This window comes from Anser anser, assembly GCF_964211835.1.
Source record: "Anser anser genome assembly, chromosome: 18".
NCBI lineage: Eukaryota > Metazoa > Chordata > Aves > Anseriformes > Anatidae > Anser > Anser anser.
The window spans coordinates 14,909,414-15,053,592 of record NC_139739.1 but is presented as its reverse complement, the minus strand read 5'-3'; the positions used below and the strand labels follow the sequence as shown (position 1 = coordinate 15,053,592).

Here is a 144,179-nt window from a genome sequence, read left to right as displayed (position 1 = left end):
ACCACCATCAGTCTTCCAGAAATCTTGCTGTGAGCCTGACAAGTGCACTGACCCATGAGATGACATTGAGAAGGTTCCTACCACTTCCTCCTGCCGCGCAACGATTAATTTTGCCTTCAGTGTCCTGAGTTTATTCCTGACCTGCACCTCTCAGGCCCTGCTCTTTGAGTTTGCCCTGTCAGTTGGGCTCCCTGAAACTGTAGTATTTAGTGGCTCTCAGACTTCAAAAAACACGTGGTTTTTTGCAAGTTCTGAGCCCTTCGTCTGCAGTGGGATGTTAAGACCTCTAGTTTCTCTTCTTGCATATGTAGAGGTAGCAGTTAGACATACTCCCTCCAGCTATTAGCATATTTATACAATGAATGCTTTTGGAGGCACCTGTTAAAGAAAGATGAAATATTTATAAGCTGAGAGGTGCTTAAAATATCACTTGTAAGCCTGTTCTTCATGAGAATTGTCACTTGCACAGTAGTGAAGGGCTTCTTTGCTGATGAAGAAGGTGCTAACCCATTTGGGACTGTCCAGCAAGCAAATGTGTTTCTAAAGCATCTTTGCAGAGAATGCTGCACTTCATTACCAGGGCTGCTAGATCATCTTGATTAACTACTGAGGTTCAAATTTATGAGAAAATACAAGGGATATATACATATATATAAATATATTTGTACATATATATATGTATATATGCACATACTCTGGAATACCTGAGCTTACAGCTATAACATGCTGTTCTTTGCCCTAGGTAAAGTCATCTAATGGGGGAGACAATTCTCAGGGAAGATGGTTTGTCTCACATATAAGGCCCCAGACTCTCTCAAGCTGTGAAAATTAACCATGCTCCCAGATGAAACAGAAAACACTCGAATTAGAATAGAATAGCCTCGTCAAGTAGTAACTGAGGTGTATCATTGTGCTTATTTTTTAACACCTCCCTCCAAATCTAGAAGTTTGTTTTCTGGCTGTGCATTGTATTGAAATCAACTTTGTGTTTTCCTTAATAATCTCTGATATGAAAAGTGATATCAATTTTTGTGATAGATAGCAATCACCCCATCTTCCAGGCAATGGCAAGATTACTTCAGTAGTTCTGAACGTTTTGGGGACTTCCACAAGCCTGAGACACCCATGAACCACACCACGAGGACCTGGATGTAGGCAGACAACTGTGGGTGCTCAACTGGTGCAGAAAGCACTTCTTTGGAAGTGTTAGCACCTGCTTGCAGGGGGCAAGAATGCCTAATGGGTTTCACCAGATGTTAACAAAGCATTCTTCTGCTCAAAAAGCAAAAGGAGAGCAAGCACCATGTCTGACAGACCTGGTATTGGCAACAAAACCATCTTCTTTTCTGTTGTTGTGAAGGAAAAAATATTCTACACATTTTATTAGAGTTTTTATGGCAAATCCAAATGTTCTCTGAGAATGACTGCTGTTTCTGAAGCATGGGAAGGCTGTTTCATCAAAGAAAATGTATCCAAAGAATAGGTGGGAGAGGCAAAAAGAGTGAGAAGGGCGCATCTGGAGCAAAGAGCATTATAGTGCAGATAAAGTCCTGTCCAAAGTTCAGAAGCTTGCTGCCCTGAGTAAAGGTTATGTACTATGGAGAAACTGATCCTGTGGACCCTGGAGCCCCAGACTTGGTGTCCTCTTTGCACACTGCATGTGCATTTGCAGTTACAAGTTTGAATTAATATCATGGTGAGCACTGATTTTCCACTGACCTGCTTTTTGGGGATTTAGTCTTTCTGGGAACTTTGCATGGGACCCAGATCCTGGTGCTCTTCAGCAGAGAGAGATTCCAGGTGGGCCCCTGCACTGCTTTGAGGAGCTGAGCACACAGTATGTAGTGAGTAATGCTATTCAAACAGCTGGAATGCAGGCACTAATCTGAGAGATTCCTATTGCTCTGCTGAAACAATACACTAAGAAAATGTCCATGCAGTCAAGAAAGAGCAATTAAATATTGAATGGTTTGCTAGTATGCAGAACTGTGTGAAGAGCTCTCAAACTCTCTAGGAGACGGGATCCTGTCTATCACTGGCAAATTTTTCTGAGCAAGCATAAGAAATGGTGTTTGAGGATGCAGAACTCATGCCTGTTGGGCAGGCATCAGTTAGCTTTAAGCTGAATGGGTAGTCCTAGAAACATCGGAGGCAGGGCTGAATATGCTTAAAGTATGGTGATTATATGCCTTACAGAGGCATTTTTTTAAGTGTGCCAAACTAGCCACTAGCACTTAGTGTGCAGTGACTAGGTAATATTTTCAACTTGGTCTCCACCTCACTGAAGCAGTCTTTCCATCCTAGGTTCTAAAAACTTTCCTCTACTGAGCACTTCAGGACCGAAACCTAGGTCCTTCAGGATTCAGGTGTCCAGCTTTAAATGAAGTGTCAATTTGAGTGATGTGACTTAGAAGGAGATGCTGCTCAGGAGGTACTGCCAAGGTTGAGATGTTGTGCTAAGGGAGCCAACTAGGAAAGGTGCGCTCTTAGATCTCTTGCTGGAGAACAGAGAGAGTCTTGTGAAGGATGTGGCAATTAGTGGCTGTCTTGGTCATAGTGACCACGAAGTGTTTGAGTTTCAAAATTTTGGTGACAGGAGGAAAACTGCCACCAAAACCTCAGCCTTGGATATGGGGAGAACAGAATTCAGGCTGCTCAGGGAACTAGCTAGTAAGGTCCCCTGGGAAACTGCTTTTGAAGGCATCAATAAGTGCTGGTCAGTCTTTAAGCACTGCCTCCTAAAAGCACAGGATCAGGCAATTCCAAAATATCACAAGTCAAGCATGCAGGCAGTAGGCGGGCTTGGCTGACCAGGGATCTTCTTCTGGAGTTAAGGCATAAAAAGAAAGTGTACGGAAAGCAAGGTCAGGCAACGTGGAAGGACTACAGGGACACTGTTCACCTTTGTACGGAGAAAAATTGTGTGGCCAAAGCCCAATTAGAGATGAAGCTGGCCAGGTCGGTGAGAGACAATAAAAAGGGCTTTTTTAAAATATGTGAATAGAAGAAGGAAGACCAGAGAAAACATAGGTCCGCTACTTGATGGGGAAGGTCACCTCACAGACAAGGACATAGGCAAAGCAGAGACGTTTAACGCCTTCATTGCCCCTGTCTTCATTGCTGATGATGGGCTTCAGGACCCTGGGTGCCCTGAGCTGAAGGACCATGACGGTGGGAATGACAAACTCCCAACCAACCCTGAACGTGTGCGGGATTTGCTGCGCCACCTGGATCCATACAAGTCCATGGGTCCGGATGGGATTCATCCCAGGATGCTCAGAGAGCTGGCTGAGGTCATCAAGGGACCTCTCTCAATTATTTTTCAATGGTCTTGGTAATCTGGAGAGGTCCCAGTTGACTGGAAGCTGGCAAACGTTGTACCAGTTTTCAAGAAGGGCAAGAAAGAAGACGCTGGCAACTACAGGCCTGGCAGTCTCACGTCAGTGCCTGGTAAAATTATGGAGAAGATTATCCTTGAGGTTATTGAAGCACACCTGGGGGACAATGAAGTCATTGGTCCCGGCCAACATGGGTTCACAAGGTGTAGGTCCTGTTTAACAAATTTGATTTCCTTTTATGATAACATCACCCATCTAGTCGATCAAGGGAAACCAGATGATGTAATCTTTTGGGATTTCAGTAAAGCTTTCAATACAGTTTCTTACAGAATCCTACTGGACAAAATGTCCAGCATACAGCTAGAGAAAAACATCATATGATGGGTGAATAACTGGCTGATGGGTAGGGCTCAAAACATTGTGGTAAATGGGGCCGCATCAGACTGGCGGCTAGTCACCAGTGGGGTCCCCCAGGGCTCCATTTTAGGGCCAGTTCTATTCAATGTTTTTATAAACGATTTGGATGTAGGACTAGGTGTTTTGAGCAAATTTGATTACGATACTGTGGTGGTTTTACCTTGCTAGGCAGCTGAACTCCACCACAACCGCTCTCTCAATCCCCCTCCTCAGAAGAGGAGGGGAGGGAGAAAAGGAAAGAAAAAACTCCTGGGTTGAGATAAGGATAATTTAATTAAAGGAAAAATATTTATTAAGGGTAAATTATTATTATTATATAAATTATTATTATCATATAAATAATTTAACTAAAGGGAAAAGGGAAAGGGGGAAGGGGGAAAAACAGAGAAACAAAAAAAACCACCACAAGGCCATGTGGAAGTGCAGAGGAAAGAAATTACTCTCTGCTTCCCACAAATGGGAGATGCTTGACCATGTCCTTGAAGTAGGGCCTCTACCTGCTTGTAGCCATTGTTCGGGCTACAAGAGCCCGCCCCTCCCCTTTTCTTCCTTTTTCCACCTTTTATTGCTGAGTGTGACACCATATGGCATGGAATATCCCTTTGGTTGGTTTAGGTCAGCTGCCCTGGCGATGTTCCTTCCTCACCTTTTGCCCACCCGGAGCCTGCTGGCCCTTGGGGGGCTGGAGGGTGTCCTGATGCTGTGCCAGTGTTGTTCAGCAGTAGACACAACACAGGTGTGATACCAGTGCTGTTCTAGCCACAAGTGCAGAGCACGGCACTGTATGGGCTGCTGCAGGGAACATTAAAGACATCCCAGCCAGACCCAGTACAGATACTAAACTGAGAGGAGTTATTGACTCTGTTGAGGGTGGAAAGGCCTTGCAGAGAGATCTGGACAGATTGGAGATCTGGGCAACCAGCAACCTCATGAAGTTTAACAAGAGCAAGTGCCGGGTCCTGCACTTGGGGTGGGGCAACCCTGGCTATACATACAGACTGGGCGACGAGATGCTGGAGAGCAGCCCTGCAGAGAGAGATCTGGGAGTTGTAGTTGATAGCAAGCTGAATATGAGCCAGCAGTGTGCCCTGGTAGCCAGGAGGGCCCACCGTACCCTGGGGTGCATCGAGCATGGCATTGCTAGTCAGTCGAGGGAAGTGGTTGTCCCGCTCTGGTCTGGGCTGTACAGCTTCACCTCAAGTACTGTGTGGAGTTCTGGGCACCACAGTACAAAAAGGACGTGAAACTGTTGGAGAGTGTCCAGAGAAGGGCTACAAAGATGGTGAAGGGCCTAGAGGGGAAGACGTACGAGGAGCGGCTGAGGTCATTTGGCCTGCTCAGCCTGGAAAAGAGGAGGCTGAGGGGAGACATCATCAAGGCCTACAGCTTCCTCATGAAGGGGGAGCGGAGGGGTAGGCGCCGATCTATTCTCTTCAGTCACCAGTGATAGGACCCAAGGGAATGGAGTCAAGCTGCGACAGGGGAGGTTCAGGCTGGATATCAAGAAGAGGTTCTTCACTGAGAGGGTTGTCGTGCACTGGAACAGGTTCCCCAAGGACATCTTCACAGCACCAAGCCTATTGGAGTTTAAGAAGCGTTTGGACTGTGCTCTTAGTCATATGGTCTGAATTTTTGGGTAGACCTGTGTGGTACCAGGAGTTGGACTCGATGATCCTTATGGGTCCCTTCCAACTCAGGATATTCTATGATTCTATGATTCTATGAGTCTGTGAGCTAGTGCCTGAAAGGTACTTGCTTGTTCCCTGAGTATCCTTCAGGACCTTCTCTGCAGGGCTAATTGCTCAAGCCCACAATTTTGCTGAGGTGACCCTAGTCCATCAAACTCTGGAAATGCCAAAGGGCTCCCTGTGTTGTCAAGTAGCTGAGTCAATGTTCCAAGAGGGCACTGGAGCCTTGGGTTATTTACAGAGTAGGAGACCTTGCTCTATGATAAAACAATCCCAAAGTTCTGGGGTTTAGCCCAAGGACCCGATGATCATGTCCCATCCAGCGGCCCAGCACATGGGGAGACATTATGGTCTAGTAGCTGAAGGTCAGCTTTGATTGCATTTAGTTGGTGGACACAAAACCTCCCACCAAACACAGCACCCACAATACTTGTGGGATTACCACAAAAGGAAGTTTAATCCCTCTCCACATGCTGTGCTCCAGATCCTATACTTTTAGAGCTATGTCTGGGAGATTCATGAGGCCAAGAGGAAATCAGGCAAGAAGAGAGAGGTTCTGTTGCTTGCTGAGTGGAAGTCCAACCAGGCTGTACAGACCCGTGGTTTAGCCTCTTTTCTTGGATTTATTTCTGTTTGTTCATTTGTTTGTATGTGTGTGTTCATACTGAGGACCACTGAATGCAAAATATGTGCAATAAGTGCATTATAAACCTGCAACCCACAATAGTCAGTGGAAGGATTCACACTGTGTAAGACCTTACCCAAGTACTCTTTTTAATATGATGTAATCAAATAAAGTATGTGCTAAACTATGAGCCTCTACCACCCCCTATGCTGAATGAAGATTCTTGCTGAATGTAAGATCCATGCCTCTCAGGATCAGATCTCTAGGAACGTTGACTCCTTCCTGACATTAAGAGATGGCTGGGGCTTTTTCAGAAAAACATCTACCACTAACAAAAATGGTATCTTAGTGCCCCAGTTTATCAGTACAAATGATTGTAACTACCCAGCTGACTGTCAGTGTCTCTGCAAGGGGAACAATAATTTGTCCCCATTAGTGTGCAGTCAGAACCTGTGAAAGAAGTCAATGCAATGAAATGAAGTCTGGGCTGCCAAAGAGCATGGGATCTGATGGGTCACGTCAAGGGAAAAGATAACATGCAAAGGGTTGGGGAAGTGGTTGGCTACAGGGGCCCTGCCCTTCTAGACTGGGGAAGAAGAACATGACAAAAGATCACTTCTTTCTTGGGACTCCAGACTGTACTGATCATGTTTGTGGAAAAGATAGAAAGTACTGGTTTGCCATGTCCTTCCAGAGGTCCTTTGCCCAAATCAAGTGGGATTGGGAAGAAGCTATTAATTTTCAATTTAAGTCCCAATGAGCAATTTATTAGACAATGCTCAAAACTGCAGCTCACCACTCCATAAAATCTCTCTCTAAATCATAATGCCAAAAAAAGATGGTTTATAGAAGCAGGAGATATGGGTGGGTTCTCAGTGCCTGGAGGATCTCTGCCAGCACTAGGGAATGCACTGAAATAAGAGTCTAAAAATTAACATTCAAAGTAATTTTAAGCTGTCATTTTCTCAGATTGAAACATTTGCTCTAGATCAATAATTTCTTCCACATTTTTTTTATCTCAGTAAAACCACATTTCTCATAATAATAAAATTAAGCTTTTTTTGTTCAAAGATTTTCAGCCAGCTCCACCTACTGCTGCTCATAGTTCTGATCCTATCTTCTGTAAAGCTTAATGAATCCGTGCTGTTTCCCTTCTTCTCAGTGGAGAATATGAGGGTACTTTACAACAGTAGGCCAGCACTGAATGCATCCTCACCCAAGCCAGGTCTGTGATAGTGTTCTGTAAAAGATGAAGGACCAGATTTGTCTTCTTCTTTTGCTTTGTGGACAGGAACAGAGGACTGGACAGACTGCTGGAGCTGTTTCCTGCATGGAGGAGATCAACAGCAATAGTGAGGTTGTTGCTGTCACCACTTCCCAAATCACTTCCCAAATCACTTTGTAATTGTCAACATCCTCACCAGAGCAGCAGCAGACAACAATGATCCCTGTGCTTTCCACTCATCAGATCACAAAGGAGCAAAGGACAGCGTGGGCCACAGCTGCCCTTCCCACCACTTCAGTGCAGCACAGGCCTACCCCTCCCTGCCTTAGGACATGTTCTAGCTTGGCTCCATACTCCAGCCACAGATGGCCTGCCACCTACTGTTTAAGTCAGAAGCTGTCCTGTTCTAGCGGTTGCAAATGTTGGCAGGACTGCTTCACATCAGGGAAGAGTCCTCAGGACCATCCTCTCTGGGAATGATCTCTTGCCACATGGTTATTCTCCAGGGACTTTGGACATATTTCAGAGGGAACATTTCTGGCTGAGGTTGCATTGGATCTCTGCATGTGTCCCATGCTTCCTCCTGCAGCAAGAGTCAGGGTTTTATCTTTCTTTACAGACATCTTGCCATTTCTTTTGCCATCCACCAACTATGAAGTACTGGTAATCCAATACAGGGCACACTGGCACATGCCTTTCTCAATTTTCGCCTCTGTCTTCATATAAACCTCCATAACTGATACTATTACACCCCATAGAGCAGTCTCTTCCAAGCTGTCTCTTACCCAACAGAGCACTTCAGAAAATTGAGTCTTTTTTTTTTTTTTTTTTTTCCCCAAGGACCAGAGTAATGCAGCAGGTTGGGGAAGAGTGTCCTTCCGAGGCTCACTCTGCACAGACCCAATGTCCACTGGCAGACACCCTCAGCTCTCCAGAAATTGTTCCTGGCAGACATTACCAGTATTCGACACCTCTTGGACTGCCCTTAGTGAAACTGGGTGTGTTCCATGATGCTCGTATACCACAGAGGATGGCTCACATCTTGTACCTCTCTTGCAATTTGCTCCAGAAGATGAGGACTGCCTTACCTTTCTATCCTAGCTCACACAGATGCATGGAAAGGCAGTCCTTGCTCCACTGAATATGAATTCATTCTCCACCAACACCTCCATTGTCTCAGTCTTTCTGTCCAGCTTAAGTCCTGCCACCAACACAGAGTGAGGAACTCCTTTGTGACAGTCTCTACTCCAATGCCATGAGCAGGGCATACACCACTGTTGTTCTGCTGTCCTTCTCTGTACTTCTGTTGTTTGTATCTTCCTGTTTAAGAATTAGCAGCCCAAGTGTAAGGCTCTGATGGCTTTAACTATGAAAAATTGGCCATTTTCAGGCCTGAAATGAGTGCATGGGCAGCCAGATGCACAGGTGGTTCTTTTCCTTCCACTTTATTAAAGCAGGAGACTCAAAAGGCCAAAGTGCTGGATCCAGGTCTTGGAGGCCATAGTATTTGATCTGCTCCTTAAGATCATGGAAAAGGGATTTGCTCATGGGGTAGCCTGCTCCTGTGCAAAATCATCCTAGTAGCTGGGTAATTTTCTAATTTCCAGATTAAATCTCCTCTGCTGTAAAGCAAGACAATTACCACAAGAGGAGATGGAGAGCAGTTACTCACTCCATGGTTCAGAACAACACAGTGCATATTTTACACATCCTTATTCGTGCAGCTTTATTCTTCTACAGGGAAAACAGACCAATAGAATTTCTTCAGTCTTCTTTCATATAACCTATTTTTTTCTTTCCCCATTTTCCATTTAAGCTCTTTTTTGTCTCCATCTCTCTTAAAGTGCAATGCTCCACGTGGGCATCATCTCCCCGATGAAGCCTGAGGATCCACTTGGCTCCTACAGCTAAGACAGGTCAGTGACAAAGCCTACCCATCTCCTTTGTGGGACACCTACTAATGCTGAGATCAGTCTCTGTAATGCTATTGCCACTCATTTAACCACACTTCAGTTTTCACTTTTGTTTTATCCTTCTGCGAAGTGTTGATTTCTCACTTGCCTTTATGGCATTTCATCTGGCTGGTTTTGCAAGCCCTTTCCAATGGAATCTCCTCGCCCCCAGGTTTATCCACAAAGCTGATAGCAGATTTATTCAGTTGCCTCAAAGTGGTTGTGTGGTGCCACTTCAGATGTGCTGGATATTTAAGAGAACCTGGAGCATCTGATAAACACAATGTGGGGCTCACAGGAGAGCAGCACCCTGCCACACTGGCAGCTGGAGGCCAGATGGGATATTCTGGGTTGTCTAAAATTGAACAGATGTCCAGATTTAGGCATTTAGCTGTGTCTGATCCATTTCATCATCTAAGCAGTTAATAAAAGGATTGAAAAAATTTGCTGTGTTTCTAATACCTGTAAAAACGTAGCACTACAAAATGTTGTAAATTGTACAGTTGGTATAATCCTTTGTGAGGTCAGAGATCTGGAAAAGAAGTAGAAGTTTGAATAGCGTCAGGAAATAGTGCATTTGTCCTTCAATTATGAGAACAGACATTTACCAGACAATAAACTTGTGTCCTCATTTTTACAATAGCAACGAGTAATTTTATTATTCATTAAAATTAAAATGGTATCTTATATATGCAAATATAGGTATATATTTGAATGAGACAGAGAACGTGATTCTTTCTTGGTACAGATTTTTGTATATTTGCTATCTGTAAAGCAGTCTTGGCATCAATTCCACAAAATTCTTGTATATTCTCTGTGTGGGTTTTGGTCTGACTTTCTGTTTTAACTTGCCTGAATTGTCAGAATTTTTTGGAATGTACTGAGACCAGGACAGATGCCTGAGAGACTTAAATCACTTATTCTGTCTCAGAACAGATTCCTGATATTAAATTCAAAGTATATATTTTTTAAAAATGGTCCCATCTGCGATTTGCTTTCAGTCCTATTTCCCTGCTTGTAGGAGACTCATGACAGACTGTGTCAAAAGCCTTATGAAAGTCAAGGTATATCATATCTATCACTTTTTTTTCTGTCCATAGGCCAATGACCCCATTAAAGAAAGAGATTAGATTAGTTTGACATGATTTGTTCTTGACAAGTCCATGTTGACTGTTTCTTACTGTCTTTTATCCTCTAAGTGCTTATAAATTGATTGTTTAATAATTTCTTCCAGTATTTTTTTAGGAGATCAAAGTCAAGCTGACTGGTCTCTAGTTTTCCAACTCTTCCTCTTGCCAAATCTGACAGAAGAGACTTGTAGGTTATGGGAAACTCCCCTGTGTGTTGGGAAAAATAGTGTCCATTTCTGTTTCATGATTTATGAATGGTAGAAGTGTTGTAACCCATTTTTGTAGCAGAAGAAAAGGTGGTTTTGGCTTAGAGCAGACATAGGGCACTGCTAGTAACAAGGGCAAGTAACCAGGGGACTTACATGCTGCTCAGTGACAAAATCAGTAACATTACATTACATTACATTACATTGCATAACATAAATAAAAATTCCTGGCTCATCTAGATACTCAGTTGTCATAGTGTCACTATGATGCACAACTGGCATATAGATGTGTGGGAAGAGTTGCATCTGGGATTCACAGCTGCTATGGGATAACCATGGCAGAAGGTAGCACTAAGTGAGGGCTCAGTTTTGAAAAATCTTTTTCTCACCTGGGTCTTGAGTAATGATGAGCTGGGCTGTCTGCAGCATTTGTCTCCAACCTGGAAACTAGCTTCTGTTCTCCCATGTCTATAGGACACTTAAGTAGCTGGGTGACCTTGCTCTCTGCTAAATCCCCAAAGAAGAAAGATGTAGAGTCCATTTTGTGCATGCTAGCTAGCTGCAGGAATCCTCATTTAGGAACAGGAACAATTGGGATCCAAGGTTCTCCTCCTCTACCAGAGACATGGTCCAGGAGCATTGTGCTAGACTGTATGCCCCTGGGAAGCTGAGGAACTGCCTATAAAAAGTAACTGTAAAGCCTCCCAGCCTACTGGCGTTTTCTGTTCATGTTGCAGGTTGAAGCTGTGCATCGGCAATGGTGAAATCTCCAGCATTTTGCAAACAGGAGAGCGATGAGAAGCAAACAGCATCTGCTATCAGCATTGATAGTTCAACTAACTTCATGCCAAAAGAACTGTTGCTTCCTAGCTTTAATTCAGTGTCATTGCCCCCAGGTCATTTTGGAACAGAAATGCCAATCCTGCAGAACATCCCTGCATGTTGATTTCAAGCTACAGGAAGAAATGGGTGACACATTGCAACAGCGTCCTTCACTTGGGGGAGCAGTGAGCAGCAGGCATTTCAGGATGGTGTTCTGTGTGGCTGTTTTCCTCCTCCACACATAGAGTAAGGGATGCTTTATGGCCAGATTTTCTCTCAGCTCTTCTTAATAGAGAAAAATAGCAGGTAGAGAGCATCTGCAGTTGCTGGCAGAGGTGGTAACTGATGAACAGATAATGAAGGCTTTATTCTCCATTTGTTTAGCTTTTTAGGAAGGAAAAAATGAGCAAAAGCTCATAGAGAATCAGTGACGTGCTTTTGGATGTATGATAAAATAGATGCTATCAAATTCCTTCTCAGAAGTTAATTTGCTGGAGCAGCCAATTGAAACAACAAAGCTTGGAGCACCCTTTTTTGAGTTATTTAGTCTCCAGGAAACACCTTGTGAGCCATATACAAATCTCACCCTTTTAATTGGAGTGCACAATAAGCCTATGAGCTACAAAGACATTTGACTGGTTCATGCTGTTATCAAGTTTAGTCATCATTATGCAAAACTAATTAGCAAGTCAGAATCCTTTTTTTGTCATCACTAAGCCATTGCTGCTTTTAGAAATAAGATCCCAAGACCTTCCCTTTCCCTGCCCTTTCCAACTGCTATTCTGGAATTAAACCTTCTCTTTCTATCACGACAAAGGATGTGCGGAATGTAAAAAAGTCTTCAGCTCCTTCCTAAAATGTCAAAAACTGAAGAATACTTGGGTTTCTTTCTCAATTACTGTGTTCTTGGAATTCATTATTGCAGAAGAAGAAAAAAAAATGTTTTGAGTAGTTTACATGACTTCTGAAAAAAAAAAAAACTTATTTACCCCTGCAATCTTTGGCAAGCAGGGTTTCCAGTTTGCCAGAATTGTTTGCTTAATATTTCTGTTTCAAAAGTGGACTTTGTGAAACAAAGCAATGAAACAAGCAATGCTGTTTGTTTGTTTGTTTTTCAATTCCTATGAGTCAGAAGTATTGTGAAAACATTTTACAAAGAAAAAAAAATCCCTTTCAAAATAAGATATACCCTCAGTGCTGGCTCAGCAAATGTATCTTTCTAGTATGCCAGAGACAGCTGATAGCCTGAGGTTTTCAGGTTACCTGCTCCATGGCAGTGCTGTGCTCCAGTATCTTGAGTTGTGTATTGTGAAACTCCATGAAAGTCTGTTTGAATGACTAAATGCAAAGTGTTTCATGGGTCCCTAACTCTGGTATAACATGCCTTGCACGTGCACTGAAAACCTGGAAGTCTGGAAACCTCAGCTTCTTTATGTCTAAGCTGTGAATCTTCCCAGTTTCTTCAGACCCTGTAGTATGATATCTTCACAGGACAATCCTACTGCTTTTCTGCATGGAGATGGGAACTTGCTATGTCGGGCTCTGGAGACTCTTTTGGCTGGTGTGTCTTTCCACAGTGGGGTCTGTTGGTTCTACCCAATTTCCTCACCTCTTATTTTCTGGACTGCTTCAGGATTTGCAAGGATTTCTCCAGTTTTCTTCCTCTTAGAGGGTATGGTGGTAGAGACCTTGCTGCTGTCACTGTGGATTCACATACTGGAAACCATCACAGCAAACAAAGCAGAATGATCCAGCATCATCTGGAATTTCTCTAACAGCCAGCCTCTATCTGATGGCCTCAGTCTAGGTAACGGTGTGTGAAGCATAAACATCTTTCTAATCAACATTATTTTTGGAGGGAGGCAGGAATATAGTGCAGATAAAGATCATAGGATGTCCAAAGTCAGGTTGAACAGGGCTGTGAGCAACCTGATTGTGATAGTTCAACACTGATGGGCAGCTCAGCACCACCATGCCACTCTCTCACTCTCCCTTCTCAACAAAACTGGGGGAGAAAGTAAGATGGAAAAAAACTTCACGGGTTGAGAAAAGAATGGGGAGATCACTCAACAATTACCGTCATAGGCAAGATGGACATAGACTAAGGGAGATTAGTGTAATTCATTGCATATTGATAACAGACTACAGCAGTGAGAAATAAAAGCAAACTAAAAACTCCTTCCTGACCATCCATCTTCTTCTACCTCTTCCCCAGAAGCAGCACAGGGACATTGGGAATGGGGATAGGGTCAGTTCATGGCAATTCATCTCTGCTGCTTTTTCACCCTCACTCTTTTCCCCTGCTCCACGTGGGGTCCCTCCCACGGGACGCCGTCCTTTCTGAACTGATCCCTCATGGGCTGCCCACAGGCAGCAGCTCTTCAAGAACTGCTCCCACATGGCTCCGTACCACGGGGTCCATCCCCCAGGAGCAAACTGCTCCAGCACGGGTCCCCCACGGGCGGCAGCTGCCCCCAGACCCCTGCTCCTGCGTGGGCTCCTCTCCACGGGCTGCAGCTCCGGCCCGGGGCCTGCTCCTGCGGGGGCTCTCCGTGGGCCGCAGCCTCCTCCAGGCCACATCCACCTGCTCCACCGGGGGCTCCTCCACGGGCTGCAGCGTGGAGATCTGCTCCGTGTGGGACCCGTGGGCTGCAGGGGGACAGCCTGCTCCACCAGGGGCCTCTCCCCAGGCCGCAGGGGAACTGCTGCTGTGAGCCTGGAGCACCTCCTGCCTCCTGCTGCACTCACCTTGGTGTCTGGCTGTCTGCAGGATTCTTTCTCTCTCAGTTCTCACTCCCCTCCCAGCTGCTGCTGTGCAGCATATTTTCCACTTCTCCAATGTGCCCTCCAAAGGAACAACCAATGTCACTCACTGGCTCAGCCTTGGCCAGTGATGCGTCCCTTTGGAGCTGGAGTTGGCTCTGATCTGACATGGGGCAGCTGCTGGGCTCTGCTCACAGAGGCCACCCCTGCAGTCCCCACACTGCCAAAACCTTGCAATTTGAGCCCAATACACTGATCTTCTGAATGATATCCCAGCACATTGCAGAGGGTTTGGGTCTTTAAGGATCCATTCCAACCCAAACCATTCTATACTTCTATGCTTCTATAACAGGATAACTGAAGTTCAAAGTGTTCACCGGAAATCACCAAGTCTACTTGCCCACTCAAAGTGAGATCAGTTCTGAGGTCAAACTGGGTTACTCAGGACTTTATTCATCCTGATCTTCAAAACCTCTAAGACCACACAGCTTCTCTGGGCAATCTGCTCCTATGCTTGACTGTCCTCATTATAAGGTTTCTCCTTGGCTGTCTTGAAATGAACTGGCTTGATACCAGAGACTTCCCACATACCTTAGGGCGTACAAGCTTAGAACTCACCTCATGTAGGAAAGGACCAACAGCTCTTTGAAGGACAGAGCTGAAATTCTGGGGGATCCTGAAAAATCAGAGGCATTATCTGGAAAACACTACACACAATTCAATAAAGACAAATAAGGAGCTTGCATTTAGATGCACCAAGCCAGAACAGGGAATGTCTGGCTACACAGTACTGCGGAAAAAGACTTGAGTGTCACGAGCTGAACATGCTAATGTAAAAAGATGTGAATACTGTTCTGGCTGTGTTGACAGCAGAGCCTCCAGAGGCATATGGCATCTGGTCTGGAGTGTTGCAGTTCAAGAAGGATGAATGAGGAAGCAGAGCAGTGAGAATGAGAATTATTAGAGGTAACCTGCAAAGAAAGGCTGAAATAATTGAAGTTATTTAGTCTAGAGAAGGCTTAGGGGAAACATAATAGTCTGCAGTTACAGAAAAGTTTTCTGCAAAGAGGAAGAGAATAATTTGTTCTACATGTTCATTCTGGTTAGGAGATCAGGTAATTAAATCACAGTTAGGGAAATTCGGGTTAGTTATTAAGAAAAATCTTTTAACATAAGGAGAGTTAAGCACTGCTATATATTTTTCCTGGGTTTGTTGTGGAGATTCCATTGCTGGAGGCTTCTAGGACAGGTTCATCTCTACAGACAGCTTTCCTGAATGCTGTTCTTTTCTTGGCTTTTCTTGGGCCAGGTAGCTGGAAGAGGTGATTTCTTCAGATCTGCTCTAGCCCTATTTTCTCTGGTTCTCTGATGCAGGTTAGTGAGTCCTTTACAAAAAGTGTTTACGCACTCAGTGAAACTCCGAAGATCTTAGTACCTTTTATAAATTGGATATTAAGTCCCTTCTGAAAAAAAAGATGCTTGGTCCTAAACTACAAAGGTGCTACGGAGAGTGCTCTGCCTTGTTTTCACCAGCTTCCTCTCTGATCAGCTAGATCTCTGATACCAGTTTAGTAATTAAACTTTAAGGAAATGGGGTGCTCACAGGTTAAGAAGTCCTGCACTGTCCACTGTCCTGCACCACAGGCTGCACTGTTCCTTCACACTCACTGTTCTAGACACTTCAGTCTCATCCTGCCATACCCTTGGGTGCAGCCTCCTGCACAATCACAATTTGGATGACTCCAGCCTTGCCTGGCGCGTGTTCCTGACTGCATCCCTAATGTGGGGGGTGAAATGTGTCAACTTTCATCAGAGTCACAACCAGTACAGCCCAACTGTCAAACAAGTCTGCATATTCTGCAGAAGAGAAAAAGGATAGGAAATGTTTGTTCCCCTGTAAAATATATTTAATCTTCTTTTTCTGATGAATCTCTTCATACTCATTGCCTAATTTATCTTTGCACTGTTTGGGCAACTGACCACCATTTTCCTGTCATGAAACAATTATTATAGCATCACCATGAGAGCCAAAGACAGAGATGAATACATCTATAACTGTGGAAGAGAAGTAACCAAGGCAACTCATACAGTTCTGCAAAGTAATGAGGACTTTCAGTTCCCATTGCCTTTGCGTGGCAGTGGTAATAACCACGCTTTCTGGACTTGCTTTGGTGTCACACAAGATTTGATTCAACTAATTCCTTTTTCTCAGTGAGTGCCTCTCAAAAAACAGATGTAGGCCTGCACCAAACCCTCCATGCTCAGGCTGGATCCAGACCCAGGCCTCTTACATCTTTAATCAGCTGAAAATAGACCTGACAAATGGAGCAGCAAATGTGTTTCGTGTATCTTCCTTTGACTGTAAAATAAATGACCTGAGCCAGGGCTCATCACTCTTCTCTGCAATTCTGCCCGAGCAACAGAACGATATTGCTGCTCTGGCTCATGACACAGCACGTGTGGCACGTGTGGTCTGGTCAGGTTTTCACTAGAAATGGTGGGGTTTGGGTGTGTTTGGAGGGAGATTGATGTGGTTTTTTTTGTAGCTGGAGTCCCACATATGAAAAAAAGCCAAGGGCTGGCCTGGGAACTCATCAAAGGTCCACTTCAGGAAAGCTTGGCTGTGCTGCACTGGTGCTTGAAGACAAGGTTCCACCCACAGCTCCATGACCAAGCCTGAGGGAGGTGTGCAATAATGTGTCTGCTTTCTAGGTTATAAAAAGGAATCTTATGATTCAGTGTGAAAAGGCTCTGAATACAGATTTATCTCTAAATCTGCCCTTATTGCTGCAGTATCCACCAACCCACAAATTCCATAAGAACTGTAGCTTGGCCACTTATTTTAAACACTGAGTTTCACAGGTTGCCTATTTCCCAGCATGCATTGATGTCAAACTTTTGATGTGAGATATCTAACGTGGAGAAGAATGGCATGTGTGAGATTTGCTTATGGTGCATTTTTCAGACTGCCATTAAACTGATCTATTGCTGGAACAAACAATAAAAAACTGATTAAAACTCAGCCCTTCATAAATTAAACATTGTTGTCTCTAGCTGGCAAGCCTGCCACTTGGCAGAAAGCTGGAACAATTGAACTTGGTGCAATGTGTATCTACAGAGTGACAGGCTGGGGCGATTTATTCCCCTTCTATACTACATTACCAAATAAAAGGTACATTGGCTAAATCAGAAAACTCCTGAACCCTGCTTGGCTAATGGCATTTGCAAAATACTTGTCCCAGGTGAGCTACTTTTCAAGCAGATAAGCTATCAAACTGCCCATTTTTTTTTTTATGAATATGGATATTTTAGTTAGGGTGATTTTTATTAACTGCAAATGTTCTGTTGGGTGAATACTATGATAAACCCTTCTGCCTGGGGCCTGGCGCCCTAAGAGACATCCAGAGCAGGAGTCTCTGTACTAAGCAGTGCAAGCACAGGACTAAAACATAGCTCCTTTTTAACATGGTTTTATTATAAGAAAAGGAAGAGCAGGGGCAGGGAAGGACTGAAAGGAGGTACGTAGATTTGTTCCTGTTCTGATGGGAATAGTGTACTGCATCCCCACCAGGAACATCACAGCTTCTGCTCTGCATTTGCATGTAGATTGAGCCTTGGGTAGCATGCAAGGACTGATTTAAACACAGCCCTTTCCCTCATTTTTCTGTTCTTCCACTCCCACTCTTGCTCCTACTCTGGGAAGCACCAAGAAGAGAACGAGGTATTTTTCAAAGCTGCCTTCTGTGCTTTTTCAGGCACCCAATGGCAGCCCAGCTCAGTGGTGTTGCAATCCTGACACCACAGAAGTCAACTTTGATGTTTCTTCCAAGGGCAGTGCATAAGGTATTCCTCTGCAGTGAAGATCCCCTGGGCTTCAGTGTTACTTTCTAATTGCCAGGGGCTTGATTCCCAGCTCAGCCTCTGTACCTGAATTTTCTTACAATGCCTTTTCTCATTCACTCATCCTTCTTCCTGTAGGTTGTGCCATCAGGATTGTCTGTTATCCTGCATCTCCCATAAACTGCTGCTTGTTTCATCCTCTGAATCCTTGTGCATTCAGTCAGAATCACTCTCTCTCCCTCTCTCCCTCTCCCACTCTCTCTCCCTCCCTCCCTCTCTCTCTCTCTCTTCCAGGGGCTTTTTGGGCTTGTAATAGGCATAAAAATACAAAGGTATTGGAGTTAGCTGACAGGTGCTGCTGATGTGGTCAGCTGTGAGGAAATGAATAATTTGACTTGGGTCTGACCCTTGGACTCAAATATAGAAAGAGGGGAATATGATTTAAGATGTTCTTTTCCTGAACTAGACAGAGTATGAATTGTCCATAACTACCTTTCATGCAGTTGAGGGAGGACAGGGTACACACTTGGGAACACTGGCTCAGTCTCTCTATTCATCTCTCCCTTTCTTTACCTTGCTTGTCTGATGGATTGAATTGCTGCCCTCTATCAGCACCTGGACATCTTCCACATTTCATAAATGAACATGGGTTCAGCACTAGGCTTCTCTCCATTTTCAGGGTACAGAAAACTCTGCTTGCTCTGTGAGTGTGATGAGAACAGAGATCTTGAGCAGTTCTGCAGACTGCAGATCTGATGGTGGCTTGCAAGAAGGAGCTTCTGAGTAGTTTCCAAAATGCTCTGCTTCTGGATTGATGAGATCCTTTCTGACCAATATGACCAATAAAGACAGTTTTGTCTGAAGGCTTGCGAAGAACGTATTCTGGAAAAAAAAAAAGAAAAAAGTAAAAAAAAAACACAAACACCGACAACCAAACACACACACATACACAAGTGCTTTGAAAGTATCTGGAAACAAATCCAGCACTGAAGAACAAACGTAATTTTCAGTGGGAGTAGCCCTGGTATCAGTGGAAAATGGATATGGGAGTGCTCTGTTTGTTGTCTTAAGAGTTCACAGGCTTTAAACTGATAGATGTTCATTATCAGTATCTTAACCTGTTTGTTCAAGCTAAAGCTTGCTAAAGCAACAATTGCTACATTTATTTTTTTTCCAGCCTGTAGTGTGACATCATTAGCCATACAGACTCCATTTAGGAGAGCCCAGTGCTACTCTCTCCCCAGGGTGTTTTTCCAAGAGATTCAATAGCTGGAAACTAGAGCCACAGACATTCAGTTGGGTGCACTTTTAGAGAAAACTGTCATAGATATCATAGCCATCCTTTCAAACCAGCTGCCACCTCTCAAGTAGGATCATGATAAATACTGCAGTCTCACTCCTAAAATTTGAAACCTGTTAGTGTAGAATTGTATTTTGTGTTATTCTACAGTCACAGCATCTTGTGGATCTTTTTCCTGCTAAAGACGTGTTTCATGTTTCAGTGCTACCTATCTACAGCCAACTCATGGCTAAGTCACCTACTTCTTCTAATGTCCCAGCCATAAAGGACAAAGTCTTTGTTGTCTAGTCCACGTGACTTTCTATGTGCAGGCAAGTACATTAAGATGGGACAGTGGAGGAACCCTTTGTGAAACTCACCCTCCTCCAGCACCACCCTAAACAGCACTCATCATGGAACTAGCACTGGTGCCTCTGCTGGACTTTTCCTCTCCTAAACTGTTTGCTGCTTCTCCAGATACAATGCATACCTGTAGAAGTGTGTTGGATCTAAAAGAAGTAGATTCTCTATTGCAACCAGACATAATGTGGGAGAACACACAATTCCAGACCCAGCTGAGTGGAGCCACTCTAATGGGAATGATGGGAGAAGCCAGAAAATAAGGTACTACAAGAAGCAGTATCTTCTCTCCAGCCGCTATTCAAGGAGAAAAATTATGCCTAGTTTAAAACACTTACTCCTATCCTGCCTGACAGCAAAGTGAACCTTAAAGGCTAAAGAAAAACTTGGCACCTCTTTATCTGTCCCTGGACTCCTCTGCAGCACTGAAGCTGGACTGCAAATGTGTCCATCAGTTTACAATTAAAGCAAAGGATTCCCAGGATGGGCTTGACAAAGGACTTAGTGAAATGATTCTGCATGGTGGAACTAACAGCAGAGCTGAGGTGCCTAAACATAAAGAGTGAGACATGCTGTGGATTGCAATGGTTAGCCAAGACCTTGTTCTTATGATCTGTGAAAAGAACTGATTCTGACCTTGTGGACATGTTGAATCTGTCTCCTCACATAATGGCACAGGCAGGCCGTTGTGGAAGTCTGCCAGATGGAGAGTGCCTTGCAGCCTGTGCAGAGCTCCTCTGGTCACATGGACATACTCTCTCTACCCAGGAAAGGGGAGCCCTGCCTCTTGCTTCTCCCAGGCTCATCTCAGCATGGGAGCAAGGTGCATACATGGGGCCAGGCTCCACATCTAGGGCTGCTTGTCATTCCCTTTCCTCCTCTTGTCTGCTGTTGCACCTTCCGAGCAGAAACACACCGCTTGCCCTCCCCATGACATTGTTTATGCAGAGCACTGGCAGAGATTCAGTGTGGGGGTCATATGAGCAGCCACCGTCTAGCCATGGTATAAACTTACATTTGTGCTAATAAAGAGACCTTAAAATTCATGCCCTTGTGTCTTTTCCCTGCTTCTGTGCAATTTCTTTTTCAACCTTGATGCTATCTGGCTCAGTTAAATAGCTCCAGTCTAAAGGACACCTCCTCAATATTGATTCTGACTGCTTAAACTTTGTTATTTCATTCAATCTTTTGCTCAATACTGTACCACACATGGACACCCTGGGCTGCATATCTAGTCTTCAGCTATTATTGGTTTGGTATTAAATGGTCTGTTTCAACATAAAACACACACAATATTCATCTTCATTTTCAGAAGCTAAAAAAGTATATAAGGAGATGACATTTTCGATCAATTAGCTGGCTCCTCTTTCTTCTCCAAATTAACTTTCCACAGAGGACCTCTGCAGCACACAGCAAAGCAATGATGTCTTCAGGGGGAGAGGGGAGCTCAGAATAGAAACCATGTCACTGAACTGTAGGCAGCCCCAGCCTGACATCAGCAAGTGGCTGGTATCCAGAGCAGGACGAAACACAACTCATTTACAGACACAAAAAGGCACATTCCTGCACGAGAGAGCTGTTTAGCCTCTCATCTTTGAGGCTCCAGGTAGGCACAATTTGGCCATAGCTTTCATGCTGAGAAACAGGAAGGTTTTGCAGAGCTTTTGCCCTGTGTCACAGGCTCTTTTTTCACTGAGTCACCAGTGGGTTTTTTTGGAGCAGCTGGTGAAAAAGCAATACTGATGGGGACAGCAGCACTGCAGAGATGCATTTGCAGCCACTTTTGTCCTCCCTCTGGGCCAAACAGTGGTGAAGCTCTGGTAAAAATGACAGCTCTTCTATTGCTCAGATCTCAGGGTACAGGGGAAGGCTGTGCTGTGGTGTCCCGCTCTCCCTGTGGTTGTTATCCAAACTGGGTCGCAGTGGCACTGCCTCACATGCCAAGGGCAGTGAAAGTCCTTCAAGGTGCACCACCAAGTGAAGTTCCTCATGCTCTCCTCTCCAAAGTCCTGACACTGAGCCCCAGTCCATGGGTATGCACCATCTTGCAGAGCAGCCTCTGTCAGCCAAGCAGTGTGGACCAGTCTTCGTGGGAGATGGCTTCCAGAGCCAATTAGGTATTTGCACTGAAACATCTAATTTTGATTGGAAGTACCTGGGCTTTCCCCAATGATAAAAACAAATAACCACCACAACAACAGAGCAAACACACACATATAAAAATGTAAATCTTCTTCCTTCCCTCATAAAATCAGTGTTTTTACACTGATTGGTGTTTTGAAATGGCTAGTTTTGTTAAGTTGTTTTTGGTTTTTTTTGTTTGTTTGTTTGTTTGTTTGTTTTTTCTGTTGCCTGTGCTCCAAATCTCTAGGGCAGAACAGGGCTTGTGCACAACTTGTAACAATTAACCCAGTGTTTGGGTGCCACCACTCTCCTGTGGTTGCTGTCTTGCAGCTCTGCTCTTCATTAATTGTCCTCCCCTATTCTGAGACAAGTGGACATGTTTACCACCTAGTTCATTAGCCTGTGGCTTCCCGTGTAGGTGGGGTAAAGTGCAAGCCCAATGTTCACGTTATCATAGCTTCACTGTGCGGACAGCTTTCTTCACAGCTATAAGACAGTCAGCTGATGCAAATTCTAAATGTCAATAAATCTGCTCTGAATCACAACCGTGCATCCCCCCCCACCCACACCCTTTGATCAGTCAGGAAGGAAAGGAACTGCTTGGCATAAACCCCTCATCCTGAAAAGTCTTTGTATGTTACTTTGTGTCCCGGACACCTGTTTCTGCCACTCTTCTAAGTTCCTTCAGGTGATGGCAAATGTTCCAACCCTGTCCGTGCTCAAACCCTACAGATGCTTCATTTAGGTCCTCTGCCCACCCCATAGACCAAGGCTTTGGGGACCTTCCACTTCTATAGAGACCCCTGTAAGTCACATACCTGGTGAATAGAAGCAGGCAACACCAAGAGGGTCTTTCATCCCATCCCCAGACTGATGTCACCACCTATAGAAAGTGATGATGAGCTCAGATGTCTAAGGCTGGTGAGGTGTACATCACCCCTACATACATTGACACACTGTAGTGGCTCTAGTTTCAGATCAACTGAACAATATCACGTATGAGTTACAAACTCCTTAAAGAAGTCACTGTGCTGCACTAACATGGTCGGAGATCACTGTATCATGGCCTGAGCCACGGGTCTGCACCCCATCAGCATTCTGTATCAGTGAGACGTGACATCATGGGGTTTTATGGCTGAAGACCTTTCAGGGGCTATCTGATCATAGGAAGCCTGTTTGCTGGTCACAGTAAAGAATATAAAGGTTTTGCCTGTTTGTTTGTTTTTAATTAAAGAAAAACATTCTACGACTTTTCCAGTTTTGTTAGGGAAACTAGTCTCAAAAAAAATATTTAATCTCTGTTGGATTGTTTTTTAAACAGATTTCAGACTCAGAAGAACATTCTCATGGATCAGTTTTAAAGTAAAATACTTGTCACTTAAGTAATGTAATGGTTTGGGGGAGATTATGCTTCCATACCAGGTGGTAGACTTTAAAGAAGAGAGCAATGAACAGTACATAACAAGCTATTACAATGAACTTTTAAGCTAAGAAAATACTGCTGCTAAACTATGACATTTTGGATGGCACAAGTATTTTCAGCCAGACTCAAGAATTTTCTAGGAAATCTCTTGTTGATTCAAATGTATTGAAATAATATTTGAGAAATCCTGCAGAGATTGAGCTCTGAAGATATCTTGAATGCAGCTTCAGAACAGGGTCAGAAACTGACTGTTAAAAGCAAGGAGAGCTGAACATTTATCTTAATGCTTTAAAATCCATGCTGTCAGATGGAGAAATTCAAGAAACTGAGTTGGATGTGGGAATGCTTCAGTCTTGTCCCAAACACTGAACCTCACCTGGAACATTGAGGCACATCAGAAATTAAAGAAAGCAGCTAGATGTGAGTCTTAGAAAAGCTGTCATGTATGTTGGCATTCAAGCACTGCAGTTGCAAGAGGGGATTCAGTCCTGAAGCTTGAACCTGAAACAAAGACAAAAAGGAGTTATGAATTTGGTATTTCAGGCTGTGTTCTTGTCAACAAAATGTTTACCATGGATAGTGCCAAACAGAACTTCATGTTAAATCTTAAATATACTGAGTGGCAATTTCAAAGCTAACATTTTAATCATGTCTTATTGCTGTAATCTGTGCATAGTCTTTTGTACCATAAGCTCAAAATGTCAGGCATCAGGACAGACCATGTGGAAATCTAAATTGTATGTATCTAGGCATTAATCAAAGCTAACTAAAGCAATATGACATCTGCAAAAGTCCTGTGTCTCAGGATGAAGGCATTTTCCTCAATCAGTTCCTACAGAGAATGGCTGCTCACTGCCTCTTTAAACGTAAGAAACTGTGTCTATCAATGAAACTGAGGAAAGTATGTTAAAAATTCAGTGAAGGAGCTATTTTACCACATGCACACATACAATTTACCTGTGAACCTCGCTGCCACAGAGCATCCATGCTGAAGTCTACACTGGTTCAGAAGAGATTCAGCAAACTCTTGGAAGGAAATCCAGATAAGACTTTCAACACTATGGTACCAGGACTTTCCTATGCCACCAAGCCCATGGCACATGGAGAGATTTTTTTCCCTGGGGAACTATCATTACATGATTTTCTTGTGTTCCTGTAATCTTTGGCTATTGGCTATGGTTCCTGATAGGAGACGCAGGCAAACGAGCCTGCGGCTGACTGAGTACCACCCCTTTTATGAACTGAGCTTGCCAGACACTAGTACGTGACAGCCCAGAGAGAAAGAAGCTGTGCTGCTCAGTGCACTGTAAGTAAGGAACAATTTCAATGTAATGCCTGGAACTCTGCCTGCTGCTGAAATGCACGGATATAAATTAGAGTTAACTCCCCTGGCTACCCTGGATTTACACTAAAATGAGGTGTTAAGGTGAGAGACTGCTCCTGCTTGCTTAACTCAGGTTCCCATATTTCAACTAGATATGAACAAAAAGTGTAAAGTGTTCTTAATAGCTACTAGACATACTGACTACTTACCCTGCATATTTATTTTGCCTGCATGAATTCATTACACCAAAATTAAATATCTTTTCTAAATTATTAATATTCCTAAATGTTTATGAAAAGACAGAACAAATAAACATGACAAACACTGTGATTCAGATGAAAGAGAAGATAATGATAATCCTCACGTATTTGCATATGGAAAATGAAGAATTTTAAGTTAATAAGATTTATCCTTCTCTCTCACCATTTTAGTGGAATATTTTAAAAAAATCTATTAAACTTGAGATTTCCGCATAAAACAATACAAAATACTACAAGAAAAAGACATTAGAGTCAATCTATTCTTCATGCTGGTCACAAAATCAATTGCATTCATTGTTCAGAAAAATTAAAAACCTTTCTACATTTTATTAAAGTGCACATCTCAACCATATAGGGAGATAAATAATTGATACATTCCAAATACATGACCTACAAAATATTTATTGGAAAAAAATAACTCTTCTATCACCCATTTCCTTCAATAGCAGTGCTATGCTTTTATGATGTTTACAACTTTAATGTGATTTTTACAAGAAAACATACCAGCTGCTTATTATTTCATTGTGCTTAACATTATTTTATAACAAACCATCAAATCTGCTGAAGATAAAACCCATTATCTGAGGAAAACAGTTTTACGCTAACAGGTAGGGCAATTTGGTTCTCTTAGCAAGACAGTATTTCAGCGTCTTCACACTGAGTAATGTATTTTTGCTGTGTTGAAGAGCCTATCGGTCCTTAAATCGTCACTGGATATCTGTATAGGTTCTATAGGAGAACTATGGGGCTCTGTGAGTTCCTTGCTGTGAAATGCAAAGGTCGGGCTGGGAGATCAGAGAGGTTCTGCGGGGGCAGTCCCAGCAGCCACCACAGCCTGTGGGCAAAAGAGGCAGAAGGATGCTCCTGCTCCCCAGATGTTCTCTGGTTTTCTGTGTCTGACTCCTCTCACGTGCAGCTTCCTGCCCTCTCCAAACACACACATCAGGCCTTGAGCAGGGTGGGACAGATGAACAGCCCTGCACTGTGGACATGAAAATCTTGTTATGTACTGCTAGGAGCCCAAGCAACATATCTCAGGCATATCTGAGGTTCTGTCTCACAGTTCTCTGCAGTCCTGCATCACTCAAGCCCCCCAACAGCCAGCCTACCGTTTATTTTCCTTTAGCTTTCTCCACTAACTAGCCTCTAATTCCTCTGCTGGGCAGACATGCCAGCTCTCCTGGAATCTGCAGCACCGCTGCCCAGACTTTATCCCCATGCACAGTACCTATCAAGGTTATTACATGGTCTTCACACAGGATTCTTCCTCCTCCTGCTGCTTTCTCTATGGTTGAGGGGAAACTGATGTGACAGACTTAACAGCTTTTCAAGTTGACATGCTCTTCTTAGCACATCCATACCACCACACTTCATTATGTTACACACATTTATCCTTCCACCATCTCTTGGCCTGAGGCATTGCTATTGCTGATGGTTGACGGTGGGAAAGCAGACCGCAGAGAAATCATGGTATCCAGAAGAACATGAGCCTGAATAATTTGGCCAGGTCATTACTTATCTGAGGTCTTCCAAGTTATAATATTTCCTTGGTAATGTTCTTCACATAATTTTGTTAATATTTAGTTTCTTAAGAGATCAAAAGGATTGGAAGGATTTCCCAGTCCCCGAGCCCAGCCCCTGGCTTTTGGAAGGTTGCCATTTCTCTTCTGGTTAGGAACTTCTTGTTTGCTAAACTGCTCATATTCATGACCAATTTGTTCACAATTGCTTTTATGTTTGTTCTGTTTAAAATTTCCAGCATTAAAGAACATGTTTGAGAAAGCAAAACTAAACTTATAATTTGCTGTGTCTCTGAAGGCTTTTATAACAGCAGATTTTAGACTCCTACATGTGCTTATTAAAAAGCTAAATCATGGACTGTAAGAAGCCATGGCATGTTTATTGAATGTAACAGACAATTTATAAGTAATTAATGGCTCAGCTAAGTTTACTATGTTGAAGTGAGTTTTGAGGAACAGGGAATAATGTTCTGGCATCAGAAAATGCAGGAACATGATGCAAATGTCAGTCAGAGTTGGACCTCTTGAAAAAGGTATTGGGGGCAAAGAGGCAAAGTTTCTCCTGTCTTTCAAACAAAATGAGAACAGGGAAAGATCTGTAGCTGTGATAATGGAGAAGTAGAAATGAGATTAAGGACAGGTTCAGGTAATATGCAAAATGAAACAAGTACTTGATGTTCAAATGTTGTAGAAATTGCTCACCGTGGGCTGGCTGAGGGGAACAAAGTCATGGGTGTGAAAAGAAGTCACAATTAGAGTGAGAGTAGATATCAGAGTAACTGAGATAATCAAGTCCAGAGAAGGGTATTCAGTAATCCAGCATATTGGAAAGACGTAGCATGCTAAACAGCACTTCTTGTAGCAAATGCAATCAGTAGATTTAGTAGGTTTGGGGTGACTGGGTATGACTGCAGTATAACAAGTGTAGTACCTATATCTGAAACAGAAAGAAAGTGTCTCTGGCTTGTTATTGTGACCTGAGTGTTAATAAAAACTGTACAATAAAGGTTGAATGAAAAATATCAAAAACGGGGAAGTGAATGGCAAATGAAATTACATGTATCATGATATACCACAGGTAAATTGTACCAGAATAACTCGATGTAGTTCTCTGAAAAGAAAACTGTTTCTCTAGGTGAAAGAATTAAGGATGCCTCTCCAGACACATTACTGGGCATAGAAGCAAACTTTCTTCTGCAGTAGCAAGATGTGACACATTTACCTTTCTAAGTCAAAACAGACAGCTTTTATTTCACATGTTCACAGCTCCAAATAAAGGTAGACTGAGGCTGAGTTTAGAACTTTGTAGATCAAACAACTTCAGGTTCAGAAGGGTCACATTAATTCATTGCCTTCTTTACAGTAAGATTTTTTTTTTTCAATCCCAGATAAATAAGCAAATAATTAAAATGTATTCTTCTATTCAGAGAATTGCTTGATACACAAAAGGCTCTTAATTTCCTAAATGGTACAAATCCCTACCAACAATGAGAATCTCCCTTTGTTTTCTGCAGTGATGTTGAAAACATTTGCCAAGAACCTGGTAAAACAGCCTATATACACAGGCTTCAGCCAAATTAATTTATTATTTGTAGCTCTTATTATTTGGCTAGTATAAAACAAGCTACTATATGCAGCAACAGGGAATCAGGACACCTTGGGTAACAAAATGCAAGGATGACACCAGCACACTGAGGACTTAGTGCAGAGGTACTGAGACATACAGGCCCCAGACTGCAGGGTCACATCAGTATATCTGCAGCATGTTCCCCACAACCTGTGGCTCCTGGAGCCCTTATATCCTTTACCGCTGTATCTGTGTGTTCACAGTGCACCAGAAATGCGCACCCAGAGACATGGGACATGTTTTAGAAAAACCAGTCACTGCTTCTCTGCACTGTGCAGAGAAACACATACAGTTCTCAGTGAAGCTGGATGCAGAAAAACACAACTATTTGGAAGAGAGTTGTGCCTGGAAGCACTGTGGCCAACCTAACACTTATAGCTGTATAACATAGAAAATCTGCTTATGGATAATAGATTTTATGTTTATAAAGTCAGTTTTAGAAATGCAGCCAAAACAAAGTGTTTAGATAGTGCTAAAATGAAATATTTAAGAGATTTTTTTTAAACTGCTTTGTAACTTAATTTATGGCAAAATAAAATTTTGGAATCTTGAAATTTCATGAACAATAGTGATTTAACTTTTATACCAGTTTTTAGTATAGTTTCCCCTCTGTGTTTTGTACCTCAACTTGGGGTTGATTTAAAGCAGACCTTTACAAAGGAGAGACACATTTTAGTTTTAAAGGCTCCCATTGATCCACCACGTGCTTCAGTGAGTTACTGTTGAAAATGTATACCTTATCTCTAACCATCATATCTCTGTCTGTATTAAAGGGTAATCCATGTTCAGATAGACAGAGAATTTCTGTGTATGTCAGAGGAAACGATTTTGCTATGAAATAACATGATTTGGGAAAACAACTTTTGCTTCAAATGATTTTTGGTACACTTTTAAGTTCAAAAATGTCTTTTGGTTAAATCATCATTGACGGTGTCATTAATCTTGATTATTGTTAGTTATTGAGTGCTATTTCTTATGAAAGTTTTCCTTGCCTTAGAAGCTGTAGTTAGCTCCTTCCTAGAACCAAAATAATTACATGTGGGTTTAGAGTTCAGAGCAATGGTCTGTCATCATCCTACATAGCTCTTGAATATCATTAACAAGTTATTTGATAATTACTTCTTAATACACTTTGAAACATTTGTTAAAATCATTTATTTAATGTTCATAAAACTGTCATACAATCCATGTCCTTTAATGACTTTGTTTCATTTTCATGAATAAAACATACACACATTTAAGAGTTCTCAAGTCTATACTTTAAAACAATTAGAAATTCAACAAGTTCATTAAAAATATGATCTAAGTAACTGTTCAGTTAAAGTGAGTTTGCTGCTACCAGCACTCCTGGATTTCTTCTTGATGTTTTCATGCATTGCATGGTAGTTTTCAGTGGATGACAAATATAAGCACCCTGTGAAGAGTGATGAGTAGTGTGTGTGTGCTAGTAGCCTGCATTTCAACTGCAAATCAAAACAGGCTCTACAACAGGAGAACTGGGCTGTGCCCACATATGTAAATGTAGCATACATGTATAGCATATCTGAAATAGCATGAGAAGATGGGTTTCTATTTGTACTGGCACGTTCAACAAAACAAAAACAGTAACAGGTTGATTTAAAATAGCCCTTTAAAAAGTAGATGCCTGTCCATAACACAACATAATCAAGAGAGAACATCAGGATGAAGTAGCCTACATTTAGCCTGAGTAGCAATGGGAGAAGTAGGTTTTCACAACCTGCCTATCATTCTTCATATCAAATTACTGAAGCTCTTCTCCTGCAAGTCATAAATGTTTCTGTCAGACAGAACAGACCTAATAAAAATAATGATGACTTTCATTAATGAACTATTGAAAACACATTCATTTATGTATGTGAGTCATTAGTTCAAATACTGCTCATTGCCATGATCTACAGAGAAAAAGTGGCAGGAATGTACAGGTTTCTAAGGAATGATATGGCTTTCACAGCAGTTTCTCTATCGCTCTCCCACCCAATGACCATCGAAGTAAATGGGCTCAGAACCAAGGCCCCTTCTGAGGTAACCAGTGGCTGAAAACTTAAGCTACATGTATTCTAACAAACAGTGCACAGTTTACTAGGCATAAGTAGCCAAAAGAACTTCACCACTGAGAAATTCTTCCAAAACATGCAGTGAAAGGACCCCAGGGTTCATGCATAGAGTGCCAAAGGGACAAGACATGGCAGGCTTCCATGCAAATATTATTTCCACAACTAAGGTGGTACAACATCCTTTCAGAGATGCTTGTTCGTGAGCCTCAGCTCTAAGAGAAAAAGAGCTTTCTACTTTCCTGTCCACTGTACAATGTCCAAGTACACATGGACATGGTCTCCAACACCTTTCCTGCTCTTCTTTTAGCAGGCCCAGAGGACACCTGATTGCATCATAGAAATAAGGGCTTTCTATCAGGGCTTTCTGCCTTAGTTTTAGAGCCTGAGATGATAAGGTGGTTGTAGTCCACCCATGCAGGATTGGCTTAGTCAGTGCAGTAGTATGTCATGGCAGGATGGTTGGTTCTAAGATTCACAGTGAGTCTGTTCCTTCGTTCCCCACATTAAACAGCCTGTATGCCAAGCTGTGATCTACAGGAGAAAGTGTCATGAGTGTACAGATTTCTAAGGAATGACAAGGCTTTCACAGCAGTTTTTGAGACATCTTCTCAGTCCCCAAAACGTGAAAGTTGGACTGCATATGAAAAAGAAACAGTGACCTGGTAGAAACATTTCACTAATTATTAACAAGATACCCCTAAAAGGCTGAGCTCGCTGTAAGCAAGGGGACAAAACATGTCTTCCTTGGAGTACTTTATATGGAGTATTTCTGGACAAAATGGAGAGCTGGGCAATCACCAGCAATATGAAGTTTAACGAGAGCAAGTGCTGGGTCCTGCACCTGGGACGGGGCAACCCTGGTTACACATACAGAGTAGGGGACGAGACGCTGGAGAGCAGCCCTGCAGAGCGGGATCTGGGAGTTGTAGTTGATAGCAAGCTGAATATGAGCCAGCAGTGTGCCCTGGTAGCCAGGAGGGCCAACCATACCCTGGGGTGCATTGAGCATGGCATTGCTAGTCGGTCAAGGGAAGTGATTGTCCCGCTCCGCTCTGCGCTGGTGCGGCCTCACCTCGAGTACTGTGTGCAGTTCTGGGCACCACAGTACAAAAAGGACATTAAACTGTTGCAGAGTGTCCAGAGGAGGGCTACAAAGATGGTGAAGGGCCTAGAGGGGAAGACGTATGAGGAGCGGCTGAGGTCATTTGGCCTGTTCAACCTGGAGAAGAGGAGGCTGAGGGGAGACATCATCAAGGCCTACAGCTTCCTCATGAGGGGGAGTGGAGGGACAGGCACTGATCTGTTTTCTTTAGTGATCAGCGATAGGACCTGAGGGAATGGAGTCAAGCTGCGACAGGGGAGGTTCAGGCTGGATATCAGGAAGAGGTTCTTCACCAAGAGGGTGGTTGTGGGCTGGAACAGGATCCCCAGGGACGTAGTCATGGCACCAAGCCTGTCAAAGTTTAAGAAGTGTTTGGACTGGGCTCTTAGTCATATGGTCTGAATTCTGACTTTTGGATGGACCTGCGTGGAGCCAGGGGTTGGAATCAGTGATACTTGTGGGTCCCTTCCAACTCGGGATATTCTATGATTCTGTGATTCTATGATATCCCTGAACTCAGCATCATTTCTTCTTTTGCTTTTCCTGCGAAGCAGATCTCACCTTATTTATGTGACCACATTGTGGGTTAGTTTCCTTTTGACCATGACTCACAGAGAACAAACAAAGCTGTTCAGTATCTGCCTTGTGCAGATGCCACAGGTGTCAGCCCCACCATTTGCAGAGCCCTACGTTGAAAAACTCCATACACAATTGCTGTATGTTGCCATAAGCAACTGTATGGGAGGCTGAGAGAATTGGAGAGCCTGAAGCCACATCAGATAAAAACCTTTGTTCCTGGAAGGTGTGTTTGTCTGTGGACTCCTTTGGATGAAGCCTGGTGATGTTTCACTTTACTGCCAGCTTGAACAGCTCTCCATGTTCAATGCATCCCACACTCTGTTTTATTACACTTCAAACCCACTTTGTTTGCAAAGGAGGAAAAGCTGTCAGAGGCCATTAATCCAAACAGAATTTAATCTCTCAAACAGCATTTACTCAGGCAGAGCTGCTAAATCTATATATTAAAAAACTGTTGACAATTAATTAAAATGCTTCTCTGTTAAAGTGTGAATGGGGCTGCTCTGCAGGGCATTGTTGTGTGTATCAACATCCTCTCCCTGGGACACACACCTGTGCTTGGATTAGAAGCAATGCAACTGCCTTCACTCCAGGCATTTCTGTGCTGGCAGCTCTGCTGTGTCCTGGCAGCAGGATGACTGAAAGCACAGTCATGGGAAGACAAAACCAGGAATGAGACAGATGATGAAGAGCATCACAATACTTTGCAATGTTGCAGGGTGGCTGCTTGGAAAAGATGAGACAGGAGCCCAGAGGCTTAAGACAGCCAGGCTAAGAGGTGTTGGAGGTACTGAGTAGTGGGAACTGAGAGCACTCAATTCTAGGGTAGCAGAAGGCTCTGTGTAGTTCTTAATAAGGCAAAGAAATGAGTTGTAAGATGGATTTGGGGAGGTCGCTGAGAAAGGAAGAAGTAGTCTGCATGGCACATGCAGAACTGCCCTAAGAGTACATATGAACATGAAACAGAAATATGACATTTCCAGCTGGCCAAAGTTCATCTCTGCGGTTGTTCAGTTATCATCACGAGGATCAATTTTCTCACAGTGGCCTGAGGAATGTGACATTTCTTATAAGTCCAGGTCAGAACTATTGTAGCTTTATTATGAGATGGAAGCAGCCATGGAATGATTACTGCCTGCATTGCTGCTGCTAACAAGATGTTGCTGTCTAAAAAGAGCAAAGCTGCAGAAATCAGAAACACTCCAGGGGCTGTGAACTGGAGTTGCAATGGTCAAAGCAGTGTCTGGAGAACAAGCGGGCCCAATACCTGACCCCCCGTCTACCTCCTTTCCCCATTCAGCTGCCTCCATAAGCACATAATGCTGGAATCATCTACAACCCACTGTGTATCACTCTTCTCACAACTGCTGCTGTGGCTTTCAGTGAGAGTACAGCAACACAGTCTCACACAAGACAACCCATTAATGTTCCACTTACTCCGCCATGGACTTGTTTTCTCAGCCGACACCAACAGCTTCAGCACCTTGCCTGAAGTCATTGCTTTATAGCACTGAAGTTCTGCACTTCAAAGTAACCTGTAATGGCCACAGGTAAGGAACTCACCTGATCTCATTGAGGAAGAGCTCTCCCACTCCTACTAAGAGCAGGCTGGTGATTAGGTTATATTCATACATTTAGTTACCATTAAAAACTGCAATAGAAAATGCTTTAAATAGATGGAAGACCTCAAAGTCATTGTGTCTGGACCTCTCCAACTTCTCCTTACAAAGCAACTTCCTTTGCACATGTTATGGAAAACTATTCAGGTTTCTAGGGCCTCCCCAGTACTTGCTGCCTTGAGAAATCTATGACAAGCAATGGGTTTACATTTCTTCCCTTCTTTGTTGATTGCAGTACCCTCGTAGGAGCTGAAAATGAATGCTTCTTCCTTTTTGGAAGTTTGCCCTTCAGCTGGCAAGTAGAGATTCATTTTGTTCCTGGGGGTTGTCAGAAACTGAAATGAAAACAGCTAATTCTAATATTAGCAAAAATTTCAATTCATTAACACCTTTCCCTGCCAAAACATCTGTGCTGACCAGCACCATGGTTTGCAAGAGCAGCCAGAGGAAATGTGAATTGGAGTTTTATTGCAACAACGCAATGAGCAATGTGGATGAGAAAGTTTCTTGTTGGGTCTACACAAATACCAGTGGTACTGAAGTTTTATCTTGGGAACAGAATAATTGGTCCTAAAATCTCCTCAAACTTGATCTTTATAGTCTAAAATATTTACCTCATCATGTTAAGCTTCTTCCAACTGTGTCTGTTTATAAACCTCACACAGCATAAGACATATGACTTAAATTTCATACTAATATTAAAAAGCTTCTTCAGCTTGGAAATCTGTTCCATTTCTGTTCATGCACATAGGGCCGTATCCAACATGTCAGGCAGGATTGTTTCATTTGGAGGGATTTTTATTTTTAAATTGTTGACCACTTTGATTATTATCGAATAACATACACCAAAAGCGATCTGTGGCTGGGTGCTTTTCTATCCTGCTGTCATACAATCTAAACTCTACACAGGGAAAAAAAAAACAAAAAAAAAACAAAAAAAAAAAAAAAAAACGAGAGAGAAATAAGTGATGTTTCTGCAATGTTTCTGCAAAACCTCATTATAAATCCATCTTAAGCTCTCCTGAGGCTGGGCACATCTCATGAGTCTTCCTTCAGAAGTGCTGAATCCACACCTATGTTACTTTCCCTTCATCTTCTCTCACTGGGATAATCACTCTGTTGTTTCAGGGAGACAATTAAGCTCATTAACAATTTTTTCTTCTTAAAAAAGATCAAGAAGTACTCTCTGCTATGAGCAATTCAAGCAGACGCTGGCAGCCTATTACCCAAATAGACTTTATCCAGCCATATCACTGGCTGTGTTGTGCAGGCAGTGAGGTAACAGGAGCATGTGGTGACAATGATGCTCACCTGCTTAATGTCCTGCCATGTGAGGCATTTTTGTAGGCATGGGGCTGGCTGCAGGTGAGCCCAGAGCCTCTGGCTGAGGCTGGGACACTCAGAGGCCATATCCTTGCTTGCTGGGGCTGTGCACTGGGTGAGGAGCTCCATAACCAAGTTAGAGAGATGTGGGAGGAGGTGAGCAGACCACACAGTGTCAGGAAAGATGATTTATGGGTGCTTTATAGAGACACTGCAGAGCTGAGAGCCTGTGGTTTTCAGGAAGTACACATAGCCAAGTCATTGAAACTTGCCAGCACTGTGCACCATGAGCCTTGCACGATGGAAGTCATTTGCAGTTTTTTTCTTGGATCTACTTTCCGGTTTGTTCCTTCTGGTCTCTCCCACCAGATATACCATTACCTAATAGTTGACATTACACAATTCAACACTGCCAAACACAAATTTCCCATCAGTGCTGCAGATCTCTGGCAGCACCACACAGGCTTGTGAGATCCTCTTTCCCATCCATTTGTGACTTCTTCTGATGCTAAGACATATAATTCTTCTTGGTCTGCTCCTGTCCAAGATCTTCTCAAGAGACACAGATGACCAGCTAATGTCATCAGCTGTTGGCAGGGAAACTCTCACCTGGGACAGTATGGCTTCAATCTGCAGAACGCTCATACAACCCATTAAAATGGTTCTCCTAGGAAGCAAAATCCTATATTCCCCTCCCTGCTTACACATGATATATTGAAAGATCATGGGTAAGATACACAAAGAGAGTCAGGAACACAGCTCAGAAGCATCCCACTTCCTAGGGTCTTCTCATCATCTGGAACTCTTTCTTCATTCTTTCTGTGGTACTATGATTCTCATTATACTATTTCACACTGAAGCCCAGCTTTGTCCAGGAGGTACTGAACTTTAGCCCCATCTCTATCTTGTTTGGGTCCTGGGAATTATGTAGGAATCCCATCGGATCTAAACCTGCATGCCTCCTTGCATAACCTTAGATTCTTTTGCAGAATATAGCTGACCCCTTCCCTTCCTTCACTCATCAGACAATAAATACAGTACTCAAAGTGGTTTCACAACTTAACTGCCAATGAGAACCACCTCAGTGTTGCCACATTGCCTAATTTTCACGTCATAAATAGCTCGGAGTTTGGATACAGATACTAAACAGTCAGTTGAGCCACAAGGAATGGTTGCTGCTATATATACCAATGGACTTCAGTTCCCTATGTCATGTATCCATTCCAGCAGCACTGATAAAGCCTGCTGAATAATTTTCCCTGGACTGACTTCACTTGTACTAGCTGAACATAGAACTGTGCTGTCTTCTGTTAAGGCTGTTGCTGCAAAATCCTTCCGAAAGCCTTCCCAAGGTTTCAGCATCAGCCAAGGTGTCTCTTCAAGGCCCACTACCTCCTAGAAGTGCTGGCACAAGGCAATCTCATTCCCCAGCCATGCAACGGCTGCATGAAAGCAATGAACCTCCAAAGCTTTAACTGCTGATCCAGGGTGTCTGGAAAACTATCATTAATTAGGAACAGTGCTGATTATACCTTGTTCTTTCAAGGCACAAGAGGATCTGAGTAAAAAATTTTAAAACTAGTCATTCAAATAATTAATTATTTTCAGCACAGTTTATGCTATCCAAACGCAGTGGAAAGGTCAGACTGATGCCACGTCCAAAATTATGCAGTTATGGTTTCAAGTTCTACAGTAACTTTATTATTCAAAGCAGGATTCAAGCCCTTATGCTTTGCTGGGACTGGTTACATAGCTGTGACCTTAGTGAAAGTGTTTTGGCTTTTTCACTTCTGGGATTTCTATTTTTACATTTTCAGTCTCCAAATGAATGCATTTATTTATTTATTTATTTAGTTTGTATGTTTGTTTTTCTTCAAGATCCAAACCGAAATACAAATACACTTAGAGAATGAGTTTGTTGTTTTTGTTTTTGTTTTTGTTTTATTTCCAACATTCCAGTTTAGAACAATTTATCATTTATTTCCTACAGATTTGTGACCCACATCCCATGATCTCTTCTTTCTAGCATTCTCCTGATTTCCTGTTATTTTGCTGTATTCTCAGCTCTCTATCTTCCTCTTCTGTCAGTTTGTTATGGTTTGGTGTTTTAAGTAGGCAACTCCTTCTGGAAATTGGTAAAGGATGAATTTTAACAGTGTTTATGGATAACTGCTCTGGGTCCCTCTCAGCTTCTGATGTCTTTGAAAGCTCTGCTTCTGTCAAATGTGTTCAGTTGATGCATGTATTCTGCAATAATCAGGAAAAGGAAGTAAGAAACTGAGAAGTGAACAGACATCCCTCATACATAAAACTCATTTCCTCTGGAAACAAGGCTAAATGGTGAGGGTTTTCTCACTACAAGAAGTCCATATCTACCAAAGCAAATATTTGCTGACTTCCCTCCTGAATGAGTTTGCTGATCGTGTGATAAAGCGGTGGGAGCACACTGCTCACCAGCGTTAAATAACTAAGTGCAGTCTTCATATGGGGGAAGGTTTCTGCAGCTTCTGAATGCCCTTCCTATTTTACCCACAACCCTTGACAAACAAAGTGTGGCAACAGCTACTGTCAGCCTCCAGTATGGCATGGAAATCTGCTCTGCCCACAGTCATGCCTCAACAGTCTCAGTTTTCTGTACTTTGCTAGGGAAGCAGCACTCACTCTTGTTAAATCGTGTTGGAGATCTGGGTTTATATTCTCAGGTTTATTATTTTTTCTTCTAAGTGGGCTCTTACAGTATGAAGACAGTGGTGTTTGGGCATGCTCTAGGAATGCATTAAGCAGCATGATTAATAGTCAAGTGTTATTTATTTTCTCGCCTATGTGGACGGAAATGTGTGTACTTTGGAGTATATTATTTTTCATACAGTCTTGCTTTAGTCAATAATATGCATGCTTGGTGGGACTTTTAGTCTTCCAGAGCCTTGAAATGGAAATTCCCTATATTCTCCTTAAAGTCAGAAGACCAAAAATACCAAAAAGTCTTCGAGTCTCTAATGCCATTTTTATTCAAACACAAACTCTAAAGTAACTTTTGAAATAGAGAGCATTCAGCTCTGCTGTGTGAGACAGAATTTTAATAAAGAGGCTTGAAAACAAATCTGTTCTTGTGTCATGCTGATAACCTGGGAAATCTGATCCCACCCCTGACTGGGAGGTAGAGACCCCATCAAGCTCTTTATTGACAGGCTTGTGACAGGGAAGCAACTACTCAAATTTTGGAGCTACCTCTGGGAACTGGTGTCCTCCTTCAGCTTTTTGCATGACTGTAGATGCTGGGAAAGGAGGAAGGAAATATCAGAGGGGGATATAAGTAAAAAAGAAAGCATAAAATTGAAGAAGATTTTAAAATAGGCTGGAGCAGTGGGACATGCAAGCACTTGGCAAGGGCCTGTGGACAGGAAAGCTAATGTCACTGTGTGACTGCAATGGTGCCCAGCGAATAGGAAACATATTTCTGTGATCAGCTTTCCAAACAATATTAAATTCCTTAATATATTTCCCCACAAGGGGTGAAACTAAGGCATGGGAACCACACAGCTCTCTAAGGGGAGTCCAGAGCTATTATATCCTTAGGCAATTAGCACATAGGCTTCTGCTGGGACTGGCACCACTGCATTTAGGAAATGAGGGAGGAATTATAAGCTGATTTAAGGCAGTCCTCAGAGCCCAACTGGCATTGAAATTTTATTTTATTTTATTTTATTTTATTTTATTTTATTTTATTTTATTTTATTTTATTTTATTTTATTTTATTTTATTTTATTTTTTGGCAGGATGTTCTCAGGCATGACTGCTTGCAAGCAGGGGAAGGTGTTTCATTCTTGCTGAGGATGTCTTCTGGCAGGTCCCAGAATGAACTCCTTCTTCCTGGGACAGGAGTGCTGCGTGTGGGTCATAGCCAGCCCAGTACATGTTGCTTTGGGAGTTCATCTTGTGCAAAGGGCTTGCCAGCATGTCTCCTAGTCCTTCATCTCTGATAACAGCATTTTGAAGGTGTGGGGCAGTTTAGAAGGGCCTGCATCAAAATACTCATGCTACTGAAGTAAAGGGTCCTCATGGGCCAAGATTTCTCATGCGCTCAAGCTGATTGCCCCTCCATGCATGCAACCTGGTCTTGCCAAGACAACGTTGTTCTCTTGGTCTTATGTCTCTGGACCTTGTTTTTGCACAGCTCAGTGGAACCCACATTTCTGTCTTGTTTCCCTGCTGTGTCCTGGGAAGCTGGAGCAGGGAAGGTTTTCATCTGCTCTGCTGGGAGCGTGCAATATCAGCCAGACTGGATTGGCCAGTCCCAGAGTGGTGGCATAGGGTGTTTCTGAGAAAAGTGAAAGCAAAGAAAACATAGCATTGTTGCACTTACTGTAACTTTGATTTTGAGCCCTGGGAAATCAGGACTGTCTGGCTTGGTCCCACACTGCTGCCTCTGCCCCTTGCTGAAACTTTCAGTTACAAGATTTGAGAAGAGTAACAGGTAGCCAATATAAAACAGCTGCTATTCTTCCCACAGATTCTTTCTGATAAAAGTGAATATGGGCACTGAGCCAAAGCAAGCTCACTCCTGAGAGCTCATGCAGGAAAAGCTCCAGGCTCCTTGTGATTATAAAGAAGGAAAAATCAAAGAGATTACAAATGAGGTAAAAACAAATAATCTTTTAAAATTTAGATGAAAAGTCAAGATCTCTGGGCAAGATTTCATCAGCCCTTAGTTCTGTCTCATCAAACATTTCGAGAAGAGGGTCCAGACCAGCCATGTTCCAGGACAGCTTCTCCCATCACATGAGGGGCCTGTGAAGGAATGAGGAGTCCGGAAGATTTGTAACAATTACAGTCCCTAGTTCTCAACTTGCCATTCTCAAAAAGCCAGGAGGAAACTTCTGCTGTGGAGCCAACTTAAACATTTTGTCATACAAGTATGAGCACTGTTTTCCAGGACAACCTCTACCTCTCACTCTCACACAGTTACACAGGGCTAAAATATATTCTTTTCTTTCTTTTTTCTTTTCTTTTCTTTTCTTTTCTTTTCTTTTCTTTTCTTTTCTTTTCTTTTCTTTTCTTTTCTTTTCTTTTCTTTTCTTTTCTTTTCTTTTCTTTTCTTTTCTTTTCTTTTCTTTTCTTTTCTTTTCTTTTCTTTTCTTTTCTTTTCTTTTCTTTTCTTTTCTTTTCTTTTCTTTTCTTTTCTTTTCTTTTCTTTTCTTTTCTTTTCTTTTCTTTTCTTTTCTTTTCTTTTCTTTTCTTTTCTTTTCTTTTCTTTTCTTTTCTTTTCTTTTCTTTTCCTTTCTTTTCCTTTCTTTTCTTTTCTTTTCCTTTCTTTTCCTTTCTTTTCTTTTCTTTTCTTTTCTTTTCTTTTCTTTTCTTTTCTTTTCTTTTCTTTTCTTTTCTTTTCTTTTCTTTTCTTTTCTTTTCTTTTTCTTTTCTTTTCTTTTCTTTTCTTTTCTTTTCTTTTCTCTTTTCTTTTCTTTTCTTTTCTTTTCTTTTCTTTTCTTTTCTTTTCTTTTCTTTTCTTTTCTTTTCTTTTCTTTTCTTTTCTTTTCTTTTCTTTTCTTTTCTTTTCTTTTCTTTTCTTTTCCTTTCTTTTCCTTTCTTTTCCTTTCTTTTCTTTTCCTTTCTTTTTTCTTTTCCTTTCTTTTCCTGTCTTTTCTTTTCCTTTCTTTTCCTGTCTTGTCTTGTCTTGTCTTTTCTCTTTTCCTTTTCCTTTCCTTTCCTTTCCTTTCCTTTCCTTTCCTTTCCTTTCCTTTCCTTTCCTTTCCTTTCCTTTCCTTTCCTTTCCTTTCCTTTCCTTTCCTTTCCTTTCCTTTCCTTTCCTTTCCTTTCCTTTCCTTTCCTTTCCTTTCCTTTCCTTTCCTTTCCTTTCCTTTCCTTTCCTTTCCTTTCCTTTCCTTTCCTTTCCTTTCCTTTCCTTTCCTTTCCTTTCCTTTCCTTTCCTTTCCTTTCCCTTCCCCTTTCCTTTCCCTTCCCTTCCCTTCCCTTCCCTTCCCTTCCCTTCCCTTCCCTTCCCTTCCCTTCCCTTCCCTTCCCTTCCCTTCCCTTCCCTTCCCTTCCCTTCCCTTCCCTTCCCTTCCCTTCCCCTTCCCCTTCCCCTTCCCCTTCCCCTTCCCCTTCCCCTTTCCCTTTCCCTTTCCCTTTCCCTTTCCCTTTTCCACAGGACACATGATGAAATCTTTCAAAATCACTATATCAAAAAATGATGATATATAACACAGCAGCCCATTCCAGAAACAATAAAAATAGGTAAAATTCAATACACAGCACTTCCAAGTAATTTCAGAAGCAATTCCAAATTTATTGTCCTGTTTACTTGCTCAATTGATGTCAATAAACATCACCATTTTCATTTGCTGACAAATCCCTCTCTGGAGTAGTGTTGTGTTCCTCCTCTCCAGAGACTTGCAGAATCTCCGGATGCCTGGTGGCACTCCACCAAATCCAGTACGTAGCAGTGTAGGAGCTGCCACACATTTATCTCTGCACCAGATCAAGAGATGTGCTAGATCTAGATCAATATGCAGTGTACAGCACAGCATATTGTCAAGATTCAGCATGCTGACTCTCTGACAGATGGGCAGGGGCCTATGCTAAAGCATTTGGTAGGATTCAGTCCAGTTATCTGTAGACATAAAATAAACTACTCAGCTCCCTTCTTTCTAATTGGAAGAGACCCCAGGGAAGGGCTGGATTAGAAAGGTGAGTTACCATGGCTGTTGTGATGCTGAGATGTCTGTGTGAACACTACCATGGCAGGCAGATCTCTGGGCTTGTCCAGAGCATTGTTAGGAGTTACAGCAGACTTCAATAAGCAGGCTAAGGGATGTTCACTGAGGAACAGTCTGGGCAACACTGAGGCTTACAAGGAGACATGAGCATGTCCAATCTCATCTAGAAAGGAGAAATTCTCACTAAATTCCTTTGCAGGACACTATCCAGTATTATCTGGGGCAACTCCCAACAAAAGTCAGAGACTCACAGTATCATGGAATCATGGAATGTCTTGGGTTGGAAGGAACCTTAAAGACCATCCAGTTCCAGCCCCCCTGCTAAGGGCAGGGATGCCAACCACTACAACAGGTTGCCCAGGGACACATACAGCCTGGCCTTGAACACTTCCAGGGGTGGGGTACCCACAACTTGTCGGGGCAACCTGTTCCAGTGCCTCACCACCCTCATAATGAAGAATTTCCTCCTAACGTCTAATCTATATCTCCTCTCTTTTAGTTCAAAAACATTCCCTCCTTCTCCCACCACTGTCTACCTGTGTGAAAAGTCGCTCTCCATCTTATTCGTAAGCTGCCTTTAAGTACAGAAAAGTCACAATGAGGTCTCATTGGAGCCTTCTCTTCTCCAGGCTGAATGTCCCCAGCTCTCTCAGCCTTTCTTCATAGGAGAGGCGCTCCAGCCTTCTAAGCATCCTCATGGCCATCCTCTGGACCTGTTCTAACAGATCAACATCTTCTTGTGCTGGGGCCCCAGACCTGGACTCGGTACTCCAGGTGGAGCCTCACAAAGGCAGAGCAGAGGGGGACAATCACCTCCCTCCACCTGCTGCCCACTCCTCTTTTAATACAGCCCAGGGTGCATTTGGCCTTCTGGGCTGCAAGTGCACACTGCTGGCTCACGTCAAGCTTCTCGGCCACCAGAACCCCCAAGTCCTTCTCTGCAGGGCTGCTCTCAGTTTCTTCTCCCAGTCTGTACTCATATCAGTGATTGCCCTGACCTAGGCGCAGCACCTTGCATTTAGACTTGTTGAACCTTATTAAGTTTGTGTGAGTCCAAATCTGAAGCTTGTCCAGGTCCCTTTGGATGGCATCCCTTCCTTCCGTTGTCTCAAATGCACCACTCAGCTTGGTGTCTTCTGCGAACTTGCTGAGGGTGCACTTGATCCCCCTGTCTATGTCATTGATAAAGATATTAAACAGCACCAGTCCCAGGACAGACCCCTGAGGTACACCACTCATTACCAGCCTCCACCTGGACAAGAAGCCATTGATTGCAACTCTGGCTGTGGCCATCTAGCCAGTTCCTTATACACTTTATATGACAGTATGCCCTTCAAATCCATATCGCTCCAATTTGGAGATAAGGATGTTCTGTGGGACTGTGTCAAAGGCCTTGCAGACTCCCAGGTAGATGATATTGGTCGGTCTTCTCTTGTCAACTGATTCAGTCACTCCATCCTAGAAGGCCACCAGATTGGTCAGGCACAATTTGCCCTTGGTGAAGCCATGCTGGCTGTCCTGGATCACATCCTTTTCCTGCACGTGCCTCAACATGAAGTCACCGGGGACTTCACCTGACTGTCAGGACTTTTCAAATATGATGGAGGGAGGCTTGGAAACTCTATCAGCCAGTTCCTGCAGGACCCTGGGATGCATGCCATCAGGCCCCATAGACTTGTACATGTTTAGTTTCATCAGGTGGTCTCGAACCTGCTCTTCACTTACAGTGGGTGGGACTTTTCTTCCCAGCCTCCATCTATGGGTTCAGGGAAACAAGAGATGTGGGAAGCCTGAATGGCAGCGAAGACAGAGGCAAAGATGTTGTTGAGTGTCTCAGCCTTCTCCATGTCTGTTGTTACCAGTCCACCCTTCACATCCATCAGAGAGGGGACACTCTCCTTGGCCTTCTTTTTCTGAGCAACCTACCTATAGAATCCCTTCTTGTTATTCCTTGCATGCCTTGCCAGGCTCAGTTCCATCCATGCCTTGGTTTTCCTGATCCCATCCCTGCAAACCTGGAAAGCATCCCTGTACTCTTCCCAGGCCACGTGTCCCTGCTTCCACTGCCTGTGCATTTCCTTCTTGTGCCTCAGTTTGACCAACAGGTCCTTGTTTGGCCATGCTGTTTTCCTGCCTGCCCTGCTTGCTTTCTTACACATGGGTATGAAAGAGTTCTTGTGCTCTAAGAAAAGTGTCCTTAAAGAGTTACCAGCTCTGCTCAGCTCCTTTGTCCCTAAGGACAGGGCTCAAGGGGATCTCAGCTACTAGGTCTTTAAATAGCTTGAAGTTCGCTCTTTGGATGTTCAGGGTCCTGACTTTGCTCTTTGCCAGGCCCGTGTTCCTCGAGATCACAGACTCAGCCAGGGTGCACTGCAGCCCAGACTGCCTCTAGTCTTAACCTATTTGATGAGTTTGTCTGCATTGGTACGCACCTCTTCTCCTCTGGTTGGTTTGTCTAATACCCGGATCAGGAAGTTATCTTCAGTGCACTAGAGGAGTCCCCTGGATTGCTTACAGCCTGCTGTGTAGCTCTTCCAGCAGACATCTGGGTGGTTGAGTCCCTCTGAAAAGTTTTCACCAAGACTTGACATAGGGAATGCTGGAAAAACCTCAGCAGAACCTTGAGGTTGCTCTGGCAGTGACTGGTCCTGAAATAAGTGTAATCCCATGTCCCTTGGCTTTTGGAAGTTTCCATGAAAGTCAAAGGGGCCAGGACCTCTTGCTGCGAGAGCTCATTTAGCTTCACTTTGGTTCTGCGAGAGCTCATTCATAGCAGAGCTTTTTTTTTTTTTTTTTTTTTTTTTTTGGTGCACATGAGAGAGAGGAGTCCAGAAAGATAAATGTTGTACATTACAAAGAGTGTTGGAATAAGAGGCAGCAGGACTGCTCCTGCATTGTCTGTAAACATCCATACTGGTAGGATGAATGCAATACACTGCCTATTTCTCTCCCACAGCACTAAGCCTTCAGACAGTAATTGTGGGTACCCCAGAGCCTGCACATATCGCAGTTACAGCCCAGAAACACTTAAATTTGCATCCTACTAGATAAAAAGATGGCAACTCAGCAGCTGATTCAGCTATAAAGTCATTCCCAATAAGTTATGAAAACAGGACTGGGGACCTACATTTTTCTCATTCCTTCCTTTTCTTTTCCTTTTTTTTCGTTTTTTTTTTTTTTCTTTTTAATAAAACCATGTTTATGGTGGTGGATAAAACATTTCTGTCATCCTTACTAAAAGCCTTTACTACCAATCAAAAAATGAGTCATGAATGGATAAGCTGTATGTCAAAGCATAGCATGGAAACTGGGCATTTTAGCAAAGTAGCATTTATGAGAGCTGATGATGAGAGGAGATTACATTTTATATCAGAACATATTTAAATTTAGCTGGAATTAACCCTACATCTTCACTTTAAAATCTTCCAAAGCTATCAAGGCTATCTGATAGCTATCAAAGGAAGGATTTGATATTTTCCATCAGCAGAAGAGAAGTGATAGGAAAAAAATAACTGAAGGAAGCAAATTTTAGCTGAGTCTTTCCTATGGAAACAAGCTGCAAGAATTTTTACTGGATTAGGATTAGGATCTGATTTTTTCCTGTTATTTCTTGGTCTCAGGAAGATGAAATGCCAGTATTTTAGGAATCACACAAGCTGTTTATTGCTATAATGAAAACACTACATTTATTTAAATATTTTTGAGTATGTCATAAGAATATCATTCTACATCTTGCCTTTTAGACACAGCCATAAGCTGAAAACTGCTTGTGTAAAACTGCACTCCACCCTGCACAGAATTACACAGGCTCCAATGGGAAGGGAACTGATTTATTATCTTTTTTATCGTGAGGTTGCAAAATATTCCTGTGAAGCCAGACAAAGTTTGACACCCAGAAACAACTGGATAATTTATGCAGCTTACAGTCGAGACAGGAGAAAAGGCTAAGGGCTATGTTTGAAATCCACAACCAACAATTTGCAAAGTGTCCTTTTCATAAAGGACTAATTCTTCAACCCATGCTCCATCAGAGTCTTGTGTATCTAACTCCGATGAACAAAAGCAACAGTGAGCACAGATTAGCATGACCCTTTGTACAGTTGTGTTGTTGGACAGGTTTGCAGGTCGAAGGCTGCAGGGACACATCCAAAAAAGAGACACCCCCCCCCCCCCATTCTGGGGTGTCAGGGTTGGGCCATGAGTCATCTGCAGAGGACATTTGGTCTGAAATAATTTGTAGCTCATTGATTTTCCTGATCACTCACAAATCATCTCTCCTTCCTTCAGGTCAATAACCCTTTTAAGCCCTGATTGTTGCTTAGGGAGCACTTGCAGGCAAAGTTCATTTCCCATCACCAGCCCTGGCATTTCATGAATATTTCTGCTTTCACTGGAAAAGTGCTGAGATCCGGGCAAGATCCTGGCAGGCCTTGTTAAGCTCAGACGAACCAGAAGATTAACCTCATCCTCCTTTAATGACTCTGGGATTCCGTGCCTGATAATTAAGCCCAGTGCTTCCTTCTGCCTCTGCAATCCTATCACTGCCATTGGCACTTGCATGCAAGAGGCAGCATCTCTGTTCATCCTTTTGATGTGTTTTAGCTGCAGCAGGAGAGCCGGAGTGTGAGTCAGAGGGGCCATCTCCACTCTCCTTCATTACACCACAGCCCTTATCAATAATTCATTCCCCTCTCCTGCGCCTACTCTGTCCAAGGCACAGACGAGTCTATTTGTAACTCAATAGTGCCCCAGTCAATAAGCACCTGTGGTTATGTATTATTCTCCTTGCAAGGATGTACAAGCCTGTAACTACAGAAGTGAAACCTCAGAAGGAGACAAAACACATACTCAGCTGAAAAATTACCTCCTCTTGAAGCAGCACAATCCATTGCCTGTGCCACAAGTGGGTGCAGGAGAAAGCTTCACCTACTGCTCTGACTTCGGACTGTCCAGCCAGAAAAATGCATCCTCAAATGAAGAAACAGAAAGGATCATCCTGTCTGAGCACTCATGTATCACAGCCCTTCGACCACATATTTCAGTCCTCCGCTATTTCCTTGAATAATATCAATGCAGAGCAGGGTGTGCAAAGCCCCAGTGCTACCCCTGCACCATCAGGGAGCTGATTACATGCAGAGAAAGTGAAACCCACTGCTAGACAGATTCTAGAGACACTGATTGCGGCAGAGCTTCTCACATAAATAAGGGTTGAAAGATCAAGCACCTGCTGAAGATTAAGTTTTGCATCTTGAGTGTGAGCAATTTAAATAATTCTAAGAAGACAGTAAAGGGGTAGATAAAGATAATTAAGTGCTACTGTTGTGATCCATTAGACATGCAGAGAATAAGAAACCAGAGTTATTTTTTAATAAAAATAGAACTCCTTCTGGATTCGATCTCACTACCTTCAAAACCTTAAGACAAATATTGTTGGCACTAAATTAAGCTACAAAGTCTTTCATTAAGCACTGCCCATGGGAATGTAAAGATGTTCTTGGAGAGGTGAAGGAAAAAGCCTTGTTCTATGAATGCAATAGAAACAGTAGTGAAAATATGGAGAAATATGCTCAGGATATATAATCCATAAAACAACAAAGACACTCTCAGCGGGTCCAAAAAACAATCACAGGCAAAGTATCACATAACAAACTCAGTGCTGCAACATTCTGATGTAAAGACAGTGATTGTCTTCATTAAGGAGAATATATGTGCAGGTAAGAAAGGAACAAAACCGTGTAAACAATGAAATTCACTGCAGTAGCAGCAGATATGAAGATTTTTTTAAAAGAAATCAGGCCTAATGAAGATGACTGTCTAGGCATTAGAAAGCACTGCTGTCAGGGTTCAGTTAGCCACCACAGCCTTCAGGAAACTTCCCCAAGTATCTGAAATTTGCAAGAGGAAAATGCCAGTCATAAGACATCTGCAAAGTAGGGCGGGGGGAAATCTAGTGGTTAGACAATGAGATTGTGTGCCTGGCTGTAAGTCAGTGATTCATATCTGTTCTCCATGGTGAGAATAATATCCAGAGAAATGCCACACAACTGGTGGCCACTTGCAGCAAGGTACTTTCACATCCATCCTACTTTGATGCCTCATTAGGACACAACATTGTGGCTCAAATTATCTAGATTTACCTAAGGAAATTCTCCAGGCTAAGCAGAAATGCAAGAATGTATATATTTTTTTCATTTTTCTGATAGAGGAGGAGAAGAAAAAAGTGATTTTTGCTGCATGCATTTTTGAAAATAGATAGAGTGGCACTTCTGAAAAGTGTCCTGTGTCCTGTTTAATGAACCCAAGTGTGCAGAAGAGGAATGGTACTGTTTCGTAAAAAAAAAAAAAAAAAAAAGAAAAGCGTGTCTTTTAGTGTCTTTTAGTTTTCCTGCTGACAGTGGGTCTTGCTCTGTTTTGAGCTGCCTTCAAGAAAGTTCCAGCCCATAAGGCCAGAAAGCTTGTTACTGAAACTTGACAATAAAACCAGATAACTTGTTTGGGTCTGAAAAGAAAGCTGGTCAACAAGCACTTCTGACCTAAGGAGCTGACCAAAAAGGTCTCAACAGAGCCCAGGACTGGGCTCAGTTGTGGCAGTAGCTTAAAGTGCTTTCCAGTAATGGTCAACACCTTCTTCCTCCTTTTCTACTCCCAAGAAGACCAGAATAAATAAGCAAAACTGCTTGCAAATAGCACAATTCCACATCAGCTGAACCCACACTTAGTGCTGAAGGTTACAAGGTGGCTATTGTACAATATGTCATATGCATTTGTATGTATTTGATCTCCTCATTTTAAAGATTATCAAGAAAGACTTATCAGCAACTATAGTAGAGATAGAAGTAGGAGGGCTGTTAATCCTCAGGTAACATCTGTTTGAAGAGTTTTAGTGTGCAGTAGGATGTGTCTTCTTGATTCAAACCTGTGGTACACAAGCCCAACACAGCATGGAAGAAGCCATCTAAAACCACAACCATAGCCCAGGTGGGGCAAGTTCAGCTTTTGGTGCAGATAACACAAGACAGAGCTCTTTATACTAGGTGTGTAAAGGGATGAGGACACTGTGGTGGCCAGCACGGTGCCCCACTAGCGTGCTGGATTAAGGCAGGTGAACACTGCAGAGACCTTCACCTGCAGTGCTTCCCTGCTCTTTGCTGTTGCCACCTGGAAGGTGTAAAGAACAGAGCTGCCCAGAGACAACAACCTTTCTCTGTTGCAGATGTTATCAATAGAGAGGTGTGTGGAAAGCTGAAGGGAAGGCTGAGTGTGGAAAATATTTCAGACCAGTACCTCAAATGTGGAAACACTGAGAAAGTATCAGACCAGATATGGGGTGTCATTTCAGATGGGCTGCCTGGGTGTATTTGCTAAAAATTAGATGATCCTGCTGGAAATGTTCCCACTGATGGATGCTTCCCTGCTACTGATTCTGCTTTCAGTCTGTTCCCAGGGCTGCCTGTGTCCCTCTGATCCCCAGCACACACACAAACAGAGCAGCACTTGCAACTCATTTGCATTGTCTTGCACACCACCATGCAGAGGACATCAAAAACTGGCAGCCTTTATTTTTGTATTCAGCATTCCAAATAATAGTCTGACTACTCTGGATCCACCTGCCATCACTTGCCTGATAAACATCAAAAAAGCATTTCATCCAAGAAATATGAAATGATAACTCTGTTTCCATTTTGCAGGGTTCAAAAGAGACCTTGTTGCTCTGCTCATCACATGTGCCACCTTATTTTTACATCAATCTTATCATGATTATTGCACAAAATTGTGAAAAATCCTATTTTCTGCTTCAAAGTAAGAAGCGTAGATGTTTTGTTACAAGACAGCAAACTGGAATAAAAAAGACTGATAAATTTCTAAAAATATACAAATTTGAATAGTGTTTAAAATTCCCTGAAAAACATATTTTCAGAAAGTGATCCCTAACAAAAAGCTCTTCTTTGCAATGGTTCAGTATTCTCTCCTAGAAAATTAAGAAAAAATGAGGTTTGGTCTCTGCCCTTTTTGCAGACTTGGGCAGGATTTTCTGACAAGACTTGAAGTTCATCAGACTTCCCCAGTCACTACCTTAGCACAGAGGAGAAAAGGCTGTGATACACCAGCTAAGAAAGACAGAGTACTGCTTTCTGAGGTGCTGAAGAAGTTAATGTTTAGAAGCTGATGTTCATACCCAGAATCAAAGAACTGATTTAGCATTGTTATCCAGTGCCCAGAAAGAAGGAAATGCCTAATTATGTCCTCTAGTAGAGAAGCAAAGAGGATTGAGCTTGGGCTCTCCTTTCTGACCAGCAGCTGCTGTTGACACCAGGCAAGCTGGCATTGAAACTTGTTTGTTTGTCCTCTGCTGAAAGCACGTGTCTTTGCTATTAACTGAGATTTAAGCAATCAAAAGGAAAATGAGAACGGAGGCAGGATATGCAGCTCTGTGGTTCAGAAAGATGTGCAGAGTTGAGCTACATGGATGTCCTTTTTGCTCTGTTGGATGAACAGGAAAGGAATGACTTTCAGAACTGGCTGGCAAAGCTGGCTGCCTTGATCAGCTCATGCCTCCTCCAGCAGGCAGCAGCATCCCTTCTGTGCATGCTTCTGTTTTCACAACACATTTGTGGGTCTTTTTCTCCAACTCCACAGAAGCAGGTTGGTGATCTTATGAAAAATGCAGCAAAAATTTTGCCTCTAGTGCTATAGTGGGATGCCTTGCTGTATGGTGTGATTTTTGCTTTTCATAAAAATCACAGAATAATTCATGTTAGAAGGGACTTCTGGAGGTTGCCTGGTCCATCCTGCCACTCAGAGAATGGCCGTCTTCAAAGTCACCTTGTGTTGCTCAGGGTCTTGTCCAGTCAGTATTGTCACCAAGGATGGAGACTCCCACAGCTTCTCTGGGCCCCTGCTCCAGTCTCTAGCCAACTTGCTCTTCCTTTTCTCTTCATTTTCCATTAGATGCAGTGCCTTTTACAGTACAGCTTTTTAAGCAACTCTTTTTGGGAGAAGACAGAAGATTTAGGGTGGACTAACCATAATGTTCCTTAACTTACCAGCATTCTACAGGACAGCAGGTGCTTAAACCAGCCTGTGCATCAGCTGCAGGAAGTCTGTGTTATTGTAATATCCATCAGTCCAGGCATGAGCAATACACAGCACTATAACCAGTACTCTTTAGCTTTCTGAACTACATGGTTTTGGAGAGCTCCCTTCATCCAAAATTAATAGTCTTCCCCTCTGGGTTTTCTTGGTGAGAGCAAGTGTTATGCCTGCAAGATGTTGACAGGTATCTTCTGGGGTGCAAAGCAGATACTTCAACAAAAGTTCTTGAAGCTCAAAAAATTAAAAAAAAAAAAAAAAGCGCAAAGCAAACCAACCAACCAACAAAAAACAAACCACCCACAGCTTAACCAGGATGTTCTGTTGCTGATGATCTCTGCTAGGTAGTTTTCTAGTTTATGGAGACTTTTAAGGTTACAGGAACTTCCCCATGTAGCTACTTCTTCAGGCATCTACAGCCCTTTGAAATTCTTCAAAAGATGGAGGATGAGGCCCTGAACTGGTTGGCCCCAAGACAGCTAATTTCACAAGGTGCATCTGGAAATTTGCAAGTCTTGCTATTTGTAATAAAAAGCCTTGGGACATTTGAGCTCTTGGTCATCCCCTCCCTTGACTTTTTCTGAGAAATTTGCCAGAAACGGACCTAACTATATTATTTCATGCATCATTCTGATGCATGTTCAGTATTGAACATAATAGCTAGAAGTTCCCTTGCTCAAGGGCAAATTTATTTCCCAGCTAACATCTGGCTACAGACTAATCTTTCCTGCAATTTGCCAGTTGCTGGCATGAGTGAAAAAGAGAATTATTGAGCTCTTTACCTGCTTGTATCCAATTAGGCAAAGGAAAGTTGCTGCAAGTAAAAAGAGATGCACAAATGAAAGATGCAAATACCTTCCTCTGTGCTGTCTCTTTTTGGCCAGCGCTTAGTAAAAATGTTGGCCCTCATATGAGCAGCAGATAGTCACTAAGATGACCTAAGATAACCCAGTCCAGAATCTTATTTCCCTAAGCAAGAACTCAAAGAAGTACAAGAAGCACAACAAGCACAGATCACAGTCATTTGTGATACCCTCTCTGTTTCTGACAACCAACAGCTGGGGGATTTCTGAACCAGAGGTTCGATTAGATATCGAAGCCTCCTCCTACAATAAAATAGAAGGCATAAAGTAATGCTATGGAACTACTGAAAACAAACAAACAAAATAACACAAAACAAAACAAAAACCAAAACTCTTATTACGTGTTATGCACAGCACAAGGACAAGATCATGGGACAAGCACACATTGACCCAGCGTAACTGAGCAGAGGTGAAAACAGTATGACAACTCAACAAAGTATGCTATCTCTGTAAGACCGTATTATGATCTTACGGAGTATAAAACTGATTTCCTTCTAAACAGAAACAGACAGCAGCATTCACAGCCAGGCAGACCCATTTACACCAGCTCCCCTCTGGCTCAGACACATGGATTTGTTGTCCCTGCCCGCTCATGGACAGGCAGGCCCTGGGTCACATGGCACAGCCACAAAGCACCTTGGAAGATAAGGAACAAGTCTTCAGACTTGTAAGTCCTGCATGCATTGCCTTCTTGCCCCTCTTAATGTCCATCTGCCCATAGGTTTATTAGGAATTTTTACTGTCCAAGAAAGAGCTCAGGAAAGAAAGACGCTGAAGCTCAGGGAACAAACACAGCTGGTGCTCAGTAATGCAGGTATATTGCTACAGTGTGCATGTTTTATAACTTCCTTCTGAGCCCTGCTCCCCATAATCAGATTATGAAACCTTAGAATCAAGTTAATGCAAACAAACAGATCATGCGGAGAGCAATAAAAATAAAATATCATAATAAAAAAACTAAATAGAGAACATATTCGGTAAACAGAATGCTGTAAACAAACTAATGTGTCTCTCTGCGACAATATTCGTCGAGATATGGAAGAGCCCCAAGAGATGGCATGAAAACACAGCTGTTCTCTCGTTGCATGAGTTGAAGAGAGGGAGGAGGGACACAACTGCAGCGCAGAGGGGTCACGCAAGGGACAGCTCTGCCCATACTAGTGGATCAGGAAGGTGGTTTCTCTTGGTGCCTCCTCCAAGTGATGCTCCGACTCCCCTTCCAGCTGAGACCCACGGTGACATGATCAGCTGGACAAAATGGAGTCCAACAGCCAGGATGCTCTTTGTGCCAGCTGTATGTCCACGCTGTGGACACAGCATGGTGAGGGGCACAGCCAGTCAAATTATTGCAGGCAGAGGCTTCAGCAGCCTTTATGGATTTGAAAGGGCTCTACTGATGGTTTGGTGTCTTCCTGGAAATCAGTATTAACTCCCTTTCCTAGCCAGGCAGTATGAAAGCTTTAAAGCCCACAGCTGGCATGAATTAAACCACTGGAGGCATATCTGGTGCCTGCATAGCTGGAGACAAGTGCATCCATCTTTGTCAGTCCCTGTAGTCCTGCTCCCTCTGCTGAGCACCAGATCAGGCTGAGTGCCAGCTCCAGGACCGCACAGGGGTGACCATTTGTGCAGCACAGTCAAGAAGCTCAGCAGGAATGGGAGAGAAACAGACATTGCATCTCTCATAGCGTCTCTGAAATTTTTCTTCTCCATGACATTGTCACTCTCACGACAGTGTCAAGCATTTGACACTCTCCCCCATGATATCCTTGTCTAAATTGGAAAGACATGGATTTGATGGATGGACCACTCACTGGATAAGGAGTCAGCTGGATGGTTGCACTCAAAGGGTTGTGGTCAACGGCTCAATGTCCTGGTGAAAATCAGCAATGAGTGGTGTTCCTCAGGGGTCAGGATTGGGACCAGCACTGTTTAATATTTTTGTTGGTGACATGGACAGTGAGATCGAGTGCACCCTCAGCAAGTCTGCCAATGACACCAAGCTGTGTGGTGCAGTTGACATGCTGGAGGGAAGGGATGCCATCCAGAGGGACCCAGACAGGCTGAAGAGGTGGGCCTGTGTGAACCTCATGAGGTTCAACAAGGCCAAGTGCAAGGCCCTGCATCTGGGCCAGGGCAATCCCAAGCACAAATACAGGCTGGGTGAAGAATGGATTGAGAGCAGTCCAGAGGAGAAGGACCTGGAGGTGTCGGTGGATGGGAAGCTCAACATGAGCCGGCAATGTGTGCTTGCAGATCAAAAAGCCAGCCGTATCCTGGTCTGGACCAAAAGCAGCGTGGCCAGCAGGGCAAGGGAAGTGATTGTCTCCCTCTGCTCTGCTCTCATGAGACCCCACCTGGAGCCCTGTGTTCAGCTCTGGGGCCCCCAGCACAAGAAGGGCATGGACCTGTCAGAGCAAGTCCAGAGGATGCCGCGAGTGTGATCAAAGGAGCACCTCTCCTATGAAGACAGGCTGAGGGAGTTGGAGATGTTCAGCCTGCAGAAGAGGAGGCTCCAGGGAGACCTGATAGAGGCCTTACAATACCTAAAGGGGGCTACAAGAAAGCAGAAGAGGGACTCTTCTATGAGGGAGTGCAGTGATAGAACAAGGCATAATGGCTTTAAGCTAAAAGACGGTAGATTTAGATTAGGTATTTGGAAGAAATTCTTCATGATGAGGGTGGTGAGGTACTGGAAGAGTGTACCAGAGAAGCTGTGGATGCCCCATCCCTGGAGGTGTTCAAGACCAGGCTAGATGAGGCCCTGGGCAACCTGATCTAGTGGGTGGCATCTCTGCCCATGGCAGGGGGGTTGGAACTAGATGGGCTTTGAGGTCCCTTCCAACTCAAACACAAAATCTGTGATTCTATGATTCTGTGAGCCACATGGATGGACTGTGAAACTCAGCTGGGTACTGAGCTTTGTCTCTGCATAAATGGGGACAGCACTGAGTCACCACCCTGGGCTGGGACATGATCAGAACTGGGTAGGCAAAGCATGTATTGCAGCACCTCTTAGAAAAAAATGTAGGTTTTAAAATGACTAAAAGCAGAATCATCTTTATTGTCATGACTGCATGAATACAAGCCTGCCAAAGTAGCCTCTTTCCTCCAGTCATGCTCCGGGCCTTAGGGGTTACCTCTCTTCCTTTGCTCTCATTATAAGGAAATCACATGCTGAAAACCAACTTAGACAAAGTGTGGCAGTCTGATAAACTTCTGCTGTAGAAACGCCTGAGGTCACAGACTGTTTGGGGCAATGCATTTAGCTGCAAATCTACTGATTTGAAAGATCCACAAGAATTCGTGGCAGTTTCCTATTCCACAGATCTTTTTCTTCTACTCTGGCACTCCAAATCCTGTTCCCTTTTTTTTTTTTCTTTTATTTTGGCTGCTCCAGTGGAGCTGCTGTCTGTACCAGCAGCGGGTACCAACTACTTAATTATTATAGTAGAACACAAAACTTCTTCCCAAAATTGTTTGCTTGGCCTAGGGTCTCCTCAATGCTTCCCTGCTCCTGAAAGTAGGCCTCTGGCTCTGAGTCTCCTGGAGCACATCCTGTCCTCCCAGATAAGTGCTGTGCCTAGACAGTATCCATATGGATCAACAGAGATCAGACCAACTGGGGGTTGATTCAGGTTTAATGCTTACCCATGTGTTGTTTATTCAATTAATTTGCCCCTCTAGCTCTTTTCAAATCATCTCTCTAAGAGCTCCATGAGTTTTACAAACGTGTTCATGATTCAGAGTTGCTTGACAATTCAGTTGTGCTTCCCAACAGTCAGCCTTAAGGATGCGTGATAATTTTCCAGATTGAGTATTAGTCTAATCACTCACTAAAAGTTCATTCATTATCTGCCTATGTTACAGAACGCTGCCACATTTCACTGTATTTCTGCTGGTAGGGCAGCCCTCCAAGTCACTACCATATGTCATCTCCAGGCCTCTTTACAATCCTGACTGCTGTAAAGACTTCTGCAAACATAATATATATGCTTCCGTTGGGGTCATCAGGCTGGTGTGGTGTTCAGTGATTAAGCTATGGGGCATCCTTTCCGCAAACAGTTTTACCTTTTTGCTAGAAAGTCCAGCCACAGCAGTCACTCCTGGAACGGACTCCTGCCTCTCCTAACACTGATGTATGTGAAGACCGCCACAGTGTCCAGTCTCAGGTTTCCTTTTAGGATTCGATGGCCCCAGCTCTTCAGTCCTCCCTTGTAGGCTGTGTTGCCCAGACCTTTAATGATTCTTGATGCTTTCCTTTGTATTTAGTCTGGCTGATCCACATTTCCACAGTATGGTGCTGAGTGACAACACTAACAATGGGCTGTGATACAAAACTCCCTGGAGTCATTAGGTCTTTCTGGTGATACTGAATAATTTATTTTATTTTGTAGGGTTGTGGGTCTGGGGTTTAGGGGTATTTTTGGTTTGTTTATTTTCTTTTTTTCTTTTTCATTTTTTCATTTTTTTTTTTTCTGAAAGAATCTGTATTTTTATACGGAACAAGGGATTTCTGTGATCACTGATGTCCTATGTTCCCATGTAGGGGAACTTCTGTGGATAAAAGGATTAAATGCTGCTGAACTACTGGATCCTGGAACAGCCTGTTCTGCACAGGAGCAAAGAAGAACAAGGTTTGTAAAGTATATAAACAGCATTACCCCAGTAGAAGATGAGGTGGAGGCAGACACCCAGAAACTTCAACCATCTTCAATCATCTTGGGTCTGCCAGAAGGGTGGAAGGGGCTGGGACTTGGAACATGTCACTGACTTCCCGCCATGCCAGGAAACCTCCTGCATTGCCCGCTGCTCATTATCAGTTAAGCCTTGATATTTAGGGCAGAGGAAACCATCCACTTCCAGCACTTTTGATTGGCACTTATAAAGACAGTATTTTTATAGATGAGCCTTTACCAAACCTGTGATCGTGTGTCAGTTCATTTCAAGCCTCTCTACAAGCTAGGGTTTTGCTCTAAAAATGTTCACTTTACTTAGCCTACTATTACTGTTTATGCTCTTAAACTTTTATTGAAAAGCAGTTTACCACCTCCTGTAAGGGCTTTGCATGCCCTAACAGGCACTACAAACACAATTTGCATGTGAGCTGGGTCCTAGGTTCCCACCAGGCATCTGATGTATGACAGGGAAATTTGTATTTCTGTGCCTGATGCACATCTGATGCTTCTGCTAAAATGAAGCTAAGAAAACTTATATAAAAAACCTACTTACAAACATCATTTTAGAGCTGACCAATTTTCTGTAAATTCTAGTTTGATTAGGAAAAAGGGAGAAGTTAAATGAGCAACCCTGCTAGCAGCTGGTCTTGGGAGCAGTACGAAGCAAGTCTGCCGAGCAGAGCAGGGAAGGCTGGAAGGGAGGCATCAGGCACCCAGGGCTGTGCTGCTCCCACTGTGATGCGCTTACCCTCAGTGTTTATGCTGAGCATTTCCAAAACAACGCTGCAAAGAGTGTGCGTTCCTCAGTCAGAGCTTTTCCAGAGGAGACTTCAAATGTGGGTCAGGTTGACAATGGGGTCCCAGCTCTGTGAAGAGCTGTCTTTGGGGCCATGCACAAGCCACTGTCAGGAGACTCAGAAGTACCCTGAGCTTTGAATTAGGAAATTTCTACCGCACAGAAAGGGCTTGGGGCTTTGTGGAAAATGCTATCTAAGGACAGCTTGGATAGTGCATGGCAAGATCCTCCCACATGTACAGGACATTTCTGTTCTCGGGAAGGCTTGTTCTGCTCTATGAGCACTGTTCTGAGAGAAACCTCTTCTCTTCCCAGATGCTCTGAGTTCAGATGAGTAAGTAAGTAAGTGCCATTCCTGGTAAGTGGTGTGCTGTAAGGACAGAACTGTGAGGGGCCAGGAGTGAGTGAAGTATGGAGTTGGCAATTCTCACTCAGAAGATTGCGCATACGTACAAAGCATGTAATCCATCTGTCAAAGCTCAGGAACTGGGGAACTCCAGCCATGAGTTGCATGCTAAGGCCTATTTCTAATTTAGTTATTCAGAGCTTAATGTGGCCATGTAAAACACGTCAATAGTGTAGGCCAATACAGCTGAAAAAAAATAAAAAATGAGGTTGCTAAAAATGTTTTCCAGGGGCTTTGTTGCTGGAGTGCTCTAGTTGGTTGTCCTTGCTGTACTCATCACAAGTTGAGGACTGCACACACCTCAAAGAAATCAATATGAAACCTGAGTGAGCAATGCTTTGAGCAGGCCCTCAAGTGCCAAGTGGATCAATGTAGGGCGTACAGTTAACTAGTCACTCCAGGTGTCTGCTTGCTGTCAGGAGGAAGAACCAGGGTGGATAGCAAAGAATATGTCATTTTCTGTGATTTTCTTCAAGTAGAATCTCAAGACTAAGAGCAAAAGCAAATTCTGATTTCAGTTGGGTTCTTGATTTCCCTTTACTTCCAGAAATCAAGATCCTAGAAACTGGGCTTATACTTTGGAAAATAGAAAAAAAAAAAAAAGAGAGAGAGAGAGAAAATATTATTTTTAGTGTTTTTTTTTTTCATCTAGAGATTATAAAAAAGTGGGGATGAATGAGAACAAGTACATAACAGATGTTGTCTCATAATTGGTTCTGAACTGGAGAAAATTTTGAACTGGAAAGGTGGTGCTACTTTAAAGTAGGAAAAATATATTTTGTAAATATGAAAATAATATTTTTTCCCTCCCACTTTGTATTATCAAAGCAATATATATATTTTTTTCATACAGGAAAGGGTGCAATTTTAATTCCTTTCATTATTTCTCTGGAAACTATATAGGTTTTTTTTTAAGTGTTTTTCTGGGAAACTTTTCATGCTGGAGAGGAAAGAGAGCTTGAATCCTTTCTCCCAGTGCTTCTCTGAGCACAACCATTTGAGCTCATAACTTGGAAAGAGGATGGAAAACACTGGTTTTACCTCAGCTACCAGCTGGGCTCCCCACACGTACATAGGCAAAGAGACTGCTCCTGCAACAAGGACTGTATTTCAGGGTGAAGCAACTGAACCTGAGGTGGAGGCCAAGGTGTCTCACCCTTTCACCCCTCTTAGTATCTGCATTTGGGGCTCCCTTTGTAGGCACCTGAGACTAACAGGCAGACCCAAGGAGCTGAGCTGCTCTCTGGATGTGCCTGCTCCTTCCTTTGGTTGCACAAGAGGACAGCTCAGAAGTGGATGTCCAGCTGTGTGAAGTGGTGGGCCAGAGGAGATTGCTTTCACCATGTCTCCTTATGCATAAATCTCAAATCTCTTCTAGTAGGCTGATGATGTTCTGCTTAAAACATCCTATCTTCTCCCATCCCCTGGGGCATTACAAGAAAAAGGAGCAAGAGGTGCTCGTAGATGCTTCCCAGCCGTTAACCATCACAGGCTCCACTGCCTCTCTGGGAGCTGGCAGGGTAGGGATGCTTAGATCTTTTCCACCATCTAGGAGTGACTCTCACACACAAGTTTTGTTAGTCTTATAACTAAATATGATCTGGCATTGTTGTAATTCTTTCTCATGAGGATGAATAAGAAAGCGGCATATAAGATGATGGCAGATTTATTCAAAGGGAAACATTTCAACAGCGACATTGTTGCTGTAGAAGTATCAAAAAATATATGTGGCTTTTTTTTCCCTAAATGCATGAATTTTTCCTAATAAGACCAAATTCTGTCTGTTCTACTCAGAGAGAAATGTAAAAAAGACTACAGAGAAAGGAAGCCTCTGAAATATCAATTTGTGGAGTAGGTTTGTGTGGTATTCTAAAGCTTTTAGTATTTCTAAAGGAAGATCAAATTTCTGTTCAAGCAGCTTTTCCAACAATGAAAATAATTTGCTACAAAAATCAACCCCTTCTGAACTTTCTCTCAGTTCTGGAGTTCTGTGATGACATGACTCAATGCTATTTTCAATTATCTCCCTTTGACAATGAAGCACAGCATTGTCCTTTATATCAAGGTTTTGACAAGAGCCTTCACGCTTTCATGCAGCAGTTGCAATTCAGATGTTTTCTTTTGCTCCTAATGTTTTAATAGACCCTTCCACTGAGCCCATCTCAAAATGAAATGAATTTAATTTAGATTAAAAGGAATCAAAATGGGACTTTAAAGCCTTTTTTTCTGAAGAAATATAGTATCAAGAGAATCTTTGAACACAAAGGAATCCCCAGGTGAGGAGATAATTTGGGCAACAGATTGCACCGTGCTCAGAGGACAAGGCCCTGGGGATGGGACAATCTAATGCTTCACTCTCTGCTGATTGACGTTGTGGAAATATCCAAAGCAACTGTCATTCTTTTGATCTAGGAATAATCACCTTTTTTTTCCAAGAAGGCCTTCAAGTGAGATAGACCAGGAATTTGTGTCTCTGATTCCCAGTTCCAGCTGAGTGAGCCATATGCTGAGTCCTCAGCTAACCTAGGGAGAGGTCATTCTGATGAGAAATTCAAAATACCTCCGCTTTACATGATCCAGACCAGGGTTGCATTGTTATTACTGCAGCTTGCAAATACTTGAAAAACAGTTACAAATATGATGCAGCAGACCTATTCCCAGGAGTGGCAGATCATTAAAAAAAAAAAAAAAAAAAAAGGATGTGAAACAGCCACAGCCTGGGAGCTTCAGTTTGGGCATTAGGAAAAGCTTCTTTAACAGGACTGTGGTGCAGCACTGGGAGAGTGCTTCGAAGGGGCAGAAGAGTCTCAGTCCTTGAACATCTCTAATTACCTCTGATCTTTGGCAATACTCCCAGTTAGAGTGAGAAGCTGGGCTAGAGATCCCAAATGTTTTTTCCCAACAAGCCTTTCCATGCTTCTGCAACACCTGACAAGCCACTGGCAGAGACAAGCTGAGAGAGCTCAGCATAAGGTAAGGGAGAAATGTCATGCGGAGGCACTCTCAGAATTCTTCATGCATGAAGGCCTGTGGGCCCTAATTGTTGGAGAAACACCAGAAAGCCAGTCCAGGTGGAAGCTTGGCTCTCAAATGGTTAGAGAAAGGCTATTTCTAAAGCGATACACCAGTGTAAGCCATGGAGCAGCAATGTTTCCCAGGATAATTACATTATGTCATCCAAGAACTTTTACTGAGCACCAAATGTAACTGCAGGGTGCAATCTGCCACGACTCTCTGCAGATAAATGCTTTGTAAATGCCAACCACAAATATCCCACTTGTTTGGGCTGTGGATGTGATTTCAAAGGCTTCCCACAAGTGAGAGAGTAGCAGCTTGCTCAGGAGAATCCTGGAGTGCTGCAGAGGTGACAAGGAACATGAGCTGGTCTTCTGCTCAGCCTGTCACCTCTGACAGACACAAATACCCCCAGAAAATGCAGATTCCCAAACACAGAAGCTAACTAGGAGCTACTTTATGCCTCTTCTTCTGTTGCTGGGGCAAACTGCTGACACTGCAATTAATTCTGTGTAAAGAACGTAGGTTGAGGTAGGAGACCAGAGACTTCCACAGCTATTCCTCCACGGTATGCTTTGCCTGCTGAGCACACACAAAAGATTTGCTTGGCCACCCAGGCTGTGCCATGGTCCTCACCTGCTCATTTATTGGGCATGTGTCAATCACAGCATGTTATGTCACTGGGAATGGCATCAGAAATAGCTTCTGGTTGCTCCATGATTCAAACACGACGCTGGTGGCATCCCATTGTGTCATAGGTGGTGGTGACAGCATATGCAGGAGATGGCAGCTTTGGGAGGTATGCCTGGCCATGCCAGCACTTGGCAGCATGTTTCTTTAAGAGCTGAGACAAGCTCATGGGCAGAGACATGGAGTCTCTGAATGCTCTTGAGACCCTTTGTAGTAAGAGAAAAGGTGATTTATTATGAAATGTGAAACCCAGTAAGGTTTGGGATTTCTCACCAAAGACGTTTGTTGTCCAAACTGTCTTGTGCTCTGTGCACACACAGCTTGCTTGAGCCCTTACTACTATCCTCCTCTCTCCCCTTCTCCCTTCCAGTTTTAGGGTCTCCCTATCTTTGTGAGCATTGCTATTATCTTCACGCTTCATAATTGGCACTTTAAATGCAGATGAATAGCAGCAGAGAATTGCATCACAGGTCTCTGAGAACAGGCAGCATTTGATGCATCTTAGCTCAGCAGAACTTTGTCATCACTGTAGGAGCAAAGCTGAAATCATCTGCTAAAGGATGGGTACAAATGCCTTATGCAACAGAATCTTCTCCACTATCCTTTACAGGTAAAAATGGCTTGAAACTCACTCACTTGCCTGTTTATTCTTCCAAGGATCTTTGTTCTGCAAGGGACCTTAAAATGATCTGCTATTGGCAAAGTCATCAGAAGAAAATTTTAACTTTTCTAATAAAGAATCAGCAATTATGGAAATTGACTGTTTTCAGTGACAAAGTGCTGATGACAAATATCATTTTGCAAATAATTATCACATTGAGGCTTGATGTGTTATGATGAAAATCTTCCACATTGCAGAGAAAGGGACCTGTCAGGTGCATTTCAATTTGACCACATTAAAAAAATAGAAATATTGTCTGTAAAATGGTTACTTACATTTAATGACCTTTGGTTATCCATTTAGGGTCTATAACACCCAGTGAGGTATTTGTAGTCCATGCAGTAACAGAATCATAGCAACACATTAAGAGGGAGCAGAAATAATTGAGGTCTGGAGGGGCTGGATGCAAGGAATGATTAAAAGAGATGCTTATGCATAATGACTTGAGAGGGAACATAATAAGTTTCTTGGAGGGTGAACGTGACAAAAAGATGGGATTTGTTTAGCACTGCACGCTGGGGCATAATTAGAAGTAATAGGATTAAATTTATGCATGGAAAAATAATCTGATTATCAAGAATCATTTGTAACTGTGAGAAAGAAGTTGCATCTGCAAAGGGTTAAGTGATACTAACAAGTCTGCAGCACCTTCCCTCCAGGCATACTCCTGCTTCAGTGGCTTTAGGACTGGAGCACTTCCAGCAGGTTGTTACAGGCCTCCTACAGCACATCCCTTGGGCAGAGATGCTCAAGAGGCTCCCTCTTTGCCAGTGCTATTTAAACTAGTCCCTTTCCTAGGAACATAACTGTTCCAGTGGAGAGAGGATGCTGTTCCAATGGGCCTCTTCCTCCACAGTCTCCAGGGATCACAGGCTTCATCAGCAGGGGTGTCCTGGGAGTGGGGATGGGCACAGGAAATGAGGAGGCACCAGCCTCGCTCAGGAGAACAGGGGCCAGAGCACTAGTGAGGCTGCAGAGCTTGGTAGGATGAATCCATAACTGGATTCAATCCATAACAGTACAATGAATCCATAACTCAAGGCACACAACATGTTTCTATTAGGAGGTGGATCAAAGCTCTTTCTCCTACTGAAAGACCTTGTGGAAGAAGGGAAGACAGTTGAAACTAAATGTAATGGTCTCATTAAAGTGCTGAATGATTTTTATTCACCTAAGAATTATGTCCTTACTGAAAGACATGATTATTTCCAAGACCGCAGGCAACATCCAGATGAAGAGATGTCTGAATCTATAACAAGCCTGAAAGGCTTAACTTCCATGCACACATCCAGCCTGACAGCAGAACAATAGCTGACTGTTTGGTGTGTGCGTGCATGCATTAGTAGCGAAATGGCAGCAAATCATGCTGTGCAGCCAAAAAGGGAATGAAAATGGACATCCAGTGAAATTTAGAGAAATGTGGACATAGCAGGAAAAGAACAATCTGGTCTACACATCAGATCTTGAGACCGTAACCACTGAATAGCCAGAATGCATCCTGCAGGTGTAATGCTTTGGTAGTCTGAACCTCCAAACTGGGAGCCCCACTGGAGTGCACCAGACTTTTTGCTGTCTGAAGGCAGGCAGGTAAGAGGAGGAGGGATGGTGTACTCCAGAGCTCTCACCCTGTTACGAAACTGGGATGTCACACATCTGAACCTGTGAACTGGAAAAACTCACCAGTTCGGGATTGGCATGGGGGATTCTGTTCCTGAGAAGCTGAATCCAAACCGCCAGAGGCTCCAGGATACTGAACAACCTGGAATGACCATCTGGATCCCTGGTCTATTCATTGCAAAAGAACCTACCTCTCGGACCTGGAATCATTCCCTCAGTTCACCAATGTTTGCACCACCACTGACCTTGTGATCATGTCTGAATGATGTTCACAAAGTGCCTGCAGCTGTACTCCAGAGTTTGTAGTTTTCAACACAGCATATGCCTCATGCTAGGCTTTTATAGCCCATGCTAAATTTTCTGCCAGCAAACTCCCCACTGTTGATGCTTGAACTAGCTCTGTTGGTGATGTCTTTCCTTACTAGATGGAAAAAAAATGCAACCCAAGGTCATCTGTCTTCTATAATCACATCACCTCCTTGTTCTCCTCCTAATGAGCCAAACAGATTGAGCTCTGAAATCACTCTGTGTAAGGCATTTTCTTTAGTCTTCAAATCACTGTTTCCTACAACCTTCCCCATCTTTTTACAGACATTCAGAAGGTCAAGGCTGGAACTGAGGTGCCTCATAAGACCCCTTCTCTCCCTTGTGGAAGGGGAGATGCTCTGGAGCTGTGGTGACACTCATGTTGCAACAGGAATATACTAGGTTAATAGTAGTAACACTAATGATCTACATAACTGGAATAATTGCGTATCTTCAGCTTACAGATGTCAACAGGAACAAAGTAAAACAAAATGAGAATGTCCATTGGAGAATATTGTCTTTTTCATGAATATGCGCATATAAGTGTTTGATGCTCGGATGGATGTGGTTCCAGCAGGCAGCCTTACAGTAAGGAATAAGCAAAAGTGACATGAAGTCTGAAAGTGTAAAATTAAGTTCTTAATGACAAGACAACTTCTTGCCTATGGTATGCCTGAGAGGCCACCGGGCTACTGTTCCCACAGAAGCCATATTAGAATTTTATAATCACAAATGATGACTACGTAAGAGACAGCTACCTATTTTTGTTATCTTTCAATCTTACATGTTTCTCTATGGCAAGGATGTCCCATATTTTATTAAATCAATATCCCAGAGTGGGGAGTATGGATTTTGCTGGCTTCAAGCAATAAGAGCCTAGAAGCAATCAAAAGAAAACAAACAGGGGGATTTACCTTCTCTTGTGGGGATTCATTTTTAACTCCTAGCAGCATGTTGGATACATTCTGTTGAATGTTATGAGTAATATTTTTTGATCTATTGTTTCGCCTTCTCTAAGGCATATTTTATTTCAGAACAACCTTCTTCTGATGCTTTAGAGGTCCTTCTGGAAGATTCCTGAGCTGAATCACATCTTTGTCTAACTAACCCTTTAAGGACAAAAAATACCCACACTTTTCTTGGGTGAAATAGCACCATGATAATCTGGGAGTAATATTTAATTCATTGACATGCTGGGGAGAAAGTCTTCTGTTTTGTGTCCCAGTTTTAGTATTCTCATGTACAAGGATATAAAATAGCTTTCAGTGTCTTTGTTGTTTGTTTTTAACATGGGATCTGACCACTTCTTCCAGGAATTACACAACAACCATGGCTAGCTCCTCAAGAACAACTCAATCTTCTGAATTTTCCACATTGTAATTCCTGGGCAGAGAGCAAACTCTTCCACCACCCAATATAGTCTCCACATACTAATTGCCTCTAAACAAAACCTTCTCTCTACAAAACAATTCCCACTACAGGGCATATCTGTTCAACACTGAACATTTGCTCATACACAAAATCAAAACAAACAGAAAAAGAATAAGGAAGAATAGATGTAAGAGTGCCATCTGGTGACACCTGCCATAACCTTAGACCAGAGACAGCTTCTTCTCTGCAGTGCAGAGTGGAAAAATTTAGGGACAAGATCAAGAACACCAGAGGAACCAGTTTTACAAAACCGATCCATTTTCTCCAAGAAATCAGTCAACTTATGTAGGCAACACAAATTGGTAGCTGAGGTCTAAACTCTTCAGAAATCTAGCCCCAGATGTGTAAATATGACTGCACAGTGCATGTGTAATAATCACGGCCATGCATGCAAATTGAGTAATTGTCCTTGTAAATGGCTAATTAGATACATTGGACATGGAATTGGGAAAACTGCACACAGATTAAGCCTGCACTTTTGTGCTGAAGTGGGTTGAAAAGCTGTCTCTGGGTTTCTTACCCTAATTTACTTAGATATTAACATCTTGTATTTATGCAAATGCTTGTCATGCCTGAATGTTTTGAAATGCAATCATGATAATTTGAACATGACCTAATGTCATAGTATGACATGGAACTGGCTCTTCTTGTCCAAAAGAGGTTAATTTCTATCGTTGCCCAAATTAATCCTTTTTTCTATTGGGAATCTGCTCTATTTAAGAATACAGAAGTCCAGGGCATATTTGAGAGAGAAGCTGCTTGGAGTTGTCTCTCATTTGATGCATATCTTCACATTGTCCCCACCCAGCTGTAGGGACAGCTCAGGATGAAAATTCTCATTTAAAAAGGGCTTGAGTGGAACATCATCTCTGCTTGCTGCACTAGAACTTCACTGGAGCAGATAAGACCTTGTGACTATTATGCTGGAAACTGTCTGGTAGCCATAAGGAATAGCACCACTTATTAAGGGTAAATTATAAACCCCTGCAAGAAGAAACTTGGGAAAATTAAACCAGGGGTTAGGCGTGAAGGGCTTTTTAGGGGTTAGGGCTTTTGTGTGTGTGTGTGTGTGTGTGTGTGTGTGTCTGTGTGCGCACGCACGCGTGCCCGTGCGTGACTGCTTTTGTCCTTTACATATTCTCCTCTTTAGAAAAGATGAGACAGAGCTCACAGAGCTATGCTCCCTGGCATGGCTTTGATATGGGCCAAATGACACTGGCCCAAACCAGTTTGGGCATGGTTTGGGAGTAGAACTGGTCCAGGGACCATTCCCAAAAGGTTTTCAGCATGCAACCACTCTGTTCAAGAGGGAAGGAGACTTTGTTAGCAAAAGCACAACTCCTCTGCTCCAGCTCAGCTGCTGGGCACGTGGTGGGGTGCTTGCAAAGTCCAGGACATCGAGAGCCACTGGACTGAGCTGCTGAGATGCTCTCCTGGGCACCAGTTCAGGTTGCTGCCTTCCTGAAAACACAATCTGGGGCTTTGGGAAGTTATTCAAGGTGAGGGCCAGGGCTCCCATTCTGGGTATCCAGAGCAGGTATCACAATCTCTAAGGTACCGGAGGATAAAAGGTGACAAAGAGGCTATGACTATTTCAGTCCCTAGAAAGTCAGTAGGTAAAAATGCTACCTAAATCAAACTGCCAGATAGTCCTGTAGCAAGCCAAGGAGCAACCTCCCATGACCCATGAGCGCTCACATACATGACTCATACACAAAGTGTACCAGCCATCCCAATGCAGAACACAGTACTCACCTGAGAATACACCCCTCCAGGATGGTGATACACTTGTTTCAAAATACAGCCCATGGAGAGGAAGATGGTTTAGCAAGACTTAGTGCACCTCCCTCTCCCTCCTTGCTCCAGCACATAGTTATGCCTCCTCCTTGCTGTGCTGTCATATTTAGGACAGCAAAAGGGCTTAATGGAGAAGTGTGATACTACCCAGACTTGCCCATTTTATCTGTGTCTATCCATATTTTTAGGCAACTCAGTGACTCCATGAGTAGTAACAAATCCTGCTCAGTCCCCCCAGAACTACAGAAAGCTCATTGCTGCCAGATGTGAGTCCTCATGCACAGCTGTGCATTCCTGACAGTCTGTCCTTCTGCCAGACAAACAGAAACCTTCTTACCAAGCCTGATCCCTGCTTTTCTGCCAAGAGGAGCATAGTGTATAACCCAAGGACAGACAGCGCTGGGGACGCTGCCCACTGCACAAAGCATCCCACTTGCACTATATTGCACACCAGTCTGACTTTACCTTTAATGCACTAACTCCAGTTATTCACTGCCAGTGTCACTCACCTCCCATTTGCCACACATGATTTTGACAGAGATCTTGGCTGTTATCTCTGGGCATTTTCCTCTGGACTAATTTAGCCCTTCTATCACTAAGTTTTGTTAATGATGATAAACAACATGGTGTGCTGGCTGAAATGGTTTTCTGTCACTCTGGAAAATTTAGGACACAGGGATCTGCAAAATATGACCTCAATTTAAGTCCATCATTTTCTCCTTCTGGAATTGCTCAGCTGGAATAAATATCATTACCCAGACCAGAGCAACTGGCTGAGCGAGTGGTTTGCAGCACACGTACCTGGAGTGGAAGAAATGCAGCAAAAAATCCTACCTCTACGATAGGAACTGTGAAAAATTGAGCTGGTGTTCCCAGAGGCCCACTGAGGACCCTGAACAGTAGCTAGCTGAAATTCAACCTTCTTTTCTCTCAGTTCAGGAAAAAATTTCATGGTTGGCCTGACAAATGACACTGACAAAGCATTTGGTGAAATAGATTATTTTCAGAGAAAATAAACACAACCAGTCATTGCCCCGTCCACTATCCCTCCTCCCCCAAAAAATCCACGTTAGCTTTAATATAAATGCTTTTGCAAGTTCACCAAGTGGTTCTTGGGTATAAGTGTATAAGGACATGGCTTCGTGTTTCCTGAGAATAAAGCTTTTAATGTAGTGAGGAGGAGGGAGGGAGTAACATGGTCACAGAGAAAAACAGGGTGCAAAGAATAATAATAAAAAAAAAGCATTTAAAAGGGTTTTCTGATTGTGGTGGTTTTACTCAGGTGGGCAGCTGAACTCCACCACAACTGCTCTCTCACTCCCCCTCCTCAAAGAGAAAGGGGGAGAAAATACGATGCAAAGAGCTTAAGGTTTGAGATAAGGATGGGGAGATCACTCAGCAATTATCATGACGGGCAAAACAGACTCAGAGTAGGGAGATTAGTAAAATGTATTGCCTATTACTAACAAGCTAGAGTAGTGAGAAACAAAGGAAAGAAACCAAAAACACTTTCCCTCCACCCACCCTCTTCTACATACCCCCCCCAAATGGCACAGGAGAACAGGGGAATGGGGGCTGCGGTCAGTCTATAGCACTTCATCTCCGCCACATCTTCACGGTCACTCTCTGCCCCTGCTCCACGTGGGGTCCCTCCCATGCGATGCCGTCCTTCCCGAACAGATCCTATGGGGGCTGCCCACAGGCAGCAGCTCTTCAAGAACTGCTCCCACATGGCTCCGTACCACGGGGTCCATCCCCCAGGAGCAAACTGCTCCAGCACGGGTCCCCCACGGGCAGCAGCTCCCCCCAGCCCCCCTGCTCCTGCGTGGGCTCCTCTCCATGGCTGCAGCTCCGGCCCGGGGCCTGCTCCTGCGGGGGCTCTCCACAGGCCGCAGCCTCCTCCAGGCCACATCCACCTGCTCCACCGGGGGCTCCTCCACGGGCTGCAGCGTGGAGATCTGCTCCGTGTGGGACCCATGGGTGCAGGGGGACAGCCTGCTCCACCAGGGGCCTCTCTGCAGGCCTCAGGGGAACTGCTGCTGTGAGCCTGGAGCACCTCCTGCCTCCTGCTGCACTCACCTTGGTGTCTGCAGGGCTGGTTCTCACTCCTCCCTCTCCCAGCTGCTATTGCACAGCAGTTTCTTTTCCTTTCACAGAGGCACAAACAACATCACTTACTGGCTCGGCACTGGCCAGTAGCGAGGCCCTTATCCAACATGGGGCAGCTTCTGGATTCTTCGTGCAGAAGCCAACCCTTTGGCCTCCCGCTACCAAAACCTTGCCATGTAAACCCACTACACCGTTTTTCAAAAGGCTTCAACAGCACGATGGGTGTCAGTGGAGGCACACATGGACTAAGCCCAGCACCAACAGCTGCTCCCCAGGGAAGCAGGTAATGCAATGAACAGAAAGCATTGCTGCTAGGGCAGGATTGTGCACATCTGGAAAGAAAAATTGAGCAGTCTGTGGCAGGGATTTAGTGCTTAATTTGTAACAAAGGGTGGGAGGGAAGCTGATGCAGGTACCTGCAGAGAGCTATTGCATAGGTCTGGTCCTGCAAAGTGCTGTGGGCACTGCAGGGGATGCAGTGGGAAACCCTTGGAGGATGGACAGAGTTCAAGAAGGTGAGGTGGGGGTGTGCATTCAGATACAGGTGGGAAATGGGAAGAGTTTAGGAAGCATAATCACCTGCTATAGGTGTCTTTAGCAGGAAAAAGTTTTGAAAGTGCTGAGACAGAAGGGTAGGCAACCCCTCCAGAGGGAGAAAGAGGTTCACTGGGAAAAATGTCACAGGCTATTAGCCTCTGCAGAGCAGAGACAGAAAAGTGTCATTGGCATTTGTATTACAGGAAAGGGTCAATAGGAACAAGCTGAAAATGCAGTGTCTCTACTGCGTCTGTGATTTTCAATCACCAGTAGAGTTATGAAATTTTAGTTCCTACATTCTCCTTGTGAAGGTTTCAGTCTCTTCTGAAGACTGGGACAGAAAGGTCAAGGATGAAGTAGTCATTCTGTGAAAAACTGTTCTCTCAGTAGTAACTGTTTTTACCTTGACTTTATAGATTGTTTGTATGAGTTCATTCTGGTAGGTGCTGGTTGTATGACCTCAGCCTAAGGGCTTATGGGAGAGCATCTTGTATGCAAGATAACACGCATCACTTTTGGCAATGGCATATGTAGGTTCCTTGGGTTTTGATCTGCTTTGCATACATGGATCACAGTAATTGTGGGGAGAGATATTGATGGCTTTTATGTATTTCTATGTTTACTGCATTATCAAACTTGGTTCCATTTTCTATTTCTTGGTATACAGAAAATTTGCTCCTAGAAAAAGGGGAGAACAGGAAATAATTTTGTAGCATAATATTCTCTTGGCGTAGGCTGTAACTGTTCACAGCCATATACAGCTGCCTCAGACCATTATTTTCGATCATGGACTCCAGTACAGGACTGTGTGAGTGAGAGAGCTGTGTGCAGTTGGAGGGGTGGGAGCTTCCTTTTCTATTGTAATAAGCTCCCCTGAAGTGTCTCGGTAACTTGCACATAAACATGGTGTATTTCCTGGGAGACTGTCTTATGCACTGAAAATCATCTTCACTTTGGTGAGGTCTTGTTAATTCTTCTCTGAGCAGATGTGGTGATGTCTGAAGGCCTGGCTGTACATCACTGTTCTGGGTGATGTTTGCAGAGTTATAGGTTTTACGAAGCATGTAAATGGACTTTTTGTAAAAAATAAGTTGCAAGACAACATTTTCATACATCACTTTTGTATAAGGATATGTTAGAAAAGCATTTCCTAGGAGCGCAGTAGCTGTTGGATCTGTCCTGGAGAAGGGTGAGAAACCAGATCCTTGGACCAAGGAATGTATGGGCTCTCGTGTATGGGCTGTAAGCAAAACATCCATCTGGTGCATGGAGATCTCATGATGAATACAGTCCAAAAGTACAGGCTGAAAACTCAGCATTAAGTTTCCCAGTCCCAGTTTTGGTTTTACAGCTGACATGTGGCTACACAAGTTGTCCCAGTCTAGTTTGGGGGAAAAATAATTATACAAGAAATAATCCCAGTTTTGGTGAGGTATTTCACATGGCCAACATTACTTTGTCTCTTGACCGTGATATCAGGGACTACCCATGAGGTTCTTCCAGTCCTCTTCCCTCTGGTAATTATCCCCCTGATTGTGTCAGGGTAGAAATTACACCTGGCTGCATGGGGGACGCACTAATGCTAGTGGAACTTGGGTGGGTAACAGAGGAAATAACTCCCTGAACAGTGACACCGAACATTGCTGCAACACATGCAGGGGCTACAGAAGCCTGAAGATATTCTTGTGGGTTCAGATCCCAAAGGGATTATTGAAAGATCAGAGCTGGTAGATCATTCTTATAATGAAGAGCTGATGTTGATATCTATGGCTAAGAAATAGTCAAACAAGCTGCTTTTTATTTGCAAAACTCCACATTCATCTACTGGTTTCACATTCACTTAAGGGCTTTTCACTCTTTAAATTACTGTATGGAGGGTATTCTTTCCTGTCAGAAGCACTCGCAGGAAGAGGGGAACAAAAGTCGGAGTATGATCTAGTGGGTGATAAAAGCAAGGAGAAACAACCCTTTTGCAGGTGAAAGGGAACACACAATATACATGGAGCTAAGAATACACTGGTAGTCTAATTAATGTTTTGCCAGACTAATAGTTCAAATTATCTAATTATTACAGAATAGTCTCATAAATAATATAGTCAAAATCGTTATATATTAACTTCCTGATACATTCCCCTTCTGTCTGGCACTGTGGCCTTACTTATTATGCCTCCCTTATTATGCCTTCCTGGGCCCAGCCTTCCTTGAGACCAATGTGGCGGCTGTGACACATTATTAGTGTCCTGAGTCCTCTACTGGGACAAGTCTGATATTCATGGTGGCATTTCTTTCTCCGCCAATATGGACTCCAGTTACTGAATCATAGCTAAAATTTGAAAGCTGCAAAACAAACCTACTTAACATAAAGTGCTATTGTTGACTGTCTGGATTATGTCTTTTACAGATGTGATATTGCTCAAAATATTATTATATTTGGTATTCGCATGAGTTATGCAACCGTCACTTTTCCCCTAGGCAATTGTAATCACAGCTAAAACTAAAACCAGTTCAGGTCACAGCAATCCCTTGGATGTCTTCTCTATCTAGATCCTATTACTTCATCTGGTTTTAGGATCTCAGAAAGGGCACAACAGACACAGAACAAATATTTGGGGAAAATCCTTCCTCAGAAACACAAATAAAGCCTAAGAAGCTCACTAAAAGTTTGCAGATGCACTTGCAGCTGTAGAAAATTCATCTTACAGATCATGACATCTCCCTAAAAACTGTAGTACTGTTTGGAACAGTTGCTCTTGCATACCCAGCGTAAATTGCTTTGATACACCCCATGGCTTATCACAGTTTTGGATCTTCTCTCGGACTATATGAAATCTGACAATTTTTAAAAAACACGTGGATGAACAAGGTACAAGGTTCAAGGCTGCATTTGTTGAAGGCATTGTGGAGTGTATTATATGAACCACCTTGACGAGATGTCCTTGGCTACATTGGGATGATGGTTTTACCTGCTAACCTGCTTAAGAGAGGAGCACTGTGACCAAGTATTTAAGGTACAACTAAGGAATGCCAAACCCTTAAAGGCAAGGTAAGACTGTAGTACTCTATCTCTGACACCAAAAGACAAGTTGAAAACTTGTTTGAGACTAACCAGTGATGCTAGGGTTTCCTACCCTGTACGGTGCAACAAGGCAGTCCAGAGAGAGGCTGGTGGGCTCACCTGCTTGTAGCTGTCAGGATAAAGTGCATCCTTTGTCCTGTTACTTACATGTTTGATGTTGGCAAGGACTCGATATAACTACCTTTCTGGACAGGCTCTTGATGGAGATGTGAAGGCTGGAGATGATCTGACTGAGATCATGAGGCTCCTTGCAACCAAGCAGGATTACTGCCGGGGCCCCGAGTGCACCACTGGGCTCTGCAGCCACTTCGCCTCATCCCCGGCTCTTGGTGGCCCCTTCCGTGGATGCAGCAGGGATGAGGCTGTGGGAAAGGCCTGGGAGAAGCCCAGTTAATGGCTCCAGAGCCATGCTTAACCTCAGGCTGTTGCCCCTGGACTTCAGACAAGCTATGTTGTAGGCATACCTATGCCCACAGATCCTGCCCTGATGACTTGAGTCAGCATTGACCATGGGCTTGTGTGTCATGTCTCACCACTGCAGGCTTTCCTGGCCATCCCTGGACTGTTGGCTGACCCTTCTGTCATGGGACCTGCCCTGCTCTGCTTGCACAGGTGCTATGGGAGTGCAACGCTTGCCAGGAAAGCCCTTGTCTTCCACAACCTTGGATCCCGGCTCACCTCCCTGTGCAGAACATCCCACTCTTGCAGTGATACTATCCCTACCAAGCAGATGGGCATGTGAAGCTTTTAGGTACTGGTTTCTTGGAGCTTATTAACACTTGGGCTCATTTGTGCCCTGGTTAAATAGCTGCAAGCTATCCAATAAACAAATCGCAGTCCAACCTGCTGAAAACTTGCATTTTAGCTTGTGCTATTTACAACACGACTGGTCCAGGACCATTGTTTTTCTCATAAACATGTACAGATTTAATGTATGATGAGAGCACCTCTGCCTCCATTTCTGGGAGGCAAAAAGCAATAGGAAATACATGACTTCCCAGGGGCCATTAAAAGTTGGGAAATCAGGCACATTGCTCCGTAAGGAAGCAGCATGCTGGGAGTCAGCTAGGAATCATGAGTCCCAGGGGTGGGATGCAAACAGGAGTGCAGGATAGCACAGGATAGCAGTAGGGGTTGAAATGAGAAGGGAGGGAGGGGCACAACACAAGAGACAAAGAGCTCTGCAGGCTGGGAGAAGGGGTGTACACTTTATTTGATTCAGAATAAAATGTAATGAAGGTTTGAGCAGACCTACTCCACCTGATCAAAGTAGAAGCAGTGATCTTGTTTAAAAATGTATGCATACATAAGCTTATCTAAATGAGAGAGGGAGATTTTTGAGCGCTGAAAATAAAACCAGATTAGCAGATAGGTCAGGATGGGTCAACTTATTTGCCTGTGCTGGATGACAAAACAGCAGCAGTGGTGAGCAGCCTGACTGTGCTGCTGGACGGGGCAGATTTAGAGCCTGGAGGCCTCAGGATCTCCACTTGGTAGCTCTCAGACAGAGGAAGGCAGAGCATGTTTCTTTGTGAGACTGCTCAGAAATAGAAGAGCTCCGCCTCAGTTCCTGCTCTTGAAAACCTGCAAGGCTAGAAATACAATTTACTAAAAATGTTACATGCTGCAATAAGCAATGGGTTGGTGTGGAGAGCACAGAATCTGTCCCACGGAGCAATACATCACTGTGAACTTGGCATCCCGCTGCACTGAGGGGAATAGATTTGTGGAAGAGATGTTTAAGGGACTCTTAATATGTTTCATGAATCACAGAAAGGGGAATTTATATCTTTTGGGGATCATGACAATTTAACAAGGTTTTGGCTGAGATTCTAATGGCTTATAGCTGATGTGTAACTATTATAACATAAAATTTAAAGGTCTTGTCCAGGTGAAGTGGCTGAATTTAGCAGTACTCTAGAACCATGGATCTGAAGGTAAAAGCTGCTCTCATGTGCCCTGGTGTGAGTCTGGAGTCGCTGTGCCAGGCTGGGTGTTAGGGGATGCAAGAGCTGCTCCGCAGCTGCTCTCCTGCCCAAGCAGGGCTGCAGCCTAGCGAACTGAGCACAACTTTGCCATCCACTTGACCTCCCAGGTCACACAGCATCCACTCCACCACCTCTCCTGCATTTTGCGAAGCTTTCCCATTGTATAGGATAGCTTTTGTGCCTTACAGAGAAAGCCTAAGGAAAGAGATGGGTTCTTGGCCACACAGCTTTCAGATGAAGGATTCATGGGAGGTCAGAGCAGCATTTTTTAAAGAGCTTTTTCTTGGAAGAACTACTGCCTCCCTAGACTAAGCACATTTATTTTTTCAACAGAAAGGGAGATTAGTTCCTGGTAAAGGGAGTTCTTTCATATGTGCAGGGCTGCACCGTGGATATATGCATGTCTCTCTGTAGATTTTACTGTGGGTACACTGCTTTTCTTTACGTGCCTCTTTGCCTATGATGCTACTCATGCTGGAGGTATTAAGCATGCAGCAGTGATAGTCCAGGCACCTGAACCTGAATGTCCTGAACACCAACACAATGATCAACATTTCTTCTGGGAGCTACTTCATTGGGTAACCAGTTCTGTATGGATTTCATTCATTTTGTAGCTGTACTACAGGCCTGGCACAATTTTGCATTATTTATCAGTTGGCCATGTCTCAGGTGCAAGCTTATCAGAATATTCTGGAGTGTGCCCAATTCTACCAGCTGGCTGTGAGGACGTGTAGTAGGAACTAAGTCTTTTAAGTGCTGATATAGAAAAATCATCATTTTCTAGGGCATGGTTTGTTTTATCTTAAGATAGATCTCCAGAACAAGTCAGATGAATGGCTCCAGCAATGCCCGTTTCTCTCACTGCTTGCATTCAGGAGCCTAAATGATGAGCTGAGGTGAAGACCTCTCTACTGCAGACATCTCAAGTTAAGTTATTCCTACTCAGCACCTGCCTTTGGTTTTTAGAATCTGATTTGAGAAATACAGTTCAGGGAGATGTCTGGGTGCCTGATGCTGGCATGGGTCAGTCAGGGAAACACAACTAAGGGTGGGTGGGGAAACAGGGTGTCTGGCAGCTGTGGGCTTGCCTGTGGGACCAGAGCTGCACCCAGATACAAAGAGGAGGAAAATCAGTCATTCAGGGCTTGGGAATCTACTGGGCATGACTGATGAGCACCTCTCTCAGCTTCTCCAACACAGAACCAATTCAAACTAAAGTATTATTATTGTTATTATTATTGTTGTTGTTGCTCTAAAATATCCTTTTCTCTCTGTCTCTGGGCTGAGACAACCTAATCAAATCCAGGAGTAGTGCAGAAAGGGAATTGCTGAGGGGTCAGGGTATGGGAAAATGAAACCCTGTATCCCTGATGGAGCAGCACAGTACAGCTGACAGCTAACAAGAAATTAATTTAGAATGCTTTTACTGCTTATTTGCTTGCTTGTCATCCTCACTGTTGCTGTAGTTAGTTTAATTTTTCATATTTCTCCTGCTCATGATATAATTTATGTGATGTTTTGCCTTTTGTTGCTGCAAGACCCAGGTCCTGGATTCAGGCGTGCAGCTTCCATCAAGGCAGAAAAAGAGAGCAGGGAGGGGGGAGCCCCCAAGATAGTGCGCCTTGAGATGTGCTTGGAAAGGGAAAAAAAAAACTCAGAATGTGACCCTAGTATATCTTGAAGGGACAGAAAAGAGAAGGTAAGGAAAATGAAACTAAAAAGTATTATTAAAGAAAAAAAAAATCTTGAAATGAGTCTGGGCTTCTCTCTGAATTCTAAATGCTGGCGACACTTGAGCAGTCTCTTCAGGAAAAGTACCATCTCCTCTTATCTCTGCCAAGTGTTGTTATCAATAAATAGAGGAAATCTGAGCTGGGCTTGTAGTGGATCCTACAACTGAGCTTGTGCAGAGTGTCCCAGGAAAGCCTTTTGCTACATCTTGCTAGGAAAATGGTCAGAGAAAGTCAGTACGAGGCAACCCCATGCTAGCAGAATTACTGCTGACATATCACAGCCTAAAGACACTCACCTGCAGCAGCACAAAGCTGCAACCACACCATGTCTCACTGGGATTATATTCCCAGCACACACTGCAAAGGGGTTGTGAGGGTATTTCTGAGTGCTTGTGCCTGACAGAGATCAACCCAGTAAAAACTGGAGTTACAAAATAAGAGAGACAGTTAGTAGATCTATCTGAGCCAAGCAAGCTGCTTGCACAATTTTAGCATGAATTACCCCCTTGGATAGAGTAAAGCCTAGAGCAAGTGTGCTGGGGTGAGAGGAGAGGTTCATGGGGCTGAGACGTGCATGCAACAGGGTGCATCAGGAGTAGGGGGCCGTGTCTGCATAGCAGAACACACCCGTGGGGGCAAAGACCCTCTCTCCTCTTGGGTGTGTGTCTCTGTGCGAGCAACAGCCTCATCCCCTCTGTCCACTTGGATAGGATCTTCCAGTCCTGGATAACACCGCAAGGTTTTCACCTGGATCAGTGAAATGCTGTCACCCAAAAGCGAACTTTTTCCTTTCCACTCAGTTCAGCAAAGCCTCAAGTGAGTTGATAGTAGCAAAGGTTGAACCTCCCAGTCCTTGCTGCATTCCCGAGCCACGCAGCCCTCCAGCACAGGCTGCATCCTCACGCCATCCCAGGCCTGGGGAAAGGACACCCCTCTCATTAAACAAGTGCACTTTCCTTTCAGCTCTTCTGAAAACCTATTGATCAGCACCGCTGAGCCCTGGCTAAAGGTCAGGTTGGATGCAAAGGCGTTTCTGGAGCAGGCACCAACCTGCCCTTGCTGTGCCCACAGCGCTGTAGGGCCCCCACCCCCAATCCCACACCACCTCCATCAGACTCAAGAAAACCTTTCATCTTCCTGCTCCGCAGCTCACAGCCACCTCTGCTCTTCTTGTGGGCTTGTGGGTTTGGAGGGGCACACCACTGCCCCTGTAGCCAGGCCATGTGCTTTGCATGTGCTACTGTATGGGGGAACAAGATAAAAAATGGTTTGTGTCTTATCATAGCAGTCCCAGGAGCAGGGAACCCTTGGGGAACCCCTGGGTCCCATCGGGGCACCACACAGTGCAGCTGCTCTGTGGGCTCATCCCTTCTAAGCTCATCCAACCCTGCCCCTTCCTTACCAGAGCCAGAAGATGCTTCTGTCAAAACAAATGAACAAACAAAAGAAACACCTGAAAATCATGTAGGCTTCATACGTCAGTACCCTTTACTAGAAGGTTATTCCAGGAGCTCATATTCACATCTTTCTAGCAGTTAGAAAATTTCTTCTGACAAACCTCAGGCTGGATTCCCTGGTCCCAGGGGGTGCAACTTCCAGGTCTTTTCCCACTCAGGCAGGTCCCAGCCCCACAAGTCTCAACACCAAAAGCTTTCTCTAGTATTTACCTTATTTTTCCTTTCTTAATATTAGACGGTTCCTATTTAGTTCCCTGATACTACCATATTGACTGGTCTTCCTATTTGAAGCAGGACTTCATCTCCAAGCTATCTTCCCTCATGCATCTTCAAATCTATTTAACAAGCATTGACAAAAGCAGAAATGTCAGCACCACAGTGTTGGGATGATGCTGTTCTTCCCTTCTGAGGCCTCCAGTTGTCTGACAGGAGTATTCTGAGTTATAAATCAATTTGCAAAAAGTCACTGTTTTCTTCCCCTGGCTTGGGAGAAGAGCCCACTGGCTTGGTCTCTATCCAGGACTTCATTTCCTTGCTCTGTCACAAAATACATGCATCCCTTTCTCCTACCAAATTTGCAAAAGATAATTCCTGGTCTTCCCTGTGCATGGGCCAGGCTCACCCCTCTGCAGGGCTCACCACAGGCACATCCTGTGCTTCCTCCCAGAAAACTTTTGTGCACGCATCTGTGTCTGAAATCTTTTTTAACTCTACACACACACACACACACACACACCAGTGAAATCCAGCAGGGAATTAAAGTTCTTTGTATATGGAAACATCACACTACGCTCTAACTCTAAAGTGCTTTGGGGATCCTCTAGGATAAAAGGTAGCAGAGAAATGTAAATGTAAATGCATTCTTTGGATGAGCCCTCTGGATTAGCAAGTGAATTTTCAATTGCATCTCCCTGGCAAAGCTGTGAGCTGCAAGGGTGTCTGCTTACACTAATTCACTGTAATCTCCCCGACCTCCTCTGGTACGAGGGTGGGGAATCCCACGTGCTCCCCCTGTGAGCCCAGACCTTTGCATCAAGGCGGGGGCTTGTGGCTGGCAGGGCACCCGCTCTTGCACGCTGCCCTCAGACTATTTCAGAAAGCAAAAAATGAGAGAACCATTTTACGTTTGTTCTCAAATGTAATACACGCTCAAGTTTAAGCAAATAAACAAAGCTGGCTATTATGTAATCTGCTTTTTCTCAGCATCTGCGTTTCAGGATGCAAATCTTGGGAAGGCTTTGATTACAGAAACTAGGGCATTCGCAACCTTGACAACAATTTCATACGTGAGCTGAATGCAGTGCACATGAATGTGAGCAGAAAACGGATCCGAGAGGACTCTTTGACAGCCCCTCCGGGTTCCCAAGCTCCTAGGGTTATTTCTGGGTACAAGACCTCTTGAGACATCTGCTTGAGTCATGTTATACACTTATAATTTTATGAATAGAAGAGTTTAAACCAAAGCTCCTGTTCTGCCTGCACAGAACATGGTCAGAGCAAATACCCAGCCTGGGCTTCCACCTTTAGCAGGATTACCACATATAAAAGCATAAAACTGATCTTGCAGCCCGGGTGATACAATGCAAATATACATCCCTCCCATTCTCAGTGACCAAAGGCACTGGGTCAGCTTGGGCAAGCTTTCAGGAGAGCCCTGATGAGGACAGAGCCCTGTCCTGTCCAATTTTGTGTTTTCCACCTCTGGACCAGAACACTATCAACTTGCAAAGTAACTTTGTTTACTTTTTACCAGCACCATTTCCCACTTTCCCCTGTAATCATATAATTACCATACTTCATCCATCACCTTTACACCCATCATCCATCATTGTTTAGCTTGAAGAAGGCCTCACACAGAAGCATTGCACACATTAGCTAATGCTGATCAAGGGGAAACGTGTCCAAGTGTGAGAAGTCACCGCAGACAAAGCCAGGTTACGTGGAGTAGCCGTGGGGCTGTTTCACACGCAACATTTTCCATGGACATAAATGTACCTCATTTCCCAAACAGGTGAGCTGAGCTGTGCCCCAGAAATGTCTAGGTCTATTCCAGAGACAAGTCCAGTTTCTACATGTGAAAATTAATTGATGTGCAGAGCACTTAAATGACCTTCAGTCTGCCCTGTTGTGATATCAAGCCATACATCTAGAGCCACGATTAGGCTATTTCAGTGCCTGTGGTACCAAAAGAAACAAATGAAACTTTTTTTTCTTTTTTTATCCTGTGGTGCACAATCAGGACAAAAAAGCCCTCCTGGGCTGTATAGAAACCAGTCATAGTATCTTTCCTTGCAAAACGCTGTTCTTACTGCAGCCACAAACATATTTCATGTTTTCTTCTTCTTCTGATTATTTCCCCTCTGGCCCCAAACTGTCTCTGACCACTAACACAGCTTGATTAGGATTCACCTCACTAATTACTTGCTCACGCTATTTTCTCACCTTGAACACCCCTTCCCAAATGTGGGTCTGTGTGTTTCGTCACCTGCCAGTGCAAAGCAGCCCCACTGCCCCGGCTGTTCTTCCAGGAGCAACCAAAGCCCAGTGCCCCGCGATGGCCATGAGCCCCTCTGATCCTCGGGACCTGTTAGATGTGGGTGCTGCCTCATTGCACCCATCACTTCTCTTTTGCAGCACCTTCATTTTGCTCTCATACCTTCTGTGGTCCTTTCCCAGGTGCTGTCATTTCAGCAACTTCTTGAAGCTGCTGCTTCGTTGTGGCAGCTCCTTTGCTTGCCCGCTCTGGCTTCCAGTATCTCCGTCCCAGCCACGTGCCTGCAGCACTGAGCTCCCCAGCCTGCTCTGCTGGGAAGGCTGTCAAGGGCTCTTCATTCCTTTTGAGAGACCGTGAGCTGTCTTCCTATCAGGGAGGTGCACACTTCTCCCACAGAGTCCCTGTTATAACCCGCTCGGTAAATGAGGGAGGAATACTACAGCTCTTTTATATTCATGGCCTGATTTATTTAGCTAGAGCTTTCCTGTGTAGAAAATTCTGCATCTCCCTCACCCATAAGACATCTTTGTTCCTGTCACCCAGCATCAGAAATGTGTAGAGGCAAGCAGGAAAAGGATGTTTGCTTGGTTCTTTCTGTACACCTTTCCCTCGGTATTTCTGGGATAAATTGTCTTCTTCACAACCTGAAAGCAAGAGGGCAGTGGTGGGCTTCAGGGCTGCATCTGCAGAGATGCTTCCTCTTCTCCAGGCTCCTGCCCCAGTCCAGTCCCGGGGGGCTGCTGAGTGAGACCCAACACCAGGTATGGGGCTGGAGGTGGCTGGTGGGGAGCATCCCCTGCAGGGAAGGGGAGCAAGGAGAGATGAGAGACACCTTTCCCTGCACAGGGAGCTGGTGGGCCTGTGATCTGCTGCATGCACAAAGGCTTGCTACAAATGTTCAGCTGAGTCCAATTAAAAGGAAGAAAAACAGATGCAATGGGGCTGAAGGAGAGAGGAAGAAGCCAGCCCAGGTGTACCAATGGGCTCCATCAGAGGGAGAGGAGAAGTGCCCACAGAAAAACAGGAGGACTGGAGAGGAAAAGAAAGGAAGAAGAGGCGTATGCTTACACATGCTCCTTGTGTGCAGCAGGTGAGGCTGCCCTGGGGCAGAGGAGGTTACACACAAAGGATGAAGCACTCCAAGCAGGAGGTGGAGAGGAGACCGAGACATTCCTCAGAGCCACACTGCAGCACACCAGGAATGAAACCAGAGGATCTCTGACTGTTCCCACAGACATCAGCCTTGGCCCTATGAATGTTTGCTGTGAAGGCAGCAGTCTCCTCTGCACTGTCCCTTGCAGCTTAACAGAGGCTCTGCTTGGGGCTTGGGGAAGCAGCAATATTCTGCAGCCCACAGCCCCTCTTCCCAGGGGAAGGGAAGGTGTAGGGGAGGTGGAGAGTCCTCTCCCCTCTGCTCAAGCTGTGTGGAGACCCTGGTTGCAGCCTGGGCATGTGATACCACATGTAACTGAAATGTAAAAAAAATACAAACCAAAAAAAAAAAAAAAAGAAACTTAAAATAAGCGAAGGTGAATATTTCATGGAAGTCTGGATTGTGGCTGTGTTTAACAATTTGTTTGATATGGGGACAATGATAACATTAATATTACAAATTAAGAACCCTGTAAATCCCTGAGGTTGAATACTAAAGCCTGCTTGAGAAACCTTTAGATAGGCAGTATCGTTCCTTTGCCTATTGCTACCTCATTTGATTCACCAGCTCAACCCACACAACAGCATGTGGGCTCCCAACCAGTCACCCACCCAGCTGACAAGGGTAGGTTCCCTTCCAAAGATGATGGTGATGGAGATTCCTCTGGTTGTCACGTCTCCTCGCAGAGGACTGAAAACTCCTCCGGTGCTGCTGGGGCTTTGAGACTCTTACAAAGTGACCAGGAGGGGAGATGTAATTACAGGTGCACAGACTGTGAGCAACTGTACAGGCTTACTGCTTTGCTATTCTCTGTCTTCTTTGTTGTTCTGGCACCAGTCTGCTGTCATGCATCTTTATTTCAAATGGAAGTGTTTGGAAAAAGGATGTGTTTTTTGAAACGTCTCTTGAGTCCTTAATATGTTTTCATGTGCTCTAAAGTGAATAATCTTAATAATGGAAATGATGCCCTGTTACAAAGAGTGTGAGTAGTAAAAGCGTCATCAGAGCTGCTTGAATAAATCACTAGAAAGCTGTAATATGGACCTATGACATGCATGGTTTTGATTATTACAAAGTGCCACTGCACTGTTATGCATAAGAAGTATGTGCATGGAAGGCAGATCAGAGAGGAGCATCCATCCCCATGCCTGCTCACAGAGCTGCCCTGGCAGAAAGAGATACAGAGACAGGACTGGAGGCTGACTGCCATCTCTGGGACAAAGAGCATGGGGTGAGGACAGGCAGAAGATCCTGGGTGGACTCATGCCCACTACAGTTCATGGATTTAAGAGTGAGACAGTGTGTCTGAGCCCATTGCCAGGTGCTCCATTTAAAGTCCATGGAAGAAAACAGGCTCCTCTGGGCAGGAGTCTGTGTGAGCTGGTTGCTGATGGGATAAATGACCTTCCACTTTAGTACAGAGGAAACAAGTAAGTTTTGTGGACAGAGCTGTCTAACTTTAGTTCCCCAAAAGGGGCAAAGGCATTCTCTGACTTGAGCCTATGTGGACAGTGCAAAGCTGTCAGGCTTTGTGTGTCCCCTCCTGAGCCCTCAGAGAATTGCCCATTTATCACCAGCCCCCTCAGGCCTTTACAGCTGGACTGAGGATGGGTTGTTTCCCATGTTAGATGTGTCTCTGTGCCTGGATGGCTATGTCACCATTCTTGGTAATTTCAGGGGCAGCTGCTGCGAACTGGGGGAGCCCGAGCATCAGTGCACCCTCTGAGGGCAGCGTCCCTACCCGCAGGTACGCAGTGTAGTTCCATATGCCCATTGATGTGACTATTTAATTAAAGACCAGGGATCTCTAGATCTTCCAGATTTCTTCACCATATATACTTCATGCATGTAGAAAAACTATTTTAGGAGCAGGACTGTGTAGTATTTTCCATCCACAAAGAGCAAGACGTGACTGTCTCTGTTATTTTAGAATACGGGAAAATACCACCAAAAGAGCCTGGAGCATGAACATTTTGGTTATAGCTGTGTGTGTGTGTGCATGCACGAGCATGTGTGTGTTGCTATATTGAACCAGACACAAGATGGCAACCAGTGCCATCTTCAGCCCAGTCGAAGATACTCAGCTTGCAGCGTGGAGTGAAGGACTGACACCAAGCAGGCGGCTGCACAGGCTGCGTGACACACGGGGAACGACAGCCAAATGGCTCAGCCTGTCCTGTTCCTTGGGGCTGCTCGTGGCTTTCAGTGCTGGGTTCCCCACAGTCCAGATACAGCTCAGTCCTGCAGTTTGCTTCTCTGCTGACAGCGATCCTTGCTGCAGCAAGATGAAAAAAAAATGTGGGTGAAGGAAAAGAGAGATTGATGGAGATCCCTCTATAGACAGACATTTGCCCAGAGCTGTGCTGTTAATTGAACTGGACTGTTTTCAGAAGTACTTAATGCACAGATTCGAAATTAATGCACAATATTCGAAATATGAAGGCAGTTCATACACTGGATGTGAGCACCAGAGCCTAACGAGATCAACTTTAAGAAATGCACCTACCAAGCCCCCAGACAGGCTGTACAGACAGACTCAGAGCACAGCCGCTGGATTTGCAGACAGAAGACCTTGCTGAAGCGTGTTGATAATAGAAACAAGAAAAGAGTGTGATAAGGAGAAGCTGAGAAGGGATAAAAATGAGACAGCAAAAGTAAGGCTTTTGTTATATTGTCAAGGAACAAAAACTAGAGGGAGTGAGAAAACTCTGTGAGGAATAATAGCAAAGTCACTAGACAAGGTAATAAATATGTCTGATTAACAACATAGCTGCAGCCAGGAAGAGACAGGAGAAGGATACCATTCTCAGTTTAAAACAAAACAAAAGCAGGAATAGAGGTATAGGTAGTTACATCGGAGTGCAAAACTCTTGGCATCCACATCTAACACTGGAAGTGGAAAAGCTTCCTTATTTAAAGATGAGATAATTGTTGGACATGTAATCTTGCCTTTAAAGTGGAAGTGGTTTGGGGAAGCAAATATAACTCCAGGTAAGTGCACCTGATTGCAAACTACAGCAAGACAGCAGTGGTTTGCCTGGGTGTCCTCCAGTGCAGGACAAAAGTACAGGCTGCAACAGCACAGGAGTTGGTCACAATCTGTCCCTGTAAGCATCAAGGGCACAGCAGGTATTGCAGAAAGTATTACAAACGGAAGGAGGACACGCACCCTATTTCATGCCACTCAATTCTGAGATGACAAAGCCACACAGGAATCTGGGTTTCTGTTGGAAGAGTTTTTCAGAGCGAGTTCAGCAGATCCAGAGACAGTCTCCACAAGGCACCTGCCAACCACGCATTTCTCAGCTTTGCTACTAACTGATGACAAGTCCTGTACCCGCCGGGGTGCCGAACCAACTGGGATATAATTCCCGCAACATTGGCAGATGGGAGAAATGTGAAGTACCTCAAGCATATTTCTAAAGACCAAATCTGTGCATTGAGTATTTTTTCCATGAAGAAGCCACAAAATAAGATGTGATCTTGCCTACGAGGTCTTTGGACAAGAGAAAACCCATCCTTGGACAGGAAGCTGTTGGTAGCCAGTGCTCTTATTGCAATGCAGGGTAATAGAAACATACAGAAGGGACCTGGCAGTATGCAAACCAAATCTATGGCAGTATTCTAGAGGTGGGTGTCCAGAAGACAAGCAGAAGGTGGAAATAGACCTCAGTGCAGCCTACAAGGCAGCTGGAATGCATCACTCCATGAGTGCTGGTGGAGCAGGAACTGGTGAGTCTTCAGCTGGAGTCCTCATTCCTGACAGGGAAACTGTGCAGTCCGCAGCAGCTGAAGGGCAGTGAGAAAATGTCAGGTGAGCTGGGGATCTGGTCGATTAGAAATTACTGAACTTTACAGAAAGCTGCTCTTCATCTCCTGTGGCTGGAGACCTGTTTCACAGGGGTCTGCTTCCAAGCAAAAATTTCAAAGTGGCCTAGGAGGAATCCTGTCAAGCGTGATCTAGGATTGTGTTTTATTGCTTTCATCGCATGTCTGGTCTTCATTTCACTTATCTATTTCAGCTGTCTATAAATTAGCTGTCCGAGTCTGATTTTGTTTCCCTCAGGCCCCTTCAACGGGGAGAGGCAGACATCTTTGCAGGGTAACTCATCTGAGCCACCCATTGCCCCTGACTGTAGAAGCCTGTCTCTTAAGTCTGGATCCATTTTCTGGGGACACAGGAAACACAAGAAAACCAGCACCAGCAGCATGGCATTCCCAAGCGGGCAGTTAGCTCTGCTGCTCTGATGCTGACACAAGAGCTGAGCTTGTGCTGGGGCCAGGTGGGGGCTACGTATGGACAGTGCAAACATACCAGCAGCTGAAGCACTCAGGCTGGCGGCTCCCCAGGGCAGCTCAGCCTGTGCCTGAACTCCAAGCTGTGCCCCAAACTGCTCCTTTTCACCAGGGAATGTGGCCAAGTTGCCCCTGGCTTGGATCTGGCACTCGTGTACTGGCTGTTTGGGATCCACGCAGCCCTGCAGCCCTGGCACTATTTCCTTCAAGAGAGACAGGGTTTGATTCATGAACAGCATCTTCTCACCAGAGTTTCCATATGCAAAAGACTGCCAGCAAATAGCTTCTGCCATTTTGTCTCTTGGCAGCTGTGGATCAAAGCACATTGCTTGGCTCCCAGTGTGCTAAGCTGTAGTGAAGCCTCAGCTGCCCATACCATGGGCATGGAGCCCGCAGACAGCACCAGCACAGGGATGGCATCTCTTGCCTGGATGAAAGCACAAACTCCAGGCATAAAATCATGGTATGTCAGCCCAAAGACCTTGCCTTGAAAATCAGGACTTGAAGTCACGTCCTTGTCAGCCTGACCACTGGGCCTGTGGTCAAGGAAAGAAAGATTTCAAAGTTACACATTTTAAAAAAGCAAGACATAAGAAACCACAAGACTTTTGAGCTATTAGGCTGCCAGGCAAGTCAGAGAGATAGCCCTTAAGATTTATTAACATTATCTGCTACGCAACTCCTGATACAGCTTCAGAACTTGTGGGAAGTCTTATTTATCAACCAGAGGGAAAGGACAAATGTAAGAACAGGCCATGACAGATAATAATTCAATGTGCTGGGTGAACCTACAGAGACTGGCATTTTTCATTTCACTTCTCTGTTTGCAAAGAACTTGGCACTGGCGTTGTTTTCATTTAATTTCTCTGTTTGTAAGAGATTTGGCCATTCATTTTGGCTGAAGATCTGATAAGCAAAGCTAAGGAAACACAAGGCACATGTTGTTCTTGAGAGGAACAGAGTTAGGGAAGCCGAAAACAGCTTTTTATTAACAACTCAAATATTGACTGGATGTTGCAAGGAGGGAGGGAGTAAAAACTTGCTCCGTAAGTAACCTCAGAAGAATCCCAGACTGTTGGTGGGAAGTCTTTATTTTCTGGTTTCTTACCTTCATAAAGATAGTGTCACACTGGAAAATCAGGTCTCGCATTGTGCAAATGTCAGTAGTCAGTGTCTGTGTGTGGGGAGGATGCACAGGCACATGGACATTGGCATAGATCTGCAGGAGCTGTCATGTACGGAGCTGTATGGACTGGTCGGGTGTAATTGGATGGGGACACACCAGTGCAGCAGCAGTGCACCAAGACAGATGCAAGAGCAGATGCAGAGGTGTGAGAGCAGTAAAATGGTTGTGCCAGAGGGGCTTGAGCTTGTGTGGAAAAGCAGTGCCATCTGGTGTGAAACAGTAAGGGGCTGGCCATGCCAGCATACCATTAAGCTGGAAACTCTTCCTTCTTTTGGAAGTGATAGGAAACTAGAGCTGAGGAGAGAAGACACAGCCTGTGAGGCACTGCCAGATACACTTCTGGGCTGATGCCTGACAGTGTTCAACAGAAATACCTGATCTCTCAGCTCAGCCCTCCGGGAGCAGTAGCTGGTGATTGACAGGGTGGGGAATAAGGATGGGATGTTCTGGTGTGGAGACTGATGGAAAGCGAAGTGCCCTGAAGATGGGAACTGGCAGGCTTTGAGAGACAGAAACAGGGAAAGCAAAGGTATCTTCTGTGGGAACAGCCACACCAGGATAAAAAAACTGGCCATCCGGCTTATCTCATTCCCATAAGATCTGCTTATGCATCCTGCAGAAAATTCAGAAGATGCTCGTCTTTTGGGAGAAAAAAAAATATGGTCTATGAGTCAAAACACACGAGACACAGTCCATCAAAAGCACTTTTCTGCCCTCCATTTCCACTGATGTGTGATGGGAGTGGGGTGGAACAGCCCCTGCAGAGAGCTCAGCGGGGAGGGATGCCCTGGGGAGAAGGCTCTGCTGGGAACGCAAGACGAAGGGAAGTCCTGAAACACCTGCAGATTACGTGTTCTTTTTTTGTTGTTGTTTGCTTGATTTTTGCTTGTTTGTTTCTTTCTGCTCTGTGGGGAAAGTTTCTGTTAAAAAACTGGGCCTCACAACTGGGAATGCAATGACATGGAAATCTGGCATGGGAAATTCTGCCCATGGGTGCTAGAGGTCCCTTAATGGTAATGCCTTCCCTGGGGTGCAGAAATCACTAAATTAGGCAAGGACAGGAGATACAGTTAAGCCTCCTGAGTGGAAATGCTGCACAGCTGTAATTGGTCCTGAGGTAACCACACAGTTTGCCATGGCCATGCTTTAGCCTTTTCTAACAAGGACACTCTCCTTAAAAAGGAGTGAGTAAGTTTAGAAAGGTAGGTTTCATATGAACAGAAACTGGAAGAGGTGTCTTTTTAAAAGAGAGACGAGATAAGGCAGAATAAGAGTGAAAAGAGGATGGAAATAGATTTGTCTCCTGCCACTGTGCCCCCACGTGTACCTCCAGCACCTTCCTCCAGGTGTCCACACCAGCTCCAGGCAGGCTGATAGGACCCCAGGAAGAGCTGCTGCTTCTGCCACCTCAGAGGGTGGCCACCACGTGTGCTCTCCAGCCACCGGTCACAGCTGTCCCTGGGCTACTGCCACTCACACGGGCAGCTCGGGGACCCCAGCAGCTGCTGGTGCAGAAGTGGCTTCTCCTTCTTCCCCAGCTCATGTCTGATCCCCATTTCCCAAGGAGCCCATCCAACCAGGGAGGGGTGTTCAGTTTGTGCATCAACACCCTGCTTATCCTCCTGTCATCTTCCTTCGCTTACAGCCATGGTGGAGTGTCTGTAGCTCCAGCTGACAACCACTGCTGGGTCCCTGCACTGCTGAGCCAGTGTCTGAATGTCCCATTCCCTCTGACCAGGCCTCCAGGTGGGGGCTTACTCCTTTACAATTGCAGCCAGGTCCTGGCAACACTTCTGAAAAAGTAAAAGCAAACAGAAAAGCACAAAGATGACCGTAAGAACAGCCACAGTTTGCTCAGTTTTGCTGGACTGAATTTATTGATATGTTAGGTTTCATCAGAAATGTATTTTCTGTATATTTTATTTAAAACATTTGTTCAGCTGCTTGGAAAAATGAAAGTGTTTTAGTCTCCCCCCCCCACCCCTCAGAGATAATAAGTTCTTAAAGGTAACAGAAAGGAAAAGCAAAAAGCAAATGGAAGAAAATGAAGCATACTTCTGCCGTTTCTGTTGGTTGCAAAGCCATTTCCCACTGGAAAAACATATAAAAAGAATATTCCACATGAACTACAACAAAATAAATTATTCTCAGCTGCTATTCTAGGGATAGGTATGGGCTAAGGTGGTCAACTCCTATAAAACCTTTTTTAAAAAAATTCTTTGCAACTTTCCCATTTTGTCTTACATAAAAATACTGTTAATCCTTTTCTCAGACTGAATACTTTATTTTCTCTTGCCTAAAAAAATAAAAATTACAGCCTTCCTTTGAGTGTCCCTACAACCCTCCTGGTTTTCAGCCAAACCTAGTGATTTGCAAAGGTGTTATTCTACTGTCTAGCAGGCACTCTGCAGCATCCGTGGACAAATATGCCCCTTTTTGGTCAAGTTAGAGCCTGCTGACGGGATTAAAGCGTTCTGGAAATTGCAAAAAGATGGGACATGTTTCATGAAAAGCTTGCTACCTGGGAGCCTTGTGACTTGGTTTTACAGAATGATGCCTGTAATTTTTTGACACCAATGCATTTGAAGACATTAGGCTTTTGTTAATTGGATACTTAGACAATAAAGCCTTGGAATGTGTTAATTTGTTGGACTGGATATGATTAGACTCTGTGATGAGGCTATTTTGCTAAGATATTTCTGCTATTGGCTAGCCTGACATCATGGATTCTGCTGAAATACAGAGTTTAGTGGTGTTTTGAACGTGGTAGTTATGTCAGTACACATTAATTCATGATGGACTACAGGAATATGGTACTCCAAATGTATTGCATGATTTATAGTCATGTAGTGCTCAGAGTAAATGTGGGAATAAAATGTGCCGGGTTGTGAAGGGACAAGTAAGGAAATGGGTCTTTGGAGACTCCTCCACAATGATAACTTCACTCTGTAAGTTTTATTCTGCTGGGCCAAGGCAGCAGTGAGCGTGGAAGAGACACAAGCTGTTCACAAAGTTTTGCTTTATACCACGACCTCATTGAGTTGATTAGTAAACAACACCAGTTCTCCTCTTGTTTTCTGCTGGGTTAAATGTACCCAGGATAACCACAATCGATTCAACAGCCAGTAAATCTTCACTCCTGCACACTTGGTGGAGATGTTAGTGCTTGTTCTTTGAATTCCCCACAAGCCCCACTGCATTCAACGTGGGCAGATGCACTCTCCCACATGAGCAGGTGCTGTCCCTTGAGAGGCTCTCAGGGCCACCAGGTGTTCCCCAGGGAATCTGTCCCTGGCAGGTGGTCCCCACCATGGTGACAGCAGGCTGTCCATCTCTCCTGCATGCAAATGCATCTGTTCTCCCTTCCCTGCAAGGAGGAGGGGAAGGAAATTGGAAGGAATACAGAGGTGGGAGCTGGGTCTGTATGGGTGTCAGCATGAGGCTCCCCAGGAAGGGACAGGCAGGTGTTCTGCATAGTTCTTGCAGTTCCTTTGTTCCCCTTCTTCACCGGAAGGATCCGCCTTTGGGGCTCCCTTTACTGGCCACATCCCAGCAAAAGCAATGAAGCAGATTCCTCCTACATCCACGTACGGCTGAGATTCCAACTCTTTTTTTTTTTTTTTTCCCCTTCAGTTATCCATTTGCCATCTGATTGCCTCATTTCCACCGTCCTGGAAATGCAGACAGTTTCTGCCAGCTGGTTAATTTATGCCCTGGGCAACCACACGCAGATCAGATCACAGTGGCCTATTAGCATTTGGCAATACATGATTTTGGAGCTGTCTTATCAATATGGATTATACATAATAAAAACAGGAGGTAAAGCAATCAATAGCAACACTTTATAAGAGGAAACAGAACTGTTTGGACAAGAATGTACATGTGTTCTATGCTTTTTAATGTCTGTGTCACCAGCGATGCAAGATGTCCTATCTGCACAGCACCCAGCTGAATGGAAAAAAAGGCGTTCAAGTGTGTAATTGTTCCAAAGCTTGTGGAGCATTAGAGGGATGTTTGGTGTAGGCAGATACTTCACTTGTTTGTGTGTGAGATTCTACAGCGTAAACTTTCACAGCTTCACCACTGGAATAAAAATGACATCCAGGATGACTCACTTTTATTTATTGGGAAAAGGTAAAGATGATGCCACTGTGGGAAGCAGGTTTGTCTTGCTTCTGCTTTGGAAACAAACTTCCCAGCCATTTCCAGTCAACAACTGTGATCCAAGCAGTCAAAGCTGGTCCTTCATTAATCAGCCTCCAGCTTTGCTTGGGGCTTGTTCTAATTGATTTAGTGCAGAGCTTATCTTCTCCAGAAATGAAAAATAAAATTAATTTCCCAAGTTTAACTCCAGTGTGTCAATCCAATTTCCAATGGTTTTACGGTTTAATTTCCTTGGACAGTTTTCTGACTCCCTCAGCTTGGTAGTGGAGGAGCACATTCCTAAAACAGTACTCCTGAACCTCCTAATGTGTGCAGAAATGCAGGCAGGTCTCGATTTACCCACTTCACTCTGGTCTAACTATTTGTGGGACGATAGCTTTTTATAAGTTACACCTTCAATTAACGGTATGATCTAGTTCCTAGATCAGATCACTTGTTAGGCCATTATAGGTTGTTCTCAAGGTTCTGAATGAATCATTCTCAGACCCTGTCTGGCTTAGGAGTGCTGCAAGCTCATTTGTAATTTAGTTTTTGTGGGCTGCGAGATTCTAAAGTTCCTTGCACATTAAACTCCCTGGCAGATATGTGAGAAGGATGGTCCTCTGAGCCCACCTAAGGAGAAGGATAGGAAAGGCAGTGGAGATCCTTGCTCACCTCTTTGCTCATGCCCTGTTATGCAGATATGGGCAGGTTATGTAGGGGAGCTCTCAGAGTGAGCGCAGCTGGGACTCCTTCTCATCTGCACTGTTTGCAGAAATCCCCGCAGACTCTGTTATTGCATTGCCCACTACATCGCCACTGCTGCAAGGCTGGCTGGGGTACTTGCTGATGTGAATCTGGGTGGGAAGTCATGGGGACCAGCGTATTATCGAGGTAGGTGGAGCAAAAACAAAGCATGAATAACGGACACTGCTCTTCTACAGTTCATCAAAGGTATGGATGCTTGTGCAAGTTATTCAGGAGCTGGGAGGTTGGAGGGGAAAGTTACACAAATGTTATTAAATATGTTATGATTTAAGAGAAGCATCAGTTCAGAGTAAAAGTGCATGTTGGGGATCAGAGCTTTGAAACATCCATTCAGCTGCTCTGAAATGTAACTTTTGATAATGTGACCCATTAAGATTTCCTTAAAGTTCACATCTCTTTTTTTCCCCCCACTATTTTTTTAATGCTGCAGCCTCTGAACATAAAATTCATCTGTTCATTTCTTTTTTGTAATAAATGTCATCTCATTCATGCAAGAAGCAGAATTTCTCACTGTCCCTGATTCTGCAACAAGAGCAGCAATTCTCATACTAACTCATGATATAGGATCATTTACAATGAGGCATTCCTAGTTTGCCTTCTGAATCTCAGAACACTGGGTAAAATTGAAAGTGCTGGGTAAGAATGAAGTGTTATCAGTGAGGACTAAGACCATCTATAATCCTTCTAATCCAAATTGGATTAATTATTTGCAAAAAGTGCTAGAAGTACGTGTATTAGATCGAGGGCTAAGTGGGTTGAAGTGGGTCATACAATTTCATGGAGGAGTAGGTTAAGCAAAAAGGGGATTTGTCAATGAGAAAAACTTTATTAAACAGCTGCTAATTGAAAGCAAACTTGCTAAAAAGGTGTCTATACACATTTAAAATCTGTATAAATCACAATTTAATAGAGTCCCTTGGAACTCCTGACTGACAGTACATAAAAAGCGACGTCATATACAGTCTGTCCTCCTGCAGCGTGGGTGGACAAGGAAGGATCTGACAGACAGAAAGATCACTTGGGATCCTATGCTGCTGTTCCACAAATAGCATGGATGCAGATGCTGAGATACTGGCAATTAGGCAGTAAGATGGAGAAGTCCATCTGGAAGACTTCCAGCCATACAGCTTCATTCACATAGGGTTTGTTGCAAGGCAAACATCATGCAAGTTATCAAGGAGACATGCAAGCAGCCTGGGACATTTATATGACCCACAGTAGTCCAGTTTAACCCTGAGTTTCCTTCATGGTAAGAACTGTCTGCTGTGACATTAGCAGGAGCTGTCACTACAGGGGATTGGCTGTTGTCATTCAATCCCCACAGACTTTGTTTAGGGTGCTTTTAAAAGGGTAACGCTGGTAGGAACACAACCATTAGGAAGAAGATCATACAACATTACAAAGAGCTAGATTTGACCCATCACTTTCGTGTACTACTCCCTATCCCACTTCAAACCCCAACCCTCATACACTGTTCTTCATTTCTCCACCCTATAAATATCTGCTTTACCTGTAGTGCACTTGCAGCAGAGCACACCAAAGGCCTTTCAGTTTCTCGATGCTCCCTATTGATGCAGTGAAAGTTTTAGTTGCCAGGTCTTCTTAGAGCATCTTCTCTTCACCCTTTTCTCCTTTCCTCAGCTTTACCAATTTTCCCTGTATTCACTCCTCATTCCAGTTCCTCCTCATGTACTCTGTTCTTGACTCTTTTCTCATGTAATTTCATTTCTATTTACTACAGCTGTAACGTAAACCTACCCTTCTTTTTTCCCCTCTCCCAGTGAGGTAGACCTTCCTCTAAATCTTCCAGGAGCACAGCAGCTGCAGTCATCACAAAGCACATGCCAGCTGTCCTGCCAGGTCATCTCGACTTCTCCGACCTCTCTGGTCCTGAAGATACATTGCTCTACTTTCCCAACTAGCTGACCAGTGCCATCCTCTTCTATCTCCTTCCTCACCAGCAGCCATTGGTATAAATATCAGTAATGATGAATTATGAATTGGCTTACTGCTACTTAATAATTTACTCAATAAAGTTCTTCCAGCAGACTGTTAGAGCCCAATGCTTAGGTAAAGAATTTAGCTTCAGAATTTCTGAATATTCTCCACTGTGTTAAAACAAACAAACAAACAAACAAACAAACAAAAAAAAACAAAAGAATGGAAAACTTCCAAAAATAATCTAACATTGTTCTGTGGAAGAAGTAACTGCATTTAAGAAGTGTGACTTAAAGTTTTATCTGGGAGAAATAATCGAATGTAATAGATTTCACAGACAATAATCAGGGACTTATCTCAAAGTGCCAATCTTACCTCATTTGCTATTCTGGGAGAATGACTATTATCAGTAATGAAATGAATTGGTTCCTTCATTTAGACTCTTGCTAATACCACGTAGACTCTTCTGTGTCCACCTCTGCAGTAGTCTTAACTAAAAATTAATTCCTTGGATAAAACTAGTAATTTCCTTAAACATCAGTTACCTCAAACATTGTCTTTGGGGCAACAAGCAGCATCCTGTTCTTCCCTTGCTAACACGCTCTTCAGAGTGCGTCAAAGGAAAGGAGTCCTTTGGGACTGCAGTCCATCAGGTCCAGGGCCAAATGCAGGAGTCTTGGGGGAAAGCTGTCAACCAAGAGAAGAAACTATGTCCCCTTTCCAGGTAAAAACAGCTTATGCCTAAAGCAGGAAACTTCCCTTTTGTATAATTTAACCATACCCCACATAATGATGGGAGAAAAACATCATCAAAATTTTCGATTCTCCTTTTGAAAACCACTCAGCACTTTGGCTAGGTGACTTCCTGGCTCCATACTAATTCATCAAAATTGTGACACGTAATTGCATTGTCCTACATTCAACTGTATAGTGGTTTTACTCAGTTGAGCAGCTGAGCTCCACCACAACTGCTCTCTCACTCCCCCTCCTCAAAGAGAAAGGGGGAGAATATATAATGAAAAGGGCTCAAGGGTTGAAATAAGGACAGGGAGATCACTCAACAATCATCGTGATGGGCAAAACAGACTCAGAGTAGGGAGATTAGTAAAATGTATTGCCTATTACTAACAAGCTAGAGAAGTGAGAAATAAAGAAAATAAACTAAAAACACTTTCCCCCCATCCACCCTCTTCTACATACTCCCCCTGAGCAGCACAGGGGAATGGGGGCTGCGGTCAGTCCCTGATGCTTTGCCTCGGCCGCTCCTTCACGGTCACTCCCTGCCCCTGCTCCACGTGGGGTCCCTCCCATGCGATGCCGTCCTTCCCGAACAGATCCTGCGGGGGCTGCCCACAGGCAGCAGCTCTTCAGGAACCGCTCCAAAACAGGTCTGTACCACAGGGTCCATCCCCCAGGAGCAAACTGCTCCAGCACGGGTCCCCCACGGGTGGCAGCTCCCCCCAGACCCCTGCTCCTGCGTGGGCTCCTCTCCACGGGCTGCAGCTCCGGCCCGGGGCCTGCTCCTGCGGGGGCTCTCCATGGGCCGCAGCCTCCTCCAGGCCACATCCACCTGCTCCACCGGGGGCTCCTCCACGGGCTGCAGCGTGGAGATCTGCTCCGTGTGGGACCCATGGGTGCAGGGGGACAGCCTGCTCCACCAGGGGCCTCTCTGCAGGCCTCAGGGGAACTTCTGCTGCATGCCTGGAGCACCTCCTGCCCTCCTGCTGCACTGACCTTGGTGTCTGCAGGGCTGGTTCTCACTCCTCACTGTCCCAGCTGCTGTTATGCAGCAGTTTTTTGTTTGTTTGTTTTTTCCCTTTCTTAAATCTGTTCTCACAGAGGCACAAATAACATTGCTTATTAGCTTGACTCTGGGCAGTGGCGGATCCCTTTGGAGCTGGCTGAAACTGGCCCTTATCTAACATGGGGCAGCTTCTGGACTCGTCTCACAGAAGCCACCACTGTGGCCCCTCCACTACCAAAACCTTGCCATGTAAAGCCAATACAAACTGCAAGCTATTGCATTTTGTCACAGCGATAGCCTGTTCTTAACCTCCTCTAGGTTACCTAGCACAGGTTGGCATTTGGCACTCAGAGATGTCCATTCCGAGGACCTCTTAGCCATTCATGGGTCAGAGCCCCAGCAGCTACTCAGAAAGGCCAGAGAAAGTTTTCCTGTTCATTGTTATTAAACAGAGTTCTCTAATCTGCATTAAGAATGATTACACTGCATGTAGGGTCAGACATCCATGTGTTTGAAGGACTGAGGACAAGTAAGATTCTTGCCAACGTGCTGCATTGCTCCCTCCAAAGGGGCCTGAGGCAAGAGGCTGGATCAGACCTCCGTGGTCACTGGCTCGTGTCTTCCACAGCAACAAACATACCATAAAGCCTCTTCTGTAAGGTGGCCAAGCTTCTCATGGAATCAGCTGGATATCCCCTCCCATTACCCTTGGCCACCAATGCAGCCTGCAGGTAGGTGTGAAGAGGTAAGCAGCATGGGAGGGAAGCTATATGAATCAGCAGTTTTCAGCGTCTTGGAAATGTCCACTTTGAATAAGCTGATATAGCAACTCAGTTCATCAGATGAGCAGATCCTCCCCTCTCTGTATCTTTCCAGTAAGAGATGCTTATTTTCACCATAATTGCAAGCACACGCTCAGACTGCTCATTAATCACCAGCTAGGAACACGATATGGCACCAAGCAGATGTAGTGCCTAAACAGGAGCGCATCCTGAAGCAGAAGAGTGAGGATGCGGTGAGGAGACAGAGCAGCTCAGCAGATCAAGGACTGGAGCATTCCAGAAATGAAAAGACAACTAGGAGAGATTCAAAGAAGTTTGTTTTTTATCAGTCAAGTGAGCTACAAACGTGAAGAGGAACTACTTTTCATTTTGGAAGATCAAAAGCACAGGATTTGTTTAGAAGTGTACACTTGACTGAAAAAGAGAAAGCTGGTTATCAGATGGTGAGCAGCTGAAAAAGAACTAAGTACAGATATTCTGCACAGTAAAAATAAAATATTTTTCTTGAAAGTACCAAAAGTCATTTAGTGACTTTCACATCACCTTCAGTGTAGATAGGCCCAGGTGTGCACAGTAATGTAATATCCAAGTTACAGCAGTAGATTTAAGAGAAAAACTTGTCTATTAAACACAAGCTCATAACACTCATCTTTCCTATATTTGCTTTTTTTTTTTTCCTTCTCTGTGATGCAAAACAACACAAACACTAGATCTTGGTATAGGAGGACAGGATTCCCCAGAAATAAACTGAAAGCAGAGCTAAATGAAAGTGTAGAAATAACAAATGGAAACAAACAACAACAAAACACCAAACAACCAAGCCCTATGTAAGAGACAAAAAACATAAGCAACTAGGATTATTTCTTTTTTAAAGAAAGAAAAAAGCCCATTCACAACCAACTCCAAAACTCAATGCTGGCATATAAGCAAACTAAAGGAAACAGTTTCAATTAAAGGTTGCTGGATTCTGGCTTATACCTGACAAGACTCACTGCACTGCAGCCTCTAAACCAATAAGCCTCACATATAAAACAAACACTTGTTACACTACCTCAATGACAGACAACAGAAGCACAAATTAAGCATGGAAAGATTCAATAGTTTATATAAGGTTACCATTTAAACTAACCTGAATCCAGGAATTAAATAGTCATGTAGAATAGAGTGCCAAAGAACGATGTCAGAAATAGGAAAGACAAAGAGCAACAATTCAGTCTTTCTATGGGGAAGCCAGTTTACTCTACAGCACCCTTGAAACATGAGTGGTCTCCAGACAAAACGGTACGCAATACAGAGTTCCATGTAGGACCTGCTGATTGTCACAGCAGTGAGTGGCTTCCTGGAAAGAACAGGAATCCTGAGGGTGGGATTCACCTGCTGTGACTCAGACACATCCAGGTTAATTGTCTGTGCCGACACTGCTTGCTGCAGGTTCCCTTTACAACCAATAGAGAAAAAAAGATGGTGTTGGAACATCTGCAGAGGCTCAAGGCTCTCCAGTGGTTTTAGAGGGCAAGACTAGCTGTGGCTCAGATTTTTCAATCTGAGTTCAGAGCTAACGTCTTGACATCTAAAGCCTAAGGTTAAATCCTTCTTCAATCCAACACTTCCGGAGGAAATTAAGGCTGAAAGAGCTGAAGTATTAGCAGTGATGTATAATTTCTCCCTTTTAAACTGCCTCAGTAGTAAGAGTACTGGAAAACAGGAAGTATGATCCAGATTTTAAAAAAAGTGTTCCTGAATTGTCAGAGAAGCACACACCAATGGGGTCTGGTTGAAACTATTCTAAAAAACAGACATACGGAGAATTATGATATGTGGGTGAATCAAAGAAAAAAAATATGCCTTGCAGGTCTATTAGGATTTGGGGGAAAAATATGGGGGATGGGGTGCGGGGGTGGCAAAGATCCCCTAATACTCTCCTTGCATTTCCATAGCTCTCCCAGGAGGGCTCCTCACCAGAGACAATTGAAGAAATGAAGCCACCTCGGGATGGAAGGGCTGTCCTGACATAAACAGGTAGATGCTTAAAAGATGGGAAAATAACATACCAGATGCTAGAAGTCAGCAGTGGCTTGGGATACGTGTAAATGATCGGAAAGGACCATGAATGGCAAGACAATAGCGCTGCTGGTATTAACTGATTCAGAGTTTTAAAGAGACCATCACAGAGAACTCTGCAAACCCTGACTAGATGAGAAAATGATAGTTGAAATTTGGCATAGTAAACATAGAATTATGCAACATGAGGAGAAAAACCCCACATTTACATCCATAATGATAGGTTTTCAGATAGCTATTACTGCTCAGGAAAGAGTTCTTGAAGACACAGTGGATGAAGAGATTTGGTGTTTTATAACACATGGTCTCATGAAAATATCAACTCAGAGAGAAAGGAAATTGATGTTGGAACGTATTAAGGAAGGAAAAAAGAGCAAAACTGAAAAGAGAGTTATGTCACTGCATACATCACTGGTGTATCTGCATCCCATCCTTAACACTGAGTCAGCATCTCAAAAAGGATGGAGTAGTGCTGGAAAAGGGTCAGGGACAAGGCAACGTATATGATCAGAAGTCTGGAATAAGAAGCACAGTAGATCTCTTCATTTATATAAAAAAAAAGTGAGGGGAAAATAATGAGATTTGGGAGTGGACTAGAGAGGGTAAATAACTCATACAGTACAGGAAACAAGGGGCGTTGGACTAGCATAGATGGTGGCAAACTAAACCAACAGAAGATAATTCACCATCACCAAATGCAGCAAAGGCTAAAATTGGACGCGAATCCTCAAAAAAATCCACTGATGAAAAAACTATCCAAAACTATTAAACACAGGGATACCATCTTCTCTCATGGGGTCCTTGTGCTGCAAGTCACTGGAAGCTACAAGGAGATATTGGGGAAGTATCATTATGTTTCCTCTCTTTTTAGACTCTTCTGCATCTGCGGCGGCTACTACTCTGAGCAGAACCATCTTGTGGTCATGCCTTGTCTCCAGGAAAGCCATTCAAACATAAAGCCAAAGTCAGAGACTGCTGCAGGTAGTGAGCAAAAATAATTGTAAATCATATCATTTCAAAGAAGCTGAATCCATCATCTGCAAGGATTGCATATTTTATTTTCTTCTTTTGAGAAGGGCTTGTTTTATTAAACTATTTTGTACATATTTGATCTCTTCTGCTACTTCAAGGGGCTACTAGACTCACTTAACAGTTATTTATTGCAGAGACGGAAATGGAAGGAAAGCTGATTTTTAACACTAGAGTATCATTTACTGTCTGGATGTGCATAACCATAAGAAATTATTAGGTATGGACATAAGGCTGTAGAGTTCGAGCCCAGGGATCATTGAAAGATGCCTATACAAAAACAGCCCCAGTATGTACGCCATGAAGGCAGCCTGCACAGAAGATGAAGTATACCTTTTGGCAACTATTCCTCCAATTACTCACTGAGATGGAAACATACCTTCAGAATAAAATCCAGATCCTGGGTAAATGTTGCTTTTGTATACCATTGGACATTCACATTCCATATGTTTCCATCAGACTCCCAAGTCCTTTTCATACTTAATATTTTACAAGTTCCCCCTTTTTCCTTCCCCTGCTCCTGCCTATCTGCTCATCATGACCTGCACTTGTCATTTCTAAATGAATAGTCTCAAATTGTCAGATCTTTGTTCAGCCAGGTCATTAATCAGTGTACTAATTCACATAACAATCTCGGCACTAACAAATATTTTTCAAATAACAATTTTATGAAATATTCACAGACAATTGAACCATTAACTGTGTACTTTGTGACTCACATTTATTAAGCATGCATACTTTCGCAAAAACTCCGAACAAAGCTATGCCACACTTCCCATGCTACCACTCTTCCTACATCCCAAAGAGTCATGTTGGGTTTGGGGTTTGGTTTGTTTTTAATATACTCATACAAATGTCTAGGGATATTCATTTCCAATTTAAGATGAGCTGCAGGCAGAGATCAAACCTACTTTATCATTGTGGCCTAGGAACAAACATATTTTGTACAGGAAGTTGCCTGCTTTTACTTTGGCAAATATCCTTTTTAGGACTTCCTCTTGCTTTGTTTTGCACTGGTTTCTCTCCCCAGGGAGTGTAGATCCTACTGTGAAGCATGTCACATTCAACCTCAGAGGCTTTCAGTATGTTTTCGTACTGCTTTATGCCAAAAATTTACCTCCATGAAAACAAGAGGAAGATTTTGTTTTTAACGTGTACCTGTAAGAAACTGTATGATGCTGAGAGTGATAGGCTATAATTTTCTGAAGAACCCAGTTTGTACCTTCTTTTGATCCCTTTACTACTACCAGAAAATTGGTCCAGGATCTCAAGCTGCTGCAAAGCAAGCAGAATTACAAAGCTGCAGTGCTGCTTGTCAGAGCACAAACCTCCTCATCACAGATTTGTGCATCAATTAGGTGGGACAGGTGGTGTGTTTAGGCTGACGGCTCTCAAATTAGGGAGAAGCAGAGGAATTCTCATTCTGGAGAGCTGAATCACATTCTGGTATTTGATACTTCTCCATATATAATTCATCACCAGATTTCATTGCTTTCCCTGCAGTGTCTCCAGTGGCAGCATCTTCTACATTCTCTCAGATTGTCAAGTGAGGTTGGGTCTGTGATGAAGTAAAGAGGTGGTCCACAGGCTTAAAAGGGCACTGATGCTTGTATAGAAGCTCAAAACCCTCAGAGCAGACAGTTAAGCACGATGTGGGAAAGATCCACCAGCTTCTAGCTTTTCATGAGCAAGCTGTATGTACAGAAGGAAGAGCTTCCAAGAAGGGAGGACTAGAGAGTTTATAATGACACCTCTGCCATTTCAGGCAGGATTTGACTGTCATTAAGCAAATATTAGATACTGAATAACTTTGCTGCTTGGGTGACTGGCAGGAAATCTTTTCTTCCATTCTTTCTTGCACACTGCTGGCCTCTTCTGGGTCTCAGCTAGAAGCCATGGAAGGACCTGAATCATTTTAACGTTCAAGGTAATGAACCATCTCCACCTCTTCAGTTCCTTGAAAGACGGTGTTGCACTATGCAATGAGAGTCATCCAGAGATTTGGGAAAGGAGAACCTCCAAAAGTAGTCTGAAGGCACAAAGTAATTTAGTAACTGAAGATCTGGAGCCCAAGCAGCACTTTGGCAAGCAGAAGGACTGTCCAACCACATGTAGGACAAGTCTATTGATACATCAGTACTGAATGCTAGGAGTGAAAATCGTGATGTTTGCTAAAGACATTGTGATGTGTAGTTAAAAAGAAACAGCTCCCCAGTGGCCAGAAAGGCTGTCAGTTTTAGAAAGGGGCTGGGCTGTTTACAGTCACGTTCTGCTCACCAGCAGACCATAAATCACTTGGCACAGAGAGAACAGGGATGGGGAAGGCAGATTCCCAAGGCCTCCCTGTAGAGTTGGAGTGAAAAAAGATCCAGGCTTTGCTCATTTTTAGCCCAGAGCCTGCTGTAGTGTGGGGTGAGGATGGCAGGGCACAGTCCCAGCCTGCAGGACCGAAGGTAACACACCTCAGACCTGGTGAAAAAAAGAGACTTCTCGGAGGTCCTTGCTGGCAACTGTGATTTTTACACTTGGAGAAGTTTCTGGAGTGGTAGCAGGGCTGGAGGAAGGACCCATCTGCAACATACAGAGTAAGAGGCAGTTTGGTTTGCAAAGCTCTTCACTTCCATCTGTGTAGGTTACTCCTTACGAACATTTGTCATTCTAAATTGTTTTCAAAGAACATTCACACGGGATATTTTAGATTCTTCCGGATGATTTTCTGGATACTAATATTATCCTTAACCCTTTAAAAGCCCCTTGTGAATGGAAAGTCCAAGAAGCAAACTCAAGAAACTTAGAAAATATGATTTAATGGGAAAAAAGCATAAGAGAAAAAGGAATGAAAGATACCTAATAATGAGTTTTAAAAGTACAATGAAAAACAACCCTAATGCGGGAGATAAACAGTAATTGTACTAGGAGAAGCTTTTGGTTGAATTGTGTAACTTTCAGTGACTTGGAAACAATAAAGGGAACATAACACAAGTAGAAACTAAATGTGAGAATATATTAGAAGAAGGTCAGTATGTGAGAGAAGTGAATGAGAAAGGGACAAAAAAAAGTAGCAAGAAGATAAATATTTAAGAATGAGGAAAATTAAATAAATTCTTGGATAGTTTCACAGAGTGTAAATAATGCATGATACTGAGAAAGCTTAAGTATTCAGTGCATCCTTCACTTAAAAATATATATATTTTTAGCAATTATTAATGCAATTAATTTTGAGAAAGGAAGAAAGAAAAGGGGATTTCATCCTGCTCCATGAAAGGAGCAGCCTCAGCAGTTACCAAGTCATTTGCCTTTGCCTGTGAAAGCACATGGAGGAAGAGAGGCATCTTGGAAAATTAGAGAGGAACCTTTGCCATTAAAAAGGCGGTAATTGAGGAACCTAGGGAAATACAGACAGGTCAGTCTAACCTCAGTACCTGGAAAACTACTGGAACAAGCTGTTAAGCAGCAGTTTATAAGCATCTGGAGGATAATAAGGTAATAAGAAAGAGCCCACATGGATTTGACAAAAACAATTCATGTCGAACCAATCTAATTTCCTCTCCTTGGCAGGGTAAGTGGTCTAGAGGATAGGGAAAAGTGGTAGATGTGATATTTCTTGGCTCTATGAAGGCTTATGACACAGTCCCACAGGGCAGTCTTGTAAGTGTACTAGGGAAATACAGTCTGCAGGAAATGACTATGGTGGCTAAACAACCCTAAAAATATTACTTGGGCAATTGCTGTAGGCAGTTCACAGCTCACTTCAGAGGCTTTTTCAAACAGGGCTCTGTCTTGTGCTGCATGCTAGTTGATGTTTTCTTTCTTACCTTTTATACTACAACAGAATAAAATTAACACAACATATTCTGGCAATGCAGGCAGTTCCCTGGCAGGTGAGATAAACGCCTGATGCCTGCTCATTGGAAATACAGTTGATTTGTGCTTGTGTCATCCACAAAACAGGCAATTATCAGCCCAGACCTTGTCCTGACCTTCTACGGATAGCCAAAATACACCTCCTCACCCTGCAGCGCTATGACCTCTTCCTCACAGCCATCTCTTCAGAGTGTCTGTACCTTTCGCAGTGCCCTGGGTTTCCAGTTCAGCAGCAGCAGTGTCACTGGTCAGATGGGCTCCTAACAGTAAACATATCTAACTTCAGGGGGAGGTTCAGAGGAGTATTTATCAATTCTGGAAAACAGCAAAAAAGACTCGTGAAATAAAACACAAAGCACAATCAAATTTGTATCACATTACAAGAGGAACATCTAATTTATCTCCCACATAGTTCAGTCATGATGAACACTGGAGTTACCACCATAGGAAACTGGTAGATGGCAATATTCTCCAGCTGGCCCATCCCTATGATAATGCTCTCTTTCCTCCCCCCACCTTGGATGCTTCAATAAATTTTCTTCCTCCACTCTTTATCAAAGGTATTTCCTAGAAAAAATAGTCCCGGGAAGGAGCTGGAGGAGTTGTGTGCATACCCTTGTCCCAGAGCAGGACGAGCCACTCCTGGCACTGTTCTCCCAGACCTCCTGTGATAGAATTCCCTCAGCCTGCATCTCCTGTGAGCACCTCCGTCACATCGGGGTACCACCTCTATTCATATTCTTAGCAGGAAGATTTGTATTTCAGGATAAACTGTTCCCTGTCTGCTTCTGCAGATGATTTGTAACCTTAACACCTTCTAAGCTTTGTAAATATACAAAACATTTTACAGTATAAAAATACGAATTGCACAACTTTTTTCCACGTTGCGATTTCTGTCGTGGTCTCAGCTTTCATCAGAGTGCACTCACAGCCTCTCTCAATAGCTCATAAGGGAAGTAACAAACAGGAACTGTGGGATTCTGAGATACAAACCCTGGGAAGTTTTTTAAGGACTCGAGGATGGGATCGGAACCGAACATGATCTTGATGAATTGGAGACATGAACCAAAATAAATGCAATCAAATTCTCTAGAGACAAATGCAGACACCTTAGATTGGGATTGAGGCAAGTGAAATTACCCTTGCCAGCAAAGCTGGTCTGAGAATTTTCTATCCCTTTCCTCATCTCTCATCTACTCACTTCTGCCTTAGCAGAATAAAAATATCTATTCCTTATTTGCAGAGTGTTACATCTAACCTAGTTCACTTCTCTGTTCTGGTTCAGAGCACAGCCCTATAAACAGTAACTAACATCATACCTGTGGGGGAAACGATCTGCAGTAGGGAGAAACAAATGAGCTGCCCAGACTGCAGAAGCGGAAAAACTCCATTGCTGAACTCAAGTTTCATGCACATACATTTTGAGTAAGGAGAAATCAATCCATGAATACAATAGCAAGTTCGTAGCAATGCAGCACAATCTAAACTTACTTCGGTTGAGTCAATGGTGGGATACTTTTGCAAAAATCAACAACAATAAAACAAAACAAATGAACAGCAGCCAGCAACCTAAACTTGATCTTGGAATGTAGTAACAACAGGCATGTACCAAAAGGAGATGGGAGGCCAGCAGCTTAATGCTGTGGCTTTTCTTGGTAATGCACTTTAGTAATCATGCTGGTAGCTTAGAGGGAAAGCAGGAAGAGAGGTCCGATGCCTGAAATGGGAGAAATTCTCCAGAAAAGAAGGGAAGTGAGGGAAGACAAAGCAGTCCTCCACAAGGTAAGAACAGTTTCAAAGACAGCAGCAGCAATTTGCTCTCTATCTTGCATAGGGTGAAAGAGCAAAAAATGAATACCTGATTGTGCATCAAAAAGATTTCAGCAAGGTAAGAAAAAAAAAAAGAAAAAAAGAAAGAAAACACGCACACACCACTGCCCATCGAGAGAGAAGCAAACAGGCTAGGGACAGCTGTACTGGTACAACAGCAGCAGAGAACCCCACTAAACATCTATTAAGGGCTGATCCTTGGCTCTGCTTCAGTTCAAGTGGTAGATTAAATGATCTCCTGAGGCTCCTTTAAGTCTTGCGTCCTATGATCTGTGCAATTTTTTTTAGCATCATACAACGTTGTTGCCAAAAAAAAACACAAACAAAAGTAAGTAATACTTCAGCAATGACAACGCATCTACAAGCAAGGCGACCTTATCCTGACCTCTGCTTGAAAGTGAACTTTTATAAAAGAGAGAGTAAGAATAAGAGAGACTGTAGGAACAGCTAACAGAACGATTAGAGACTTGGAAAACAGCAACGAGATTTTCATGACATGGCTTAAAAGATGAAATCTGGGGAATAAGAGCACATTAGGCAAACTGGAGGACAATTGGGTGTACTCAGAGTCTTGACTTCCGCTCGTCCAGAATTACACTTTATTGACACACATCAGATTGAAGACTAATGAGGAAAGCTGGGCAGAAGCTGCAACAGGATTTTGTTTGTTTTATTGTAATTGGTTTCCACAATAGATAATTAACTGTGAAACTCATTGCTATAAGACATGTCAGTGACTGAGAACTTATCAAGAAGAGAGAGAAAGGGAGCGGTGTTAACAAGAACATGAGATAGAATATGTATTTAGGAGGAAAGAATTGTTCCTGCTCACAAATTATATCAGACATTAGGTCCCACGGAGAGAAACGATGTAGTTTTGTAGCATGCCATTGAACATTTGCTCAATATGGACATCATCTATTCCATATGGTGCTGTTCACCATGGCTGGCAGAAAAAGTCACCAGGTAGATCTACGTTGTCTTAGCTGTAGCTGTGTCCTCAGAGCAGAAATAAAACACCTGTGTGGGTATCTATAGGCTGGAGGTTGGCACTGGCACTGCCGGGCACAAAAGAAAAGATCTTCAGATTTTAATAGTATCAGTCAGGGGCCAAACTTGAATTATATTTGGGAATTTGGCCCCTGAAGGAGAGTTAAGACAGACTGAAGTTCCCCTGACACTTGCAGCACCTAGCAGTCTCTTGCAGATGTCCCAACCAATTCAGGGCCTCACTGAAGTCCTCCGTGGAGCAGCAGAAAGAGACTAGGGTATATGATACAGAGTTAAGACCTGCTACATAAAAGCTGTGCATAAAGGCTGTTTAACAATGCCTTTTTTGCAGGACAGCTAATGACAGCATTGGAGGAACTGTGGGGGAACATTGATTTTCAAGGTTGTGTGAAAAAGAAACATATTGCTTAATGCTTAAGTACACTACCTACAATAAATCTCTCTTCATGTGAAAAAGTACACCCACCACCTGCTTCCTAACTTAGCTTTATCACCATGAAATTGAAGCAGAGATCAGCTCCATCGAGATGGGTCTTTTATGAATTGGTGGTTTGAATATGATGATAATAAGTAGCCATGTGACAGCAAAGAAGCTTCTCAATTGAATAAATATGTGTCTTAAAATTGCATCCAGCAAAACAGTGGGCAGGAAAAACAATAAGATCCCAAACCTTTCTTTCCAATACATGTATTTTATTTTTGTTTTAGGTCTTCGTGCCCCTCTAGCAAAGGTCATAAATTATTTAACTGCTGCAGCTCAGACTTCTCTTTTTTACTGTCTAATAAAATCTGAGAAACATAAATCTATTTTAGGTTCTTTTTTAAAATAATTGAGAATGGTGACAACCAAAACAGGAATTGAAGCAACAATTCAAGGCAGGGTGTCAGTGAGTTGCGAACACACCAGGAGATTTCAGCAGAAGGCTTATTAGGAGGCATTTTGCTTATTTCTGGCCAGAGATGTTTCTTTCCTTTTTTAAATTTAATAATTTATAGATCTGATGCTTGTTTTTTGTCTCCTGGCTGCATGCTTGCTATTAAACACATAAGTCAGGTGTTACATTATTATATGCTGAACTGCTTACATTTCAGCCCAATGATGGCTCAAAGAGGCAGTGATAACTCTGAGGGTATGTATCATGCTTTGGAATTATTAAAGATGGGATCAGATCATCATCTGATTTCATTGGTGCTCTTTCACCGCAAGATTTTAAATAAGTGGCAATTTCTTGGATATGGGTCAGCGATCGTTTGCCACCTGGAATTACTAACATTTAAGTTCAGCTATTGCAGAAATAAAAGGAAGAATCAAGGTCAAGGAAAATGTAGGCAAAGGTACAAAATGAGAGCAAACACGGAGAGGACAGAGGGGGAGCAGCTGGATGCTTACGGGGCGGAGGAAGGCAGATGTATGGATGGTGCTGGGTCCCAGCTGAGCTGTAGGAGGCTGGGAAGTCCTGACACCTCTCAGGGTTGTACTTGTGTACCAGTGCCAGGAGAAATGGCTGTGCCAGTCTGCCTTTATCAGCCCCACTTCGTCTCCTGGGTCCTCCTCTACACAGACATGCTTCAGGAATCTCCACAAGAATAACGCTAACTTTTCAGACCACAAACCTGCTGGAGTTTCTGCCCAACTCTCTCACCCAGTACTGATCTTTTTCATGTAAGAAAACATGAATGGTAAGAGGTTAGTTTAAGCGCACAGTAATAGATTATTTCTATACAAAAATAGATTGCCTCCTTACGGATGAATTGCTTCAGCTTCCTCATCATTTCTAGCTGAGCAACATTAATGACTCCCATACACAGCCCTACCAGATCTCTGACACTTCCACATCCCTTCTACAGGGGAGGATGCTGAATCCAGAGGTCACAGAGGGCCCTTCTTCCACTTTTTCCACCATCTTTCACAACTCTATCTGAGCTGGAAACAAGGCAAAAGGATTTTAAAGGAGCGGGTAAAAGGTTAAGTGGGACACAACTGACATGAAACCTGCCTTAAGGTAGCAGATGAGAGACATGGGCAGAATGGATGCATAGATCTGGAAGGAAGAAAAAAAAAAAGACAAAAAGACCTTTACAGCAGTGTAAAGGGGGCTGTGCCATCTAAAAAGAGTAGCATTAAAAAACAGAAATTCTATCTGTGATGGCAGGGGCTCCAAAACTGACAGAAGGTAGCTGAGGGTGGAAGGGAAAATGTACTTTGATGCCAAGATTATACTTTGTGTTAATTGCTGGGTTAGGTAATAAAAGCTCATCTGCACCCCCACAAAGGGCACAGAGATATGATGAGGGGGGAGCGCAAATCACCTGCCCCAGCTGCTCCTAGGCCATCACAGGGGCCACCAGCACATGCAAGGCCCATTTCTACAAGCCCAGAGGAGCCTATGGGGTGACAAAGTCAGATGGGAACCCAAATTATGGACTCAAGGGATGGGACCCCCTGTCCAGGCCCCCCCCCCTTGGGCTGTTCCAGGCCAGCCTCAGCCACACTGCCCAGGTGTGAAAGCCATCACGATGAGTAATGCCAGAGAACCTTTGGGCCTGAGGGCACGGGGGCCTGAGGGTATGGGGCACATTAACGGGATACCAGAGAAGAGCATTTGGAAACTGTGTGGGACTTACATTGGGTGTTTAGAGAGGAATCAAAGGCAGGGAAAAGGGGGATCTAGGTGTTCTAGGGAGGAATAACTGTGGGAAAATAGAGGAATAAGGGGATAAAAAGGACTGGTCTAGGAATCTACACTCGGCCTCGCCGCTGGTTGGACCTGCAACACAGAGCTAAAGCAGCCTTGCCTTGTTCATGCTTGTCAGATCTGGTGTGATACCCCTAATGTTAATAGTGTTTCAAGTGGGAACCTTTTGTGGAAGAGTTCATGGGCAGTTTATGCTTTGTTTTTCACATGACTTACGAAGTTTCTTAACAGCCATGGAAATGTTGTAAGTCTCAGGAAAGGCTAGTTAATGTAAAAGGGAATGCACTGATCATGTAGCAGAGTAAAAGTATCAAATCCACAAAGGACCAGGAAGAGCATAACACTCATTTGCTGTATTTCTGTTTCATAACTAAGCTCCATGAAACATGGAAAGAGGAGGAATTCCAAACCCAGACAGCAAAGGGTAGAAGAATATTCAGTTATTAAAGCTCTATTTGATAAAATACATGCACTCCTGGCAAATATAATAAATAGTGAAAGAGCTGAGAGGAGACAGACTCCATCTTGATCAGAGGCACAGGGTAGATGGGGCCTTGCAGGAGGCCAGGACTCAGGGCACACTCCATCCCCACCTCCACCATGGCTGGAGCAGCCAGGGGGGAACAAACTCACACCCCATTTCCTCTGTTTGGTTTTGAGTGAGATTGATTTCACCATCTCAATTGGATTCATTTTCACTACATGTCTCATCTGAGCTGCCCAGATCCCCTCTATACACAATGGAGAGAGAAGTGTTTCCAGAGCAGCCTACCCTATCCTAAGACTGGTACCCAAGGATGAGTACACTGCCTTCTGGAGGGTCTCTCCTCTCTCTGCAGATGGTAAAGGAGCCCAGACACCAAACTGAGCCAGTCTAACTATGATTTAGGCCACCAGAGGACTCTGTATTTCCAATTTTGCAATCAAGAACTGAATTCTTTACCGGGACAAATACTGTTCTTTAAGCTCGCCTGGTGCTGAGAGATGGCAGATAACCGGCAGGAGAATACTCTTCTGGAAATGATTTGGACAGGAAACCTTTCCATTCCTGCAGTTTGGAGTGAGTTTGGGGCCCTGAGGTGCAAGGGAGCAGCTCTCAGGACCTGGAAAGATAACTTCCCAGGGGCTGTGATACTGCTGGCAGTATCAGTAGTGGGCCACAGACAGCCACATCAAGACACCTTCCCTTCTTCCACCCTTGGAGCTGGGTGGCAGATGGAAAGACCTTCCCAGCAAAGCCATCTTGACAATCCTCAATGCTAGTGGCAAGCCCACCCTGTAACTGTGCCCACCATATTTACAGTTCCTCTTCTAAGTGTGCTTGTCTGTATTTGTGTTTTACATCTATCCATCAAATCAAACCTAATTGTTCTGTATCTATGATCTGCCATCTTCACTGTAAATTATTACAATCACTGTGTTAACTATAAATTTATTAACTATAATTTTACAGTTGTCATCCCAAATCAGTGCTGAATAAGACCAACAAAAAACTGGAGGACTAGAAAGAGGATCATTGCATGAGTATTCCTGCTGACTGCTATTTTGTCAGCCAGCTGACCATTAATCCATGCAAGAAATGCTCTAAAGATGATGTGGTGCTCACTTTCAAAGAAGAGGTCTACCTCACAAAAGCTAAGATAACATCTACAACACTTCTCCCTGGCCCTGATACTTTGCATACAGCTTTTTTGTTTAAAAAAAATCATTGTCCTAAAATTGCATCCACTGCCAGCCACTCCTTGTGAACAGATAAATTGTAGGATGAAAATCAGCCCCAAAGAAAGGCAGCTACATTTCCTCTTCTGTCAAGGGTCACTGCTTGAGGGTCAATGCAGTCATTGCCAGTGGTGTTTTAGGCTACAGACAAGCAAGGGACAGGCTCCTTTAATGACTGCCACTCTTGTTAATCTCTCCCTCTAAAAGAAGTGCTAACACAAAGCCTACTGATACCAAGAGAGCTCTTCATTAAGGATTTAAAATGAATCCCAAATTTAAGAAAGAGGTTTTCTGGCTAGAACAGCAACCATCCAAAGTAAAAAAAAAAAATACCTGACAAGGTTACAGCCCATTCTCAGTTGAACACAGCATTAGGACACTCTGATTTGCAGTGAGATGGGAGCAAAGTCCTCTGTGAGACAACACTTCCCGCTGAGGCGATCAGCTCCGGTGCAGACGCGTTCTGCAGCAGAGCGGGGGGTGGGGGGGGCGAGGCAGGCAGGGCTTTTTTCCCGGCATCGAGGCCACTTGAGGCAGCCGCGGGAGCCGCCAAGCCCCGGCAGCCCTCACGAAGGAGGCTGCCGAGCTGTAAGCGGAGCCAGGAGCGGCAGCGACGGGCCGTTTTTACGTCGGGCGTCGCCGCCATTTTGCAGCCACTCGCCGGGGCGGGTGAGTACTCCCCGAGTGTATAAAAGCGGGCCCTAGGGAGCGGCGCGAGCAAGGAGTGCCGCAACCAGGATGTGTGGGGCAGGGAGGAGCGCAGGGAGGATCCTCTCACTCTGCTTTGGGAACTCTGTCTCCTATAACGTGTAATTCACTATGGTGGGTACCCGTTGCGGTGGCTGGGCCAAGGCAGCAACCCAGAGTGAGGAGACACAGCTTCTCTGGGCTCATGGGGGCATCCAGGTGGGTCCCCTTTGGGGTGACATGGCAGTCCAGACTGGTGACTGTGGGGAGCTCTGGAATCTGGAGGCCACCCTGGGTCCTGAGGGAAGAAAGAGCTGTCATGGGTGCAGGTGTGCCCTGCTCAAGGAACTGCTTGAGCAGATGGCTGGGCTGCAGTGAGAAATTGGCAGCCTGAGGGGCTCCTGGAAGTCTCTGAGGGAGACAGACAGGAGGTGTGAATCTATCCCTACTGAAGCCCAGCAGCCCCCTCCTAAGTCCCTGCAAAGGGTAGTAGCTGATCCAGCTGCTCACCTGCGGGACAGAGGGCTGTATCCAGTTCTGGGCTCCCCGGTACAAAAAAGACAGGTCTCCTGGAAAGAGTACAGTGGAGGGCCACGAAGATGATACAGGGCCTGGAGCATCTCCCCTGGGAGAAAAGGCTGAGAGACCTGGGTCTGTTCAGCCTTGAGAAAACAAGGCTGAGAGGGGATCTTATCAATATTTACAAATACCTGAAGTGTGGGAGACAAAAGGACATGGCCAACCTCTCTTCAGTGGTTTGTGGGGAACAGGACAAGGGGCAATGGCCACGAAATGGAGCACAGGAAGTTCCGCACCAATATGAGAAAGAACTTCTTCATAGTGAGGGTGATGGAGCACTGCAACAGGCTGCCCAGGGAGGTTGTGGAGTCTCCTTCTCTGGAGATACTCAAGAGTCGTCTGGATGCCTACCTGTGCAATTTGCTCTAGGGAACCTGCTTTGGCAGGGGGGTTGGACCCGATGATCTCTGGAGGTCCCTTCCAACCCCTACAATTCTGTGATTCTTTGATTTCAGTTTTACAGCGGATTTCACTGTTTCCCCCACCAGGTGTTACCTGCTGCTCTCCAGGTGAACAACACAATGAACAGCTGCAGTCCCATGGAGTACATGGCAGCATATTGGACAGCGCTTCTGACTGCATGGGGCCAGCTGCATGTGCCCCACAGAAAGTCACTGTGATTCTTCTCATCACTTTCTAGCCCTCTATCCTTGAGCTCTTTGCCAGGAAACCCAAATATTAGCATAAAAAACTGCATCATGAGCAAAGCAAAAGTACAGCTAGCTGGTGCAGTGAGATGCCACCCCCCCAGCCTCCCCAAGACAGTCAAAACATGGGACAGATTAGCATGGTTGTCTCCTCAAGGCACAGTGATGAAGGACACTGTGGGTTATTCTGCACATCATCTTTTCCAGACAAGTCTGCAGTGAGAATAGGCAAGGGGAAGTGAGCATTATATCACCCTCCTGGTTGAGATGAGAAATTAGATATAGACTTGTCTGTCCCTCACCCCCATCCCCTGTCTCAAAGCATCTCCTACCCAGTGGCCTTCCATGCTGCCTGCCCCTTGGAACACCCTGGGACAATAACCACTCTGGTTTGGCCACCCAGGGCCATCTTACCTCCATGTGCACAAGCACCCACACATAGCTGACAGTCTCAGCCTTGCAGATCTATCTGTGCTCTTTCCCTTCTCCCCATTTGCCTGTGGGAATCTCACACCGGAGAGATCCATCTATCTCCTTCCAGCCCACCCTGCCAGCCTGACATGTACAGCTCCTGCAGCCGTGACCTCAACAGGCTAATGCATGCCCTGGCACCACTGCCAGCATCTCTATTACACACTTCCACATGCTATTATCTCAGTACTTGGTTTCAGTTTCCAAGCCAAGTGCAACCCAATTGTGTCATAGCTATCTTGCTTTCAATTCTTAAATGCACGGAAGTAGGGTAAATATTTACAACTGAGAGCTTAATCAACCACCAGAGAGATACACAGATTGCTTTCCTGGCAGAACAAGTTTGTTCACATACATCATCCTGTATTATTTCTCTTGAGTTTCCGAGTCCCAGACCCCAATTCACGACATGCTTCCTGGATTAATCTGTCTGTACCTGCACCTGTCTTTATTCTTTCTGTCTTCCTGCACAGCCTCTATGGAGTTCAGGAGCCTCAAAACGTGACCACCATCACTTGACTCAATTTTTCTGGCACATCATACAAATACAGATTCTATCCCCATCTCAGTGTCACATGAAGCTTATCCCTGAACCATCTGAGTTAAATAAGTTGACCAGTTGCACAATCAAAGTACAGTTTTTTGTTTTTTTTTTCCCTTAGAAAATGTGTTACATAAAACTGGCTGATCAAACTTTTCAGCAGAAAAATAACTAGCTCCCACAGAAGTAGAAGTGTCATCTGTGGCAGTTTGTGTGGGTCTCCAGGATGGGTAAGCCTTGCGAAGCCTTGGTTAAAACTAGGGGTCTCACGGTTTTCAAGCTCTCTTCACACTGTTTCTGAACATGCTCTGTAGAAGACTGGTCTTTCTTTACCTAGGCATGGGTCCCCAGGCACAGTAAATGAAAAGCATGTTTCACAAAGGTTCAGTAATTTGTGCTGGATGCAGAGCCTCACTGCTGACATTTCCTCACTGCTGTTTGGATGCTGCTCACTCTGCAAAATTTCCACAGGAGAAAGGAGGACTCTAGTGAAAGACTCACCAGTCCTTCCTCCACCAGGACTAATGGAGCAGTGCGTTCCAGCTGTCACGTAGGCTGCATCAGTGTCTACGTCTAACTTCTTGCATGCTGCCTAAACCTCAGCATAGCTTCTGCCCCTATTTCTTTACATGGGGAATGCCACAGTACTGCTTGGCCTCATTGCCCTGCTGAGTACTAGCTCCCTTGTTCCCTAGGCAATAACACCTTCTGCTTCATAGCTTCTTTACCAATGGCCTAATTATGCCCAGTGTTGTTAGGATGGCTTGACAGTCCTTGTACAGGGACGCCTTTCTTCAGTCTAACATTGCTGCTTACCGTTATTACTGAGTTTGTATTTCCATGTGTTCAGCAACTCAGTGGTAATAGAGTTGGTGACAGCTTTGCAGAATTAGAAAGTGAATGTCTGGCAGATGCCTTCTGTACTGCAGGCATCCTGACAGCCGGGATCAAAGGAGTTCACACTGTGGATTCTTCACTGGACATTGCTGGACACCTCCAGTCCCTGCCTGCACTGATGAGTTTCATTTTTTATGAAGGCTGTGGGCAGCTGCACAACCAGAACATTTACAGCTCTCCCTTCCACTATTCCCTTGTCCTACTTTTGAGAGAGCAAACATTGTTCGTTCTACCTTTTGTATTTATTGTTTTCCGCACAAAAGTAACTGAATCATTATGCTTGCATTTTCCCTTATCCATCTGTAAATTTACTTCCTGCATCCCTTTAGATTGAGCCTTTATCATGGTTCTGCTCTAGTGGGTGCACAAAGGGACCCAGGGTAGCCACGCTTTCCCTGCTGTTAATCCTGTGCAAGGAAAGTTCATCTGTCCTTGCTATTTGGAGGCATTTCCTTAGGGAAAGATCTGTTGCTCTGAAAAAAACTCTCTGGTAATTAGGAGTCACATGCCTCATTCATCCCAGTCGTCTCTCTTCTTCCCCACAGTGAAATTATAAAAAAAGGCTATATTGTTTGGAAATCCACCATTATCAGCCACTTACATCTGTCCACATTCCCTGCTTGTTCTTTTTGTAGGTGATACTTTGTTTTCTTCCCTGCTGTGGGTTTCATTAGGCTTAACAGCTGCCGCCATGTGCATTTCATAATGCGCTGGGAACATAAAAAAAAAAAAAGTGTTCCTAAAATTAAACTGGTTCTTCAGTAAGAAAAACATCTATAGAGACTCCAAAACCATGACTAGGAGCTGCAGGATAGAACTGGCCATTTGCAGAACGACTGCAGCATTCAGCTCCTGCAAGCTGTTGCCCCTCTCCAGCTGGATGTGAGGTCTGAGTCCTGCTGACCTGCTCCGCACACCATCACAGGGCCACGGGAGCTCACTGCTGACTGGGGAATCACTGATGCCCCCTCAAACCATGTATACTGAAGATGCCTTGCTGGAACAAATTCTCCAACTTCTTATCCGTTAATTTGACTCTCTCTTCAATGATATATTTGGAGCTAATTATTCGTGACAGCTAAACTTGAAATGATTTTCCAACTCAGCTAAGAGTGGGGAGTTGATCTTTGGTCACTGAAATATTTCCCTTAGCTAGAAAAACAGGCTTCCTTGTTTTTGATTCTCCCTTATCATCACCACCACAGTGCTTTACCTACTGTTGCTGTTGTTACTACTAAATTATTATGGATTGCTGTTAGTACCAATGAGTTGGAAATTTTTCATCTTGAGAGAGATTTTTGGCTCTCCAGATACAGATGCAAGTGGCCAGCCACAGAGTCAGCTCTGCAGGGGAGCTTGGAGGATTCTCCAGGATGCATCTAATAACAAACGGAGACAGTTAAATGGCCTTCAGGAGTCTGTTGTTGCCCTTGCTTGAGTGTAAGAAACCACCAAACATTTATAAAAATATCTCAAAGTACTTGAAGTGTCCTCCATATATTATCTATCTCAGCATTTAACCAGGAAAATAACTCCTTCTCCAAAGGAAACAGGAAAAATGTTACTTGATGTCAGATATGTCTAGACTGCCGCTATTAGATCCACCCATGGCCTTAGGGGCTCCACCAGTTACCAGCATACTGGGCTTCATCTGGCACACACAGGGGTGCAAGCACTAAACCACAACCCACTCCATCCTCCCGCTCCAGGCCCTTCCCACATGCATGTCACCTTGTTCATGCCAACCATCACTCCAGCACACTTTGTGTAAAGGGCCACGTCACAGCAGACATTCAGCTTTTCCATATATTCACCAGGCATCCAGGCTGCTGTTGGAAGGCCTTAGGAATAAACCTGTAACCAGAAGACCAAATTCAGGCCCTCCCTGCTCTTCATGATTGAGCAAAGGGCTTACGCTGTTCCAGTCCCTCCAGAACAGACGCTGGAACAGCGCAGGAAGGCTGTCCCTACCCTTTCTTTTCTGAATCCTCCCCCAGCAAGGGTTTGCAATGATTTATTCTCATTCCCTTGGCTGATATGCATTTGTCCTACCAAAGCAAGATGCATCTGGAAAGGTAGGCTGGTTCCAGAGCAGTGGGGCACTACAGGAGCAAAGTTTCCTAGACACAAAGAACTGGTCTGACAGAGGGGACACTATCCACAGCTGGCAGCCCAGAGGTTCTCCTCTAACCCTTCAGAGATGCTCCCTGAGAGCTGTACCTGCTCCCTCTGCTCCCAGAGATGCAGCCTTGCTGGCACAAAACTGTAGGCCATGAGAACAAAAACAAAGTGTCACAAGCCTTGAATATCCCTGAAAAAGAGAGAAAACATAGACATTGAGCAGTTCAAACATCTTCCTATTAGCTCACCCTACTGAAAGGCCAGTCTGTCTTCAAATGGAAACAGTGCATGTAAAAATAACAATATGGGGCAGAAACATGAAGAAAAGAAATCATGAATCAGAGGTTTGATCACACATAACTTTCCTGCCTCCACAGAACTGATGAACCACTAATCACCACAGGGCATAGCTCAGCTCAGTGCACAGCTGCACATACATTTTTATTCAGATGAATCTCACCAAAACTTAGAAAAATCAGCTGCACTGACAATGCCTTACAAACACTTGCAAGTCAGGTCAACAACCCCAACTTCAAATATTCCATCTTGGCCTGGGTTTGTTTGTTTATGCAATGTTTTATCAGCATGTTCTTCATGAAACAGAAAAAAAAAAACTTTGTGCTTTCACTTCTTCACAGGCAGCAGTCTGCAGAAGACTGAATTTAAGAAGTTCAAAATACCTTTCAATTGCTTTTCAGCTCTTCACTGAAGTCCTCAAAGGACCTCTTTAGAGACAAGAGCATACTAAGCTGGAGCAACTTCTTCACTCCATTGAATTTTGGTATTGCCCCATGTTTTGGGCAGCTGACAGATATTCTAGAAAGTAGTCCTGGATTTATTAATGGTTCTCAAAACTTGCCACTGAAAAATAATTTCCATGGTATGATCAGCATGGTAATAGATCTGAAGGTAAATGCAGGTTTTGGACCTTATTGGTTTCTAATATTCAGCTTTAAGAATCAGATTACATGTTTGTTCAATAGCAATAAACTTCCAGAGTTTTATAGACTCATAAAAACACTACAACTGCTTCCATTTATGGCCTGTATATAATTTACTTGGGTAGGTTTCCTCTCTAATGGTGCAGTGCAAGTGATTTGAGTTCTATTAGCTGGAAACAGTACATCTACATTTGCAGAACTCTCATAAATAATTCTGCCTGATGGACAGCATCCCATCCAGACTGTTGCAAGGGGAGGAAGGGTGGGCAGAGGAGTAGGGGAAAGAGAGGAGGAGGAGATGGTAGGAATAAAAAAGGGATGCTAGGACACCACAGAAATTGGGAATTCAAGGATCCTCCTTGTGCTGGTAGTATCAAAATCCCATTTTCCTTCTTAATTTGTGTGATGCTTTGAGCTTGAAATGTATTCACAGTTCATGCCAGACTGCAGGCTGAACTCATTCTGAGCCTTGCAAAGGCTCATTTGAAATGGAATCTCCCAGGACACAAAGAATTCCTGAGCACTCAGAGGTGCACTCATCTCCCAGGAAGCTTTACAGCAAGAAATGAATTGTTAGACTGACTTACAGCTAAATGAATTATTTGGTCTCAGGTACAAGAACAGGAGAGCAGTATCTCAGCTTTAAGACCCTTCAGCCATAGCAGAAGGGTCAGCCTGCAGTGGCAGAGGGAGGATGTATAACTGTGCAAACACCCAAGGCAGAGGCAATGCCATCTTTTATGTCTGTACAGCACCTAATGGTTAAATTACTGTGTCAAGATACTGATTGTAAGCAGGGCTGTCTGCCATCTATCGCTATAAATGACATTAAAGGTAATGACACTTGATTTTCACAGGAAAACAAATCAATTAAATAACATCAAGTCCTTTTTGATAGAATTATAAAACAAAGGGTTAGAAATTGTGGGTCCCATTTTTTAATGCATAACTGGAGGACACTCAAGGATAATAGAAGAACCAGTATAGAATTGCTATTATTTAGACGGTCAGCCATGTGACTCCTATATGAAGTTCAGTGGTCTGATACCACTTCTGTGACATACAGCAGAATAAAAATCCCACTGGCTTTTAGACATTGCTGTGTTGGCTCTGGCTCCAATGACTTCACAAGTTCCTTGACCTATTTAACCTAGCAAAACAATAGCTCAGGGTTGATATGATTCTTTAAAATATACTGGGTAAGTAAATAACAAGGACCAAAAGGAATATGTAAGCTAGAGAATAATAAGATTGAAGCTGTCATAAATAAATTTAGACTGTAAGGCAGAAACAAACTAAAACATCTAAGGAATTATCTCATGGAATGACTTTCCAAACAGTACAGGGAGGGCAAGGAGCATAAAGTAAAAAAAAAAAAAAAAAATAATAAAAAAAAAAATTAGGAAAGCTTGTAAAGCGGTATATGGGTCAGCCTAGAGTAATAAATGAAATGGGCAATATGAGTTCTTACATGACTCACTTGCCACTCTACTAGAGGAAAGTGGAGTATGGAAGCTCTCTTGCTTGTTGTTTTTACTTTGCTGATTGTATTTATTTGTTTCATATTTATTCTGCACTGAGCTGTCCTGACAGATATTTTTGTAACCCCACCTACTCTTTTCATAACAGTCAAGCTTGTGTAATGGAAAAAGGATTTATTTCAAAGGAATTTTATGTCAAAAATGGAATCAGACAAGGACTTGTGGACTTGTAACTATTTTGTTCAGCTTTCAGTCCTCAGGAATGCTGGCCATAGCTGTCCTGGATCGTGAAAAAGAAGTACCTGTTTGCTAATGGCAATTGTTACATGCTAGAAGGCCCTATTTTTTTCACAGCCACAAGCATGTCTTATTATCAGAAGCCAGAGGTCATTTTCTTCTTATTCTAAGCTAGCCTCACAGTGAATGGCATTAGACTCAAAGAAACCAATAAACTGATATTGGTACTGTTCTCTTTCAGCTTTATTCACTCAAGTGTATTGGATAAATGTCACATTACAGCACGATGCCATGTCAAACAGAAAAATTACTCAAAGAATCTGCAAGAGTAAAACCAATTCTTAACTTGGTTGCATCCAGCACAACCAATGCACAGTACCTGACTGAAATGTTATTGTAGAAAGTCATCTGTAATAGTTGTCATGAAGTGCTCATATTCAGCACCTATGTTGGACTTTCAGAAACAAGAAAAAAAAAAACAGAAATTTACTGCAGTATGTTTAGCTTCAAAAAGGGGCACTAAATTAAAATTCTTCTTTATTATCTCTCCTGTTTAAAGAGAGAATAAAAGAAGGTTAGAAAAGTAAAATCCTTGGGTATGGTGTAAAAACTCAAGATACCACACTGGGGCTTTGAACAAATGCATATCACTAGCCAAAAGCATTTCAGAAAGACCAAGGGAAGCCAGCATGACTAAACACAGAGGCAAAAAGAGTACTAAAAATACAAAGGGACAATCAAGGTTTAGAAAAATAAGTGCACTGCAGAAAAAATCATACAATTTTTGCAGCTGTTTTTACTATGGAAGAAGTCGAGAGACTCCAGCACAGGATCTCTCTTATATTGAAGGAGGTCATAAAGTATATCAAAAGGTATTATAAGAAATCACCAAGACCAAAGGATATTCTCCCAAGAGCACCTAAGAAACTCCACTGTGAAACTGCTGAATTAACAATTGGTGTGCAAGCTGAAATGTAAAAATGTCTCAATGTCAAGACACTTGAAGATAGCTAATGTGGTCTCATTTCTTTAAAGAGGATACCATGCTAAATTCAGAAACTACAGGCTGGTAGCACATCTGTACTAGGCTAATTGATAGAAATTGTAATAGAAAAGAGAATCCATGGATAAATAAAATATAATGGGAAAGAGTCCATGACATTTTGTAAAGGGAAATCATACTTTACAGCCTAGTATAGTTCTTTGAAGGCGTCAATAGAAAGAGGGGTAAGGTGGATCCAGCTGATAGTGTATTTTCATTTCTAAAGGTGTTTTAAAAAGTTACAAAAAAAAAAAAAATTAAGACATCGTGGAAACAGGGGGAAGGTCCTCATAAAAATTGTTTAAAGTATACAAAACGTGTTGGTAATTAAATGACCAACTTTCATAGGTGATGGTGATTCCTAGTGAAATTAACAGTGAAAAAAAAAAAACAAACAGAAATTTTGATAACAAAAGACAGAGTGTCACTGTGTCAACAAGCATGATGCAATTACCAGTGGACCTCTGTGATCCTCAACTCAAAAAGGATAAACCAGAACTTGGAAAAAAAAAAAAAAGGCAGTAAATGTGATGAAATGTTCAAAGTGATTTCTATTCACAGAACAGCTACATACACTATAATTCTTCATCCTGAAAGATATCTGGACAGGAGGAGGCAGAAGGGAGAGATGAGATAGATATCTATAAAAGCATGAGAGGAAGGGAATGGCCACCTAAGGAATAGTTTCTCAGCTATCAGATGGCAGATTCAAAACAAACAAAAGGTTTGAGGGAGGTTCTCAGTGTAACACAGAGGTACCTTGTGGAATCTGCCACAGGCAATTGTGCAAGACAGAAAGTACTTGTATTCAAAATGAGACTGGGCAGGTTCATGCTCCAATGAGGTCTGCAAAATACTCGGTACCTCTTTGGTCTCAGTAGTTCTAGAGCCACAGGTAAGGAGAGGCTTGCTCCACTCATACCTGTTCCTTAGCATCAATCGTAACCCCACTTGGAAAGTATGCACTCACCATTCAGACCATTCTGAAACACTCACATCTTTGTGTTAGGTGATTATCAGCAGCAATAGGTGCTTTTCAGAGCAGATTTATCTGTCATGACTGTCAAAATTGTCTGCAACCAGGTATTTGTACTGCTGTTATCTATTTGCTGTCTTTTGTGGGTCAAGGCTTTGGATATTACCTATTATTATCCAACCAGCTGAGGAGTTCAAGCAGTTTTGTCCACACTGGAGAGGGGGGTGCCTAGCAGTGTAAACATTTAGCAAAACTCTGAGAAAATGTCTTGCAACAGCCTTGCTGACCACACCTTTCTGCAACAGTCTCATCATCACAAAGATTCATAGAATCATAGAATCATTAAGGTTGGAAGAGACCTTCAAGATCATCTGGTCCAACCATCACCCTACTATAAATGTCACCCACTAAACCACGTCCCTAAGCACCACATCCAACCTTTCCTTGCATGGGGTTGTTGTGACCAAAGTGCAGGACCCAGCACTGAGCCATGTTGAACCTCACACCACTGGTCTCTGCTCATCGATCCAACCTGTCCAGGTCCCTCTGCAGGGACTTCCTACCCTCTGGCAGATCAACACTTCCCCCAACTTGGTGTCACCTGCAAACTTACTGAGGGTGCACTCAGTTCCCTCATCCAAGTCATCAATAAACATATTAAAGGAACTCCAGAAAGTCCTTTACAGACTTGCAGTAAAATTCTGCTTGGAGACAAATCCTCCAAATGGTTATTAGTTTAACAACATACTGTAAACCTTCATTAATGTCTTCCACAATAAGGAGGAGAAAAAGCTTTAGATCAAGACATTTGAGTCGAATTTATTTATGATGCTCTCAACTCCTCTAAGGTAAAATTACCCATACCATCTGGGAGTCCACAGAGAGTAAATGGCTACATTACATCACAGAAATCTCCATCAGCTGTGACGGACTAACTTTATTGTATGAATCTTCTACTTCAGAACTTCCTTTGGTTGCCTGCCAATTTCAGGAAGGAGTGATCTCTTCATTCATAACCTGGCTCCTGAGAATGTATGCTTTTCTCCTCCCTTCTTCTGAAGCACTGAAGGCTAGGCAGAGAGAGACACGCAAGTACATAAGGGATCACATTAAGAGTAGCATTAACATCTTTAGATTCAAGTTCAGTGTTTCTCTCTCTTAGGTTCAGGGTTAAAATCATCATCATATATGGAGCTTTTGGGAATTTTCCTTAAGATTTTAATTCTGGACACTTTTTTTTTTTCTCCTCTTTGTCCTGATCTGTAGGCTGCAGTCCAAATTTAAGGATCATATAAAAACAGTTTATAAGAGTTTCCAAGCTGCAGCAGGGGACTAATTAGCTGTGGCTTGTGTTTCCCTGCTTTGAAGTACTGGACAATGTTACATGGTGTTTGAAGGACTATGCGACAGAAGCATGCTGAGGATCATTCTGAACCACCACATGGATGCCTGAGCTGGCCCTTTGAACCAGGTTTCAGCCAACCCTGGTTTCAGCCAACAAAGAGAGCAATACCAAAGAGAGCAGACCAATGGAAGCTCTTGTTCTGAGTTATGTGATCATTAAAGACGTATTAGTATCTGCTGATCATTTTATCCGTTTAACTCCTACAAGAATTACTAATGAAGAAGAATTTATAAATCAAGAGATTAAAATACAATACAAATTGCATATTAAAACCCTACAAACAATACTGGTAATCTTGACTGGGATTTTTCTGTTGAGACTGGGACATTTCTGGCAATTGCTGCCACTGTAGCAGCCCTAGCGTGTCCCAGTGGTAGATGTCTTATTTCATCATTAAGTATTTCAGTATTTCAGCACGATGAAAAATGGAAAGGTATGAAAAAAAAAAAAAAAAAGAAGATACACCACAGTTTTTGGCAAACATGAAGTGAAATCAGGCACCTGTGACAAACCTCTGTACAACATAACAACAAACCATCACAGTGGCCCATCAGCATTGCTGCTACCCTACCAGCAAGGGGTGCAGTTTTGTGAGGTTACACTGGAGCCCTTGCCAAGGAGTACAACTCTCTGTGCTAGCTGCTGAATGAGTACTCGATGCAAAAAAATACCCTTTCCCCACTTAACAGAGAGCATTTTGACACAGTCTACCCAGTGCAATGATAAAATGATTTGTGTGTGATCTGCAGATAGATAAACAAGGGATTAGTGAGTTATTGTACATCTATACAAGGCATACAAGGCATTGGTGGGACTAATGTAGGAACAGTACATTTAGTCAAGTGAAAAATTGAAGATAGCAAAATGAACAGTGATACTATTATCTGAAGGCTGGAAAATGACTTTTCATGAAACACTGAATGTGTTCAATACCTTCTGACTACCAAAAAAATATTGCTTGTTTGCTATATGCTTGTTTGCTATATGGTGTGAAAATAGCGTCTTAAAGGAGAGAACACAGGAAATTAAAATATGAAAATATGAAAAGCACCAGAGGAAGTGACCATCAGTCAGAAGGTAAAGCTGAACAAATTCCAGTTAGAAATAACAGTATTAGCAACTGGGAGAGCCTCCTGATGGGTCAGAATTACAGACTCCACTGAATAAAACCTGGATGCTGTTCTGGATGATGGTTTGGTTAAACATAAGCTATCATGCTCATTCCACAGCCAACTGGACCAAAATCTTTCAATACAAAAAAATCAGACTATTATAAGGGTTCTTTCAATCCCATTGCTTGCAAGGTAAAAGCTATGCATTTTAGATCCAAATGTTATCCTGAAGGAATACTAATACAGCTACTTCAAGCATAGAGCATTTAGAAAATGCCAGAAATGGAAAAATATTCTCTGCAACATCACCTCAGTCCTCCTGAGCACATGCATGAGCTTTAGCAACATGACCGCTCTGTTGTTTCTTTCCCATACTCTTGCTTTTTTCCCCAAACATTTTACTTTCTTTGAGGGCAGTGACAGGTTTGCTGCCCTTGGAGTGAGTCAGGGCCAGACAGCTTAAAGCCTGCCACTGCCTGTTCCTCTGGCAGCATCTTCAGTTTCTGCCCAGTGGGAAATTCTAGTATTTCATCTTCTGTTTTGTCTCACTTGGGGATGAAGTTTTAAAAGGAAAGTTTGTGTTGAATGAAACACTGCAGAATCACATGAACCTTAAATGCAGAAACATATTGGATGTGTCTGATGAAAGTAAACTTTCCAGCACACCTGCTGCAGACTATTTTTTTTCCATTTGGTTGAACTATATATATTAAAAAAATGTCATTATCCAGTTCAACATTAACTTAAATTTTCTGTCTTGTGGAGGCTGTATTGTCCTCTGTGCAGCACACCTTAAGGGGCAGAATAAAGAACTGCACACTATACCACCATAAGAACCTGTAGTATAAAAGGGAAATATAAATTCATATTAAATGAGTCAAAAGCAGTTCTTTGGGAAATAAACATTTCTTTCAGCCAAAAATATCTTCTCCTGCCATATACTTTGACTTTGTGGAAATATCCCTTGATCATCTTACATAAAAGGGAGCAAAGACTAGTACAGTCTAAAGCCAGAATGTATATAGAATTAGCTAAATGAATCCGTCACTGGCTGTGAAGGGAGCCTGTGGTGATCAAGACTCAGCTGATCTACAGATGTTTAAAGCAAGAGGCAACTTTCATAGAAAGTGGGCACTGAAAGAAAGCATAATAAAAGGTTAAGGCATGTCCCCTGAGCACTGCCTGGGAATTCTGAAGGACCTAAAATTGTCCACTGTTTGTCTCATTGACTCTCCCAGCTTTGAGCTTCTGCAAATATAAGGCTGTAGAATTGCTTGGGATTTTTTGTTTATTTATTTTACAGAAGTATGGAATTCACCTGTAAGAGTGAACCTAAAATTAGTTGCCAAACTCTCAGCTATTTGTTTTGGGCTCCCTTATTCCACATGAAGAAGGCATGTTAAGGGAAAGATAGTAGGATCTGGTTTTGATATCTATTTTGTGTTAAGATGAATCCTACCCTAAACTCCACTGACTCTATTAACTAGCTCTCTGCTGACTTAAAAGCGCTTCAAAGTAAGATTAATAATATGTAGGTTGGTACTTCTGGATGCGGAGAAGCAGTGACCACACAGCTATGAAAAACATTAGCGTGACCTTCTCTGGAAGCACACACATAACTAAAAACATCAAAGTGCTCAGGAAAGTCAGGTCAAAGAATCAAAATGTAAACCAAAAACTATTTGAAAATTTGGCTTATTTTGACTTCAATATTTTTCTGTGCATCATTTACCCCTGGGTAAAATGAAGGCATTACCGTCAAGTTCAACCATCAGCTATACTTTGAAAATATATTCATTAAACTTTGTAAAGAAAGAAGATTTTATGGTGAAGCACCAGAGAAAAGCCCCGTAAGAAATTAATAATTCTGTATTCAGTGCTGTATGCAGTAAATAATGCATTGAGCCACACGCTGAACGATGAGACTAAATGAAATATTGAAGAGTTGCTCTTTCAGCAAGCAAGTCCATTCTGTGCGGCAGGGATTCTGTCTAAAGAGAAGAAGTGATCGCATATTTAGGACTGTATTACAGTGCATGCACACTGGGACACTAAATGAAAACTTTGCAGGTATCCTTAAGTCTGACATTTCCTAATTTTTGAGTACTTGACTTTGTGACCTTGAAAATGGGTTATTAAAATGATGCTAGTCTTTTTTTAATGCTATTTCCCTGTTTTGTTTTGTTTATTTTTTATTTTTTCAATAGGCATCAGACACCTGTTTTACAGATGGTAGCAGAGACAGGTAATCCCTAGCTGGGACCTGAAGGGCAGCTCAAAAACTTGAGCTGGCTGGGGAGTATATAAAATTGGACAAGAGAGTGACATAGGTCACACAGAGGGGTGATCTTATTCTTTGTATTACATATGGATAACTTATCTGACCATCCTAGTCCAGCATCAGTGAAAAACAGAGGCTTGAAAGCCAACAGAATCATAGCACAGAACCACCAAAATTCTCAATCACAAACAAATTTGCTTTTTGTCTTAAACATATATAAAGTCCAGTCTTCCAAGAGTACACAAAGCCTGACAGGCTATAAAGACTGATTTTTTTTTTCCTCTGAAGCTCTGTAGGCATCACAGCTTCAGGATATGCTCATTTTTAAAACAAGTGCAAGCCTAGTGCTTGTTTGGATTGTAGAACTAAGACATTAGGTATGCTCAGTACTAATCTGAATGCAATTTACACGAATAACCAGCCAGAGAACTGCACACTCTCCTGCCTTTCCCTTCCAAGGTGATAAATGTTCTTACATGTCTCAGGGATTGCTCTTCATTTTTTAAGATAAATAAAGGTTTATGAAGAAACATCAGTTTTACATGAAAAACTCTATTTTGCCTATAACTTTTGTCATTATTGTATTTGCACTTCAACTTTGCATTAAGCCCCTGCATTACCACACCATGGCACATTACTCATCCTCCTACATGTCTAACGTGCAGTTAGAAAAGCAAGAATCCTCTCTGCCTTCTGCATTTCCCCTCCTCTCTCCTTTCTGTCTTTTCCCGTGTTCTCCATTGTGTGCTTGCGGATCTCCCAGTTCTTACCCCATTCTTCATCGCCTTCCTCCTTTCCCTTCTGATCCTCTGCAGTTACCATTCAAGCCCACACTGCTGAATCCACTTCTTCCTGACTGCCACCTGATCCCATCTGGAAATCTCTGTGATGGAGCGGCATTGATGGTAGGGTCCTTGGCTGCATTAAAGACGTAGGAAGAGACCCTGGTATTAAGCACAAATAAAGAGGCAAGGTGATTCTTCCTCCCAATCCTTTGAAGGCCTTAGGTGTATACAGATCTCCTGCCCTTCCTCCCTCCAGATGTTCTGCCAACCCACTTCTACCTGCCTTTCCTTGCTGAGCTTCTAGGCCCATGCCCTCTGCCCGATGGCCTCCTCCTGTGGATTCCACCAGAAGGCTTCCAGCAGCAACTGTCTAGACTTGGGTGTGGCAGGTGGATCCTGCAGGTGGCTTTGCTAATCAAAACACAAGAGCCTTCTGTTGTGGTTTAACCCGGCTGGCAGCTAAACACCACACAGCCGTTTGCTCACCCTCCCCCCTCCCTCTCTGGGATGGGGGAGAGAAACGGGAAAGTGAAGCCTGTGAGTTGGGATAAAGACAGTCTATTAAGACAGGAAAATAATAATAATAATAATAATAATAATAATAATGTGTACGAAACAAGTGATGCACAATGCAATTGCTCACCACCCGCTGAACGATGCCCAGCCTATCCCCAAGCAGCCGGCCCCCCACCCCGGCCAGCCACCCCTATATATTGTTTAGCATGAGGTCAGATGGTATGGAATACCCCTTTGGCCAGTTTGGGTCAGCTGTCCTGGGTCTGTCCCCTCCCAGCTCCTGCTGCACCCCCAGCCTGCCCGCTGGCAGGACAGAGCGAGAAGCCGAAAAGTCCTTGGCTTGGTGTAAGCACTGCTCTGCAACAATTAAAACATCAGCATGTTATCAGCCCTCTTCTCATCCTAATCCAAAACATAGCACCCTACCAGCTACTAGGAGGAAAATTAACTCTGTCCTAACTGAAACTAGGACACCTTCACAAGGTATTACTCTGCCAGGACGACTTGAAGTCAGGCTCAGGGGCCTGCCTGCAGAGCCTTCCCACAGGCCACAGAGGTGGCAGCAAAAGCCATCGGGTGGATGCCCTCAGCAGCCCAGCCCCTCCACCTCTCCTGTTTCAGTGACAAGCCAGCAGGCCACCTCAACACTGTCAGCTTGGTGTTCTTTGCATTTGGCTCCTCAGACCAGGTTCCCCAAACATCCACATCCTGGTTCACGTCAGCTTGGCACTGCCCTGTCGCCCTCAGCCCCACGTCTCCACCTACCAGCACAGAGACATGTCCGCAGCTGCCTGTTACAGAAACACACCTCTACAGGGGCTCGTTTTCCTTGATGTGATGTGTGGGGGAAGATGTTCCTGTGGTTACAAAATTAGTATCATAGTCAGCAGCCAGAGTGTGCTTCTTGTCCGTGTCAAAAATATTTCCTATAACCCTGGAGAGGGAGATTCAAGCAGGACTCATTATAAGAACCTTATCATTTCCAGAGACCAGAGAGGAGTGTGAGCAAATAGTCTGACCTAGCTGCCAAGTTGCTAAAAGTGTAAAATGAAGTAAAAGGGGTACAGCCCTTAACATTACTGTGGCTCAGCTTCCTGTTCCATGGAAACAAGCTGTATAGCTTTGCCATGGTTGAGCAGTGGAAGTTTCACTGTTAGGTACCAGCTCCTGCACCCAGTAGGCCAGACTCAAATAGATGATCTTTATCTAGATCCACACTGAAATCCATAACCATTAATCTAAAAAAGAAAAATATCACATATTCATTATTTTTCCTGTCATGTTTCTCTTCCAATACACATTCATAAATAGAAATGAAAGAACAACTAATGTGCCTTTAGTTGCTGTGCTTGTCTGTTTTCCAATCATAATTCCTGACCTGCTTCAACAAACAGGAGAACAAACATATTTGCTTTTGATAAATTAAAATGGTTTGGTGTGTTTCTTTATTACAATCTTTTTTATTTTTATTTATTTATTTTTAAAGTGTTTTCCTTACACTGATTCTCTTTGTTTGTGGCTCAGTGGTGATCTAATCTGGTGCAAGAGTAACTGCCCTACAGAGGATTCAAACTGTGATTGTAATCTGGTGTTTAGCATCTGAAAGTGAGTATAGACTTTATAAACCCAAGCACAACTGGCAGAGAAGAACAGGAGCCTGCAGTGATCCAAGGGGAGAAGGTAAGGAAGCTCTCCAGTGGTGATGTTGGCAGGCTGGACAGAGGGATGCAGTTCTTCCAACACACCTACCAGGAACTGATGGGCAGGAACCACCCAGCAGCATGCCTCAGCAGAGTGGTTCAGACTAACAGGATGCATATTGCAGGTGAGTAGCTGGGTCTCCAGTACTCAGAGGCTTTGTTTATGAGATGTGGAAAAGCCTGGGATCATCAATATTTGATGTGGAAAGAGAACATATAAGAGATTTCATGTTCGATAGAGACAGAGGAAATAATCTGTATCATGGGCACTCAAAATGGAATTAATTTCTACTAATTTGTCTACTATGAAGACACCTACAGCTAAACTGGTCTTTATTGAATGCTTTGAGATCTAAGGAGGGAAATAGGCATTTTTAGGATGTGAGGCAACTGCTTCGTATGCCTCCTCTAGGATGAGTTCCAGAGCCCACAGTTCTGACCACATCCATTGGCCAGAGTGAATCCCTTGGAGTCAGCTGCGCTCAGTGGGGTCTTGATTCAAAGTCTGTTTTACCCCTCACACTAGTGCTCCACCAAGGCTAGAGCAGAAGCTTATAGAAAAAACAATATCTACAGAATTGCAAGAGAGAAAACTGGACACTGGACACCTTTCCATGCCAAAAAAAAATCTGTTAGACTCTTCTCCTTGCATCAGGGAGTGGTTCTTTTTTTTTTTTTTTTTTTTTTTAAATTAAGCAGGCATAATTCCAGAACCATTTCTAGCATTTCTTCAGTAAAATTAATCTTGCAGATAAAGATGAAAGATGTCTTCTCTAGTTTGTCCCAGAGAAAAAAAACTTAACTGGAGCTCATATTGGTTGCAGCTATCACCAGTGCCAAAAATAAAATGAAAGCAAGGAATTACAGGACGAAGGTTTAAGAAAGCCATGTGGCTAGGGCGGTCACTTCCTACCTGGTAATGCTGGAGTGCTGAGCTCATCTTGCACAGTGCAGGTCTGCAGCAGTGGGACTGATGTCGAAGAGCTGTACTGCAGGAACAGCAGTGCACATAAGTGCCACCCAAGGCTGAGTCAAAAGTGTAACAATGCCAGGACTAGTAACTGGACTGGGACATCAGGCTGGGTGCAGGTAGACTGAAAGTGCATTAATACACCTAAGCTCTCTTAAAAGTTAAAAACTGCTGACAAAATGCCTAAAGCAAGAGCACACAGACATCCCAACAATATGTGTGGTCCATTCCCCAGGCTCTGTACATATGTTCTGATGTTTGTGAGATCTTAACAGTCAGCATCCAAGACACTTCACAAGATGGACAAAAGCCCATGTATAGTAAAGAAAACCCCACTTGGGACAACAACTCTTGGGACAACATCCCTAAATACAGGCCTGGGGAGCAGTGCCAGCTACATAGTATCTCAGCAGAAGCCAGCATGGCAGCACTAAGGCAGGCTGCATCATTTGCTCCTTAAGCAAACTCAAAAGAAGGCTGTGCTCTGCTAGGCAAGGAAACCTCTCCCCCTCCTTGGAGCAGATCTATTTCCTGAGTTGCCTTTGGGAAAAGCACTGATTATAAGTCAGTAGGAAACACCATGGAGAGGAAATTGCTAAGTGCACCCAAGTGACTGCAGCACATTACTGAAACTGCAGCACTGTGCTGTGAGACTGAGACAGACAGGGAAGTCACCATGCAGAGGGGGATTCCCAGCAGAAGCACAGGCTAAACAGGTAATGAACGCTGCAGTGCGTGCAAACTTGGAAAGATACTGTTTGGCATGAGAGACTTTGCAGTCCATGAACTGTCAGCTGGGCACATGGAAATACCTGAGCAGACTTGTCCAGTCCTAGAAGTGGGAACCACTTGGGCATGACCCTGGATCTGGGAGCTGTGGTCTGGAGGACACTCAGTGATAACAACTGCAGGTGATCAGCTGCAATAGGGCAGCAGTAGGTCTGATGTGCAGGGTGTGAATATGCTGCCCTGAAGTGCATACATAAAAATGGATGTTGGAACATTCCTCCACTGGATAATGCTCATTTCTTTAAATTAACATTTTTGGAGGTTCATAGAATCGTAGAATATCCTGAGTTGAAAGGGACCCACAAGGATCATTGAGTCCAACTCCAGGTTGGAGGTTTATTAGCTTCAGAAGAAATTGTTTTCTCAAGTCTAGGATGGCATTTTTGCACTGGGAGAAGTTTCTATTGTGGAATTACTAATGACACAGTAGTGAGGGCATTCATGCAGATTAGAAAGCCTGCAAGGCCAGATCCTCACAATTACTTTGGTCATCGGCCTGGGACTCAAAGAGAGCTCGTGAGTCTCTGAAGCAGAAACAAAACAACTAGGTCCAAAGTAGGAATCAGCATACGATGCTGCTCCTTGGTATCACAAACCATCAGGAGCAAGTCAGCAGGGCAGAAAGCAAAGAACCTTTTATGAAGTAAAGTGACTGGAAGCAATCCCTTCCTGCCAGATCTGGACTCACCTTTGCAGAGGATAAGTGGAAGATACAAACAGGGACTGAAGGGTTTGACAGGCGAGGCTGGACTTACTGTGCAACAGAGAGCCACTGGCATCACCCCACAGTCAGGAGACCCCAGGAAGTTTTGCATTGAGCAGTGCAAATCCCAGCATGAACAGTTCTCAGCAGAGTGAGAATGATGAGTGAGCATTGTTTTCAGCAAGCTTACCTGGCCAACCACAGCTTGCCAACATGGCTCAGAGCAGCAAGTAGTCTGGAAGACTGCTGCAGATAGGACTTAGGAGGTGAGGAATCTGTGGAATAATTTTCAGTAATGGGCACATCTGAAGGACACCGTTGTCCAGGAGCCATCATCATCTTGCCAAACACCAGTGAGACTCCCACTACTGATCATCAACTTAGACAGAATAGAAAAAAAATCTTTTTTTTTTTTTTGTGTGTGAAAAAGAGAAAAATAAATCATAACAGCAACAAACACACTCCCATCTAACATATGATTACATTTCAAATGTAATTGCAGATGCTTCCAGAGTATGCAGATGTATTTAGTCTCAAAAAGCAGAGCTAATTTATTCATAAGCAGATCTGCAAGGCTGCACAGGCAGAATCCACTCCATATTCAAGGGGATTATTAAACTGGTGGGTGTAGAGGGTTTCTCTGCAAGAGCCTCCAGTGCACAGATACAGCAGGCAGCTGAATGAGAGAGACAGGAATGACAGGCAGGCAAGGGGACCTATTTGCATGATGAAGAAATTGTCACAATGACAGCCCCAAGCTGGCAGCATTTCAGAGGGGAGAATGGCTGCACAACAGTGCAAGGGAAATATCTCTAGACACAGGGAGGCAGCCCTGCAGAGATTTACACCATGACAGAGTACATCTGTGCTCTCCGTCAGGCTGTGGTCTCAAATCTGTGGGATGTCTGGCACGTCTTCCTGTTGGAGCCCTTCCGGTACATCTGGAAGCCACCCAGGAACATACAAACAGCGGAGAGTCAGAACCTCCAGGCAAGTTGGTGCTGCCATCTCTATACTGCTTGGGCAGCCAGCAAAAAAAGGAGCTGTGAGGTGATAAGGAGCTTTTTTAACTGCATCTCAGCAGTTCCTGACCCCATGCATGTTCCTAATCTGCTCCAGTCATCAGTGATTTCAGGTGACTTGGTTGATTTTGTATTGGAGCAGAATAATGGAGACGTTTGAAGGTGTAGGGGAAATAAATGCAGAGTGGAAATAAGTGCAGAGAATAAATGGCTGATTGGCCCCGCTGACTCTGTTTGCTCACTGGGTCAGGGCTAGCTGCAGGGAGATGAGAAGCTGCTTCTTTCCTCCTTCCAGCTCTGGGCTGCTGCTTCCCTGCTGAGTGCCAGTGGTACATTGATCTGAGCGCAGCAGCAGCAAGTAGCAATAAAGGCTAAGGGAGCTGGCCAAGGTGAAATGTAACCTCAGCAGCCCCAGATCAGGTGTTCAGAAGGGCTTCTCTCCCACCAACCTCAAACATCGAGTTGTGCCGAGACAGGCAGATTTCCTTTTCTTGTCTTTACAGATGAATACAAGAAAAAACGGTATTTTTTCTTTTCTCTTCCATTTCCCTCTTTTTTTAAACCTGAAGATTCTCGAAACTTTCTCAACTTTGGAAAAGTGATGGAGCTGAAAAATAAAAGTGAATTTGTCACAGTGTCACTTTCATGAATCGAAAAAATTTGTAAAGTTACAGAGTAGAAAAGGTGCAAAAAGGGCAAAAACCATGCTTAATATTCTTCATGAAACAGAAGGAAAAAAAGAAGAAAAATCTTAAACCAATGTGGTACATATTGAAAGTATGTCCTGTTGAAAAAGGTGACAGAGTGAAAAAATGGATCTAGCCCAAATTTCTCAAGGGAGAAACAACTGCTGATTCCTGCTTTCTTACAAACCTGTTCTTGCATTCCCCAGAGCTCTCTGGCCAGCCAGGAGCAAGAGTTGTTCTGCATGGTTCCCATTCCCCCTAGTAGGGAAGGGGAAGGAAAATCAGATTCTGCCGATGGCTACAGTGCTGTGGTGAAGCCAGGCAGATCTGCGGCTCAAAAACATGACTTTGACCGCCCAGGTGGACATAAGAGGAGTTTTCCTGCTACCTGGTGGAGGGCAGATGGGAACATTTGCACACAACGTGAGATGCATTTTGGAAGTCTCATCTTTTGATGAAATACTGCTAAAAGTTGGTCCAGAGGGACTTAACACATGTAGCCATGAGTGGCTGAAGAGCTGCTTAAGGTGTATGAGATGATGAACTCCTCAGGCAGCAGGGATGGGGAAAGGGCCATCAAGAATAGGAGAAAGGAAAGAGATATCACCGTGTTTTTCTCTCTTTTAGTGAATACAAGGCGATGGTTTTATGTTTGCTGAGTGACCCTGTGAACATGGACTGCTGGAAGGACAAGCTTTGCAGGACAGCCAGCAGCAGTGGATTCACAACAATGCTGCAGCTGGTGAAGGCTGGCTGTGTTAAGACTGCTGTGAGCAGGGGCTGGAGCCAGCCCTGCTGTGCCTGATGATGGGTGGTGCTTCAGGCTGACCCTCAGCAAAGACAGGTTGGAAAGCCCTTGGGAACATCCTGTAAGGAGAAGAAACCTAGAGCCTAACTCCCCAGGGGTCTGCAAAGAGCTAGCAAAGCACAGCAGGGTAGGAGGGCATGGACTGGTCCCTCTGCAAAGTGCACATAGACAAGGGAGTAGGGCTGGATGACTGGTGCTAGGGCAGCACTGTTAGCCACTGCTGATCCATCAGGCATGCAGGTATTTGATTGTTGCCACTCTTTCTGAAGAAATAATTTATTGATTTTGATCAATCTTGATTTAAAACTTGTTTGAACTCTTGATTTAAATCCCCCTTAGTTTAAATACCCTTGTTGGAGAGGGGAAGAATTGAATGGTCTTGACCGCATGCTGGCTGGCTTCCTTCCTTCGCCAGGCTTCACAATTTCAGTTGAAAGGTTACAAGCACAAGGTTACATGGCAATGGGTGTCACGGTGCTGGATACGCACGGACAGGAGGCTGTCTTGCTCCCCATGGTCCTCCCAGCATCTCCTGGGGACACGCTCGCCCAGCTCCTCTGCCACCGATGCCTGAATTAGCCACATGTTTACTTTGCCAAGCTACTGAGCAAAGGTTCTTGGGGAAAACTCTGCTCTCTCTGAAGTAATTATACGAACTAGAATGATAATTTGCATACTCTCCACTTTGACTGAACAATGGAACTAAGTCTATGTCTTAATTTGCCCTTTCCAAGTAACACAAGAAAGCAGTCTGGAAAAGCATAACCCCTTTCTGGCACACACTGCAGCACCGTGATCCTAAAACACAAACATGGACCTGAAATTTCCCCTCAATGTGGGGTATTTCTGGTTCAACTCAATTTATGAGTAGTGGCCAGGGGCTGAAAAGCTCAAAGGGCTGCATCTTCCTGGTAGGTCCTGGGTACTGATGGGTCTTCATTCCTTGCAATGGAGATTTTTTTGTAGTAGGAGCAAGCCCCCAGGATGGCAAGGAGAGAGGTGCACAAAGCATTGAGACCCAAGAGTCCCAGAATGCCTTCACCTGCCATCCTTGAACTAAGAAGATATGTGAAGCTATTGCCGAGCATTTCTGCAGGTAATTCCAGTACTGGGAAGTGTGCTGAGTACTGCTGTTTGCTTTTCAAGAAGGTTCAGATGAGGTTCAGACTGCTGCAGATAGGACTTAAGAGGAGGTGAGGAATCTGTGGAATAATTTTCACTAACGGACACATCTGAAGGATTTACCACCTTTTTTCTTATATTCCCAAAGCAAAAAAGCCACTGTGTTTTTCACTATTAATCATTCAGACTTAATTCAGCTACATGCATTGAAATGGGTAAAGCTTGCCCTGCACTTTCAAAAAGTTATTTGCCTTTCCTGGCTCCAGTTTGCAGGAGTGACTTAGGATTTCTGAAACGTCTGCAGTTGAACAGGGAACATACAACACTGCCTGGTTTGCAGAGATATGGGCTGGCTTTTGCCAAACATTGGCTCTGTCAAGGTCTATCTAACGGAGCTCTGATTCATGCAAGGCTCTAGTCACAATTGATAATCTGGTGAATTTTTTTCCATAACTCTTTGCCCATAGTTTCTGCCTACCACCCTCATTCTGTCTGGAATTACAGCAAGGAAACTATAAGTACAGGAGACACGCAACTGCCTGCATAGCCCCAGAAATACCATTGCTTTGCTCACTGAAGTATTGTCTGTTGTGCTGCCTTCTCGTGCTGCAGAGGTATAGCTCAGCAGCCACACATCAGCAGCCTTCAGTGATGTTCACTGCATCCTGCTGAGCTAGTACTGTCATCAGAGAAGTGTCCAAAATAACTGCAGTTTTTCTTGCTTTCATTTTGTAAGCTGTCAGCCGATCCCAAATGCAAGCCCAAAAATGTCAGGATCTTTTTGACAAAGAGAGGAGACAAATTAATAATTTGACTTGCAGCTCTCAGCCTTGAAGTAATTGTGTACGACAGGGAGACCCTGCCTTGCCCAGGCCCAACTCCTAGGAAGGAGAAGGCAATAATATTACTTACCAATTTGATCTAGATGTTAATTGATTTGAGAGTTCTGTCCCTTCTCTCTGCTGGAGCAGCTAACAAGCCCGATCAAGCTCTGCCTGCTGGTTACAGATGACTTGGTGGGGATAATTACATTGATGAAACTCTCAGACTCTAAAGGGAGGAGGCCCAACCTCAGAAATAGTTGAAAGGCTTCTAAATACCAGACATTGGAGCCCAAACTCAAAGCAAGCGCATGAGCTGTAAACACTTTTCCTTACATTTGGCCAAATCCATTTTAAACAAAGTTGCTGCTGGATTGGAGTCTGAGCTGTCCCATGGTAATGAGAAATGGAAGGGTGGAAATGAACAGGAAAAATCCTCAGGAAATAGTAATCATCCTCATTTCGAGATGCTCAGAGGCCAGGGTTTCAGGCATACTTCAGTTTGTATTTATCACATGGGAAACCAGAGAGAAAAGTAGGGCAGGAAAATACGTCCAAGATTGCTGCAGCTACAACTTAAGGGCATCGTGTTAACAGGCATCCAGGGTACATGTGCTTCCCAACACCACAGTTGAAAAGCAAGGACAGAAACTCAAGGACCACAAAGCCTTGTGTCCCCTACAGAAAGAAAGGGCAGGTCAAAAGGTATTTCCAACATCTTAATCCCAGACGCAGAAAGTCAATCAAATAGGTAAACAAAACCAGCAAGGCTCTCCATCAGTCACAGAGGAAGATTACTCCCTAAACAGAAGTCTGATCAGCAAAGTCTTGAATAGGGGACCCAGATCCATCACAGATATTTCCAAGATTCCTCAGTTCCCTGGGAGCACCAGGGTACCACGCCCATCTTTCCATCCTTTGTTCTTGCCCATCTCCAATGCTCCCGCTCTACAAGTCGGTTTTAATATTTGTTACAGTAATGGCAGCCCTTAATCACTCTTTCAAGTCTCTCACAGAGGTGTAGAAGCAAAAATCAGCATCCTTACCTCTGTTTTACAAGTGAGCAAAATGAGCAAAAAAAAAAATCAGCCAGAGGCAAGAGAAGCCTCTTGGCATGCACCTCCCTCAAAAATTGGCCCAAGTTCTCAGGTACCTAGCCTGAAGGGTTCTGCGGACTGAATCCACAAGTCCCTCTCTCTCTGGAAGAGGCCAAAACATTTCAGAAAGTATGCCTGGGAGGAGGAACGGGTAGCTACTGGGCATGCACATAATTCCCAATTTGGCCAAAATTCAGGTAGCCAAAAGACAAGGGGCAATGTCCATAAAATGGTGCACAGTGAGTTCCACACCAATATGCGAAAGAACTTCTTCATAATGAGGGTGATGGAGCACTGCAACAGGCTGCCCACGGAGGTCGTGGAGTCTCCTTCTCTGGAGATATTCAAGAGCTGTCTGGATGCCTACCTGTGCAACCTGCTCTAAGGAACCTACCTTGGCAGGCGGGTTGGACCCGATGATCTCTGGAGGTCCCTTCCAACCCCTACAATTCTGTGATTCTATAAGCAGCAGGAGGAAGTCGCACAATCGCCAGCACTTGTTGTGGGTGAAGTCAACTTTCCGGACACATGCTGGAAATTTGATACAGCCCCGAGGAAGCAGTCTAGGAGGTTCCTGGACTGTGTGGAAGACAGCTTCCTGACTCAGCTGGTTAGTGAGCCTACTGGGGGGATACCCCACTAGACCTGCTGTTCATGAACAAAGAAGAGATGTTGTGGGAGATATGACATTTGAGACCCTGCTGTAGCCAAGGCTGTACAACCCAGGTCATTATATTCCTTGCAGAATTTTGGTTTGAACTCTGGCTTGGGCTCAGTGGTCTGGAGCTGGCAAAGCCATTGGGGAGGCTTGGGTGGTTTCCTAGTGGTCGATTCTGACCCAGCCCATACAAGACCCATAATTCACTATATCTTGCACAAAGTCACCCCAAGTAGTTACAGGGACCTGCTTCTGTGGAAGCCAAGTGCCATCCAGGGCAGCATTCCTAGCACAGGCAGTTTGTATGTGGTCTTGGACACTAGCTACGTGTGTCTTTATGCTGTCTGGGAGGCCACAGCTAAGGGGGAGTTAACCTTGCCAGCTGAATCAGGGCTAGCTTTGGGGATCTCCGTAAGATCCTTCTCCTGCATCGCTTGTATGCAGGCTGGTTTTTGAACAGATGCAGCCAAATGGGAGAACCCTGAGGTCTTCATGACAAGGGATTGTCCTCTTTCTTGTGGGTCTATTCCACTGACCCGATAGGCAGCTAAAATGAATCTATGCCACTAACCCTATAGGCAGTTAATACATTTCTAAACGTATAAATGCTATCACAGGTATTCCTCACCAAAGTGAAGGTGAAGGTGCAGAGCTTACCAAGGAGGTGTCCCTGTCTTGGTGGAGAAGGAGCACAGAACATCGACTGCCTCTTGTAGGTTTTCAATTTTTCTTCTCCCCCCCCAACCCCCCAGCTCTCCCTTTTTTCCTCACTCTAGGGTTTTCCTATCATTAATTTTTTTACCACTACCTCCTAACACTTTTATATCCTAAGCTTATCTGTCCCACCCTGGGATGACAATGAGCATATTTTGGGCAAAAAGTTGAGTATTATAGTCTTCTATGTTTAGCATGTACTTCCTTAATCTCATTATCTTATTAAGAGATAACTTTAATGTTCATTTTATAAAGAATGAAGAAAAAGGTTTCACTTTGGGCACCGCAGACTTCAAGATTCTGTTCTGATGCCCAAAGAGGGTTTGTCACAGCCTGGGTATGCTGCTTTTGTTCAGAACTAAGGCATGTAGGCCCAACTTTTCCAGTGTGCTCCAGGCACCTGTCAGGACCCCCTGGGGCAGGACAGCCCAGCCGTGAGCTTGAGAGAGCTGGGCCATGGACGTCCTGGCTGTGGAGCTTCTCAGGGGCACAGGTATGGTGGAACCAAAAGAGAGTGTTCATCTCCAGGGGAAAGAGAGAGAAGTCCACCCTGTGGCACTTGGGGACTCCTGGACTCGCACATGCAGCACCTCGCTCAGGACCAAGCATGGGGACGCAGCTCCTTGGGAAGCCAAGGACAGGGACCGTGACCACATGGCAGCCCTGTGCTGTGAGGGGCAGTGCATATTGTGACCCGGAGTGGTGCTAGGCAACCGCCATGTCCCAGTGCAGGGCTGACAGGCACAGCCTCAGTCACCCCCAAGGCAGAGCTGGCCCCAGCCCAGACATGCGGCTCCCAACAGGGTCCTGGGGCACCAGTGCAGGTGGGCTCGAGCTGGATGGTCTTTAAGGTCCCTTCCAACCCCAGGCATTGTAGGATTCTATGAGGGAGGCAGTGCAGAGGGAAAATGGGGTGGGGTGCTGATGTCTGAAAAAAGCAAAGAAACAACAAAACTAAGATGAGGATTCAAACTAACAAAAGTGGTAGGATTGAAGGAAAGACCAAAGAAAGAAAAGGTCATAATGAAAAGAAACAACCAGACAAAACAAAAATCAAACAAAAACTGTCTATTCCATTGTTGCAGGGTTGGGAACGTACACCGATGGACACAAAGGAATTAGAGCAACAGCCTTGGAGGAGTTTGAGGCAGCAAGCCGAGGTTTCAGCTGTGTTCGGAGAATGCCAAAAGGAAAGGCTCAAAGAGATGCTTGGAAAGAGCTTTATGGGGCAAACAGGACCAGACCTCAACAGCTGAAGAAAAACCTGGGGAACCTCCGTGCAATTTGAGGTAATTCGTGAGAGCTATAGGACATGCAGACACAGGCAGGTAACAAATACCAGACAGGTATTCTCCTTTTGCCGAAACTTAGTCCGAGGGAGCTGCTAGGACCTGGCAGCCCTCGTGAGGGAGGCTGACGAGGCGTAGGCAGAGCCAGCAGCGCCCCCTTCCGGCCGTTCAAAGGCAGCCCTTAGGGAGCGCGGCGAACAGGGCTGGTAAAGACGGCGAGGCGCGTCATTTTGCGTCAGTTTGCGCCGGTAGGGCGCGCTCAGGCAGGGCAGAGCGTTCCGACCTGCTCACAAGAGCAGCTCATCTACCGGCTGGCTACGTATAGGTAAAGCGCCATGGTCATCACGAGGCAGAGAGCTCTTTTTCGATAGTCTGTGGCCATCCAGAGTGAGTGCCCGCTCAAAAATGCGGCATTTCAGGTCTCTGGATGCACGGAGTGCCTGGGCCTGTTGCTGCCCTCCGCGGGCGGCAGAGACACCGTGTGTGTGAGGTGTGAGCAGGTGGACGGCCTGCTCAGCCTGGTGGCGGAGCTCAAGGACGAGGTGGAGAGGTTGAGGGCCCTCAGGGAGTGCGAGCAGGAGACAGACCTGTGGAGCAACTCCCTGCAAGGCCTGAAGGAAAGGCACCGGGGTGAGACACCCCAAATGGGGGTGGACCCCCTGCCCTGCAGAGCAGAGGGAGGGGACCTAGGAGATGAGGAGGAATGGAAACAGGTCCCTGCTCGACATCGCAGGCAACCCCCCTCCCTACCGGCCCAGCCTTCCCAGGTGCCCTTACACAACAGGTTTGAGGCCCTGGAACTTGAGAGACTGGTGGGTGAGGATGAGGTGAACAGCCTACCCAAGAGGATGCCTAAGGCGAGGAAGTCAACTCCACGCCTCAGGACTGCCTCCACTAAGAAAGAAAGAAGGGTGATCATTGCAGGTGACGCCCTTCTCAGGGGAACAGAGGGCCCTATTTGTCGACCTGACCCTACTCATAGGGAAGTCTGCTGCCTCCCTGGGCCAGGGTCAGGGACATTGCCAGAAAGCTTCCTAACCTGGTTCACCCTTCTGACTACTATCCTCTTTTGGTAGTCCAGGCTGTCAGAGATGATACTGAAGAGAGAAGCCCGAAGGTTATCAAATGGGACTTTAGAGGACTGGGACAATTGGTAGATGGAGCGGGAGTACAGGTCGTGCTTTCCTCCATCCCTACAGTGGCAGGGAGGGGTTCAGAGAGGACTCAGCCCACCTGATAAACAGGTGGTGCAGAGGCTGGTGCCTACACAGAAATTTTGTTTTTTTTTTTTGACCATGGGGTGCTTTACTCAGCACCCGGCCTGCTAACTGCAGATGGGTCCCACCTGTCTCAAAGGGGAAAACAGACACCAGCACAGGAGCTGGCAGGGCTCATTGAGAGGGCTTTTAACTAGGTAGAAAGGGGGACAGGGACCAGGGGAGGGAGTAAGGCTCGTTAGAGGTGTGCCAGGGGGAACAGTGTCAGGGCTGGGGGAGCAGGCAATGGCCCAGCTGAAGTGCATCTACACTAATGCATGCAGCATGGGCAACAAACAGGAGGAGTTGGAAACCATCATGCAGCAGGCTAGCTATGACTTGGTTGCCATCACTGAAAAGTGGTGGGACCACGTGACTGGAGTGCTGCAATGACTGGCTATAGGCTCTTCAGAAGAGACAGGCAGCACAGAAGGGGTGGTGGTGTGGCTCTCTATATTAGAGAGTGTTTTGATGTTGTGCAACTCGAGGCTGAGACTGGGAATGATAAGGTTGAGTCCCTATGGGTTAGGATCGGCGGGAAGGCCAACAAGGCAGGCATCCTGGTGGGGGTCTGTTCCAGACCACCAAACCAGGATGAGGAGATGGATGAGGAATTCTACAGGCAGCTGGCAAAAGTTGCGAAATCATTGGCTCTTGTCCTCGTGGGGGACTTCAACTTCCCAAACATATCCTGGACATGCAATACAGCTTAGGGGAAGCCGTCTAGGGAGTTTCTGGAGAGCGTGGAAGATAGTTTCCTGACACAGCTGGTTAGTGAGCCTACCAGGGGAGGTGCCCTGCTGGACCTTCTGTTCACAAACAGAGAAGGACTGGTGGGAGATGTGGTGGTCGGGAGCTGTCTTGGGCAAAGTGACCACAAAATGGTAGAGTTCTCTATTCTTGGCGAAGTCAGGAGGGGGACCAGTAAAACTGCTGTCTTGGACTTCCACAGGGCAGACTTGGAGCTGTTCAGGACACTGGTTGGCAGAGTCCCTTGGGAGGCAGTTCTGAAGGGCAGAGGAGTCCAGGAAGGCTGGGCACTCCTCAAGAAGGAAATCTTAAAGGCTCGGGAGAGGTCTGTCCCCACGTGCCCAAAGACGAGCTGGTGTGGAAGAAGACTGGCCTCGCTGAGAGGGAGTTGTGGCTAGAGCTTAGGAAGAAAAAGAGGGTTTATGATCTTTGGAAAAGAGGGCAGACCACTCAGAAGGATTATAAGGATGTTGTAAGAATGTATAGAGACAAAATTAGAAAGGCCAAAGCTCATCTGGAGCTCAATCTGGCTATTGCTGTTAAAGATAACAGAAAATGTTTTTATAAATACATTAACAAGAAAAGGAGGACTAAGAATCTCCATCTTTTACTGGATGCGGGGGGAAACTTAGTGACGAGAGATGAGAAAAAGGTTGAGGTGCTTAATGCCTTCTTTGCCTCGGTCTTTAGTGGCAAGACCAGTTGTTCTCTAGATACCCAGTACCCTGAGCTGGTGGAAGGGGATGGGGAGCAGGATGTGGCCCTCATAATCCACGAGGAAATGGTTGGCGACCTGCTACAGCACTTAGATGTACGCAAGTCGATGGGGCCGGACGGGATCCACCCGAGGGTGCTGAGAGAACTGGTGGAAGAACTGGCCAAGCCGCTTTCCATCATTTATCAGCAGTCCTGGCTATCAGGGGAGGTCCCAGTCAACTGGCAGCTACCAAATGTGACGCCCATCTACAAGAAGGGCCGGAAGGTTGACCCAGGAAACTATAGGCCCGTTAGTTTGACCTTAGTGCCAGGGAAGCTCATGGAGCAGATTATCTTGAGTGTCATCACGCGGCACTAGCAGGGCAACCAGGCGATCAGGCCCAGTCAGCATGAGTTTATGAAAGGCAGGTCCTGCTTGACAAACCTGATCTCCTTCCATGACAAAGTGACGCGCTTGGTGGATGAGGGAAAGGCTGTGGATGTGGTCTACCTTGACTTCAGTAAGGCTTTTGACACCGTTTCCCACAGCATTCTCCTTGAGAAACCGGCTGCTCTTGGCTTGGATAGGCGTACGCTTCATTGGGTTAGAAACTGGTTGGATAGCTGGGCCCAAGGAGTTGTGGTGAATGGAGTTAAATCCAGTTGGAGGCCGGTCACTAGTGGAGTCCCCCAGGGCTCAGTACTGGGGCCAGTTCTCTTTAATATCTTTATTGATGATCTGGATGAGGGGATTGAGTGCACCCTCAGTAAGTTTGCAGATGACACCAAGTTAGGTGCGTGTGTCGATCTGCTCGAGGACAGGAAGGCTCTGCAGGAGGATCTGGATAGGCTGGACTGATGGGCTGAGGCCAGCTGTATGAGGTTCAACAAGGCCAAGTGCCGGGTCCTGCACCTGGAGCACAACAACCCCAAGCAGCGCTACAGGCTGGGAGATGAGTGGTTGGAAAGCTGCCTGGCCGAGAAGGACCTGGGAGTATTGGTCGATAGTCGGCTGAATATGAGCCAGCAGTGTGCTCAGGTGGCCAAGAAGGCCAACAGCATCCTGGCTTGCATAAGAAGCAGTGTGGCCAGCAGGGCTACGGAAGTGATTGTCCCCCTGTACTCGGCTCTGGTGAGGCTGCACCTCGAGTACTGTGTTCAGTTTTGGGCCCCTTGCTACAAGAAGGACATGGAGGTGCTTGAGAGAGTCCAGAGAAGGGCGACCAAGCTGGTGAGGGGTCTGGAGAACAAGTCTTAGGAGGAGCGGCTGAGGGAGTTGGGATTGTTCAGTCTGGAGAAGAGGAGGCTCAGGGGCGACCTTATCGCACTCTACAGGTACCTTAAAGGAGGCTGTAGCAAGGTTGGCGGTTGGTCTGTTCTCCCACGTGCCTGTGACAGGACGAGGGGGAATGGGCTAAAGTTGCGCCAGGGGAGGTTTAGGTTGGATATTAGGAAAAACTTCGTTACTGCAAGGGTTGTTAGGCATTAAAATAGACTGCCCAGGGAAGTGGTTGAGACACCATCCCTGGAGGTCTTTAAAAGACGTTTAGATGTAGAGCTTAGTGATATGGTGTAGTGGAGGACTTCTTACTATTAGGTCAGAGTTTGGACTCAGTGATTTGGAGGTCTCGTCCAACCTAAATGACTCTGTGATTCTGAGGTACCTAGAGCTAAATGTCTCTCAAACAGAATCCCAAACATTTCCAGAAGCTTCTCTGGAGGAAGCAGTGGTAGCTAAGCTAGCAGGCATGCAGCTACCTCCAAAGTAGGGCCAAAATTGTGAGAGACCTAAGCTTCTCCTGAGATTGTCTGTCCCACCCTGGGATGACAATGAGCATATTTTGGGCAAAAGGTTGAGTATTATAGTCTTCTATGTTTAGCATGTACTTCCTTAATCTCATTATCTACTTAAGGGTTAACTTTAATGTTTATTTTATAAGGAGTGAAGAAAAAGGTTTCACTTTGGGCACCGCAGACTTCAAGATTCTGTTCTGATGCCCAGAGAGGGTTTGTCACAGCCTGGGTATGCTGCTTTTGTTCAGAACTAAGGCATGTAGGCCCAACTTTTCCAGTGTGCTCC

General features: G+C 44.1%; 3 long non-coding RNA genes across 11 annotated transcripts; 2 read left to right on the top strand and 1 right to left on the bottom strand.

The window, feature by feature from the left end:
* Positions 1 to 81,613: 81,613 nt before the first annotated feature.
* LOC310883725 lies at positions 81,614 to 121,562 on the bottom strand. Of its 9 annotated transcripts, XR_014573687.1 has the most exons (8): positions 119,281 to 121,539; positions 116,342 to 116,432; positions 115,384 to 115,975; positions 114,723 to 114,831; positions 103,244 to 103,358; positions 101,642 to 101,750; positions 94,109 to 94,250; positions 81,614 to 88,507 (listed from the first exon to the last, which is right to left on the bottom strand). It is a non-coding gene; the product is annotated as an uncharacterized lncRNA (long non-coding RNA). The 9 variants fall into 9 exon arrangements; XR_014573686.1 differs by having other exon boundaries at positions 115,384 to 116,432; positions 119,281 to 121,542; XR_014573689.1 differs by having other exon boundaries at positions 116,342 to 121,525.
* LOC310883728 lies at positions 94,771 to 101,648 on the top strand. Its single transcript, XR_014573695.1, has 3 exons — positions 94,771 to 96,038; positions 98,027 to 98,108; positions 99,022 to 101,648. It is a non-coding gene; the product is annotated as an uncharacterized lncRNA (long non-coding RNA).
* On the top strand, positions 110,981 to 112,761 carry LOC310883727. The gene is made up of 2 exons (XR_014573694.1): positions 110,981 to 111,121; positions 112,054 to 112,761. It is a non-coding gene; the product is annotated as an uncharacterized lncRNA (long non-coding RNA).
* Positions 121,563 to 144,179: the final 22,617 nt, after the last annotated feature.